Source organism: Silene latifolia, chromosome 3 (assembly GCF_048544455.1).
Source record: "Silene latifolia isolate original U9 population chromosome 3, ASM4854445v1, whole genome shotgun sequence".
NCBI lineage: Eukaryota > Viridiplantae > Streptophyta > Magnoliopsida > Caryophyllales > Caryophyllaceae > Silene > Silene latifolia.
This window is the reverse complement of record NC_133528.1, coordinates 8,647,150-8,791,328: the sequence shown is the minus strand read 5'-3', so window position 1 is coordinate 8,791,328 and position 144,179 is coordinate 8,647,150. Positions and strand designations below refer to the sequence as shown.

The window sequence follows — 144,179 nt, the reverse complement described above, 5'->3', positions numbered from 1 at the left end:
ACGGTTTTTGACCCGGACTCCGAATGTACTCTAATTACTGCCAAAACGACCGTATCGGCACGTAGATGACAACTAAGAGGTTGACATTAATATTTGAGCAATCACTTGACGATAATCTTACGAACTGTCACTAATCGTTCCGCGAATCAAACATGCGGCCCAATCATCACCGGGTGGTTTGCGAGGGGTGCAGAAACGAGGTGTCTACAATTAGCCATAAATCCCTTAATAATATCATAGAAGTCCTCAATACACAATATCTTCAAAACTCTAATAAGACTTTGTGACGCTCACTAATGACCTCCAAAGACATTAATCCAACATTCTCCATAACTGAAATAATTATCTGATTTAACGTTTACAAGTCCCTAAAACTTTATACCTTCAAACCTCCAAATATTTTTTTTTCTAACATCCTCAATATATTGGCTTGAAGCCAAAATATTTCTGATCCAAACTTTAAAATTCTCCCTCCTTGTGTCTACCATATAGATGCTTCTATAATTCGAACTCCATAAATGTACTTACATTGAGTCCATCCTACTCAATTCTTTTTTTTGTTCTCTCTCTTTTCCTATCAAATAAAAAAAACACTTTATTCAATTCATTGTTATACTCCTAACTTTTGCCTCTTATTCCTCCACAAAGTTAGGCACAACCTTCTTCTTCCATAACAAATACGACAAATCCCTTTCTTTTTTCCTTTACAGATCGAATCACTTATCATAGTTTATATATATTCTACATATATCACACCTTCATAGTTAATATAAACTACAAAAACCATCATCTTCTCGAACTCTCTCGGACATAATATTCACCATTCCTCTATTAAATAACATCGACATTTCCTACGTCGCCGCCGTTAAGTGAATTTATTGCACTCTAGTTTAGACAATATCCATCAATTTTGGGCACTAAAATAAATTTATTATACCTCTATAATATTGTATTTTTTCATGGTTCGGGAGTTTAAATGACTAAAGTATAGTATCTCTATTTCACTCCGCATTTATATAACTAGACTATGTTTCTCACGCATCCTCTAATGTCTTTAACCTTGTGACATGACAGTAAGACTGAACCTAGTAGTTCTTTATGCTTTTTTTTTTCTTTTGTAAGCTATGATCTTAAAAGTGTGCACATATATAGAAAGACATTACAAGCAAAATACAAAAGGGACACATAACAATATCATGAAGTCAATAAGGCAATCATATAAGTTAACAAGCAATTAAACAAGATAAAATCTTATAAGCTACCCGTTAATCCTAGGACGTCTACCCATCTCTCTCTCAATTTTATGTTTTATTGACCAGATTTTTTTTCATTCTTTAGCCTAAACTCTGATACCACTTTTGTAACGCCCCGTAAACAACAGGAGTACAAAATGGTATATTTTATTAATAGCAGCGGAAATTACAGAGCGTTACTGCCGTATTTCCCCGTAGAGAAATACAAGGCTTACATTATTCTTTAGTACAACCAATTAACTAGTAACAAGTCTTATTGATAAGATTATATTATTATGATACATTATTCTTATTCTATTTTCTTGCGTCAACCTCACTCATGCCCTTCCCTGTTTCCTGTACCTGAAAAAGATTAATAAAAATAAAGGGTCAACCAACCACAGGTTGAGTATATTTCCCATAACCTCCAACTCAAATTAATATAATTCGGGTCATTATTATTGAACAGGGCCACATTACGGAGCCGAGACTCCCTTAAGCTATGCCCTCCTCCGTGTACACAGGATAACCATCTTTTTCTCTTTTTTCTCTTTTTCTTTTTTTTCTTTTTCTTTCTTTCTTTTTATCCGGATATAACGGGGCGGAGCCAATTGCCGAGCCCCCTGCCGAGCCCACTTCAAAGCTCACATCCATGTACACGGGATAAAATAATAATGTGGTCTGGTCCCTTCCAATAATAATGTCCCGGATGATACATTGGCCAAATGTACATCTTAGCAATGGTATTTTAATATTAACATTATCATGTGAGCATTATAACGTCAATTATTAACACAAACAGTACCACAGTCATATCTCACGTAAACCACATTATGTAAAAAAAAACAAGTATAACATAACTTTATCACATAAACAATAATTCACGTACATTAAAATATCAGTTGAGTAATTATAACGATAATATACTTACTCATTATATTAACTTAAAACGAAGGGTAGGAAATATACCTTTATCTTTTCGTTAACTAGCCAAGTATACTATAGAAGTTGTTTCCTTTCTTGTGGATACTTTTGAAATGTGGAGCACCTTGGTCTCCTATTTATAGTTTTAGTATGTCGGTCACTATTTGTTGCTCATTTGTACGTGGAGCTAGTTTTTACCAAGTGACAACTTAGGTCTCTAAACCTACCATGCTAGGCCATTACGTGGGACATTTTTTTTCCACATCAAATTTCTTTTGTTTAAGGCATGTGATAAATGTGAATAAAATAATATAAATCTTATGTTAGAATCGTAAAATATCTAGATATTTTATGTTACGGGTTATTTTCTTTTAGATAGGTCTAGTAAAAATTTTACGGGTAAAGTTATTATTGAGTCAGATTTCAACCGAACTATTTTATTCTTATTCTTGGGTCTTACCTATACTAGGTTACTACGTCTTTCGAATTTTATTAGGTCAATATCTCCCTCTAGGATGGATTCATTTCATTTTATGTACTCTCTCGACTCCACATTGATAAAAATTCTTTCCTCTTTCAACGAATAACTTAATTTTATTAAATAATATAATTTTATTCGGGGTATCACACAAGGCAAGAAGCTCACGATTAACTTCTTTATTATTCGGTTCAAATTGTACAGCATGCTCAAAGTCTTTCAGAGCCTCTTTGAAGAAATTTGACTGTTTATAAGCAAAGCCTCTACGATAAAGAGCTTTAACAATGCATGAATCAAATTTTAAGACAAAATTGCAGTAAAAACAGGCCTGATAAAAGTGAGAGAGCTTCAATTCAAGCTGCAAGATTAAGGACCAGAGATAGAGCTAGGGAATAGGTAGTATGCTGATCACGAGAGGTCGAAAAGCCAAGAAAGCATAAAAGATTAAGGGCTTGTTTGTAAAGGCTGACTGCTAGAGAAAAATTTTGTTCCTTGAAAAGAGAATTACCCCTATCTTTCATCATTTGTATAGTGTATATATATGGCTCCCCCATACTCATAATCCACCTAATTAAATCCTCATCCTCCATATCATTGTCATCGAAAATAAACACTTCACTGAGATTGAGAAGAAGCGATTGATAATCCATTGAAACAAGAACTTGAGAACAACAAAACCAGAGAGAAAAGGGGACAGATACAAAGTCGAGACAAGAAAACGATAACAGTAATGGGCGAGAAGAACTACTACGACCACACCAATGCCACCAATACCAATCCATACCAACCACCCAAAAGACGCTCGATCACAGAAAAAGCATAAATCGCAAGCCACATACAGACCCCCCTAACCTCCTGATAAAACGCCAAGAATGGCAGGAAGATGCCCCAACCCAAGGAACGAAAAACAACCACCTCCTTGATTGAATTAAGGAAGATAAACACCCAAACTACTACCACCGCCATCCCCTACCATCCCTGCCTTCACCCTCGGGTACCGCCAGAGGTTTTGCTGTTTACGGTCGATCTTTGGCGGTTTCCGTTGCTCGATCTCGATTTAACTTTTTAATTTGATCGTCGCCACTTATATTTCCTCCTTTTTTTGTCTGCCTGTGACTCCTTATTTGCCTCCGCCCTACCGGTATCTCCGTTTACAGTTGGTCCCCTTCGTCTCGGGTCCGCTAATCTCTCTTGATAGACTCCAAGTGTTCTTTGTTGGTTTCACTGCTTCTTGATGACAGTTCGTGGTTATTTCGTCATTAATATTTGATATTCACGAATATTTGGGGTATCTTGGTGAGACGGCCTCTTATAATTCACAATCTGTATTAATATTATCCGCTATCTAAATTAATAATTATTCTTAAATAACAAAGATATCGCTTTACCTAGCTAAACTAAATACCAAAATATAAAATTTAATTTAATTTTAATTTTCCTCCATTATTACCAATCTATTTACGTGTACATATGTCCAAATCTAGTGTAGCATATCATGTAGGAATCCTCTAATATATCAAGAAGATAACCTATTCATACACAGCCACGCACTAGGACCACAACAAAAATATATACATATAAAGCCATTTTACACAAATTTATCGTAAATCGAGATTTTCTCTGAAAACTAACAGTATGGAAACTTATGTTATTTGGAGTATTCTCGTAATATGCTGTTTAATTGCTGTTGCTCTCGTTGTTATAGCAGGTTTGATAAAAAGACGCAGTAATAATAACAAATCTACGTCGCCGTCGCCGAGACCTCCAACTCTGCATGGCAAGACATATGATGGACGAAGTGGCCCAAGTCCTTATACTCCTAGGGCTCCTACAGGAATTGGAAGTACCAGAGACGGCGATTTCGCTATTTTAGGAGGAGCTGCTGCTACTGTTTTACCCACGGATAATGGTGGTGGCGGTCATGGTCATACTCATGGCGGTCATGGTGGGGCAGGAAGTACATGTGGTGGTGGCGGTCATGGTCATGGTCATGGTCATGGCGGTGGAGCTGCATGTGGTGGGGCTGGAAGTACATGCGGCGGTGGTGGTTGCGGTGGCGGCGGTGGTTGTGGAGGTGGTGGTTGCGGTGGGGTATGATTCATATTGTTCATTAGACTGTCATTACTCATTAGGGTTTCTTAATTTGTGTTCTCCAATATCCTGAATTTTTATTGCAGGAATCATATAGACGATTGCGATTTTACTTTATTGTGCTGTAAATAGTTTAGGTAAATACTTCTAATAAATAAAGACGATATATTATTATCTCAATTGAGACTGTATCAATTGTATTCAAATTGCAGGAGTGGAGTCGATAGACCCACTCTTGCCCATTCCTGCAATCTTAGGTTTACTCGCAAATTCTCATTTAAGACGGCCAGGTACATACGTCTTGAGCTTACCCCAAGTCAAATATTTCATGTGGGACGAACAAGACAAAAACAGAAAGCATAAGAAAAAATAAAAGATTTATCCATGTGGAATGATATTTGACCCGTTTATCAAGACGGATACCTCTATCTTAAGGAAGACTAGTCCGGTTTACTCCAGACTCGATGAAAATTGTTGTACAAGGTCGTTTTTATGTCAGGCCAATAGGCCATACACCGCATAACCAGTAGAGAATCGAAGTATCTTGGTGAGACGGCTTCTTGTAATACTAGACGTAAACCACAACAATTGTGCAAAATTGTGCATACCGAGTACGGAGTAATAAAATCACAACAATTTCCCATTGATAATCTGGGTATTCGAAATATGCACATACAAACTCAATTTAATACAAACTGAACATATATAGCACAACACAAAACCCGCTACGGCCAGGAAAAAAAGGATAAAAAAAACAGTGCTGTAATCAGCTACGATAATTTGCAGTAATAAGGATAGTAGAGAGCATCATGAAACATCTGTCTATCGTAAATGGTCAGTCTGTATCCCACTGATCATCATCGCCGAACACATATTTGCTAAAATGGTCGACTCGGAATTTCCACTCTCCTTTGGCAGGATCATAAGATAAAAACTCAGCACCTTGATCCTCTGCTTTCTTCTTAAGCATCTCCTTGTATTTCTCGATTTTCGGTCCTTCTATGATCTGGTTTCTCTTTTTGTCATAGCACTTGATGTTAAGAAGGGTAACTTCTGCCGGTTTGTTAAGGCCTTGACCGACCGGGGGTTTCTTACTGTCATCCAAGTAGACTATCACTTCCCGGTTATTGAACTGGATAAGGGACTCTAAGTCGAGTCGTCTCACATCAGTTTCTCCAAGGAACTTGATACTCCCATAATTATGTCGTCCGACGACAAAGTCCTTCACATGCCTGCAGTACCCTGGTTCTGCCCTTTCTTTGGCAGCTAGCTCTTGGATTCGAGGCTCCGTGTAGTAGTCGGAATGGCGAAGTTTTGGCATAGTTGCCTCAATATCAGCGCCGTGCTCGTATACTATAGCCGCTTCGCCGGCTCTGTGTCCTGAAAGAGTAATATAGGAATCTCCTTTCTGGTTTGGTGTGTCATCATTGTTATTGCCAGTTGGTTTCTGACTGAATTTAACCGAGTGATGTCCGTTCCCATTGGCAACACCTGACATCATAGTTATACATACGTAAGGGTCATTAGGCATATCAAAAATTTAAGAGACTGATTGATTTTAGACCAATGAGAAAAGAAAGCTTGTATTGAACAAACAAGAATAAGACCCACAATAGTTGGATATTTTTCGAAATCAGAATAAATTATGAAAGAAGTTATATCAACAAATTCCCAACATAGTTGAATATACTCATGCTAGCATGACGGAATAAGTTTAAAAAAAAAACATAATTTAATAGTTAGCTGAAAGCTATTCTGTGGGTAAGTGTGGATCAGGGGGGATGTCAAATTCTCTTTTATGTTGCAGTATATATCAAATAATAGCACTTTTAATTTGTCGTCGCTGATGAATAATTTATGACGAGCCTTTCAAGTGCTGAATAACAGACAGAGAGGAAGTAACGTTAGATATGGAACTTCCTTTTCTAGTTCACGCGATTGTTTAATTCCCAAGTACACAATGACTTGTGACTTTGTGAGACTGCGTATCAAACACAGCTTTCAAATTTTTTGATCATGCATTCTCTGTTCTCAATGTAGTTTCTAAAATGTACACGGAAATAAAGAAATACAACCAATAACTTGGAATACAGCTCTTTAAGAATGGAAAACAAGGAAGAACTTACCATTGTTCCCTTCACCAGTCGATCCATTGATGTGGTTGTGATTCTCTACAGATGCATTACCTAAAAACACGGGAAAAGATAGTCAAGGAGACAGCATCATATTCATAAAAGGCTCGATGCTGCATTCTGCATGCTATCTCAGGTCTATTGCAGAAGAAAGATATACCAGTAACGAGACAAAATATACAAAATATTGTGGACTAAAGCAGTCTGCCGGCTCATTGTAGAACACTAGAACAAAGACAATTACTGAGAAACCAATTCTGCCACTTAAAAGACGTGCTCATTTTAAAATAAAACCCCAGTTGGCCCAGTAGGCATACCATTTTCATATACTTTGACAGAAGCTTCTTTCATCGAAGATTTTGGCCATTGATCGATTGGCCGAATAATCAAGGATCTTGGATTTTCCCTAGGAATAAAAAGAGCATCTGCCTTCGGAGTGCTCGGTGCTTCGTCTTCTTCACTGAAGAAAGCCACCTGGATGCAACAATTATAATTTGATAATCCACCAACATAAGTGTCAGGCATAACTAATTGATAAAATACATGATGCTCACTCTTGAACCATCGTTCTTGGGATGATATTTTCTAGCTGGAAGCCTGATTCGCCTTTGAGACGTGTGCCGTGATGTTAACAAGGATGATACCCTGACAGGGGTAGGTTTATCAACAACCTGGCAAAGAAAAAAAAAAAATATCACGGTCTTACATTAATTGTCACTATGTAGTCACTAGACTAGTTATTGATCAAAGATGTCAATGCTTACAGGCATGCTGGAAATTCCATATTGAATTGATGGTGATGTTCCAGTGTTCCCAATTGACATATGGGGCATTGCGGGGAGGGTCCCAAAAGGATTGGTGATGGCAATTGGTTGTTGAGGTGTTGAGTTCTGGATTCCAGAGCCGCTGCATGAAACGGAAAAAAGTTAAGACACCCAACTATGTCCACGCACTACTCTGAATTAATCCATAATCAACAGCAGATAAGAAACTTAAAATTATCAGCTTCCTTCCACTTGAATGTGTCCTTGTCATCCTTGTTGCCCAGTAACTCCCACGATCAAATTAAATTATTCCTACTTTTTGGAGCAATCTAATGGTTGCATACGCCGTAAATCACTTGGTCCAAGCCAATTACTGTTATACACTGTGATAATAGTTTATTAGCTTGGGTGTCCAAGCAACTCCATTTTTAGTTCCATTGACTTGCTCTAAGATATCTTCTTTTATTGTCTCTAATTCAGTCACGCTTGGACTAAACCCACGAGGAGAATCAATTAAGGGACGGGGAAGAAAATATCCCGAGGATGAGAGTGGGTTAGCCAATATGCCCGAACCACCCTCCACTAACCCCCCACACCCCCTATCCTCCCAACAACCACAACCAATAAACCCCAAAGAGGGACTACATCAACTTCAAGTCTAGGGAAGTGGGTAAATATTCTTAATCCTTCAGTTCACACATACTATAAATATTCCTCATTTCAAATTCACAAGCGCAAAACACAAATTATTATCATAAAGAAATGTCAAGAAACTAGAAATTCTGAGCCAAACCAAAATAAAAAGCAGTGAATGGATGAAAGGTAGCTAGAGCACTGAAAACATACGACTGTCCGAAACTTTGTCCAAGACTCTGTCCAAAAATGCCTGATGCACCACCTATACACACAAAATGAAGAATAAGACAAACTTAAGTTAACTATTGACGAGAGCGCAAGGGCCCAAATTTAAGGAATGTACCTGCTTGAGTCTGCCCAGCATTATTGAAGTTAAAAAGACTGTTCTGCTGTGGAGGTTGACTCTGTTGAAAAGGAGATGCAAGAGAGAGCTACAAGTTGGACCAGGAACAACATAAGCAACAATGATTGTACTAAAGCAACACAATAACATTGCACCAACGATTTTCTTCTCCCGTACAGAGTTAATGTCATACATTCATAGGAAATACAAAATAGTACAGTTTAAACTTGTAAACACGCAAAATTAGTTCAAAACCTCAAATGAAACACTGACGAAACACCACATTTACGTCTGAAAGGCAACACCTTCCACACACGACAGGATTAACATTAAGCTTGGGCTTAGAACTCTGCAGTTTGCGTCTACTCTATAGTCTCACACACCTAAACGAAAAGGATGTCCTGGAACTGTATTTACTCTTGCTAATAATCTATTTCATCATTACAAACATCACACAACATGGATCAAAGCATTTAGTCAAACATTAATAGTGCAAAATAAATAGAAAACTACAAAACATCCCCTAAGAAATGGATCCTCACAAGCACAGCGCTGACAGTGGCAGCCAATTCACATCACATCAAACAAAAAGGTCAGTGCTACTATGACACCTAAAAAAATGTCAGTGATGCTTGAAATTTTAGTTCAACAGCCAAGAGGAGAAACAAATACAGACTTAAAAGACACGCCACAACCCAAAAAACACAATAACTGATGCTAAGAAAACAGAAATTGTGTGAGTACTTACAGTGCTTTGACCAAAGGCCCCGCCTGTAGTATTTGATGTGTTTCCAAACCCACCTGTTGGAAAAGTACTTGTGGTATTAAAAGCACTAGAGAAACTAGGAGTCGATCCAAACAGGGAACCACTTTGGCCGAAAGTAGATCCTATCCCAAGTGAAGGTGATGATGACTGAAACAGGGGGGATGGTTGACTCCCAAAGACTGAAGTACCAAATGGTGATTGTGTTTGGCTTGGTGTGGCACCAAATATTGATGCAGAGGTGGTTGCAGATGATATTGCTGAACCAAATATAGAACTGGAAGAAAATGCAGGAGTCGGTGTTCCAAAAGGGGAGGATGTCTGTGCAGGGCTCGAACCGAAGAGATTGGATGTGGGAGCAGGAGCAGGAGCAGAGCCAAATGGCGAGGAACCAAAGGTTGGGGTAGAAGTACCAAGACCCGTGCCACCGAACGGTGAGGGCTTAGAAAATATGTTAGATTGCGTAGATGGTGTAGACGTTGAAAATGGGTTGGCAGACGACTGTCCCAAAGTTGGCGAGCCAAAGGGGTTTTGCGCTGCTCCAGGCACACCAAAGTTTAGCCCTGGAGAAGATTGACCAGCAGCATTCGGTCCACCTGGTTTACATAGGGATGGAAGTTACGTTAGTATTCAAGTATAAGACAAAGACAATATTCGAATGGCAAATATGGCACCATCAACAATTGCTTGAATGAAAGCATCCAGCAAGCATGGCACCTCGTAAATCAAAATTTCGACTACTCAATCCGCTTTCATGTCGAAACATAGACCGAGACAACTATTATCTTATAACATACTCCCTCCCATTCAAAATAAACCTCCCTATTTCCTTTTCCGTCTATTCACAATAAACTCCCTATTTCCTTTTTTGGTAAGTGTTTGTGTGGTCCAAATTTAATTGTATGGTGGGGTAGTGTATTTGTGTGGTTCAAATTTAATTATATGGTGGGGTAGTGTGTTTCCTTAATATTTGTGCCAAAATGAAATGGGAGGTTTATTGTGAATGGGAGGGAGTATAACATTAAAAACAAGATCTTGGAACTTAAACGAGTAAATGTTACCCCACCAATCCCATTTTTATTTTCCCGTTTTCCCTCTTGGTTTTCCCATATTAATTGTCCCCTTGCTATATATATTAAAAGGAAAAGGACTAAATTTTTATTACTGATCCTACTTAAATAACTACTCCATCACAATTAAATTATCCCCATATTCTTCTAAGACAAGAAGATGAAGTTGGTATTTTACCACCTTTTCTGTAAAATATATCAAGATGAAAAGTAAGTCAATAAAATGGAACGGAGGGAGTAAAAAATATTGGGTATGATAGTCACAATTTTTGCCGATGTGTTTATGTTCAAAAATATTTGTATAGAACGGCCACACCAAAAGATCAAACCATGGGATTTTACAACATGGCTAGATTTTAAGATAAAACGGTGAGATTTAAGATACAAGGTTTAGTCTTTTAGTTAGTGGATTTACTAGAATAAAATCAACCCTCAAATCAAATTATCGTATAGCATTAATTTAGGATCATTCTTGTAAATTTCTACCACCAAAACAGTTGCAAAATCCAGGATGATTGACTGGTTGTACTAAAGGTTTCACAATCAAAGCAAAAACAAGATCTTAGTTTAGGGCCTTTAGGCGCCCTATGCACACCTATGTGGAGTGAAGTGACATCCCAAGCGCCTCAGGCACATATAGTATTAAATCTTGATTTCAATCAAGGTCATGTATTGGCTGCTCCACAGGACCACAGCCAAAACTCGCTAAATGTTGCCAATACCGCCTCAAAATGCGGTAAAAATGTGGAAGCGATGATCTCCAAAACCTCTAAAAAGCGGTCGAATTTCGGTATTGTGACTTTCATTTAATACCATGAGCACGCCTCATGCGTGTACTTAAGGCGCACCTAAAGCAAATGAGGGGTAGCTAGTGAGGTACACGCCTGTTTTTATAAGTGAGTTAGGAAGAGCAGTGCATAGTGATCAAGAAGTGTGGGCATTTGCCTCAAACCTTTTAAGGTTAGGTCTCGTTCCCTCAAATCACATCGTGCCTTTAAAACTAACAATGCACACAAATCGAGTATGAACAAGACAGCAAGTTAACCATCTTTTCTCAACTGAGTATGCATTTGGGAACAAACCTTTATCACCTCGTTGGTAATCTTCCCATCTCAGCTCTTCGTGGCTTTTATCTTTGTAAACTTGCATGGCCGATATAGACTCCAACTTTCCTTGCGGTTGGTTACTAGGGCCATCTGTATCTGCAGTTGCTTGATAAGGTGCTACTCTACTTCCTCCCAAATTAGATTGCCCAAAGGTGCCACTTCCAAAAGTAGGAGTTGTAGTTTGCACTCCTTCATAATTGCACCAGATTTATAAGACAAAGACGACAAGAAACATAAGTAAACAATAAAACCAAAAGCTATGCAAAAAAGGAAGTAAAGACAAGCCAATAAGTGAGGCATATCTTTGCTGTGCAAAAAGAAAAGCATCCACCTTACTGAAACTTACCCGAAGAAGCCGGAGTACCAAAAGGAGATGGCGTCGATCCGAAAGTAGAGTTACCAAACGTAGACGTAGATTGGCCAAACGCAGGACTGGAGTTAAAACTAAAAGCTGAAGTGGTTGAAGCACCAAATGTTGGAGCACTACCACTAGAACCAAAAGCTTGGCTGTTAGGTTGACCAAAAGCAGGAGTGCTAGTAGCCCCAAAGGTTGGAGTCGATGTGGCACCAAAAGCAGAGCTGGTTGTAGCTCCAAAAGCAGGAGCACTGCCTGCACCGAAGACAGAATTGTTTGAAGATCCAAATGCTCCTGTAGACCCGAAGGCAGGAGCGCTTCCGACCCCAAAGGCAGCTCCTGTATTTCCAAAAGATGGACTTGGTGTAGAACCAAAAGCAGAGGCACTAGTGGCTCCAAATCCTCCTGTGCTAGTAGACCCAAATGTTGGTGTGGTTGACGATCCAAAAGCCGAAGTAGTAGTACCAAATGATGGTTGGCTTGAAGCACCAAACAAATTGGTACTAAACGCAGGCTGGGATTGTTGAAATGAACTTCCAAATGGACTTGGTTGAGTGCCTGTTCCAAAACCTCCAAACGTAGACGATCCTGAAAAACATCAAAACTGTTGTTAGAAGTGCAAAGACAGAAATCCGATATCGTATGCAAGTGATACCATAAGAAAAAAGTAGTCACAACTACGCAAGCAACCAAACATCAACTGTTCTATTATTTGACTACACCCTCCATGGTATGACAGAGCATTGTTCCTGTCAACAGACCGAACTAACTCACTCCAGAACTTTATTTGATTTCTGAACCTTTCAACATACGGAGAAACAGGTTCACCTCCTAAGGAAAGGAAAGGAAAGGAAAAAGAGTATCCCCTTCCACGCTCTGTTATATGAGATGGGGTTGTTGATATTTGAAGTACAGTCAACGAATTCCATTTAGTGTTGTTGAAATTAGCAACGTTGTTGAATTGTAGAGTCTGGGAACTTAAAAGTGCCCATACCTTAGGAGAGCAACTTGGGAATTTAGCTTTCTTCTTCCAAGTATTGCTTGAAAAATAAAATTTGTTCTCTTCTTGAAAAACCAATTAAATTGAAGAGAAGGTGAAAATGATAGATAGAAATGAGGGAGTGTTAGTGTATTTTTTTAATCGAGCGAAAGGAGACGAGAGGTTAAAAATGATGAGTTAAAGTAAGTACAACAAAAAGGGCAAAATGGTCACTTCATTGTTTTTGCCCGGAAGTTTGAGTGAAACAATGACGAAAGTTATTAATTTTGAAGACAATCAACAATAGGTAAAAACTTAAATATAATCTTTCGTAAAATTAATAAAGAAAAGAGTAAATTTGTAAAGCAACATAGGACCGGAAAGGCAAAAAGGATTACTTACCACCAAAAGATGAAGATTGACTCCCAAATGTAGGGGTATTCCCAAATCCGGATGTTGGAGTAGCTCCAAAAGTCGGTGTCGAAGACAGTGGTGATGATGACTGACCAAACACTCCAGTGGATGTGCTGCCAAAGACGGAACCTCCTGTCTGTGAACCGAAAGGATTAGCAGCACCAAAAGGCTTTGGAGCGAAAGGATTATTCGTTACATTGTTCTGTCCGAAAGGTGACTGTGATCCAAAAGGCGTGCTAGCTGATTGCCCAAAAGCTGAAAGACAAACAAATATCTAACTAAACTTCAAGAAAAAAGAGCCTGCTGCTAAGTTTTAAAAGGCCTGACGCGCACTGAGGCGAGGAAGGCACAATCATCATACATAGCAGCCAAAAGATGCTTAAGAACATTGGAAAATACCCAATGACCTAACGATGCCATATTTTATACGGACAAACTTTTCCGAGACTAAGAAATTACTTTACAAAATAAACAAAAAACATTTTCAATAAAAGATAACTTTCAGATGAGCAAGTTAGCAAACACTTACGACTACTTGAACCGAACATGATCTTTAAGAAAGATGTCCCAGATCAGTTGTTACTGTATCCCCTTGATATAACCTGTAACACGAGAAAACGACGCTAAGCAAGAACAACAAATTTCTGAATGTTCGGGACTTCGGGTACATAATTCAAAAAATAAATATACAGCATAGACCATATGAATATCGACATTAGATCACAGCAAAAACAAGAGTCATATAAAATTGATTCCCAACCGCTTATCCTTTATCTTCACAGATGCTACAACAAAACATGACGAAACTGAGTGATTCATTCACACTGCCTAAAAATAAAATTCTCCACTAGAAAATTTTGAAATCTCCAGCGCCTCTAATAAAATGCCTACAGCAAGTGCATAATATCTCATATAATGACTTTCAACTTTCAAGCATGGTGACTACCTGGCAACTGACAACTGTGTTAAATTGCGTTACCGAACATAATATTCCAACAAGACAAATAACCTAACTTAGAACAGTAACGACACCATATAAAAAAATTCCGTTAAGCATTTCACTGGAATAACGGCTAAAGCCAAAATTCGCATTCCGTTGTCATTGCTGATAGTTAAAGCCAAGCCTATGGCACCAACCAAATGATGACAAGAAGAAATAAAACACCAAAAATGCCGTGATAACACCGAACTAGCTCAATCATTACTCCGTGACTCCGTCCATCCTAATCATTTGTTTACCTTTGAGTAACATATTACTCGCAAAGAATAATAAAGGTAAACAAATAATTGAGACACTAGGGAGTATAAACTAGACTGTACACCTGCACGATTAGCTACGAATTACGATTCCAAATAATCGTGCTAAACAATTACCACACCGTACGCGAAAACGCTAATTGAACAAAACATAATGCAATTTCCACAATTATTGTTCAATGTATACTCAAATCTAACAACAAAGTAGTAAATTACTCCGTAACATCACTAATTACACAGAAAACAACAGAACAAAAACCCTAATTTAGTGTTACACATCCAGTATCCGATTAAATGATGCTTGAACAATTGAACAAACAGAAATTACATTCAAATCAAACAGAAATGAAAGTAATTGCCATAATTAGAACAGATTAGCGAAATAATTAACGAGAAAAAACAAAACAAAAATAAAATAAACAGAATTACATACGCGAAAATCGGCAATTAATCGAATCGAACCAATTGAATTGAATCTGGAGATTCTAGGTTACGAATTCGATTGAGTGAATTCTAAACGGTAGAGTGCGATGATTAATCAAATCGAAATTGATGAGCGACGATGAAGATCACGGAATCGAGAGAAATTTTAGGGGTTGAGATAAAGAGAGGACTTATGTAATATGTATTGTAATGAACAAATATGTATATTAATATTAATTAACATGAATTTACTTAATTATGGATTATTATAAATGTATAATCATGACATTGCACCAATTTAACGCTATTAAGGTACGGAGCAAATCTCGTAAGAGACGGTCTCAAAAATACGGAGTAATTAGGTTTGGTGTCCGACTTTGCCCAAACTACCTATATTTACCGTTAAATTTTATTTTCAATGAAATAAACTATGTTAGAGTTGTCTAACTTACACGTTTACTATTTATAATATACTAGTTTGAATGTCCGTGCGTTGCAACCGGGTAATAAACTTATTTATAATGCAAAAAAAAATGTGAGTTTAATGTTTACATTTTATGTCTAATGATTGGTATGATTGGTTTACATATTATTAAAATATCTCTTTCAAAAAAAATAAAAGATTAATATATACGTGGGTTAACTCTTATTTATAATCATATAATCACCCTATCTTATACTAATCTTTCGATGTGGGACAATTCTATTATTTATATGTAATATATTCACCAAACTTGGATTATTTTTCTGATGTGGGACAATTATACTATTTATACGTAATATATATTCATTAAACCTGCATTATTTTTCAATGTGGGACAAATAACATACTCAGAATTACACTATCTTTTTTCCACTTAGTTCGACATCCAACCAGATCCCGAATACCGAATACGGACAATTGCTACTCATTATATCTAATACGAAGTAGTTATATTTAAACTTAATAATATGATCAAATACTCTCCATTAATATTTGTAGTTGTTTTTCTTCAAAAAAAAAAATTCATAATTGAGATACGTAAATTTTCCGTGGTACACCTTAATTTTGTCAGATTTTCCATGTTACCCCTACTTTTAAGAATCTGCCTACGGTACCCTTGAGGTTCCATTTTTTTGCCCATGGTACCCCTTAATGTAAAGGTTATTAAATGGACGTTAAGTTTGATGGCGTGATAATAAAATAACAATTAAAAAATAATTCCCCCTTTATTGTTTTACTGGTACGAATATCTCTCTCTTTTAAATGAAAACTAGTTTTAAACCCGTGCAAAATTGCACGGGTATGTATTTGGGCCAGAATTAATGTTTTTTTTTTTTTATGTATATTTGTTTTTGCATTTCTATTGTACCTATCATTGTCACCTACCAATTTTGGTGTGCGCGGCTGATAGTTCGGATGCCGAGTTTTATATTCCAAGGACATATGCCGTTATTATTGTTTTTTGAAAAAAAAAATTGTACCCTGTACTTTTAAAAAATTATGTTATGATTTTGTGGTACAATAATATTAACAAAAATACATGTAATTCATTTCCGTTGTATGTTCGATCCCGTATATAACTGTAATTCCTTCCTGAAATTATGTAATTTTATTGTGTAATTTTGTTTTAAAAATTATGTAATTTAATCACATTTACTCGCATTTGTAATTAATTCTGCGTAAATGTTATGCATTTTTTTTACACGGAATGTATAAATTTTTATCATAATATTAATTCGAAGAAGTATTCCATAAGATGATTTTATATAATTTGTTGCGAGACGGAATTTATCGCATGTTTGAAAAGACGAATATCTTAATAATTAAATACATTGCACACTCATGGGTCCCACCATAACCTTGGATTTTCCAAAAAAGAAAAAAAAAAAAAAATGCATTTATGACGTGGCGCGCTGTACAATGAGTATTGTCTTCTGAATTTATATAGATAAGATTTAATTAACTATATCATTATAATATTAGAAATTTCTCATGGTAACTTTGAACTTTGATAAATTACACATGGTACCCCTAATTTTAAGTTTCTACAAATGGTACCCTTGTGTTCACCTTTTTCTTTCTCAAAATACCATTTGACAACTTCCGTCATAAGCCCATTACTCTTATGACTTGGGTACGCCTTTTTCTTTTTTTATCTATTACACAAACACTTCATTATATAATTCCTAAATCCATATTTTATTTAATAAACTAACATTTAATACCTAAATAACAAAACACAAATAGCATGGCATGCTCAATTACTCATCTAGTTACTCATATGAGTAATAGCGTTATGAAAATAAAGTAAACACAAGGGTATTATATGTAGAAACTTAAAATTAGGGGTATTATCTGTAATCTACCAAAATTCGAGGGTATAATGAAAAATTTCCGTTATAATACTGACCATTTTATCGCTCTTTCTCCCACTTAAAAAAAAATGTTACGACTTTAAAAATTTAACATTTAATTCAAGATTATGTTTAAAGTCTCTTATATAATAAGTATACTTTGAGAGATTCAATATATTTGGGGTGATACCTAAGTTCCAAGGATAAATCCTATTTATAATCATGGGATCACCTCAGCTTATGATAATCTTCTGATGTGGGACAATTCAACTATTTATACGTAGTATATATATTTATCACACCTACATTCTTTTTCAATGTGAGACGAATAACATATTTGAAAGTACACCATATTTTTTGAATCTAATTCGACATCCAACTCGATTTAATAATAAGTAAATACTATATTATCTATTAATATTCATACATTTATTTTCTATTTTTTTTATCATAATAAAAATGTGCAAATGATATGAACATATACTCTAATGATATAAATTTTTTTAACACAATTCTAATTATATTATTTAAACGTAGTATATTTACCACACCTACATTATTTTTAAAATGTGTGACATATAAAATCAATAGGTAGAAAATATAATGATATAAACTTTTAAGAACACTCCAAGACAGTACTTAAGATACTCAAATGATTTTGGGTTGATGCCTAAGTTTCAAAGATGTCTCTTATTTATACTACATATAAAAAATAGATTTTCTTACCATGAATCTAATAATATTATTTTCATAATTTTTTTACCGACATTATTTATTTAGTTTTGTACTCTGTCTGGAGATTACCATTAGTATAACCTTTAGTTTTGTATTTTTTGATTTTCTTGCTCATGTTCTTAACTCTTTCCCGGGTAGTTCCCAACGATTTCCACTTTATTTTTTATATCATATCGTAGATAATGATTGAAAATCATAAGAGCTCTTTAAAACAATATTTATGAGACTCAAATTTTTTTGGGTGATCATAAGTTCTAAATATGCCTCCTATTTATAATCATAGGATCACATCACCTTGTACTAATCTTTCGATGTGCGACAATTCTACTATTTATATGTAGCATACACCGCACCTACGTTATTTTCCAATGTGGGACAAAACATACTAAAAAGTACACAATTTTACATATTACGAAGTACACAATCTTTAATATGTGGAAAGAATATGAAATCTATACTCTAATGATAACATTTTTTTACCACAAAGCTAATTATATTATTTTCATAATTTTTTTCACGATATTTTTTTGCCAAATGAAATGTAAAAGGTTGATATAAAAATTGGAAATATCACTTGAATATAATTTAGGAAATATACATATTATAATAATTAAAAGATTCTCCACTTTATTTTGTACATTAAAAATTATACTTTCCTAAATTGATTTTTGATGATATGGACGCTCTCAGATCGCTCGAAAAAACTCTCTTTTATATATATACTAGATTTAATACCCGTGCGATGCACGGGCCATTTGGTAGAGTCTCTCCCGATACTTGTGTCTATGTGTTAAAGATTTGCTGTAAAAAGTAACTCATCCAATAGTATTTAACATCCAAAAACTCATCAAATAAAAAGCATCCCAAGCTGAAATGTCACAAGTACCACGTCCCCGACCCATTGCAAGGAAACTATAGCCAAAATTCTTTTTATGTGGCATTAATTAACTTGGAGCCTCGGGCATCTAAAGTATTATCATAAACTGTAACCTTTTTTCATTAGCACATCATTATGTATAAATTATGACTCAGACTTGTTCTTTATACGATTTTTAATTTACATTGTATTATGTTTCTCAATAATCTTATTCTGCATTATAACAAGCGTATAGTCTTTCATAGCAATTCTGCATTACAACAAAGATTTAAAGATAATTAGTTATTTACAAAGTATTTTAAAAAATATAAAATTAAGTTTTTGTATTATTTGTGGATTTCAAAGAAAATATGTATGAAAATCATATTTGTTTTATATAAATGATTTCAGGTAGGAATATTATATGAGAAAAACAATATCTTGTAAGCAACAATTGTAACTAAACTCAAATTACACCTCTTGCAATTTGATGATGAAATTATTTTCCTTAAAATAGATTACTATTGATATGGACGGAGCGAGTAGCATGTCGATCTATACCAACGACCGGTTTCAATATACAAGGCTTTCAAGGAACTCAGGCCTCTTATGTCGTTAAACCTTGCATAATGCATGACAATTCTTATGGCAATACAGTACTAAGATAATTCTTATGGCAATACAGTACTAAGATATTCAAGTTATCTTTTGGTAATTGTAAATTTCCATTTAAAAATCCAATTATTTTTATTCATAAAAATAATTTAAATTTCTAATATATATTACTTGAAAATTTAACTCATAAAGAGTAGTCGAATATCCACAACAACAACAACAACAACATCAGAGCCTTAATCCCACAATGATTTTGGGAGTACTCGAATATCCAATTCTAAATAAAAATTTCGGAGATAATTGTGTACATATAGATGAATATCAATATACACAAGTGAGATGATAGTACAATCTTAAGGGAGACTTATTGTGTCAATATTAACCATACCTTTAACAATAAATTATTTGAAAAAATTTCTTCCATGAATACAACCACGACGTCATGCACTTGGTTTGATTTGTACCTGCAATTTCAACCCGAACTCTATTAGAGTAAATAACAACTCTATATAATGAGACCAAAAAGCGGAGACAATACATAAGAGAAAAAATGGAAAAAACATCTAAAGCTTGAGATAAAAAAAAAAACAAATAAGAAAATAGGAAACATAGAAAGACAAAAGAATTGTTTCATAGTGCAGGATATATAAGTTGGAGAAAAAATTGATTTCTACGTCAAATACAATGCGTGTATATATAGTAGTTTATATGCACGACTACAAAGGTGTTTGAAGTGTAGTTACACACAATTTCGCTGCAAATTATATTTTTTGACTAATAATTACTCCGTACATATTACGGAATACGGAGTATTTTACATGCACACTAAGAAGAACTAACAAAGTGACAAAAACAATAAAGGAGAAACAAATACAATACATACGGTAAAAAGTGATAAATTTTCTTTTATATAGAGGGTAGAGTACACCATTCCAACTCAAACACTATTAGCAAGGGATGTAGGCCAGCTGTTTAGATATAGAAATTGGGTCTGACGGTGATTAGACAAAGAGTAAACTCTTAGATTTTAATATTGCTCGAAAGCATTTCACGAAAGTTGGACTCTCTGTAATCGCTCGAAAAAAGCTTCCTTTATTAATATAGATAGATATAGATTTTTCTACGGCATATCTTATAATTATGATGAAATGTAAAATTTATTTTCAAATTATGAGACACGTTCACTACCCCGCTATTAATATTATTGCTAACACGACATTCTTTCTTAATATCATTACGTTCACTACTCTTGTGGTTACTATTGTTTCTTTTACTAATTCCTCTATTTTTTTCTGTTAAATTCAATATTCCCGTTAATTTTATCCGGCCTATATTTAAATAAAACAATTATTTTCTTGAGTCGATTGGTTATTTAATTGTTCATACTTTTTCTCATTGTTACCACTGTTACTTTCACTACATTCTTAGTTACTTTCACTGCTCCCATTATCATTATTATAACTGTCACTACTCCCACATTAATACCGTTAATTTTATTAATCTCGTTGCTGCTACTATTACTTTTACTACATTTAATTTAATGTATAATTCTATGATGATACTAATTAATTCCATAAGTGAGGCATGTTAATTTTAAGGAAAATCGCTATATTCTTGTGTTTTCTAAATTTAATTACTTTAATTTAATGTAATTTCCATAAATAATCTTCATCTAGGCATCTTTATATATTATAGTTTTAACCAAAATTATATAATAATTACGTTGAGGTCCCTTTATCAGGTCCATCACACGGTGCTATCGATTTAAAACTATATAGTATAATTAATTTGTATAAATTTCTTTAATTATATTGAAATCCCTTGGTTTCTGGAATTAATATATAGTATTGATTGATTGATATTTTGCTGAAATGTGGATAAACTTTTCAAATAAATCGGACGGGTCGGGTTATAAACTAGTCAGATTATACAAGTTCAGGCCAAGGTAGGTTTAGAATACGGGGAAAAAAGTGTTGACATTTTTTATTTTACCGTTTTTAAGCCGAAAAAAATATATTCCTACTTTTTAAAATTAAATCATATTTAATATTAATAATATAATTATATTCACTACTTATTGAAGTTATATTAATGAATTTATAAAAAAAATTATTTTTAAATGATATAAAAGTTACATAAAATTAATTTTTTAATTTAAAATTTTAAAATAATATTTTTCTATTCTATTTATTATTCAAATAGAATATGAAAACATTAATATGTTGTTACTATTATTGTTTATCTTTGACCCAACGATCGGCTAAGGTCGGGTTTCGACTCTAAAATAAAGGATCATTTCGGGTTTGGGTTGCAGGTCAAGATTTATGGGACTTTGACCTTGAAGATCGGGTTGGATCAAGTTTTGACAGGTCAGTGAAATGATAAAATAAAATGATTTACTTTTTTTTTGGTACACAAGAGGGCCAAAGTCCCGAAAGAGAAAATGAACTAACTAGCCACTAGGTGAGGGAATGCAACCCCCAATAAATCTTCTGTAAGTATAGCACGAAGACCGTCAGGTGGATCGTCAATGATCATTGCAGAAGCAGCAAAGTGAATCCCGGAATTTACTTGTTAAAGATGGTGGATCGTCAATGATCATTATAGAAGCAACAGAGTGAATCCCGAAATTTACTTGTTAAAGATGGTAATAGTTAATGGTAAAATGGATATGATCTATATGAAAACATGTAGAATTAAAGATCACTATAGAGTTTAGACCATGATCACTAGTAAAGAGGGTTAAGAAAATATAGAAAGTGTTACGGAAAATATGACTCTTAATAAGTTGATGAGATCTACAAGTATTGTATAATCTACAAAGTATTTCACCAAGATTGTTGTCAATGTTTAGTTTACAAACTAGCTACTTCAAGGCTGTGCTCATACCTATGGAAAAAACGGGCATATTTTCCATCCCCACTAAACTAAAAGAATAAGAAAACTCAATGTTTTTTCCGCCTAAATGTATTCTCCTATAAGTGGGCCTATTTTTTTGTCATCTTAACTCACTACAATTCAATACATTAGTGGGCCAACGAAAAATCAATGTGTAAGTATAATTTTTTCTGAAAAATCAATGTGTAAGTATAATTTTTTCTGTAAAATCAGTGTTTGTATAAAGTATAATAAATATAATAGAGTATAATTAAAGAGTATAATTAATACAAATAAAATCTCCAAAATCTTATGATGTATAAATAAATTTTGCCTTTTTAAATAACGTACAAAAATTAGCTATGATGTATAAATAAATTTTGACATTAAAACTGGGTTTGATTAAAGCTAAATAAAAAAAATCAACTGATTATATAAATAAAACGTGTCAACTTCGCTATTTTCAATCTTTCCATCTTACACAACTATACAAGGTAACATGTTTTAATGTCCAATATAAAAATGTGATATATTATTGTTATTTTGTGCTTTTTTATATATTCTCTTCATAAAAAGATCTAGGATGCTATCATTATTTTTAATAATAAAAATATATTCACACAAAAATAACTTAATCTAAAAGTCCTTTGAATAATAAACTTTTTTTTTATAATATTAGTAACATTATAATCAGTAGATTACAACATACTATTATAACTACAACTCATTTATGTAAAAATTAAAGCTCAATTAATTTAACCCTCACAAATGTCGTGCTTTAGCACAGGATCTCAACTAGTACTACGAGTAATTATTTACAAGTATTATCTATCGTAATTTTGTACTACTTTATGAGAAAAAAATCTGAATACTTTAAGAAGATACTTCTAATTAGGTGTTTTTTTCTTCATTAAAATAAAAATACAGAGGATCTCACAAAGAAATACAAAAATGAATATAATTGACCGTATATATTAGCACAAAGTCACCCTTGGGCCTTGGCACTTGGGCTTGTGATGGTGATGGCTTGCTGACGTGCGATAAAACAACAAAATTTGAATATCCTTGTCCTTGTAAAATATGAATACAACAACAAAAAAAATTCAGGATGCTATTAACAAAAGAGCTATGAACAAATTACAAATGTACCTTTCTTCCGAACCATGTAGATAAATATAGTACATCGAAGTTGGCTCAGTTCAGTTCTGCTTCGAACATTAATGTACATATATGATATTTTACACGAATTTATTCGTGAAGCACAAAGTAGAACAAGTTTGACGGTTTGGACGATGATGGTTCATCTTGCAACTACCTTTCCTCTCTATGGACTTCCCCTCCTGAGGGTTGCTCGATCACTGACTCCCCGTTTCCTTCTGATTCCCTGCTAACGTTTATATTTTCCCCAGCAGTCTCGTCAAGGGAAGCTACACTTGTTGGAACCTCATCAACAACGACTGATGTATCAGCTGAAACATACTGAGCATGGTGTTCCTTAGGTTCCATGTCACCATTAGTATTTGGTATCGAGGTTGAAGCAATTTTGATTCCTTCCAGGGAAGAAGATAAAGATTCTTCATCAGAAGAATCCGACTCCAACAAACCCTCCTCCGGGTATGTCCCCTCAAAAAACTTACTAGGTCCTTGCCCAGCATCCTTTAACGCGTTCTGAGACCCGTCATCAACAACAAGTTTAACCCCAATTTTCTTAACATGAGCCGCTTTCACATTAGGATGAGGAGATGGAATTGAATCATCAGAGAACTCCTTGTGATCACGTCGCTTGGGAACGCTTATGGAAGAGCCTGTGAAATCGCTTTTTGAATGCTATGCCTAATTTTGCTCTGTGTCCTTCCTTATTTTCATCCCCACTACTACTACTGCTACTATCTTCAATAGACGATCTTACCGACTGAATCTCGGTATCGAGGTGTCGGGTTTTACCTTTCCTAGGTTCCCATGATTGAGAAACTTCACTTCCAGGATGATGCACCCAAATCCCGGTCTCGTTCTGACCCTCCACATCTATTGCTTCAAATGTGTCTACAACTTTTGGCTTTTCGTTTATTTCCCTTGTGACAGGTACTTTCTCGGTCAGCTGATTTTGAAGCGAAACTGGATGACTTTCCTCAATTTTCACTTCTTTGCCACTATGCTCCTTTATCTGCCATAACACAAAAAAAAAACTTATTCAAGACGGTAATTAACCCTATAAAGCATGCAATGCATAAGAGTGGGTCTCACATGTGAGACCGTTTCAAACAAGGCTCACTACTTGCCATAATTGTCGATATGACTAGACTTAGAATGCAGCCGTCCAAGAGAGATATTCAGTAAAGACCCACACGGGATGAAGCTTATAAAATTTGGGTACTCATATTAATCCATAATCAACAGCAGATAAGAAACTTAGAATTATCAGCTTCCTTCCACTTGAATGTGTCCTTGTCATCCTTGTTGCCCAGTAACTCCCACGATCAAATTAAATTATTCCTACTTTTTGGAGCAATCTAATGGTTGCATACGCCGTAAATCACTTGGTCCAAGCCAATTACTGTTATACACTGTGATAATAGTTTATTAGCTTGGGTGTCCAAGCAACTCCATTTTTAGTTCCATATGAAGTTATGGGAACGGATAATCGAGCAAAGGCTTAGGAGATGTGTGGACATCTCGGATAACCAATTTGGATTTATGCCCGGGAGATCGACTATGGATGCGATTTTTATCATGAGACAGTTGATGGAACAACATCGGGACAAGAAGAAGGACTTGCATATGGTTTTTATTGACTTGGAAAAGGCATATGATAGGGTACCAAGAGAAGTACTTTGGTGGGCTTTGGCGAGAAAGGGTGTGTCTCGAAAATATATTGACCTCATAAAGGACATGTATGAGGGGGCTAGTGCAAGTGTGCGCACTAATGTTGGGAGAACGGAAGAATTTCCCATTACCATCGGGGTGCATCAAGGTTCCGCACTTAGTCCTTTTCTCTTTGCCATAGTTATGGATGAGTTGAGAGGATATTCGGGACGACATCCCTTGGTGTATGATGTTTGCTGATGATATTGTGTTGATTGATGAGACGAAAGAGGGGGTGGAGAGGAAGTTGGAATTGTGGAGGCAGACTTTAGAGACTCGTGGGTTTAGGTTGAGCAGGAGTAAGACTGAGTATTTGAGGTGTCCGTTCACTAAAGTGGCGGGGCTGAGATCCACAGAGGCGGGGAGTATTACTTTTGATGGGAATGTTGTCGAGGGGTCAGATTTCTTCAGATATCTAGGATCTATTATTCAAAAGGATGAGGAGTTAGACGGAGATGTGGCTCACAGAATTAAAGCAGGGTGGTTGAAATGGAAGGGTGCTTCGGGGTTTTTATGCGATAAAGATATGCCCCAAAGATTAAAGGGAAAATTTTATCGCACGGCAATTAGGCTGCCCTTACTTTACGGTTCCGAGTGTTGGGCGTGAAACATTGTCACATTCAAAAGATGAGTGTGGCGGAGATGCGTATGTTGAGATGGATGTGCGGACATACAAGGAAAGATCGATTAAGGAATGAGGTGATTAGGGAAAAGGTAAAAGTGGCGCCAATAGAGGACAAGATGATGGAAAACCGACTAAGATGGTTTGGCCATGTGAGAAGGAGACCTATGGACGCACCAGTTAGGAGGCCGGAGAGGAGACTTGGAGAACAGAAAAGGCCCCTAGAGGTAGAGGAAGACCGAGACAGACATGGTTGAGAGTGATAGAGCACGATATGAGATTTCTGGGACTTGAGGAGAGTATGGTGACGGAGAGGGCACAATGGAGGGAAAGGATACATGTTGATTTCTAGTATTTTATTTTATTTTGACATATTTAGTGTTTTTATTTATTTTAAAAAAAATAAATTATTTGTTCTTCTCTCCTTTATTACATTTTTCTACCGACCACTTTCTTATATATTTTATTTGGTTTACTTTTAAGGCATTCCGGATCCTTAATTCTATTTCGGTTTTCAAAATCGTTTTAATCTTCCCTCTTGATTTAAATTTGAAGTTTTTATAAAAGAAAGCTGTAATTCGATTTTAAAACCTGTAAGCTTTACCTTGACTTTCCATTACTTTTTCGCTCCCCCTTTTTGTTTTTCATTTTCCCTTTTCTATTCGCTTTTTGAGGTGTGCGTCCACCTATGGATGGTTCTAAAGGATGATTCATGTCAGCCGATCCCAAATCATTTTGGGATTAAGGCTCTGATGTTGTTGTTGTTGTTGTTGTGACTTGCTCTAAGATTTCTTCTTTTATTGTCTCTAATTCAGTCACGCTTGGACTAAACCCACGACGAGAATCAATTAAGGGACGGGGAAGAAAATATCCCGAGGATGAGAGTGGGTTAGCCAATATGCCCGAACCACCCTCCACTAACCCCCCACACCCCCTATCCTCCCAACAACCACAACCAATAAACCCCAAAGAGGGACTACATCAACTTCAAGTCTAGGGAAGTGGGTAAATATTCTTAATCCTTCAGTTCACACATACTATAAATATTCCTCATTTCAAATTCACAAGCGCAAAACACAAATTATCATCATAAAGAAATGTCAAGAAACTAGAAATTCTGAGCCAAACCAAAATAAAAAGTAGTGAATGGATGAAAGGTAGCTAGAGCACTGAAAACATACGACTGTCCGAAACTGTCCAAGACTCTGTCCAAAAATGCCTGATGCACCACCTATACACACAAAATGAAGAATAAGACAAACTTAAGTTAACTATTGACGAGAACGCTAGGGCCCAAATTTAAGGAATGTACCTGCTTGAGTCTGCCCAGCATTATTGAAGTTGAAAAGACTGTTCTGCTGTGGAGGTTGACTCTGTTGAAAAGGAGATGCAAGAGAGAGCTACAAGTTGGACCAGGAACAACATAAGCAACAATGATTGTACTAAAGCAACACAATAACATTGCACCAACGATTTTCTTCTCCCGTACAGAGTTAATGTCATACATTCATAGGAAATAAAAAGTAGTACAGTTTAAACTTGTAAACACGCAAAATTAGTTCAAAACCTCAAATGAAACACTGACGAAACACCACATTTACGTCTGAAAAGCAACACCTTCCACACACGACAGGATTAACATTAAGCTTGGGCTTAGAACTCTGCGGTTTGCGTCTACTCTATAGTCTCACAAACCTAAACGAAAAGGATGTCCTGGAACTGTATTTACTCTTGCTAATAATCTATTTCATCATTACAAACATCACACAACATGGATCAAAGCATTTAGTCAAACATTAATAGTGCAAAATAAATAGAAAACTACAAAACATCCCCTAAGAAATGGATCCTCACAAGCACAGCGCTGACAGTGGCAGCCAATTCACATCACATCAAACAAAAAGGTCAGTGCTACTATGACCACCTAAAAAAATGTCAGTGATGCTTGAAATTTTAGTTCAACAGCCAAGAGGAGAAACAATTGCTTGAATGAAAGCATCACTGACATTTTTGACTGATGCTAAGAAAACAGAAATTGTGCGAGTACTTACAGTGCTTTGACCAAAGGCCCCGCCTGTAGTATTTGATGTGTTTCCAAACCCACCTGTTGGAAAAGTACTTGTGGTATTAAAAGCACTATAGAAACTAGGAGTCGATCCAAACAGGGAACCACTTTGGCCGAAAATAGATCCTATCCCAAGTGAAGGTGATGATGACTGAAACAGGGGGGATGGTTGACTCCCAAAGACTGAAGTACCAAATGGTGATTGTGTTTGGCTTGGTGTGGCACCAAATATTGATGCAGAGGTGGTTGCAGATGATATTGCTGAACCAAATATAGAACTGGAAGAAAATGCAGGAGTCGGTGTTCCAAAAGGGGAGGATGTCTGTGCAGGGCTCGAACCGAAGAGATTGGATGTGGGAGCAGGAGCAGGAGCAGGAGCAAAGCCAAATGGCGAGGAACCAAAGGTTGGGGTAGAAGTACCAAGACCCGTGCCACCGAATGGTGAGGGCTTAGAAAATATGTTAGATTGCGTAGATGGTGTAGACGTTGAAAATGGGTTGGTAGACGACTGTCCCAAAGTTGGCGAGCCAAAGGGGTTTTGCGCTGCTCCAGGCACACCAAAGTTTAGACCTGGAGAAGATTGACCAGCAGCATTCGGTCCACCTGGTTTACATAGGGATGGAAGTTACGTTAGTATTCAAGTATAAGACAAAGACAATATTCAAATGGCAAATATGACACCATCAACAATTGCTTGAATGAAAGCATCCAGCAAGCATGGCACCTCATAAATCAAAATTTCGACTACTCAATCCGCTTTCATTTCGAAACATAGACTGAGACAACTATTATCTTATAACATATAACATTAAAAACAAGATCTTGGAACTTAAACGAGTAAATGTTACCCCACCAATCCCATTTTTATTTTCCCCTTTCCCCTCTTGGTTTTTCCATATTAATTGTCCCCTTGATATATATATTAAAAGGAAAAAGACTAAATTTTTATTACTGATCCTACTTACATAACTACTACTCCCTCCATCACAATTAAATTATCCCCATATTCTTCTAAGACAAAAAGATGAAGTTGGTATTTTACCGATATATCAAGATGAAAAGTAAGACAATAAAATGGGACGGAGGGAGTAAAAAATATTGAGTATGATAATCACAATTTTTGCCGATGTGTTTATGTTCAAAAATATTTGTATAGAACGGCCACACCAAAAGAACAAACCATGGGATTTTACAACATGGCTAGATTTTAAGATAAAACGGTGAGATTTAAGATACAAGGTTTAGTCTTTTAGTTAGTGGATTTACTAGAATAAAATCACACCCTCAAATCAAATTATCGTATAGCATTAATTTAGGATCATTCTTGTAAATTTCTACGACCAAAACAGTTGCAAAATCCAGGATGACTGACTGGTTGTACTAAAGGTTTCACAACCAAAGCAAAAACAAGATCTTAGTTTAGGGCCTTTAGGCACCCTATGCACACCTATGTGCAGTGAAGTGACATCCCAAGCGCCTCAGGCACATATAGTATTAAATCTTGATTTCAATCAAGGTCATGTATCGGCTGCTCCACAGGACCACAGCCAAAACTCGCAAAATGTTGCCAATACCGCCTCAAAATGCGGTAAAAATGTGGAAGCGATGATCTCCAAAACCTCTAAAAAGCGGTCGAATTTCGGTATTGTTACTTTCATTTAATACCATGAGCACGCCTCATGCGTGTACTTAAGGCGCACCTAAAGCACATGAGGGGTAGCTAGTGAGGTACACGCCTGTTTTTATAAGTGAGTTAGGAAGAGCAGTGCATAGTGATCAAGAAGTGTGGGCATTTGCCTCAAACCTTTTAAGGTTAAGTCGCGTTCCCTCAAATCACATCGTGCCTTTAAAACTAACAATGCACACAAATCGAGTATGAACAAGACAGCAAGTTAACCATCTTTTCTCAACTGAGTATGCATTTGGGAACAAACCTTTATCACCTCGTTGGTAATCTTCCCATCTCAGCTCTTCGTGGCTTTTATCTTTGTAAACTTGCATGGCCGATATAGAGTCCAACTTTCCTTGCGGTTGGTTACTAGGGCCATCTGTATCCGCAGTTGCTTGATAAGGTGCTACTCTACTTCCTCCCAAATTAGATTGCCCAAAGGTGCCACTTCCAAAAGTAGGAGTTGTAGTTTGCACTCCTACATAATTACACCAGATTTATAAGACAAAGAAGACAAGAAACATAAGTAAACAATAAAACCAAAAGCTATGCAAAAAAGGAAGCAAAGACAAGCCAATAAGTGAGGCATATCTTTGCTGTGCAAAAAGAAAAGCATCCATCTTACTGAAACTTACCTGAAGAAGCCGGAGTACCAAAAGGAGATGGCGTCGATCCGAAAGTAGTGTTACCAAACGTAGACGTAGATTGGCCAAACGCAGGACTGGAGTTCAAACTAAAAGCTGAAGTGGTTGAAGCACCAAATGTTGGAGCACTACCACTAGAACCAAAAGCTTGGCTGTTAGGTTGACCAAAAGCAGGAGTGCTAGTAGGCCCAAAGGTTGGAGTCGATGTGGCACCAAAAGCAGAGCTGGTTGTAGCTCCAAAAGCAGGAGCACTGCCTGCACCGAAGACAGAATTGTTTGAAGATCTAAATGCTCCTGTAGACCCAAAGGCAGGAGCGCTTCCGACCCCAAAGGCAGCTCCTGTATTTCCAAAAGATGGACTTGGTGTAGAACGAAAAGCAGAGGCACTAGTGGCTCCAAATCCTCCTGTGCTAGTAGACCCAAATGTTGGTGTGGTTGATGATCCAAAAGCCGAAGTAGTAGTACCAAATGATGGTTGGCTTGAAGCACCAAACAAATTGGTACTAAACGCAGGCTGGGATTGTTGAAATGAACTTCCTAATGGACTTGGTTGAGTGCCTGTTCCAAAACCTCCAAACGTAGATGATCCTGAAAAACATCAAAACTGTTGTTAGAAGTGAAAAGACAGAAATCCGATATTGTATGCAAGTGATACCATAAGAAAAAAGTAGTCACAACTACGCAAGCAACCAAACATCAACTGTTCTATTATTTGACTACACCCTCCATGGTATGACAGAGCATTGTTCCTGTCAACAGACCGAACTAAATCACTCCAGAACTTTATTTGATTTCTGAACCTTTCAACATACGGAAAAACAGGTTCACCTCCTAAGGAAAGGAAAGGAAAAAGAGGATCCCCTTCCACACTCTGTTATATGAGATGGGGTTGTTGATATTTGAAGTACAGTCAACGAATTCCATTTAGAGTTGTTGAAATTAGCAACGTTGTTGAATTGTAGAGTCTGGGAACTTAAAAGTGCCCATACCTTAGGAGAGCAACTTGGGAATTTAGCTTTCTTCTTCTAAGTATTGCTTGAAAAATAAAATTTGTTCTCTTCTTGAAGAACCAATTAAATTGAAGAGAAGGTGAAGATGATAGATGGAAATGAGGGAGTGTTAGTGTATTTTTTTAATCGAGCGAAAGGAGACGAGAGGTTAAAAATGATGAGTTAAAGTAAGTACAACAAAAAGGGCAAAATGGTCACTTCATTGTTTTTGCCCGGAAGTTTGAGTGAAACAATGACGAAAGTTATTAATTTTGAAGACAATCAACAATAGGTAAAAACTTGAATATAATCTTTCGTAAAATTAATAAAGAAAAGAGTAAATTTGTAAAGGAACATAGGACCGGAAAGGCAAAAAGGATTACTTACCACCAAAAGATGAAGATTGACTCCCAAATGTAGGGGTATTCCCAAATCCGGATGTTGGAGTAGCTCCAAAAGTCGGTGTCGACGACAGTGGTGATGATGACTGACCAAACACTCCAGTGGATGTGCTGCCAAAGACGGAACCTCCTGTCTGTGAACCGAAAGGATTAGCAGCACCAAAAGGCTTTGGAGCGAAAGGATTATTCGTTACATTGTTCTGTCCGAAAGGTGACTGTGATCCAAAAGGCGTGCTAGCTGATTGCCCAAAAGCTGAAAGACAAACAAATATCTAACTAAACTTCAAGAAAAAAGAGCCTGCTGCTAGGTTTTAAAAGGCATGACGCGCACTGAGGCGAGGAAGGCACAATCATCATACATAGCAGCCAAAAGATGCTTAAGAACATTGGAAAATACCCAATGACCTAACGATGCCATATTTTATACGGACAAACTTTTCCGAGACTAAGAAATTACTTTACAAAATAAACAAAAAACATTTTCAATAAAAGATAACTTTCAGATGAGCAAGTTAGCAAACACTTACGACTACTTGAACCGAACATGATCTTTAAGAAAGATGTCCCAGATCAGTTGTTACTGTATACCCTTGATATAACCTGTAACACGAGAAAACGTCGCTAAGCAAGAACAACAAATTTCTGAATGTTCGGGACTTCGGGTACATAATTCAAAAATAAATATACAACATAGACCATATGAATATCGACATTAGATCGCAGCAAAAACAAGACAGTCATATAACATTGATTCCCGACCGCTTATCCTTTATCTTCACAGATGAAACAACAAAACATGACGGAAACTGAGTAATTCATTCACACTGCCTAAAAATAAAACTTTCCACTAGAAAATTTTGAAATCTCCAGCGCCTCTAATAAAAAGCCTACAGCAAGTGCATAATATCTCGTATAATGACTTTCAACTTTCAAGCATGGTGACAAACTGACAACTGTGTTAAATTGTGTTACCGAACATTATATTCCAACAAGACAATCCAACTAACTTAGAACAGTAACGACACCAAATAAAAAATTCCGTCAAGCATTTCACTGAAATGACGGCTAAAGCCAAAATTCGCATTCCTTTGACGTTGCTGATAGTTAAAGCCAAGCCTATGGCAGCAACCAAATGATGACAAGAAGAAATAAAACACAAAAAATGCGGTGACAACACCGACCATCCTAATCATTTGTTTACCTTCGAGTAACATATTCCTCGAAAAGAATAATAAAGGTAAACAAATAATTGAGACACTAGGGAGTATAAACTAGACTGTACACCTGCACGATTAGCTACGAATTACGATTCCAAATAATCGTGCTAAACAATTACCACACCGTACGCGAAAACGCTAATTGAACAAAACATAATGCAATTTCCACAATTATTGTTCAATGTATACTCAAATCTAACAACAAAGTAGTAAATTACTCCGTAACATCACTAATTACACAGAAAACAACAGAACAAAAACCCTAATTTAGTGTTACACATCCAGTATCCGATTAAATGATGCATGAACAATTGAACAAACAGAAATTACATTCAAATCAAACAGAAATGAAAGTAATTGCGATAATTAGAACAGATTAGCGAAATAATTAACGAGAAAAAACAAAACAAAAATAAAATAAACAAAATTACATACGCGAAAATCGGCAATTAATCGAATCGAACCGATTGAATTGAATCTGGAGATTCTAGGTTAGGAATTCGATTGAGTGAATTGTAAACGGTAGAGTGCGATGAGATTAAGCAAATCGAAATTGATGAGCGACGATGAAGATCATGGAATCGAGAGGAATTTTGCGGGTTGAGATAAAGAGAGGACTTATGTATTGTAATGAACAATATGTATATTAATTAACTTGAATGTACTTAATTATGGATTATTATAATTTATAAATGTATAATCATGACATTGCACCAATTTAGGTGTTGTTTGGCCAAGTTTATGTGAAAGTGTTTTTACTTCTTAAAATGAGTTTTTTAAGAAACTACTTCTTGAAAAAGTTGGAGTTGTTTGGCCTAATATTTGTAAAAATAGTTTCTTAAAAAATTGATATGTTTGGCCTACTCACACTTATCCTATTTTTTCACTTTGTTTTTTATTAACTATATTACTTATATGTAAAACGGTCTCACAAATTATAGCACAAAATATAAGACGATTTCACAACGTAAGACGGTCTCACGATATAAGACTTCTATGGAGTATAAGTTTGGCCAAGCAGAGAAGATAAAAAGTGGAGTTACAACAAGAATTGTAAAGACACAAATTCTTGTTTCAGACGATCACTTTTCGTCTGAAATTTCAGAAGGGCATATGTAACCATTTTATGGTGAAATGTAACCACAATGATACAACCAAAGATGTTCTCGGGTCACATTTGATCAGAAATGGTTACAAAATCTCATCTTAATATTCAAACTAAAATAACCCGTCTGAAGCAAGACCAACTGATATAAAGAAGTAATGGTCTTCTGGAGAAGAAAAAAAAACAACACATTAGTAATGAATTTTTAGCCCTTTTATGTTAAAAGTAGAAGTAGAAGTAGAAAATACCTACTTCTACTTTTGGGGGTAAGTTGTCACTTTCTGACTTTTTAAAAGCTGTTTCAAAACTCCATAATTTAGGGTGTTTGGCCTAGCTACTACTTTTTCAATTACAAAAACACTTTTAAAGCTTGGCCAAACAGCACCTTAACGCTATTAAGGTACGGAGCAAGTTTCGTGAGAGACGGTCTCAAAAATACGGACTAATATTGCGGAAATGTGGATAAACTTTTCAAACAGATCGGACGAGTCGGGTTATAAACCGGTCGAATTATACAAGTTCAGGCCAGGTTATGTTTAGAATACTGGAAAAAAAAAATTTGAGAATTTTTATTTTACCGTTTTTAAGCCGAAAAAAATATATTCCTACTTTTTAAAATCAAATCATATTTAATATTAACGAATTTATAAAAAAAAAATATTGTTTTATTTTTAATGATATAAAAGTTACATAAAATTAATTTTTTAATTTAAAATATTAAAATAGTTATTTTTCTATTTATTATTCAAATATAATATCGAAACACGGGGAAGTGGTAAATGACCCCCTTAAGTTTACTATGATGTGAGATTAACCCCCTTAACTTTGATTTGGAGTAAACAAACCCCTCAACTTTGCTATAAAGTGAAATCAAACCCCTTCTATTTTTTCGGTCAAAATCTCACCGGATTTTTCAATTTCTCACCAATTTCACCGGATTTTTTCAATTTCTCACCAAATTTTCCGGTTAAAATCTCTCGTCATCTGATTTACGAAAGTACACTATCTCCCCTCCCTCAGACTTTTCAGTAATAGATGCTTTCTCTTCACTTCCTATTTCATTCTTCCCCTCCACCCCCGCACACCAGATCGTCGTTCATCGTATATTTGTTTAGCTCTCTCTTTCTCTGAACAAAATTAATACAGTAGATATGCAAATAATTGTTAAAATATGTAGTTGGTCTCATAACACCTTGGAATTAACAAATGATAAACTTATAGGCAAAGAGGCACCTTCAACAACGGATGAATACCTTATGTTTAAAAGGAAGCACAACCTTTGAACGATCCGATTGCTCTTTTTCTATCGACAGATGATTGAAAGTGTGCAAAATGTGTGATGTTGGTATGAGCAAACAAAACTGAGAAATTGGTGAGAAATTGAAAAATCCGGTGAAATTTTGACCGGAAAAATAGAAAGGGTTTGATTTCACATTATAGCAAAGTTGAGGGGGTTGTTTACTCCAAAGCAAAGTTAAGGGGGTTAATCTCACATCATAGCAAACTTAAGGGGTTGTTTACCACTTCCCCGAATAAAAACCTTAATATGCTGTTAATATTACTTCGTATTGTTTATCTTTGACCTAATGGTCAAACGGCTCGGGTCGAGTTTTGACCCTAAAATAAAGAGTCATTTCGGGTTTGCGTTGCGGGTCAAGATTTATGGGTCTTTTACCTTGAAGATCCGGGTTGGATAAAGCATTAGCAGGTCGCAAGGTCTATACTGAAACGATAAAATAAAATGATTACTTGTTAAAGATGGTAATAGTTAATGGTAAAATGGATATGATCTACGTATATGAAAACATATAGAATTAGGACGCGTTTGGTTCCCTTGTAGGTATGAGTTCGGAATCAGGAATCATACCTGGGTGAAATTGGGTTGGAACTTGATACATCATACTTGTGTTTATTTCAATTTGGGTGGTATGAGTTTAGAAATCAATCAAAGCAAAAAAAAAATCTTCAAAATACAATATTTTTAATAATAATTTTTAATACTATTAAATCATGTGGATAAAATTTAATCAAATAAATATATAAAAAAGATTTTTGTACGAAACGACATAATTATTTTTATCACTTTTTGTTATTTTTAATTTGATACCATGAGTATCAATCTCATACCCACCCCTTCCAAAGTTATGAGAAACTCCTACCTCATGGAGTCATGGGTTTGAGGTATGGGTATGAAACCTTCATTTTCGTCAAACAAATACATGATATGGGTTTGGTTCATTCCAAACTCATACCTCATAGTGAACCAAACACCCCTTAAGCGTTTAGACCATGAATCCATGTCTCCATGATCACAAGCAAATATAGAAAGTGTTACGAAAAATATGACTCATAATAAGTTGAGATATACAAGTATATATAATCTACAAAGCATTTCACCAAGAGAATTAGATCTATTTTCCGTTGCTTTGTTTTGAGTCAAGGGCAAGCAAATGGAAACTAGTGTGTAAAAATCGTATTACGAAAATAAATTACCTAAAAATAATATCCTTGTAAAATATGAATACAACAAAAAAAATTTAGGATGCTATTAACAAAAGAGCTATGAATAAATTACAAATGTACTTTTCTTCCGAACCATAGATAAATATAGTACATCGAAGTTGGCTCAGTTCAGTTCTGCTTCGAACCTTAATGTACATAGGATATTTTACACGAATTTATTCGTGAAGCACGAGGTTGAACGATAAGTTTGACGGTTTGGACGATGATGGTGCATCTTGCAACTACCTTTCCTCTACATGGACTTCCCCTCCTGAGGGTTGCTCGATCACTGACTCCCCGTTTCCTTCTGATTCCCTGCTAACGTTTATATTTTCCCCAGCAGTCTCGTCAAGGGAAGCTACACTTGTTGGAACCTCATCAACAACGACTGATGTATCAACGACTGATGTATCAGCTGAAACATCCCGAGCATGGTGTTCCTTAGGTTCCATGTCACCGTTAGTATTTGGTATCGAGGTTGAAGCAATTTTGATTCCTTCCAGGGAAGAAGATAAAGATTCTTCATCAGAAGAATCCGACTCCAACAAACCCTCCTCCGGGTATGTCCCCTCAAAAAACTTACTAGGTCCTTGCCCAGCATCCTTTAACGCGTTCTGAGACCCGTCATCAACAACAAGTTTAACCCCAATTTTCTTAACATGAGCCGCTTTCACATTAGGAAGAGGAGATGGAATTGAATCATCAGAGAACTCCTTGTGATCACGTCGCTTGGAACGCTTATGGAAGAGCCTGTGAAATCCCTTTTTGAATGCTTTGCCTAATTTTGCTCTGTGTCCTTCCTTATTTTCATCCTCACTACTACTACTGCTACTATCTTCAACAGACGATCTTATCGACTGAATCTCGGTATCGAGGTGTCGGGTTTTACCTTTCCTAGGTTCCCATGATTGAGAAACTTCACTTCCAGGACGATGCACCCAAATCCCGGTCTCGTTCTGACCCTCCACATCTATTGCTTCAAATGTGTCTACAACTTTTGGCTTTTCGTTTATTTCCCTTGTGACAGGTACTTTCTCGGTCAGCTGATTTTGAAGCGAAACTGGATGACTTTCCTCAATTTTCACTTCTTTGCCATTATGCTCCTTTACCTGCCATAACACAAACTTATTTCAGACAGTAATTAACCCTATCAAGCATGCAATGCATAAGAGCAGGTCTCACATGTGAGACCGTCTCAAACAAGGCTCACTGCCTGCCATAATTGCGGATAAGACTAGACGTAGAATGCAGCCGTCCAAGAGAGATATTCAGTAAAGTCCCACATGGGATGAAGCTTATAAATTTTGGGTTCTCATAATTCGAGAGATTCATTTTTATCTTTATTATCCCTCACACCACAGAAGTATAATATTAGAACTATGAACAAATCCTCAATTCAAGTATTTTTTTGCTATAATCCAGCTACATAACTTATCTCGAAAATCAAAAACGTCGAGGGAACACTGCACTGCATTAATTAGCACCATAAACGACTAAACGAGCAAGGAAAAACTACCTTTTGATCAGAATCGATAACAGTTACGGCAAGATGCAATCTTCCCAATTTGACATTATCAAGTGGCAACCACATGACATGCCTCTGGCCATCCCTAAAATCGTTGATGTTGACTGAACAGTTACTGTAAGCAAGAAGCAAGTTAAACATAATCGTCAGTATTGTGAAGTAGCGTTCGCCAAAAAGAGCAATTGATAAGTTTCACCTAGGGCAGAACTTAAAAGTACTAATGACTAACCCTAGAATATCATCAACAAAATGATCTTTATCACGGACTTCGATTGCTAAAACATTCTGCGCATCCCAAGAACATATGGGAACCCTGAACTCTTCTTGCCACTTGGGAGTCAAAGTTTTTCTTTGCACTTGAGTCCTAAACCGGTACTGCCCAAGATGCCCTTTCACATAGGGATCAGCCAACCCTGCAGAAATGTGACAAGTTAAAACCACCAAAAACACTCCTGTTTAGAGAAGATAACCGTAGTAGACTGACCATTAAGGTCTGCTGGTTTCATTTCAGCTCCTTCAATGATCTCCACATTTGCGTAAGCCAGAGCCTCCTTCACATCCACCGCAAACCAATTTCCTGAATCATATAATCGGAACTTCACTATCAAAGAATTTACAGTCCAACTAAAATTGTATTGCAGCACAGTTTATCGAGTTGAAGCCTATAACTTTTACTTTGCTGTTAGAATTACCAGAATACTTTTTCAATAACATCTACATAAAACATCCAATCAGAGTACAGTCGAACCCGATCTCCTAAAAGTCAAACCCTCAGTACACTGGTATGTCATTTATCAGCCTGAGTACCCGAATATGCACTCTATTCGTCAGACACGACTTTCGCAGATAGAGTGGAAGCATATAGTGCAACACAAGTCGGTTTTCTTGTGTGTCTGATAAAACGGCAAGCGTTTTGCATATGGGACATCAGATACAGGACCCTAGAGAAACATTTCCTTTACTGATTTCCGAGGAAATTCCCCTTCTAAGCTAAAGAATGAGATGAAGCACGCAAGTGCATGAGCCGGCACACACAGCTGACAAGGAGGCACGGCAAGATACCCTACTAAATATTTTACAGTTAGGTTACAGAATTCACTCAATTTCCCAGTGAATTGCAAACTCATTAGGTGTATCAGCAGTACATATTTGTACTATGGTGTTTGATTAAAATCTATCACATACTCCACTAAATTTGAATCGTATTTTCGTATTCTATACTCATATAGTGATATAGGGGATACTAACAATTAGACTGCCAACCTTTACTCTTGCCAAAACTGAATCACACCAAATCATCTTGCTCGAGATTCTTTAACAACAAATACAACACATGTTCAGATGTCTCGCAGCTTAGTTGGTAAAATCATTGAGGAGTGACACACATGACCTATTTTTAATACTCCATAAAAACAGATACACGACACGTTAAACTCATAATTGAGTAGCACAACTGGTTTACATGTATCGACTTAGAAAATCATCTATACAATAATCCACATGCTCCAGAAGAACGTTTACCTGGTTCTGGTGATACAAACTTCTCTAGGTCAACAACCAGCATGTTGGGCTGTCAAATTATAAGCTTTAACGTAAGCTACTGCATAAATAGCATAATCCGATACTAACAACTGACTACTTTCATATGCTATTCAGAAATGATGTTACCAGAACTAAATTAAAGTTTGAATCCTCAAGAACCTACCTCAACAAGCGTCTCCTCAAATGCAACCGCCAGAAGTTTATCCTTAAAAAAGAAGTGCGTGTCAAACAATGCCAGGAATATTTGGAAGCTAATATATAAGACACAGCTTAGGGAACAGAAATTACCAGCCAGCCAGCAATTCCTGGAAGTTCTGTCACATCAAAACCATGATTAAATATGGGTTTGATAGTCATCTGAAAGTACGGAGGTTCAGCAAAGCATATACGCAATCGGCTGATGAATGGCCAACACCGTATAAACTTCACTCCAATTAGTACCTGAACACAACCAAGATTCCATCTCTTAAAATAAGTAATGAATTAGGGACTACACCTCTTAAATCCTCCAAATCTAGAAATAGCAGTTTTCATTACGTTATCTTCACCATCATCGGTGGTCAAACTCAGGAGTCAGGACAAATACAATAACATAAAATTGTGTTATCTTTGCTAGTTCCTCGACCAGGCATGCTTGTTACATGAGTTAGAAGGGGAGAAATAAAGAGCTGTTTTTGTTAGAACAAAAGCTTCGCACTTTACTTTTATCCTACCAGCATTTTGGAGCTCAACTAGTAATCTGAGAATAGGCGGAGGAATGTCCTGTGCCAAATTAGCTATTCGAAACTAGAAAGAAGCACAACAAGCTCTAATGCTTTTATTCGATAGAGTATCACCCCAAGAGTAGGCCTTGCATACATCATTTTTCATTTTTTTAACTCGTACTATACCCTGAAACTTTTGCCAACAACCAAAAGCCCTTGCACCCAACATTATCCGGGGTCGAATATATGTAAATAAATAAGAGAAAATAAGTGTGAAAAAAATAAAAATAATGAGATTTAATATGTATAGAAAAAAGGTCGTAGAAATAAACAAATGAAGTAAAATTACGGGATTAAAAAAAAAAGTCAAGCTCCTCAGGTTCTCATCCACTCGGGACTCATACCAAGTTTTCTTCAATCCCAAATCTATTATGCTTGATTATTCTCCAAATGGAAAATAACCAGAAGAATCACTGATTTCAATAGTATACCTTCCCTTCAACATGCATGCCAGTCAGGTGCATTTTGGCCACCATTCCGAATCCCAATCTCTTCCTCAGTTTAGCAGACAGAATTGCACTCATATCATCTGCTGTCAAGAAATTCAATCCAAGCTCCAAAACCTGAAATGAATACAAATATCGAGTCTTATTCCTGCATATCAAAATGCCAATCTAACACTGATACAATTACAAGAATACTTACCAGATGGTCATCGTCAGTAGATTCACGAAGAACCCGGATTTCAGTGAACAATGGTGGTGTCCTTCCCAAATACAAGTGTTGAACCACAGCTTTTTTCTAAGAGTTAAAATTACGCCATCAGTACGTTACAAAGAATATGAGTAACAAACTTACATATATCTCATCCACCCGTAAAAGTGCTCACTTAACCTGTTGCACTAATTAAGTAGTCTAATCAACCATCTAACGACCTAAAATGCCTCTAGAAGTATATAGAATCACTCAGAAAGATTGGTTAAATTTGCTCAGAAAAACACAAGTGACGTAAATCACAACTAGTCAATAGTTACGGAGGCATACAACAGTCCATGGCTTGTACTTCTCCAAGAACCACGGTATGATGGCAAGAAATATTCTCTGGGATACTAATGGCTCGACACAAATGGGCCACATTTTCTCAACTGCGTAGTTAAGCCACCTCACTGTCTCAGAATCAGTTAGTACCTGAAGACACAAAATAATGGAAAAGGTTCAAAATTCAAACTTTCTACATACAAAACTAACAATCCACAATGAGTAAAAGAGGGCATTTCAGTACTACTTGAAACAAGTAATCACCTCAGTGGCGGGGTAAGGGAATGAATGTACGCAAATTTACCATGATAAATTGAACCGACTGAGTGTTATTACATGATATTAGAATCACTGACATTTAAGTGAGATATTGTGCTTCGTTCCGTCAGTATCTAGAGCCACATAACAGTGAGTCACTAGCTCCCTCAAAAACAGAATCTAATCCGCCTATCCATCCATCCATCCATCCATCAAATCCCATAAAAGAACAGAAATCCAATGTAAAGTAGATTCAGACACATCAAAGGAAAGCATTAACAAAAAGTTTGCAAAAAAAGAAAGATACCCTTCTTTGATTAGCTGATTTTCTTTCTTCAAATTTCATTCTCCTTCTTAATCTCATAGAGAATGTTTCATGCACCTATACCGAAAATAAAGAAGAAAAAAGATCAGTAACATCTTAAAAGTTGCATTCACTACAGTACTACATATTTGCATCATTGATCAACAATAAAGTGTTAGAAAGTGAGGTTTTACAATACAACTTCCAAATTAAAACAACCTCATATAAAATCCAGTTGCACACGGGCTTAGAGGGGTTCAGATGTACGCAACCAAAAAGACTAACCTTTTAAGACCAATGAAAGTATTATCAAAGGTGGCCATATGATACAATTACTAAAGTAAAACCACCACCTCTTAGATATAAAATCGATCTTGTTACTCCAACCATCAACTTAAGCTTTTGGTTGAGATAGTTTATTGACATGGTATCATAGCCATGTGACTGAAAGCTCACGGGTTCAAATCTCACCACCCCATTTCTAAAGTGGGGTATGGGGCCTACAGTTGCATCCACATCTCAAGCCTAACAGTAGCAAGGGCCAACAATTGCTACCCCAAATACCAAAAAATGGTTAAAATTATCGATTTTTACTACTCAAAAATCTGCTTTAGCAAATCCAAAATTTCATTTCTAGCTCCGCACCTCAGTGTAAGCTACCTAAAGACATGCTAATAAGTAGTAAGAGGTCTAGGGAGGTCGGATATACGCAGCCAAAACCCGAAAACCAGAAACTCAATATCCACCACCTAACATTAAAAAATTAACAATAAGAAATAAAGATTAAAACTTTAAATGATGCAGACCTGATACAAGTAAACTAAACCAATCAAGTAGAAGATTGAATGACAACAATTGTAAGAATTGAGCAACCATAGTAAAACCAGAACAATGCCCACATGATGAATCATTGAAATCTCTGTTATCACCATTTTTTCAGCTCAATCCAGCTTAAAACACAAATTATAAAGTAAGACGGTCTCACAGTGTGAGACGGTCCATATATTAAAACACAAAGATCAAAACTTCATTGATGATGAAAACCCATTTAGTAATAAGATTAATAAGATGATTAATTGATAAGATTTTTGATTAAATCTAGTGGATAAGTATTGACAATGGTGAAGAAAAAGGGTTGAATGTTGACTTATTGTCAGGTAAAACAACAATAGTGGTGAAGAAATTAATTGAAATTCTTAATGAAATAAGTATATCTGAGAAAGAGACAAAAACTGGAGTTTTTTGTTCAATTTATCAGAGAACGAGTGATGTTACATTTTAGGAGTTTTGGGTCTTTTAAGATACGTTACTCAAAATCAGAAAGTGTATGCAACAAGTGATCTTGCAAGTATCGGATAGTGATACACTGATATGATATTAGGTCGGAATGTCAAATACGGTTATTTTTTAAAATTCTAATTATAAAGTGTCAAAATATCAATCGTGACGTGTTATATCGGATATTATGCAATAAATAAGTTTTGTTTAATAGGTACAGTTCCAGATTGACAGCAGATTATAGAAGTTTGAACATTCTTTGAACATTCCAAGGAATTGATTATTATTAATAAGCAGGAAAAGTAAAATTGTGAGCTGCTACACTTGCAATGTATGAGGCTTGAACGCGTGTTTAGTGGTGTGTTCATGTTAGGCCAGCTGTACTTTTTTGAAGACACCAATTCAAATCTTGGGAGACTCGCCTAGTCCACAATAATTATCGTACAAGACCGTTTTACAGGATGAGACGTTAATAGAATTTTTGATAATATACGGTGCCAAATACTACTAGCAAAAGTGGTGGTGTTGTCAAGTAAAATCGGTAGGAAAAAAACAATCTAACGAATAACTGAATGACTATTTATGTCAATACTCGGGTAAATATATATAAATTCGTGTAATGCAAATTTAATTGTATTTTCTAGAAGTATAATTGTCTAGAAGTAAAATTGGACATTTGCAAGAATTGCAACCCCACTAATAATGCAAGATATTTTCCATTCCTGCATTTTTAAATGGGACAAATATCAAGTTGTTCTTCTATAAGCTTCTCAAATAAGGCATGTGCCTAATCATCATTACCCAACAAAGTCTCCAAGCTGCAATGGCAATGTATATTCTTTCCGTCTTGCTCAATAGTTATCTATTCTTTTGGATATTCGAAAAAAATTTCGAACATACTATTAAATTAAGTACAATATAAGAGGTAAGGGAATTCGAACCTGAGACCTATTATCCATTATCCTTCCAGTCAAATTAAGTACTCTGCAATATAAGTATGTTATTTTATGTAAAACATAACTGTCTCCGTCTCAAGACTAACAACAACATTATCGCGATGCCTCAAATTCCTGTTTATGACAATGTTTTCAGAATGCTAATACAGTAATACCAGGAGATGTTATAGATAGAGGGAAAAAAAATGCAAGCTAAATTTCAGATGCTAATGCATCTACTTATAGAAACTTCAACTTCTGAAGGTTCCAATCGCTTACGTCTGCTTACAGCTTCTACTGCAATACTTAAAACACTGCCAACTGTGAAATTTCCGATGGAACTGCCAGTGTCAGCTACGACCCTAAAAAGATTGATTCTTCTATTAGTAAAGGATAACTGACACCGATGACTCGATGAGCACTACATCACGTCATCACCCAAAGATCTAGTTATGCATGAGGGGTGGAAGCCTGGCAGGATTGATTTGATATCGCGTGCAATTTAAGGTGAACCACATAAATGATAAGCAAAGTTCAGTTGTCTGAAGGGAAAGAGCACCACCAAAAACTCGAATATTCAATCAGTTTAAGATTGTAAAGCTATAACAATAAGCCAATGATATCGACAGTACGACAAAGGTGCTCATGGGATATTACTACTGAAGAGTAAAAGGGTTCAGCGATCAGACTGCAAATGTAATACTCTGCTGTCAACTCTGAAAGCCTCACCAAAGGCTAAACTTAACATGAATAACATGAAAAAAAAATACTGTACATAGTAAAATGTTGAAGACGGAATGGAAATACCTCGGAAATGAGAGGGGAAAGACTAGACAGGGTGAACGGAAAAGATTTTAGCAAGGTGAACGGAACAGAAAGGACCGAACACTCTCCAAGTAAGGTCTAATCTTTTCACCAAAGACTAAATTTAACATGAATAACGACGCACTTAACCTCAACTTCTTGAAATTGGTCGAGCCACAGAGCATCTTCTGCTCCACCCAAATTTCTTCATGATCGAAAATGTGTAGATTTAGCCCTTCTCCTCCTTCTTGATCTACCACTGAGGTGAAGTGATACTTGCCCTCTCCGTAGCCTTACACTACCACCGTGATTTCTCCTTCTCCGTCTTGTCCTCTCTCGATAGGACTTCCTTTTTGGACCGAGAGTTGAACCAAATTCATCATAGATATCCTCACGTTCAGAAGGAGAGGGGCTAATGTAACCCAACTCAATATCCCTACTCAACTGTCTCTGGCGGCGTTGACGACCACGGTAAACACGTCTGGTGTAGCGAATCTTATGCCAGCAGTAACAACACACAGAGTCTAATGTAAACCAATATGTTTCACAAGCAGCCCAACACATCTTACAAAGGCTTTTTGTTATGCATTGGCATAGCCCCAACTTGTAGAACAAGTACAAGAATACTAGACCTACATCCATCATCAGAGAAGTAATCAAAGCTTACACTCAAAAAAATCAAATTTTATCACACAAAACCTTGTATAAAGCACGCGGTTTTACACCTTGCATTAACTTCAGAACGTCAGTGTAAAACCGCGTGCTATTTTACTCAAGTACCCCTATAGTTACCCAAGTTTTTACATATTTTGGTAAATAAATGATGGTTTTACAATAATTTATGGTGATATAGTTTTACAGAGACTTTTTGAAATTATCATTACTGCGTATTTAGGAAGAAACCGAGAGGTAACCTGTAACCGTAACACCATGTAAGTAGGTTATAGTAGCCAGAAGCAAAGAAAGATAAGTTTGTTTGCAATTCAAAACTGGAGTTAAACTTACAAATATAACAAAGGCAGCAGGCCAGCAAGAATCTGAATGTATCAAGTATGCATATGTGCTCAATGAAACAAACGACATCCCACATTCCACCACATATGTTCCTGTTGCATCAGTTTATTTGATTTTATAAGTCACTTGCAATAAGCAAAACACAAGAAATGTGCATAAACCCTCTTACCATTTACCACAAGTTACCCTAATTTTATTTTTATTTTTTATTTCAAAAACAACAACATAGTATCAATAGAGGTGTTTTTAGAATTTAGATAGATTGCTTGCAGATGACGAACAATCAAACTGCGTTAAAAGCTGGCATATAATCCACAATAATCAATGTTAATGCATCCTTTCATCATATTCTGGATCCACCGAAAATTGAGTATCCGACTCTATATTAAATGGAAAGCTACCCATAATGCTTCCTTCCATCATATTCCAAAACTAAAGAGAAACCAGGTATCCAACTCTATGTTAAATGGAAAACCAACTATACAGGTTCCTTCCATCATATTCCAGAGCCAAAGAAAATCGAGTGTCCAACTCTATATTAAATGGAAAGCTACCCATAATGCTTAAATCCATCGTATTCCAAAACTAAAGAAAAATCGAGTATCCAACTCTTTAAAATGTATTACCAAAAAAAAAAAAAACTCAATGCTTTCTTCCATCGTATTCTAGAGCCCAAGAAAATTAAGAATCCGACTCTATATTATAATGCTTCCTTTCACCGTATTCCAGAACAAAAGAGAAATCGAGTATCTAAAATGACATTCTAAACCAAAATATTTACAAAATCACAAATTCTCATTATAGACGGACACTATCCGTCTATAACTATAGACGGATAGTGCCGCTCTTATAAATGAAAATGGGTAGTGCAGATGAGTGGGAAATGGATACCCCACTAGGCCCACTTGCCCTCCCACTTTAATTTTGTGAGAGGACCACTATCCGTCTATAGCTATAGACGGATAATGGTCGTCTATAACGAGACAGACTGAAAATCACAAATTGGGGCTCATTCCAAACTATTTACAAGAACACAAATTCTCATTGAAGACATGACATATCCGTCACAAGCTGAAGACGGATACCATTTTACCTCACAATGTACCCACTTTTTCTCTCTCTGCAACACTATTCATGTGGTCCCCTTTCTCCACTAACCCATTTTGTTACCATTTTATCTCACAAAATATCCGTCACAAATGGTAACCCGTCACAAGGGAGACCAATTGTTACAAGAATGGGTCCACATCATCACTTAATCGAGTACCCATAGTGCGTTAATGCTTCCTTCCATCGTATTCCAAGGCCAAACAAAACTGAGTATCCAACTTCTACATTTAAATGGAAAACTACCCATGATGTCAAAACAAAACCCGAAAATAAAAATGTACAGATAAAAAAAATTAATTAAGATACATACTGGCATGATCGACCAAAAATGGATTTAATCGGAGCGGTGACGGCATTTGCGATCACGCTACCGATATCACTCAAAGCTTTACTTGTAGATGCCCCCATACAATCATATGCTACTACAAATTAATAAACAAAACATTAAATATTCTTCAAATCAAACATTTTATTAAAAACGAGAGTAGAAAAAATTGGGAATGAATTAATGAATAGTACAAGTAGAATTACATACCAAAATGATTGTAAACGTAGAAAATAGACGGAATTTAGGATGATTTACGCCTTTGGAAATTAAATTCTGCTTCAATTTTGTGTTCAATTTTCTAGGGTTTTGCTTGTTTTTGTGTTTTTTTTTTGTTGAGAGAAAGGGCGCCAAATGTATAACCGTCAGTTGGAGTTGGGTTAATTCTTTGGAATATCATAGATAGACAGATACTCACTTGACAAACTGACAATTGGTCTTGTTGTAATCGAATACTATGTAAGTTCCTCCTTATGATCTATATAAAATAGTACACGTTTGTCTAAAAAAAAAAAAAAACTGACAATTGGTCTCTCCGTAGACGGTAGGGGTATTCATTATCCGGCCCGGACCGGAAAATTGGGCAGATCAGAATCGGATTTGGTTCAGTCTAGTCTCCTGCCCAAACTTTTCAATAGTTCGGGTTTTCGGTCCATTTTGGTGAATTTATGGGTTAACTTTTTTGTCTTAAGTTAATTTACATATATGATTCTTTATAAAATTGTTCAAATATGCTTAACTTATCGTTATTATATATAGTAAGTATTACGCAATTCTTCAAATCCTTTATAAATTTTGGGTGTTGATTTTCGCAGTACACATTTTACATTTTTACTCATCTTAGTACATAGTTGACAATTATACCCTTCACATTTTTTCTCTCATTTAACCTCTCTAACTTCTCTCTAATTTCACATACCGATCCTCTAATTTCACATCATCTTATTTCTTACTACTCATCGTCAGGGAGTCCGACGATGGGGCATGAGGGTTGGATTTCATCTGGTTGGTTGTCTCTTGAATGTGTACTGCACAACTTAATTTGCAAGATTAGACATAATTGATTTTGCATACTCCAGTTATCAAATCATTATGGTTTCCAATTTTCCAGAACTCAACCACAAACATCGTTCCTCCAATTCTTAATATAAGATGCACAACGTCACCGGTTTACGACGCTGCCTGGCCATAAACCTCCCCCAATAAACTCCATCATACTACATTAATTAGCTCTTAATTAATCTAAATATAAACCCTAATTAAAAAGGAATAAAATTATAAGACATAATCAATCAATCATCAATACATATATATAAAGCAGAAACTTTTCGAGCGATATTGGAGAGTCCAATTTTTTTAGAAATCCTATAATTTAAAGAAAAATTTAATAAATTATCCTAATAAGAGTAGATTTCTAAAAAAAAATATTAAATTTAGAAAATTATCCTAATAAGACTAGATTTCTTAAAAAAAAAAACAAATTTTATTTAATTTTATATCCTAATATAAGTAGATTGAATTTATTAAATCACACACATATATGTAGATTTTAGTGATTATAAATTTATATGTAATTGTGAGTAACAACTTCTCATTTTATCTTAAGTTGAAAATGAACTAAAATGTCATTTAATGTATCCTAATAAAAGTAGATTTATAAAAAAAACAAAAAAAAAAAAGTATCTTTATAAAAGTAAATTTCTTAAAAACAAAGCAAATTTTATTTAATTTTGTCCTAATATAAGTAGAAAATAAATGAACTAAAGTGTTATAGGAGGCGGTTTAGTACTTTATATTCCACGAGTATTTGTGATATTGGCATAGTGTTTTCCGAGTGGTAAAGCAAGGACCAGTAGTTGTATAAATAGGACCCACATTATCATTATCATATACGGAGTCGGAGTACTATAAAATGCAATTGTTCCTTCAAATTAAAGTACCAAATATATATTGATGAAACCAGTGTGTAAATGAGTAATAATGTATGCCGACAATTGTTCTTATTTAGAGTCTACAAAAATGAGTATTAGCTTGAAATAATTTCGTATATCTAGGTTATAGGTACAAGATTCATGTTAATAATTACATACTAAAGTTTAGTTCATTTAAAAAATTACACAAATTCTCAATTAAGATGGACATTATCCATCTTAAGCTTAAAACGAGTCAAATATATACCAAATCACATGACAAATTGCCTAGAAAATGTCAATTTTTTTGTCTTTATTACCACTATGTGGTAGTCTTTGACCCGTTTTAAGATTTAAGACGGATATTCCATCTTAAACAAGACGTACTTTTTCAATCTTAAATATTCCGTAAGTAATCGTACGGCGACACAAATTTTTATCTGTTCTTGAACTACTATAATATGATGGCTTGAGCTTCAAAATTAATTTTCACTAGAACGTCCAAAGAAAATCAAATAGTTACCTTATCTAAGTAATAGTATAAGATTAGGGGTAATAGTAATAGTCCATCGATTTTATCATTATCAGAGGATGGTTGATTTGGGATAAATTTTGGAGAAAAAAGGTCAATAAAAATAGAATGAGTGGATTATTTAATGCTCCGTATGAGACTATATAGTGACGTTTATGTGCATAACATCCCACTTTTACCGACCATTTTCAAGTTACGTTAGCAAATATAATATCTGCAAACTACTTAAACATAAAAGACAGTATAAAACTATAAATAAATACCCCGTATATGAGTTTTGGGTAGAGGTATGATTTTGAAGTGCCCTAACCATGTTAGACGTTGATCTGATCCTACTACTAAGTCAGGACTTATTACTACTACGTATATAATTTAGTTTAAGTACGTATATAATTTAGTTTAAGTGGACTATAATACAAATTTGACTCCTAATTCTATAAATAATCTTTTATTACATTATTTGTAACATTCGTTTGATGTCTATGACTGTCTTGATTTTGGATTTGATAGTGGATGATACTATGGAGCTAGCAGCGTTAGAGGATGGCAGTTGGTTATGTATGGAGTTGGTGTCGTGAGAGATATATATGTGGTGGATACGATATCGTGAGTCATGTTAAGGAAGTAAACATAGTTGGTGGAGTGGGTGTTAAGAGTTCATGTTTTATATTTGGTCGAGTTCTTGAGTTCTTAGTTATGTTGTTGTGTCTTGGTCGAGTTAGCATGGTTGTTTCATGTATGGGTTGAACTTCGGGGACGAAGTTCTTTTTAAGGAGGGAAGACTGTAATACTCCGTATTTATGAGTCTCGGGGTACTCTATCGAGTAGGCCTTACTCTGTCGAGTAAGGGTGAGTTGCGTTTTAAAATAGTTTCTGACCTGTTGGGTACTCGATCGAGTAACTATGATACTCGATCGAGTAAGGGGGCACTCGATCGAGTACCTTAGCTACTCGATCGAGTAGCCGGTTTACGGGGAGTTATTTCTCGGGTTTTGTTAATTATGCGATTAAGATATATAACCTTTTCCGTCATCATTCTAAACACTTTTGCAAAATCTAATTTACTGTCAAAGAGAGAAAGCAAGTATGTTCATCCCTTTAATCGCATTGTTAGCAAATCCCGGAGTTTGGAAGGTCGGTTTTCATCGTTTGTTATACCGTTGAGATCCTTGCGTCGAGGGTAAGATCTATGTACCCTTTTTACTGTTTTTCCTTTAAGTTGGTTAAACCCTAATATGGGGATTTGGGGTTTTTTGTGTAGATTGTGATTTGGTAGTGTTTATATGTTGTATGATAGGAGGAAGTTTTGTAGAAGAGGCTTTTTGATACAGCTGTAGAGACCGTCTGATAGTTGTGCTTTCCAGGTAGGATTTCCTACTAGTATTAGTCCCATAATGGGATGATTGTTGATGTGTTGTGGTTGATTGAATAATATAGTAATTGTATTGTGACGGTTGGTTGATTGTGATTGTTTGTCTCTGGTTTTCGAGGCGTGTCCTCGGCTGAGTGGGGTCACTTGCGGGAGTGGTTTCACGCCCTAGTTTCGCCCTTCGTGGAACCCGCCACGGAAGGGGATGTGCACATTAATGGACAGGGTTATCGCTCATTATGAGGAGCGGGGATTTGGTGGGTACGGCTGCGGTCCCCCATTGGCGGTAGTCCAAAGGACGGTCGGTGATTGAGATTGTTGGGATTGGTGTGATTGTGTGTGTGTGACGGTTAAGGCATCATTTTTATCGTTTTGTTGATATATATATAGGTTGTGTGATTAGTATCGACCCGGTTGTTGTTTTGTAAAACTGCGGTGATCCATTCGGGGATGGTGAGCGATAATTAAGCGAGTTTGAGTTGAGTCTTTGGGATAGCTAGGATGTGCCACCGTCTGACGATAGAAGTCTTCCGCTGTAGTTTTATTAGTTTTATAACTTTTCAGTTAACTCAGTAGACAGTTGGTTTGAGAACTTGTACCCGTATTTTGGGATTTGGTTTCAATTGTACTTTTCACTAAAGTTATATCTATTTAAAGTTGTTTCGTTATTGTCTTATGATTATCATGTCTCGGGTAACCGAGATGGTGGCATCCTTATACCTGAGTGGTCCTGGTAAGACGCTTGGAGTGGCTACATTTAGCAGAGGGTGATGGATATGCGAATGGGAGAATATGTTATGAGGTATATACGAGTTAAGCTCGGGTGAGAGGTAACTTTTAACAGGTGGTAACTTACGTGATCAGGATTGACTGGTTGGATGTGATTACGGGTTTGTGATATATAAATGTTTGTGTGAGGTTTTGACCTCACAAGACGTGGTATGGTGTGATTATCATTAAGTTGTTATTTGAATGTTCTGTAATGCATGTTGGGTACGCTAATTTAATTGAATGATATTCAAAAGGGTAATAATTTGATTGATCTGGCATGACTGGTAATACACTTATACTTGTATGTATTCATGATATATGTTGATTCCGTGATGTGGTAAGGGGATGATATTCATGAGGTTATTATCTGTTTAATTCATATAATATATTGCTTTGTGATTTAATAAAGTGGGTTTGAGTAAGTTTTTCTTGTCCGAGAAGTTATGTTGAGTCAGTGCTTATGGGATTGTGTAAGTTGTGATGACTATCGATGTGGTTGTGGTGCCTCGGATGGTGATCCGGGCACGGTATTTAGTGTTGTGATGCGGGTATTTTCGCACTGCGGTGTGGCTGTTGGTGGCGGTGTTGTGATGCCGTCACCGATTGTGGTGGAGTAGGCGGGATGATTATGATTCGAGTTTCGAAAGTACATACCAGTCATACATAGATTGTTGTTTTGTTTGATGTTGCTTCCTGTGAGTTTCAGTTTGTACAGATAGACAGTTGTTTTGTTATCGATGTTTCTTACCAGTTAAGTTTTGGAATGAGGGTAGAGTATGATATGAAAGAGAGTTGTACATGTTTTCGTTGTTGTCATGGTATAGTAACATTCTCATTGATGGGACACATTGTGAGAAGTTGTTACTGATAATTTTGATCTTGTTTTAAGATGAGGCATCGGTAGTCATAGTCATGGCAAGTGATTCGTAGAACATGTGTGGTAATGATCTGATATATGCAGGTGGTTCATAATCCTTTGTTGAGACAGTAAGTGTAGGGTGTTGAATAATAAGTGTCGTGTTAAGTTATGTATGAGTCTTGCGGTAATGAAAGAAAGGAATTTGAGGATCTAGTGTGAGTGTACGTAACAAGTGTGGATCGTGAGTTATGCTTTTGGCGATAAGCGTTTTATATAGTTTATATAGAGAAGTGTGTCATGTTGCGGTAATAGGGAACAAGTGAAGTTTTGGGTTAAACTAAGAATTTTGTGGTATAGGTTAGGTGGTGTGACGAGTGAAGTGAAGTATGAGAGTTGTTTAAGTAAGAGAGCCTTGGATATGTGCATGGCGAGTGTTTAGATTATAGGTGATTATCTTTGACATGCAGTGGTGATGAGGATAATGAAAAGATATATATAGGATTTAGTATTAGCGAGTTACGAGGACGTAACATTTATCTTAAGAGGAGTAGGATGCGATAAAAGAGATTTTGATGGGTGTGCATATGGTAATATATTTGGAAGTTTGAGTCTTGATGTCGAATAAAAGGTTGATTCGTGTTGTGGTTAATTTTGTTAAAGGTCATGACCGTGCTTGTAGTAGTTCGATGTTTAGGAGTGTGAGAATATTTCACCAAAGTTGTTGATTTGGACGATGATGTTTATGAGTGTTAGTAAACTTCGAGGACGAAGTTCCTTTTAAGGGTGGTAGAATGTAACATTCGTTTGATGTCTATGAGTGTCTTGATTTTGTATTTGATAGTGGATGCATGTGATACTATGGAGCTAGCAGCGTTAGAGGATGGCAGTTGGTTATGTATGGAGTTGGTGTCGTGAGAGATATATATGTGGTGGATACGATATCGTGAGTCATGTTAAGGAAGTAAACATAGTTGGTGGAGTGGGTGTTAAGAGTTCATGTTTTATATTTGGTCGAGTTCTTGAGTTCTTAGTTATGTTGTTGTGTCTTGGTCGAGTTAGCATGGTTGTTTCATGTATGGGTTGAACTTCGGGGACGAAGTTCTTTTTAAGGAGGGAAGACTGTAATACTCCGTATTTATGAGTCTCGGGGTACTCTATCGAGTAGGCCTTACTCTGTCGAGTAAGGGTGAGTTGCGTTTAAAATAGTTTCGACTGTTGGGTACTCGATCGAGTAACTATGATACTCGATCGAGTAAGGGGGCACTCGATCGAGTACCTTAGCTACTCGATCGAGTAGCCGGTTTACGGGGAGTTATTTCTCGGGTTTTGTTAATTATGCGATTAAGATATATAACCTTTTCCGTCATCATTCTAAACACTTTTGCAAAACCTAATTTACTGTCAAAGAGAGAAAGCAAGTACGTTCATCCCTTTAATCGCATTGTTAGCAAATCCCGGAGTTTGGAAGGTCGGTTTTCATCGTTTGTTATACCGTTGAGATCCTTGCGTCGAGGGTAAGATCTATGTACCCTTTTTACTGTTTTTCCTTTAAGTTGGTTAAACCCTAATATGGGGATTTGGGGGTTTTTGTGTAGATTGTGATTTGGTAGTGTTTATATGTTGTATGATAGGAGGAGGTTTTGTAGAAGAGGCTTTTTGATACAGCTGTAGAGACCGTCTGATAGTTGTGCTTTCCAGGTAGGATTTCCTACTCAGTATTAGTCCCATAATGGGATGATTGTTGATGTGTTGTGGTTGATTGAATAATATAGTAATTGTATTGTGACGGTTGGTTGATTGTGATTGTTTGTCTCTGGTTTTCGAGGCGTGTCCTCGGCTGAGTGGGGTCACTTGCGGGAGTGGTTTCACGCCCTAGTTTCGCCCTTCGTGGAACCCGCCTCGGAAGGGGATGTGCACATTAATGGACAGGGTTATCGCTCATTATGAGGAGCGGGGATTTGGTGGGTACGGCTGCGGTCCCCCATCGCGTGGTCGGTCCAGGTGGACGATCGGTGATTGAGATTGTTGGGATTGGTGTGATTGTGTGTGTGTGACGGTTAAGCTGTCTGTTTATTGTTTTGTTGATATATATATATATAAGTTGTGTGATTAGTACTGACCCCGGTTGTTGTTTTGTAAAACCTGCGGTGATCCATTCGGGGATGGTGAGCGATGAATGAGCGAGTTTGAGTTGAGTCTTTGTGATAGTGGGATGTGCCACCGTCTGACGATAGAAGTCTTCCGCTGTAGTTTTATTAGTTTTATAACTTTTCAGTTAACTCAGTAGACAGTTGGTTTGAGAACTTGTACCCGTATTTTGGGATTTGGTTTCAGTTGTACTTTTCACTAAAGTTATATTTATTTAAAGTTGTTTCGTTATTGTCTTATGATTATCATGCCTCGGGTAAGCGAGATGGTGGCATCCTTATACCTGAGTGGTCCTGATAAGGCGCTTGGAGTCTGGGGGTGTTACATTATTGATGTATACCAATAAGGTAATTATATTAGTGCATTGAAATAGTATACCAAATGCACAATTCGCTTAAAATTTCGAAAGATAAACTATTAAGTACGGTGTATATAATAGAAGAGGAGAACCAGAGTGAGTCCTAATGTTTAAAAGAATTGATACGATTCAATAATTTTCGGCCACCCTTAAATTTGTAACCCAAAATAATATATTCAGCAAGTCACAGAAAAAAAAAATCAGCATTTGGCAGTGTATAACAAAATTTTGGTAAATAATTAAGATAGTAGGGGAAAAAATGTTTAAATACAAAGTACTTTAGTTTATTGGAAACGAGAGAAATGTTTAATAATTTTTTGACAAAAAAACGCTTATAAAAGCAAAGTCAAAATCAAAACCAATTAGACATTTTATATTTTGTAAAAAAAATGGGCATATAGCAAAACAGAGCTGTATAATGATGGTGGTAAATATTATTAGTAGATTAATACAAAGCAACATATGTATATACTCCATAATTGTGATGAATATAATAAATAAGCAAGTGGTCATAATAAATGTTATTTATCGTAAATATAAGAATAGTTAGCACTACAATAAGAAAATCACTTTTATTAGAAAGCAAACTCTATTAAAAGTGTTCAATTATATCAGTGCATTTGTTTTGGTTGGAGTGAATGTAAATGGCGATTTATTAGGCCGGTATTAAATTGTACATCGTGTCAACTATGGGCGTTAAGACATACATAAAGCTAATATTGTCAACTATGGGCGTTATTGTAACACCCCCATACTCCAAGTGCCTTACCAGGACCACTCAGGTATGAAGACATTACCATCTCGGTTACCCGAGGCAATGATAATCAAATAAACAATGAAGAAACAACGTTTAAATATAAATACTTAGCGAAGAGTTACAATTCTCAAAACCAAACCAAATGTGTAATACATGTCCTCAAACTGACTGTTCTAACTGAAATGTAAATAACTAATAAGCTACAACGGAAGACTCCTATCATCATGTCGTGGCAATCCCAGCTATCCCAGTACTCATCTCAATACCTGTTCAATATCTGCTCATCATCCCCGAATGGATCACCGCAGGTTTACAAAACAACACCGGGGTCAGTACTAATCACACAATTCAATATATATTAACAATAAGATAAATGCAGATGGCTTAATCACACACACACACAACCACGCCAATTCCAATCATCTCAATCCCTCGATCGTCCACCGGACCACCCACGCGATGGGGGACCGCAGCCGTACCCACCAAATCCCCGCTCCACATAGTGAGCGATAACCCCGTCCATTAATGTGCACATCCCTTCGTGGCGGGTTCCACGATAGCGAAATTAGGGCGTGAAGCCACTCCCGCAAGTGACCCCACTCGGTAGGCCACGCCTCGCGAACCATAGACGACGATCACAACCACAATCACAATACAATTACTATATCAAACAACCAAACACAACACATCAACCAATATCCCATTATGGGACTAATACTGAGTAGGAAATCCTACCCGTAAGCACACAATCGACGATCTCTACTCTTTGAGTCAAAAAGCTTCCTCTATGAAACCTCCTCCTATCATACGACATATAAATGCTACCGAATCATATACTATACAAAAACCCCCAAATCCCTTAATTAGGGTTTAACCAAAATAAAGGAAAGACAATAAAAAGGGTACATAGATCTTACCCTCGACGCAAGGAACTCAACGGTATAACCAACGCTAAGAACTGACCTTCCAAACTCCGGGGATTGCTAATAATGCGATTAGGATGAAGAACTTGCTTGCTTTCTCTCTTAAACAGTAATTTAGGTTTTGCAAAAGTGATTTAGAATAATGACGACAAAGCTTATATACCTTAATCGCATAATTAACAAAACCCGAGAAAACTCCCCGTAAAACCGGACACTCGATCGAGTACCCGAGGTACTCGATCGAGTACCCCCTTACTCGATCGAGTACCCTAGTTACTCGATCGAGTACCCAACAGGTCAGAAACTTTTCTAAAACGCCACTTAACCTTACTCGACAGAGTAAGGCCTACTCGATAGAGTACCTCAAGACTTATAAATACGGAGTATTACAGTCTTCCCTCCTTAAAAGCAACTTCGTCCCCGAAGTTCAAACCACTACTAAACAAAGGTACTCCCATACTTTCCCGACTCAACAACCAAAACAAAATTCAACATAAAACGTGCTACTAACCCAACTCATCCCGACACACATACCGACACAACATGCAAAAAGGGTATGAAACTCTTAAAAACTGTTCGCGATCATCTCCTACCCCCCTAAAAGAAACAAGGTTACGTCCCCGTAACCATACATACCTGATCAAAAAGGAAAGGGTAACGCTCTTTCGTAGCCTCCTCTGGCTCCCATGTAGCTTCCTCGGTCTCGTGGTTAGACAAAAGGATCTTGAGCAGAACTGTCTCACCACTCCTAGTCTTTCTAACCTTTCGGTCTAGAATCTGCTTAGGCACCTTAAGATATGATAAGGACTCATCTAGCTCTAAGTTCTCGGCTTCTAACACATGTGATGGATCACTCACATACTTCCGCAGCTGCGATACATGAAACACATTATGCACTCTCTCTAATGCAGCTGGTAAAGCCAGACGATATGCAACTTCCCCAACTCGCTCTAAGATCTCATAAGGCCCGATAAACTTCTGACTTAACTTGCCTTTCTTCCCAAATCTCATAACCCCACGCATAGGAGACACTTTCAAAAGAACCTTGTCCCCCACTTGAAACTCTATGTCCCTGCGATGTAGATCTGCATAACTCTTTTGCCTATCCTGAGCTGCCCTCATCCTTTCCCTGATCATCTTGATCTGTTCCACCATCTCATGCACCATCTCTGGTCCTAAAACCACTGTCTCAGCACCATCGTCCCATCAAATTACTCCTACATCTCCTCCCATACAAAGCCTCAAACGGTGCCATACCAATACTAGTGTGATAGCTGTTATTATAAGAAAATTCTATCAAGTCCAACCTCTGTTCCCAGCTACCACCAATGTCCATCACACAAGCTCGCAACATATCCTCAAGAGTCTTGATTGTTCTCTCAGTCTGTCCGTCTGTCGCGGAATGAAATGCTGTACTCATCTTCAAAGTTGTTCCCAACGATTCCTGCAACTCCTTCCAAAACCTCGATATAAACCTCGCATCTCTGTCAGACACTATGTCCTTAGGGACTCCATGTAACTTAGGCACGTTCTTTCGATAGGCCATAACCAATTGTGCCTTAGTCCATGTATCTTTCATTGGAACAAAGTGAGCTGACTTGGTCAGTCGATCCACTATTACCCAAATCATGTTGTTACCTTGTTGACTCCTTGGTAAACCCACAATTAAATCCATGGAAATGGATTCCACTTCCACTCAGGTACCTCTAAAGACTGAATCTTCCCTTGTGGTCTTCGCTGTTCCCCTTTAACTCTCTGGCATGTCAAACAACGGGACACAAACTCAGCTGTCTGTTTCTTCATCCCAGGCCACCAAAACGTTTTCTTCAAATCCTTGTACAGTTTGTCACCACCCGGATGTACTGAGTATGGTGTACAATGCGCCTCTGTCATGATAGTCTTTTTCAACTCTTCATCATTAGGGACACACCACCTACCATCGAACCTCAAATTACCATCTGTATGAATAGAAAATCGGGACACAGTCCCTTTTTCTACCCCAGCTCTCCACTCCACCATCTTGGGATCCAACGCCTGTTTACCTCGAATGTCATTATAAAACTCAATATGTACTGTCATATCACCCATGGCGTCTCCTTTCTGCATCATATGTATCCCAAACCTTGCTACTTCATCTCTCAGCCTCATCAAAGATAGAGCTGTACACAGAGAATGTACACTCTTCTTACTCAAAGCATCAGCAACAACATTGGCTTTCCCTTCATGGTAGATGATTTCCATGTCATAATCGCCAATCAACTCCATCCACCTCCTCTGTCTCATGTTCAACTCCTTTTGAGTGAAAATGTACTTGAGACTCTTGTGATCAGAAAATACCTTAAAGATTGCTCCATAAAGGTAATGTCTCCAAATCTTGAGAGCAAACACCACCGCACCCAACTCCAGATCATGAGTAGGGTAGTGCTCCTCATAAGGCTTCAATTGCCTAGAAGCATAGGCAATCACTTTACCGTTCTGCATCAACACACATCCCAACCCATTCTTTGAGGCATCTGTATAAACCTCAAAGTTCTCGCTCCCTTCAGGCAATGCTAAGACAGGAGATGTGATCAAACGCTCCTTTAATGTTTGGAACGCCGTCTCACAACTCTCATCCCAACGAAACCTGTTCTCTTTCCTCATCAACGCTGTCATAGGTCTAGCTATCTTGGAGAAATCTTTCACGAACCGTCTGTAGTATCCAGCTAAACCCAAGAAACTCCTAACCTCAAAGAACATTCTTCTGCTTCCCACTTTGTCACTGCCTCAATCTTCGCCGGATCCACAGCTACCCCATCTTTAGAGATCACATGCCCCAGGAAAGCAACTTTCTCTAACCAGAACTCACACTTGGATAGCTTAGCATACAACTCATGGTCCCTCAAAGTTTGCAACACGATCCTTAGATGCTCCTCATGTTCCTCCTTAGTCTTAGAGTAGACTAAGATATCGTTGATAAACACCACTACAAACTTATCCAAAAACGGTCTAAAGATCCTATTCATCAAATCCATAAACACTGCCGGTGCATTAGACAACCCAAACGGCATCACCACATACTCATAATGACCATACCTTGACGTGAAAGCCGTCTTTGGTATGTCCACCTCTCTAATCTTCATCTGATGGTACCCCGATCTCAAATCAATCTTAGAAAAGACTGATGCACCACTCAACTGATCAAACAGGTCATCTATCCTTGGCAAAGGATACTTGTTCTTCACCGTCACTCGGTTCAGCTCCCTGTAATCTATGCACAACCTCAAACTCCCATCTTTCTTCTTCACGAAAAGAACTGGTGCTCCCCACGGCGATACACTAGGTCTAATGTATCCCTTCTCTATCAGGTCATCCAACTACTTTCTAAGCTCCTCCATCTCCTTAGGACCCATGCGGTACGGTGCCTTAGAGATTGACCCCGTCCCTGGTTTCAACTCTACTGTGAAATCTATCTCTCTTCCCGGCGGCAACCCCGGAATCTCCTCTGGGAACACATCCTCGAACTCTCCCACCACTGGTATCTGATCAACGGTCGGACCCTCTATCCGGCCATCTCTCACATGGCACAATATCAAAGGACATCCCTTCCTCAGATATGACTTCAAAGTAACAGCTGCAATCAACTTAACTTTGGGTTTGACTAGAAACCCACGGTAAGACACACTAACGCCCTTAGGACCTCTTAAAGACACTTTCTTTTGATGACAGTCTATCTTAGCTTTATACTTTCCTAACCAATCCATCCCGACTATCATCTCAAAACCGTCAAAAGGAAACTCTAGCAAGTCTACAGGTAGATCAACTTGCCCAACTATCATATATACATCTCTAAACAACCTCCCACATGATACAGACTCACCCGAAGATATAAAAACTTGCTCACTAACAGACTCATATACCCTCAAACCCAACCGCTTAACATGACTCGAATATACAAACGACTGAGAAGCCCACGAATCAAACAAAATAAAGGTATGAATATCATTAACAAGGAATGTACCGGTGATAATGTGCGCATCTTCCTCAGCTGCTTTCTTCTCCATCATGAATAACTTTCCACTGGTCTTCTGTCCACCTCCCTGGACAAGATCTTGGCCGAGGTGGTCGGCTTAGCACCCGACCCTTGATTGTTGTTGTTGTTCGTCGGGTGGTTTCGATAAGAATTACCGCCGTTGCGGTTGCCTCCACTCTGGTAACTCGACTTCCCGGTTTGGCCATGATCCAGGCCCGGTCTGTTTGCTCGCGTAGCTCGCGCAGTCTCTGGAAAGATCCCGGTGCACTTGTGCACTCATGCCTCTTGTGGCCCACACCACCACAGCTATCGCAGGTCACACCCCAACTACCACTAACGCCTCCTCGGCCACGCCCAAAAGAAGCCCCAGCACTGAATCCTGACCCAAAAGAAAACCCCTTAGACTGATTGTGGTTGCCTTTCTTGTGATTAGATTGGCCACCACCCTCGCTCTCAGACTTCCTCTTCTCACCACCTGACCTCTCCTGAGCCATCTCCACCAACCTCTCGCTCTCCCACCCTCTCATAAGCTTCCTTAACATCGCAAGGACTCCCACGGGTAACTTATCCATAATCTTAGGGGTCAACCCTCTCTCAAACCTCAGTGCCAAATTCTCTTCACTCAAACCCATATCCTCAAAGATACCTAGACTTATCATTGAACTGCCTGTAGTATTCGGCCACCCACGACATCTCAGCGGTCATCTTAAATCTGTCAAACTCTTCTCTCAACTTACTCCTCACATGCTCCTAAGACAAACTCCTTTCTCACAGCCCTACGAAACTCCTCCCAAGGTATAGCGGGTAAGCCTTGGTTTGTATATATCTCCTTAGCACTCACTTTCACCGTATCCCACCACTTGCCACCGCCTCCCTCGGATAGAACGCAGCTGTTCCACTCTCATCTCATCGGACAGTGAACCAAATCTAATATGTTCTCCATCTCTCTAAGCCAACTATCGAGAAGTTTAGGCTCCCCAACTCCCTTATACTCTTTCGGGTTAAACCTCGCTATATAGAGGTTGATTTTAGAATGATCAACCTCCTTATCCTTATCCTTATCCTTCCCCACAGTCCTTAAAGCCTCAGTGAGAGCATCCTGATGCTCCAACATCTTAACGATGTCATCTATGTTCATAAGCTCAGCTCTCGCATATAAAGCAGTCTTCTTGGGCGGCATCTTGAAACTATATATAAGAAAGGGTAGACATAAACACACGTACTAAACTTCAAAACACGAAAACACGCTGCCCAGAACCTACTCGATCGAGTTCCCAAACACACTCGATCGAGTAACGGGCTACTCGATCGAGTGCCCAACATACTCGATCGAGTACCCAAACATCAGACCCTAACAGACCTTCTGATCTCTAACATACTCGATCGAGTGACCCCCTACTCGATCGAGTAACCCTAGTTACTCGATCGAGTACCCAAAAACACGATTCTGGACTCAAAACCGTCAAAAACCCACCCGATCGAGTCAGTCCCACTCGATCGAGTCATGCTAACTCATAAACGCTACCCGCATGCTATATCATATGCTAACATGCTAAAAACTTTATAAACCACATATTATATCACAACTAAGCATATAATGCTACGCATCCTTTCGTTCGATCTACGAGATCGTTATATCATGTTATTAAATGCCACCTTATAAACATCCAACATGTTATCACTCCAACAACAAGTCTACATATATCATTAATCTTTCTTTCACATCTCAACCTTCTACTTCAAACATCCAACAATTAACACACTTCATCACATTCTTACACAAGCTAACCAAGCAACGCATTCGACCTTGACATACACCCCCCATGTGACCGGTTCAAAATTGTAGGGCAAGTTCGCGACTTTAGGACGTCTCCCAAGCCTTTGCATTAGCTCCTACAACTTTTACCCCGGGGTTCATTTTAATTGACTCCCTATGTTCATTAGGTTCATTGGTTACAGGTTTCAGGATCGTCGCTCTGATACCATTTGTAACACCCCCATACTCCAAGTGCCTTACCAGGACCACTCAGGTATGAAGACATTACCATCTCGGTTACCCGAGGCAATGATAATCAAATAAAAAATGAAGAAACAACGTTTAAATATAAATACTTAGCGAAGAGTTACAATTCTCAAAACCAAACCAAATGTGTAATACATGTCCTCAAACTGACTTCTAAATCGAAATGTAAATAACTAATAAGCTACAGCGGAAGACTCCTATCATCATGTCGTGACAATCCCAGCTATCCCAGTACTCATCTCAATACCTGTTCAATATCTGCTCACCATCCCCGAATGGATCACCGTAGGTTTACAAAACAACACCGGGGTCAGTACTAATCACACAATTCAATATATATTAACAATAAGATAAACAGACAGCTTAACTGTCACACACACACAACCACGCTAATTCCAATCATCTCAATCCCTGACTGTCCACTGGACCAGCCCTGCCAGTGAGGGACCGCAGCCGTACCCACTAAATCCCCGCTCCACATAGTGAGCGATAACCCTGTCCATTAATGTGCACATCCCTTCTGTGGCGGGTTCCACAGAAGGCGAAACTAGGGCGTGAAGCCACTCCCGCAAGTGACCCCACTCAGCCGATGCCACGCCTCGCGAACCATAGACGACGATCACAACCACAACCACAATCACAATACAATTACTATATCAAACAACCAAACACAACACATCAACCAATATCCCATTATGGGACTAATAGTGAGTAGGAAATCCTACCTGGTAAGCACACAATCAGACGGTCTCTACTGCTGAGTCAAAAAGCTTCCTCTATGAAACCTCCTCCTATCATACGACATATAAATGCTACCGAATCATATACTATACAAAAACCCCCAAATCCCTTAATTAGGGTTTAACCAAAATAAAGGAAGGACAATAAAAAGGGTACATAGATCTTACCCTCGACGTAAGGAACTCAACGGTATAACCAACGCTAAGAACTGACCTTCCAAACTCCGGGGATTGATAATAATGCGATTAGGATGAAGAACTTGCTTGCTTTCTCTCTTAAACAGTAATTTAGGTTTTGCAAAAGTGATTTAGAATAATGACGACAAAGCTTATATACCTTAATCGCATAATTAACAAAACCCGAGAAAACTCCCCGTAAAACCGGACACTCGATCGAGTACCCGAGGTACTCGATCGAGTACCCCCTTACTCGATCGAGTACCCTAGTTACTCGATCGAGTACCCAACAAGTCAGAAACTTTTCTAAAACGCCACTTAACCTTACTCGACAGAGTAAGGCCTACTCGATAGAGTACCTCAAGACTTATAAATACGGAGTATTACAGTTAAGACATACATAAAGCTAATATTTACATCTTCATAACTCTTGAGGCAGTTTTGGTTTCCACCATCGTTCATGCCCCTTCTCCATATGACATCCTTGCTTTTAAATGAGTCATTTTTTACTTTCATTATGCGCGACTTTGACTAGGTATTTGAGTTGGACTCAGCAAGACGAAATTTGCTCTTGAAAATTTCACAATGAAGTTAATATAAATCATATTGCCAGTTAACTAATCCTATAATCAAAGTTTTTAATAAAACTAATATAGATCTAATCGGATTTACAAGTAATACCTACTATCTATCCTAAACTCTAAAAAATTAAACATTTACTCCCTCCCTGGTCAATAGTTTACACTATCCCTTTTTGAGTGTTTCAGTCAATAATTTACGTTTCTATTTTAGGTATGTTTTATACTCTCTACTTTATTTTTTAGAAATATAAAATCAATTCCCCTCTCTTTGTACCTTGGCCTTTATCTATATATTTTCTCCGTCTCGATCAATTGTTATCTATTACTTTTGGCACAAAGAATATGGAAATAAATATGATTGAATTTGACCACATGCACATGAGCCACAAAAGGTTGACAAAAATGGAAATAGATAACTATTCAATGATACACCCAAAAATATAAATAGATAACTATTGACCGGGACGGAGAGAGTATATGAAGCATATATAAACATTTTATTGAGACAGATGGAGTATTTAGTTATTGGAGAAGTTAGTAATTCTCTAAGATATAAAGATACATCTATATAATAGACATGCAACTTTAATGACTCATATCTTCATAGATGTACACGGGGATAATGATGGGTTCTCAGATACAAAAATATATTTCGTTTTTAACCGGAGACAATATCCATTGAGGTCATGCTACGCCATGACGATAAATAGAGGTAAGAGGCAGTCACTTAATCATGCTGAAATTTATATAAACTCAGATATTAGTCATGGTTAGCTTTAAGTAACAACGTAAAAAACAACATCACCAAGGGATGAATGCTCTACATTGTTGATAGGGAACAAGTATACCAATGCCACACGAAAGATATTGTTTACATGAAGCTCATAGGAAATAATCAGTCTTAATTGTAAATTATGAAAACAAATTCTATTGGTCAAAGATATAAAAATTCTCCAAACATGCTACATATATGATCGAGATACCTGTTGTTTTGCGTACCCTCATTCAGCTTTTACACCGTCTTATGCTTACAGAGTCGAATATATGGGTACATATTGTAGGTTAATCTAATTTACGAAGCACATAAAGGTTAGCTTCAATTATCACATGTTTATTTTGGTAGAATTAAACCACATTTGGCAATACCGTTTTATGTTAACTAAAAATTGATGGTACCTACAACAATAAAAATAGGTAACTACATAATTGAATAATACAACGGTCTCTTTGGATGTTATGCAAGTGATATAATTAATACCAAAGAGAGTAACTTTTACGTTATAGGGTCTGAACGAAGATCCAGCAGTAATCAACTAAATCAACTAGAAGTTTTATGCGTTCCAATTTTTAACATATTTGGACTTTTTTTTATATTTAGTTTAGTTGAATTCTGCTACCAAACATGGCAATGTAAAACAACGTTTACAATATGTTGTTCAAAAAATTCTTGGAACATTCAACATGCACATTGTTAAAGATAATCCTAATTGGAGCCTCGTGCATCGCACGGGCTTTCCAACTAGTTTAATTATTAATATAGGATTAACGAATTAAATACCTACTCTATAGTCGAACAATCGTTCATAAGTGAAGCACTAAAACTTGGAAGAGACGGTCTCTCATTAAGTTATTGAGAGACCAATATTTCGTACCCTTTTATTTGTATTTCGTACCCCTTCTGTTGTTGATCGTAACATAGTAATTTCGTACCTATTTACATAATAAATGTACTCATTTTATCATTAATCATGATTTGTACCTATTTTATTACCTTTAGTACCATTTTTTCTTAAAATTGTACAATGGTCTCTCAATAAAGCTTATTAAGAGACCGTCTCTCAGGAGACCTACTCTAAGTGAAGAATTTTAAGGAGGTTGAGGAAGGTTGTGGTTTCATAAATTGAGAGAAGATAGAGAGAATTAAATTTGATGTTTTTTAACGAAGGGTAGACAAATGGAAAGTTTAGGTTAAGAAGTACTGTAATGAGTAAAAATCGTACTGCGAAAATAAATTGCGTAAATTTAATGTGAGTACTAAGTAGGTAGGTACGGACAAATTTCGGTCCAACAGTCCAGCCTAATCTTGGATCCGGTTTGTTCCTATCAGGATCAGATTGAACCGAAAAGATATTTTTGCTTATAGGTATAACATTAATCCGGTCCAACGGTCCAATACTTTTATTACATTAGTAGTGAAAATAACAGTAGTAATAACGAATGTAATAAAAGTAACAATACTAACAACAAAAGAAAATATATACGAACAATTAGCTTTACCAATTGATTTAAGTAAAATATTAATAGCAGAAATAATGAATTTGTCTATAATTGAATTAATTTCATCGTAATTTTAAGATATATTATAGATAAATTTATAAGTTATGCAATTTTAAAATAATTTTATTTAATTGGAAATAAATTTTAATGTTAACAAAGCTAGTCGGGGTCGGACTGAGCCGGACACAAATACTACTTACGAAGTTACGAATAAAACCCAAAAACATATGTGACATAATTTCATTAACTAATGCGAGTCGAAACCGGAATAATACCGTATATATGAGAAAGGGGTAGAAAGTCCTGTACTTCTTACTTGAACAAAAAAATTAAAATTATGGGCAAAGGAGGTCGCGGTGGCGGTGGTGGTGGTGGAGGCGGGGGCGGTGGCGTTAAGTTACCCCGCTTTATGAGAGGTCACACTTTAACCTTTTCGATTCCATTTATGTTTGCATTAGTTAATTAATTCCTGAATTTTGCTTTGATTGTAGATGTTAATGATTTCGCTTTAATTATAGTTGGGCGTTACATTAATTCCTGAATTTTGCTTTAATTATTCCTGAATTAACCTAGAATTAGTTCCTGAATTATGCTTTAATTATTCCTGAATTTTGTTTCGGAAAATTAAATATTTCTGGTGTTGTTACTGTTAGATGATAAACATAAACATGTTAATGATTTCGCTTTAATTATAGACTAGTATAGATCCCGCGCGAATGCGCGATTTTCTAGATAAACGTATAAACGTATTAGAGAAACAAACAATTAGTAATAATATTAACTTCAATTGAAATTTAATTATAAAATTTACTATTAATAATATTTAGTATTAAGAGGTAGAAAACATAAGGTTCAACACTTTAATACTTGTCGCTTTTTATCAAAAAATAACATTTTATGTAATTTTTTTTCATAATAAATCTATATATATTTAAATTTCGTCTATCAAAATTTTATACTTTTGATGGAATTCAGAGTCAAAATTTGTGAAATTGGGCTCCCAGAAAGAGAATGTAACCTTTGGTTTGAAACTTTGAATGAGGGGGAGTAAATGAAATTAAACAGAATAGCCCAATTGTAGATATTACATAATGAAGCCCAATTGTAGAGTAATTTTCATTTAGGCGGGAAAATATTGGAGTTCTCTTATTCTTTTAGTATAAGGGGATGGGTGATAAATTACTCCCCGCATCCCGATCCCAATCCCAATCACGTGTTTGCTTATTTGTAACCTGAATTATGTAACTTTCCCTCTACCGGCAAGTTCAAAAGGTACTTTATAAGCAAGGGACTACTCCACGGCCTCCACCCGATTGGTTTTGGGATGGAACCTCTTATGACTTATGAAACATACACTCTCTTCTCCTAAATGGGTGCGACCCAGTCACAAATGCGATTCTAACAATAACCGGACCCAAATTCTATAGAGATGTAACTTACTCCCTCTGTTCCGGTTAATTGTTGTCGTTTGGTTTGGCACAAAGACCAAAAAAGAGGAGGTTAATTACTAAATGACAAGTGGATCAAATTGAGTGTCAATGATCAAATTGCTCTTCATATTCGTTCTTAAAATAGAAAAGACAACAATTGATGAAACACCTCAAAATGGAATAGGACACCCAGAGAGAGTACGTACTAGCTAAACGTCCACGTTCGACTGAGTTTTTCTGTTACATACATCTACTAGCTAAAGGTTCTAATAATGATTGTGATTCCATTAGTTGATCCGATCTTCCAGGGTCTAACCTCGCTCTACTTGTGTTTGAAGCAGGTTTTGCTTCTCGGGTTTTCGGACCATCTCAAGGTACTCATATCCCCCCTTACAATGCTCTTTTTCACTCTGTTTGATCCTGTCGTTATACAATGCCTTAGATATAGAATCACTCTTGAATGAGTCGTCTCCTTGTTGTTTTGTTGTATTTGTTAGGTATGGCGGATGCTCTGAATCAAGTAGCAATAGCACGAGGGCTGCGTAATGCGGATGAGCTCGTGGGGAGCCTATTAGGCAAGCAAGTATATGAAGTTTCCTTCAGAGAAGCACTTGATCTGCTCGAGAAAGAGTGCTCGCTTGAGGAATTCGAACATGTCGGAAGGACTTATTATTACAGACCTGGCAAAGGTTATAGGCCATGTAATGACCTCTTGAAAAGATACTTAAAGGTACCAACCTTAATCCAAGATACTAATTACACACTTTATTTTGTAGGACTGATTTTGTGTGTCTTGTTGTTATTCTGACTACTATTCTTTGATTTCTGCAGGGTATGAAGGAATCCGATAGCCATTCGGGGTATCGCCATAATCAATTGAAGAAATATTGTGGCTACACTGATGAAGAATTGAATTCACTTACGTGATGCTTGATTATCTATCTTTATGGATTATGCTCAGATGAAAATCAATATAAGTTGTTCTGTATCATTTACTATATTTTAAGTTCATGGGTACATTGGCGTAACTAATTAAGTGAACTACTGAATGGGGGACTCTTAATCAGCTGTACCAAGTCAATTATGCGCCGAGGACACGACATTTTGGCAAACTAGACACCTAATGAAGTCATGGAGAATGGAGATTAAACATTTATGTTCATGTTTATTACTCCCTCCGTTCCGTTTATTTATTGTCATTTGATTTTGGCACAAAGACCAAGGAAAGAGAAATGGACCAATAACTAAATGACAAGTGGAACAAATTGAGTTTGAATGATCAAATTGCTCATCAAGTTCATTCTTATAATAGATACCCTAATATGAAAAAGGACAACAAATGATCGGGACAGAGGAAATATTATTTTTACTTTTTCAATTCGCCTTTCTTTCATTACTAGTAGTTCCTCCGCGCGCGATGCGCGTGGAGTCCAAAGGACCATCTCCGTCTTTTCAAAAAATATTTAGCCCGACATGATCTATATAATATTTAGTCATGTAACGTCTGCCTTACGTGAACTCTCTAAGGTAATAATTGTTAACAATGGCTACATATTTGTTTAGCAAAAACAAGATTAGATAATGGCTATAGATGCTCGCTCGTTATCTAATTAAGTATAATTCACGGGTACATCTTATGTATAGCACTCCAACATTACGGTACATGACCCACATTATATATCAAACGTGTACAATGACTGAGAATGTTTCTTTAGTAAATAGTTTCGTATTTGGCCAACACTTAAACCCCAACATTACAGTATACATAACCCAATGTACTACTAAACGAAAGAGTAGTACTGGCTAAATGTTTCCTATTGACGGAGATCCGACTTTCGTTGTCACTCGTCATAACTCCAACTCAAGTGTTGTCCTGACCTTGCATTTTGTGGTTACCTGTGATATGGATAGAATCACATTAACTCGGAGAAGAGCAGATTCAATAGTCCATATAAAGACAAACTACTCCAGAAATTTAGCTGGAAGATGACCATAATTGAACAAAATATGAATCTGGAGACACAAGTGTGTGCCTGCCTTTACTCCATTTAGAACTTAGAACTACACTCAGCTGGCTCAACACCATAACCCTAATTGACATGTGGTTAATGTTAAAAACAATGTTTGAAACTATATAAACTAATTTTGAAGAGAGGGATCAATGTTTAAACAATGTGAAAAAAATACAAACTCCACGCTGTTAATAATAAAATAAAATCTTATTCTACAAGGAAAATCGAGTATCCAACTCTATATTACAAAGAAAATCGAGTATCGAACTCTATATTACAAGGAAAACTACCTATAATGCTTAAATCCATCATATTCCAGAACTAAATATTCCAGAACTAAACATAAACGAGTATCCAACTCTATATTAAAAGGAAAACAACCTATAAATCTATAATGCTTAAATCCATCGTATTCCCAAACTAAATAAAAATTGAGTATCCAACTCTATATTAAAAGGAAGACTACTTATAATGCTTAAATCCATCTTATTCCAAAGCCACAGAAAATCGAGTATCCGACTCTAAGAGCATGTTTGGCCTCGATTCTCAAAAATGAGTTTTTGCTTTTCAAGTTTAATTTTTCAAAAGCGTTTTTTAAAAGCAGAAGCAACAAATTGCTGCTTCTATTTCTATGGGCAAAAATATGGAATTTTAGCTTTTGAGATTTTTTTTTTAACTTTTAGAAAATAGTATGTTTGGCCAAAAAGTGTTTTTGAGGCCAAAAACACTTTTTCAAGCTAGGCCAAACACACACTAAATGAAAAACTACCCACAATGTTTCCTCCCAACGTATTCCAGAGCCAAAGAAAATTAAACCGACTATCCATAATGTCGAAACACGGCCCGTCGACCCGAAAATCAAAATGTACAGATTAAAATAATAAAAATAAAATAAAAAAGGAAGAGACATACTGGCATGATCGACCAAAAATGGATTTAATCGGAGCGGCGACGGCATCTGCGATCACGCCACCGATATCACTCTGTTACAGTATGCTTAACAATGGCGGAATCAATCAATACATCATTTGTTTTTTACAGTTTCAATTCTTCTTACTTCTCTCTCTAATACTCTCTAACAAACAATCACAAGTTGAGCAAGGCTCCTTGACGCCATTGTTGTAGTTGCAGTAAGCTTGATTCCGCCATTGTTAAGCATACTGTAACACACTCAGAGCTTTACTTGTAGATGCCCCCATACAATCATATGCTACTACAAATTAATAAACAAAACATTAAATATTTTTCAAAATCAAACATTTTATTAAAATCGAGAAACTAGAAAAAATTGGGAATGAATTAATGAATAGTACAAGTAGAAATTACATACCAAAATGATTTTAAACGTAGAAAATAGAAGGAATTTAGGATGATTTACGCCTTTGGAAATTGAATTCTGCTTCAATTTTTGTGTTCAATTTTCTAGGGTTTTGCTTGTTTTTGTGTTTTTTTGTTGATAGAGAAAGGGCGCCAAATGTATAACCGTCGGTTGGAGTTGGTTAATTCTTTGGAATATCATAGATACTCACGTGACCATTAGTCTCTCTTCAGACTGTAGGGGTATTCAATTATTCATTATCCAGCCCGGACCGGAAAATTGGCCAGATCGGAATCGGAATTAGAATTAAGAATTCGGTTTGGTTTCCGGCCGAAGTTTTTCAAGCACTCGGGCTTTCGATCCATTTTGGTTCGGATAGGAACGACCGAATTTATGGGTTAACTTTTTTTACCTATGTTAATTTACATATACATATGAGTTTTTATAAAAAAATTGTTCAAATATGCTTAATTTATCGTTATTATATAGTAGTACAAGTAATACATATTTCTTCAAAGTCCTTTATAAATTTAATATAGGTAAGTACGGACAAATTCTGGTCCAACGGTTCAGTCTGGTCTTGAACCCGGTTTGTTCATGTCAAAATTGGATTGAACCGGAAAGATATTTTGCTTATAGGTATAACATTAATCCGGTCCAACGGTCTTGTACTCTTATTACTACATTAGGAGTGAAAGTAGCACACTAACAGTAGTACTAACGAATTTAGTAAAAGTAACAATACTAACAACAAAAGAAAATATATACAAACAATTAGCTAACCAATCGATACATTAATAACGAGAGTAGTGAATTTGTCTATAATTTATTTCATCGTAATTTTAAGAAATGTCATATAAAAATATATTAGTGATAAATTTTTGAGTTATACAACTTTAAGGTAATTTTATTTAATTTTTTTACAGCTGTAAATAAAGGGTTTATACAGATGACATTTGACTCATTTGGTCAAATGCACTTATTTTAGTAATACCATAAAATAAAACAACAAAGTACCTACATCTGCTAACATAAGAGTGTTGATGGCGTACGGCTGACTGCACACAAAGATCATCTTCAACATCCCCATCATTCATGAAGGGACGGTTATTAGAGCTGGCCAAATGGTCGATCATACCTTTACTCATCTTTACAGACAAAGTTTCGGAGAAATACCTGCAATAAGACACAAAAACGTGTCTCGGAGATTCATCCCCTTCGCTATGATAAACAACATCTGAAGGCCTATGAGAAACTTGAACCATCAAGAAAGCGCAAAGTGCACTTACGCCACTAGGACGTAGAAGGAAAAGGCGGAAAGCAGACCAAGATCTGCCACCAAAGGAGAGAAAACTCCTACACTTTGGAGAACAATCCCTATGACAAGAAACTCGTAGCCTAGAAAAACGAGAAAGTATATAGCCAACGTTATAGTAAGCAACCTGCACAGACCCCTTACCAAAACCATCTCAAAAGGCCGAAAAGAGATGGACACAACACAAGCCGGATGCAAAATTACATTTGTCGTTATTGACTCCCTAATAATATGACAAACCATTCCCCCAATGGCTAAGGGACAGGACACCCTCAGCCAAAAGAAGGTTATTATTTGAACAAACAAATTAAAAGGCACAGACATTGATTAAGCATTAAAAAAAAGTGGAGACTATCGCATCCGACACAACCACAAACACCACCAGACCCCAAGCTTCCCCTACCAGGCCCGACAGTGCAACCCTCACAACCAAGACCTCACTCCAAACGAAAACGGAGGCGGAGATAGCTGTGACTTCACAAAAACGCAGCAACCTAAACCAAAGACACCCATTTCACCTAACGAAACCTCCCAGGACCACCGCCATACATGCAACAAGACCAAAACAAAGACGACCTTGACAAACACAAGTGACACAGGAACCACAACGACACCCAATTCATTGATTGAACGATTTATATTGTTGAAAGTCATATGATCGGTCGATTCTAATATGTCGTTTTAGATCTAAACTTAACATCCAATCACTATTATTAAGTCGGTCTAATTCAATTATCGTGGCCTATACTAGTCTTAACCCAGTCGGTGAAAATCCTAGTTTATGCAAGACTAATTAATCAATTATGATCAGTAATTAACTAATTAGAAGTAAGACAATAATTGAACAACAATCCAAAGCAATTTAACAATTAATTCATAATTAGTTAACCCATTTTCTAACCACCTAGATTCCCTTTCACCCTAGATAATAGATTTAGCTATTCATGATAAAAGGGAATAACAACAATAAGATTAACGAACAGCATGATTAAAAGCATAAAAGATGAACAAGCAATTGAATTAATAATTGAGAAAAGATTAGAACAATACCGTAATGAAGAACAATAGATCCGATGCTAAATTAATGTAAACTAATCTAAAACTATTCTAAGAGAGTTTTTAGAGTAGCTATACGAAACTAGGTAAAAATAAAGCGTAAAATAAACTAGGGTACGATTTAGGTATTTATAATAAAACATAACCGACTTAAGGAAAATTGCGGAAAATCTGGAAATACACGGTTCCTCGATCGAGCCTGGTCTTACTCGATCGAGTCACCAATTTCCTCGATCGAGCCTGTGCTTAGTTGATCGAGGAATCACTCAGTTTCTGCTCTTTTCTTCGTGTTGTCTTCTTAACTTCTCTTCCTTCATTCTTATGGATTCTCGTGTCATGCTTCATGTATTTCTTCATGCCCACTCCGCGATGCCCATTTCATTCCTTTGCTCCTCAAATGCATCATTCCTGCATTAAACATCAAATAGCGGAAGTATCAACATTCTAACATAAAAGGCATGTAAATAATATAAACTAGCACGAAAACCGTATCAAAAGCAATTAAGTGGAGGCATAAATATGCATATAATTATGACTGATCATGTACTAGTAAAATGTAATGTGTTTGACAAGTTTACATCATATAGTTAATAATGACCATAACATTAACTCTTTGGGCTGCAGTGTCGAATTGTCAGTTGTGACGGCTTTGTAAAGGTTTTGAAGGTTAGCATAATTGTGACTTGTTAGCATCAAGAGTTCAAGACCGCTATATTTATTATTCCGCAGTTGGGTCAATGCGTGTTACTACATGATCTATTGATCCCAGTATGCTGTAGTTTCAACTTCTTGGTTTTCAATACAGAAAATCATGGCTTGGTTCAATCGGATCGGTTGTTACCTAAGGTTATTTAAGGGTCCTCCTGTTCATTGAACTCGAATGTTACGCCGACAAATCAGACAAGGTAAAGACACTATCAAAATCGGACCATTATGCCTACAAAAACAGACCAAGTATAGATATAAAACACTTAAAATTTTATAGAAGTCCGTTCCGCTATCCAGTCCATAACTACGAAAACATTTCCTCTACTTTTTTCCCTACGCAATCACATATGTTTATAAACGGAAACTACGAAAGAAATGAATAGAATCCCGACCCATTTAAATCGGTCAGTTTTATTCGTTCTACTTAGAGCCGGTAAAAGTTGAGCCGATCTGAGGAACCTGACCCGACCCGCCAAACTCAACCCGATAGAACTCGAGAATTGGGTAAACCGAATCGACCCGACCCGAACCCGATAACCGATAGCGGCCTTATTTTTTGCAACCCGAACCCGACCCGCCTCTTCACCCGATACCCGATGGATAACCAGATAAAGAATTAGTTTAATAATGATGTAAATAAGACCAAATGATATTCTTCTTAATTGTTTTCACTTAAACTACAATTACCTATATTTTTTTTTTTATTTTTTTTAAAAAACCCCAAAAGGGATTTAAATATCATTAACACAATCAAAAGAGACTAACTCGACAATGTTTAGCGGAAGTACATCAACCCAAAAACGCCTACCTTGCAACCACGGCCTTACATGAGCAAGTTCATGAGCCACCTTATTACTAGAATGCCTAACATAGGAAAATTCAACAGAGTTAAAGAAAGAACAAAACGAATAAATGTCGTCATAAATAAGATATAAATCACTACGGCCTTGCTTCCGCTTGCGCAAGTCTTCTATCACATCCAAACAATCACTTTCGATTTCAACATCCGATATCTCCATATTCTTCGCCTCATGAAGACCCATAAGAATCGCTCCAGCCTCGAGCATAGACGGTTCCCGCATCTCTTCCTTCTGGACCGTGACACCCCATAAAACCTTCCCTTCATCATTACAGCAAATAGCACCCAGACCCAATCCCGCACCCGCCATTGTTCCTGCGTCAACATTGATCTTCACCCAACCCGACTTTGGTTTAATCCACCTTTGAGGCACCACTTCACGCTCCACACCCTCTGAACCTGCCACCCCTCCCATTTCCTCAACAAGCTCCCTCACCCGGTGCAGCACACCCTCCACACTCCACCGTACTCCTTCAAAAACAACCTTATTACGCATTTCCCATATCGCCCAACTTTCCGTCATTAACTCCACACATTCCGCCATACCCTTATCCCTCATCACCGCCTCTATCCAGTCCCTTATACGATCGAATTCCACACCCGACAGCACATCCACCCCCAGGCCACCCCATACACCCCGTACCCAACTGCACTCTCGCACAATATGAATACCCGACTCCACATCATACTCGCAAACAGGGAAGTCATTCACAGTCCCCAGAATCCTTCTAGCTATATTATTGTTTGTAGCAATAGCATCGTTGCAAAGTTGCCAAAAGAATACTTTAATGCGAGGTAAAACCGGAACTTTCCATATCCTCTTCCATAACCATTCCTCGCTCGAGTAATCCGATTGTTCCTCCTGACACCCACCTCCCTTCGACAGTGCCCCATACGCCGTTTTCACGGAGTAGTTACCATCCCTTGTCAACTCCCAACACCACACATCTCTAGAATGGTTCCCATCTAGCCGGATACTCAGAATGTTATCCGCTTCAAATGCAATGAAGGTCGCGCGAACCAAATAAGCATCCCAGCTATTCGTTTCAGGCCGTATGAGATCCGAAACTCGCATCTCCATATCAGAGTTTCCACGAGCTGTCAACACCATTTTTGAAGACGTCCCAGGCAACCACGGATCCACCCAAACACGCGTGTCTAACCCATCTCCAATTCTCTTACGCGCCCCTAATTTAACCACATCTCTCGCTTCCCAAATGCTCCTCCAAGTATAGCTAGGTGTCACACCAAATTCTGCCTCCATAAAGCTTGTCGATGGAAAATACTTAGCCTTCGAAACCCGTACCATTAAAGATTCGTTCTCAGTCATAAGCCGCCAAGCCTGCTTACCAAGTAGTGCAATATTAAACCTATTAAAATCACGGAAACCCAATCCACCTCTCGACTTTGGAAGACACAGACGATCCAGGGCCACCCATGCCAGCTTCCTCTTACCCCTATCCGCCCCCCCACCAAAACCCGGACACTAGTGAACGTAATTCATCGCAAAAATTAGCAGGCAGCTTGAAAACACTCATGGCATATGTCGGAATCGATGGGCAACTACCTTTACCATCACTTCCCGCCCTGCCTTACTGAGCAGCAAACCACGCCATCCCTGCAACTTCTTACTCAACTTATCCCGGATAACTTTTGAGATCACCTGCTTCGAATGACCCACCATCGTAGGCAGACCCAAATAACGGTCTTGAACACCTACCACCCGAACCCCAAGTACTGCCGCCACCCTTTATTTTCTGTCTCCCCTCGTCCCCTTGCTAAAAGACACAGTCGTTTTATCGAAGTTAATAACCTGACCTGAAGCTCTTTCATATTGTGCTAAAATATCCATTACCTTTTTAGCCTCCGACTCAGCTGCTTTAACAAAGAAGATACTATCATCAACAAATAGTAAATGAGAGATAACAGGCGCCGTGGGAGCAATTCGAATTCCATGCAAAGTGCCAGCCTCCACCGCGCGTTTCATCACACTAGATAAAACCTCAGCGCACAAAATAAATAAATATGGGGACATTGGATCGCCCTGCCTCAAGCCTCTCCCTGGATAAATAGGATTAGACAGCTCACCATTCACCACTACCTCATAAGACACCGTCCGCACACAATTCATCACCCTATCTACCCATACCCCATCAAATCCCATACGCAGCAACACTCTCTCTAAAAACACCCACTCCACGCGATCATATGCTTTGGACATATCGAGCTTCAATGCCATGTGGCCACCACCCCCTCTTGAATTTTTCATGAAATGGAACATCTCAAACGCAAGAAGAATATTGTCAGTTATTAGACGACCCGGAGTAAAGGCACTTTGATTTTTTGACACTATATCTCCTAAAAACTGCTTCAATCTATTAGCTAACACCTTCGAGACAATCTTATAAACCACGTTACACAAACTTATTGGCCTAAAATCCACCATCCTGTCCGGAGCCTTCTTCTTTGGAATGAGGACAATATGGGTTCTATCAAAATTGCTCAAAAAGGCCGCACCATTTAAAATACTCAAACACTGTCTAACCACAGAAGGCCCAACTATATGCCAATATGTTTGGAAAAAGAGAGCATTCATACCGTCCGGCCCTGGAGCTTTAAGCGGATGCATCTGATTCAAAACTTCCACAATTTCAACCTCAGTATAATTAGCTCGAAGTATATTATTCATCTGCTCTGTAACCCGCCCCTCAACCCCGCTTAACAACCCATCAAACACTTCGGGTCCTGAGGAAGCAAACAGATTAAAGAAATAACATGAGGCGCCATCAGCAATCGCACCAGTGGTAGCCCTCACGCAACCATTGTCATCCACCAAACGACCTATATAGTTCCGCTGCTTCCTTTGTGTCGCCTTTCTATGAAAAAACTTAGTATTCTTATCTCCATCTTTCAGCCATATAGCTCTTGACCTTTGCCTCCAGAAAAGCTCCTCCTGCCGAATCAACTTAGCTATATCCCGTACCAACCCTTGCCTCTCACGCACCAACCGCACACTTCGTGTACTCTCATTCAGCTCTCTCAATCTTTTTCTCTTAGTATTAATATCTCTAACAATCTTACCTATATTCAATCCCTTCCATTTTTGCAATTCTTGCGCACATCTCGAAATAGTTTCCCAGAACATCAATATCATTATCATCCCATGACCTCCGAATAGCATCCTCACATCCCTCCTCCCCAACCCAGATATGTTCAAACCTAAACCGCCTCCTTAGTCCGCTAGCTTCACTCACACGTTTATCGAAGACAACCTTCAGGGGCGCATGATCAGACCATTCACGATCCAGATGGACCAGTTTAACATAGGGAAACTTATCGAACCACAGATCTGTACCCATCGCTCTATCAATTCTACATTGTCTATTATCATCGTCAGCTTGTCCATTATCAAAAGTAAACTCATATCCTTCATATGGAAGATCTCTTAACCCACAATTGTCAACTGCATCCCTGAAGTTGTTCATTTTGCCACTGAGCTCTAGAACCATCCTTCATCTCAGTAGAATACATAATCTCATTGTAATCGCCCACACACAGCCAAGGCTCATGTGATTGACTTGCCAGAATACGAAGCCGCTGCCATGAAAGATGTCTATCCTGAATAGCAGACCAACCATAGAAACCAGTTATACGACACTTCTCCCAATCGAACTCCACATCAAAATCCATATAATGTACAAAAGCAGATCGAAGAGTACATGTAATATTACTACGTCATAACATTGCGAGACCACCCGACCTTCCCATACTATCTATCGCCACCCCAGTAAAACCATCGAACTTCCCCCACACACCTTGCATTTCCTTACTACTTAATTTCGTCTCACAGAAAAATACAATACTAGCCGCTTCCCGACGGAGCAAATTCCTTAATCCGCCCACTGCAGCGGGGTTGCCCAGCCCCCTGCAGTTAAGGCTCAAGAGATTCATTGGGCCTGACGGGGTTGAAATGAATCAACCTCCGCCTCAGATATTACCATCGTCACATCCCTGTGAATCATAGACTTCTTCGAGACATTTGTCTCCCCCACTTCGTCATCACCCCTAATCCTCTTTTGATTCTCATTTAACATTGAATTGGTAAGAACCTGTTCAGCATTCACACTATTCCCACCCTCCTGTCGCAATATTCTCTGCCACTTCTTCCCATACCTCGACACGACACCACTACCATTCAGTCCCACGTCAACCCCTGCCCCTGCAGCCACCATATCAGTCCCCTCTTCAGAACACCGCTCCCCCACATTACCCCTCCTAACCTCCGTTTCCTCCTCATCTGTCACAACCAGCGCTATCGAAGGAGTCCCTTGCGTGACCACATTCTGCCCCTCCCCCAAAGATGCCTTATTCGTCCCCACAACACCTGAACTAACCAATCCTGCCTCCTCATCAACTATACTCCTCAGCTCAACCCTTGTCTTCCCCAATCTAACTTTCTGAGTATTCGATAAAGCAAAGCGTTGTAATTTTTCAATCATCTCCTTTTCGCTCCGTCTATACTCCTCTTCGAATTCAGGCCTTAAATCTCCACTAGTCTTCTTACCCTCCGTCACACCCGCCTTACCACCCCTCCACGGTGATGCACGTAACTTATCCCCAAACCTTAGCTCCTCCTCTTCATACGGTCCTTCCTCACAATCTTTCTCCCCATGTCCCAACACACCACACTCATAACAAAACACGGGCAATCTCTCATACTTAACGTCAAACGACGTCACTTTCCCATTCGGCATACAAATCTCAACAGAAGATCGAAGTGGTTTCCTGACATCATGTAATACTCGAATTCGAACTGCTCGTTCCATCTCAGGAAAAGCGGCATCATCCCTACCAACATAACTACCCAACTGCGAACCCAGACGACTCAAGTTATCTTCATTCATCCGACCCTTAATGGGTAGGTCATAAATTCGAGCCCAAATTGGAAGATAGAACAACGGGGTATCAGTCATCTTCTCATCACCATTAGATTCATTGAAGCACCACGCATACTTATCGAAGTGCCACGGTTGTCCCTCCAGTACCTCAATCTTGTCCCTCTCATCTTCAAAACGAAAAATAAAAGTCCGTTCTTTGGTATCTAGCACATTGCCTATCACACGCCCAACTGGATTCCAAATTCGGAGCATCGTATCGATAGCAGCACGAATATTAATCGCTTTCGATGCCCAAATCTTACCAATAATTATCTTCTCTGCCCTAGACTCCTGTGCGTCGTCACCTTCGATAGCCCAATCAAACACCTCACCCCCTCCACCTGTCAAGCCGCCCATGACTCCCTTCCCCTTACTACAACTACCGCGTTCCATAATAGCCTATTACAAACTCTAATAGACAGGTATGTAGTAAAGTAGAAGAACGAGAACAATTCTTGACCAAATTCGTCCCAAAAAAGCAGAAAAACAAAACCCTAGCAACCAATCCAATTCCTACTCACAGACTTTTAAAGGTTAAAGATGAAAGAAAACCAACCTACAAGCACCTGCTGTAGAGGAGGACCTTGATCAAGAAGGAATAAGACTAGAACTCCCAGAGAGAAAACCCTAGAGAGTAAAATTACCTATATATTGTTTAAATATAAAACTAACCATCAAAAATTAAATACATAAAAAAAATATACGCGGTTAACCTGACCCGCTAATAACCTGACCCGACTTGCTACCCACTAATGACCCAACCTGACAATGACCCGAAATGAACTGTAATCGACCCGACCCATCGCTGACCCGATATAACCCAAACCCAATATGACCCGACCCACATAAACCCGACCCATAACCAACCCGAGTGACCTAATTGCCATCTCTATTTCTACTTGTCCACAAGCTAATATAAGATCAATCTTGTGACGGATACCGTTTCTTCTCACAAAATACCCATCAAGAGGTGAGTGGGAAGCACATGGGGGGTGCACACTTTATCCCCTCTCCCTTTTTATGAGAGGTCACAAGTTTATGACGGGATTACACAAATTTTCATTTGTGACGGATATCGCTGTCACAAATGAGAATTTGTGTAAACTATATGCAAAAAGTACAAAAGCATGCAATTTACGTAACTGGTGACACATTCATTCGTAGCATTCAAGTCGGCAAAAAGTCCATCCACATCATGATTCATGACTAGACCTGTTAAAACTTGATCCGGTCTGAAAAACCCGACCCGTTCGACCCGTTTTTAGGATTACAGACCCGGTTTTTTGATCCGCGACCCATTTAACCCAAACCTGAAATAACCCGTTATTTTAGGGTCGAGACCCGACCCGAGCGGGTCGACCTGTTGGGTCAAAGGTAAATCAAAATTTTTATTAAAATATTAATATTTATATATTTTATTTGACAAAGTAGTTAAAAAAATATTTTTTTTATTACTTAAAATTACAAAAACAACTAAAAAGTCAATTTTATATAACTTTTATAATATTTAATAACAAAATAATTATTAAAAAAACTTTATTTTAATAATTATGTCAATATAATTAATGAAAAAGTTGAATATGATTAAAATATTAATTTTAAATATGTTTTACATTTTTAAAAAATATTTTTTTAATTAAAAAAATCGTTTGAAAAAAACGTTAGAAATTATTTATTGACCCGTATTCTGACTCTAACCTGACCCGTGACAGTGACACATATAAGTATATAACCCGACCCGTTCCCGACCCAACCCGACCCGTATTCTGACCTGACCCGCATGACCCGCCCCGCCCGACCCGTTTGATAGGTCTATTAATCATGACCCATGCAGATAAAATGAGTGAATGGACTATGGATTACATACTACGGAGTAGATTTTTTTGGAAAGAGAATAATAGATCAATGATATCACTGGTGACGTAAACAACAACCAGTCCACCTAGATCTGTCAAACGGGATGGGCGGGTCGGATCTCAGGTCGGGAATACGGGTCGGGTAAGAATACCGGGTCAGGTTGAATACCGGGTCAGGTTGTACAGATCACGGATCGAGTACGGGTCAAGAAATAATTTCTAACGTCTTTTTTAAAAGATTTTTTTAATTAAAAATTATTTTTTTTAAAATTAAAACGTATTTAAAATTAATAAATTAATCATATTCAACGTTTACATAAATAATTATTATAATAATTATTTTATTATTAAATATTATAAAAGGTATATAAAATTGACTTTTTAGTTGTGTTTGTAATTTTAAGTAATAAAAAAAAATTTAATTATTTTTTCCAATATCAATATTTTAATAAAATTGATGATTTACCTTTGATCCAACGGGTCGAACCATTCGGGTTTAGTCTCGACTATAAAATAACGAATTATTTCGCGTTCACACCAGATCGCGGGTAAAAAACCGGATTTGTAACCCTAAAAACGAGTCGGGTGGGTCAAGTTTTGACAGGTCTAAGTCCACCCCATCACGTATTTTGGCAAATGGCAATTAGGCACCTCTCTAATCCTACATTTGGAAGATCAATCTAATAAGAAAATAAATTTTGGAGCAATTATGTGGTATGTGATGTCAAACTAGTACCTTTACAACAACACTCCAGGGTTTCGATAAATTCCATAAATTATAGCTTAAGGAGTAGACTTGATAAACTGGTCAATCGAATCAGGTTCAGATCGGTATAATTCGGGTTCGTGTTGTTTGGGAATTCAGGCTGGGTCGGGTCAGGTAAGATTTGAGTCATTTTGGATTGTGTTATTTTCAAGTTATTTGGGGATAACAATCAGTTTTCGGTAATAAACATTCAGGTTGGCTTGAATAAAAAAACACACTTTGGGTTTCGAGTTAATTCGGGTTCAGGCGCAACCTTACCTTTATATGTTAGTGAGATATAAAAGACGTTACTTCTAAATAACCCTAGATGAAGATTGCATCAAGAACTGCTTATAATGATCGCTATAACAATTATATAATTAATACCCCGTACAATAATTTTATTTGAGTTTATGCAAAAATGTTACGAAATATTTATATTTATGATTTATGATTTATGATTGACCCCAATAAAATAAATGGATTTTAATCAATGTCATATGGTCCAATATTAAATCAAAGGCCAAGGTTGTGCATATACAGAAGTTTTCTAGAAAGCCGATGATTTTTTTAGTAATATCCATGCAATTATGTGCGACAACAAAATAAAATACTACTCCATGAGGCATTATGTATGCCTTTTTATGGTTGAATGCCTTCCAATGAATGTTTTTCCAAAATGGGGTTTAATAACAAACAAATTAATGAAAAGGGTTAACTTTGAAAGTAATTACCAAAAATGGGTCCACGTAGGCTCGGTTTTGGCGAAGCTAGATTCCGGATTATAGTCGCTCAGCCGGACGACGACTCGAGGTGAAAACGCTCAGCCGGACGACGACTTGCAACATTTTTCGGGGAAAAAAAAAATTGCTAGTGGGAAGAATCGAGCCCGCTTTAATTTGCTACATCAATAAACTGCTAACCACTGCACCAAGAATACTTACTTGTCTACTTAATGCACTTATAGTTACATATACCATTTAATAAACAAAATGCAGAGCTTATGACCACTTATTAATTAAATTGCAGCGCTAGAAAGACATAATTGTTTTCTTGGTTCAGTGGCTAGTAGAATAGTTTTAATGCTGTTGCTTCCGAGTTCGATTCTAGTTACGGTCAGTTTGATTTCCTTTTTTTTTTTTTTTTTTTTTTTTTTGTAAAATACTATAGTCGCTGGGCCCCTAAGCGACTTGGGCCTTAGTCGCTGGGCCTCAGAGCAACTTTGTCTAAAATACCCGATCCTTAAAAGCAACCGTAATTTCTTGTCACCCAAAATGTAGTCGCTTAGCGGGAAAGCGACTTGAATACAAGTCTAGGTTCGGGTGTGACGTGGACCCATTTTGAGTAATAACTTTCAACAAAGCTCTATTTTGATAATTTATTTGGTTTTAAGCCCTATTTTTGAAAAAAATTCGCCTTCAATGGATGATGTGAACATAAGGACAATTGATATTGATCAACGGAAAATACTCGTGTTCTCTGAAAGGATGTCATTTTTACACTCAAAAGAGGAGAACCATCCTTCTTCTTTTCATTTTAGTCGTCCTTCCGAAGGACACGAATATTTCTCATTGTTCTAAACCTAAAAGTTTGTAACTTTCCCTTTGGGTGATCCTACAGAAATAAAGGTCCATCTACAAAATCAATAGAAATTGAAAATTAAAAATCCACTATGTTTTAGATTGACCTTGTCATCTAACTATACCTTAAAGTTGAAAATGCCATTTTACATACTTCTACAATATTACATTTGACTTATTAATCATTGGTTGAAGAAAAAAGAAAAACTTGTGTTTTGTGCGATGTAAGTTTACATATCGATCCAGACATTGCATTAATTAAGTAACAATATGATATACTATAAAATAGAATAGGTAAACAAACAATCGAGATAGAGGAAGTATTTAAAAGTATTACTGTAGTAGGATCCTACCTAAGATACTTATATGGAGTATAATTTTCTTTAATGAGAACTTAAAATAAGTAATGTGCTTATTAATCATATATATCACGTTATGTTATGGTATGTCTTACTTAAAACTGTTTTGTGTCTCATTATCCTTCCTTCTTACACACCATTAGTTTAAAAGAAATGATTACGAAGTACAATTTTCATTAGGTAAAGAATAATGTGTTCTAAGATAAAGTTAAAAAGACAACGAGACATAAAATAGAACATAAAATCGCAATAACTCTAATTATTTCCACTTCTATTCTATTCTAATCAGTTGTATTTAGATATTGTCCTAACAAGCCATAGGCATGAAATTCTAGAATATCGATACTAGCTAACAAAAATATAAACTTTTACAGAAAAAGAAAAAGATAACAAGTGGGGACATATAATAAGAGGAAACAATCACTTTCTAATTGATTATTTAATTAATTAATCCAACAAATGATATTATTATTGCCCTTCACTCTATAAATGCCACGTTCTGGCCTCCATTGATCCACAACACCAAAATAATATACAACTCTCTCAAATTACTTGCCTCTTCCACAATTTCCATAGCCAATTATTCATAAATATCATCTTTTAATTACAAAAATTATATAAAAAAAAAATATAAATATGATGAAAATATATTATGGTAGTGCAATAATAATATCATTTGTTGGATTAATTTTGATATGGGCATGGAAATTACTAAATTGGGCATGGTTGAAGCCCAAAAAACTTGAGAAAAAACTTAGAGAACAAGGGCTTAATGGTAATTCATATAGGTCTTTGTATGGTGATTCTAAGGATACCTTCAAAATGCGTGATGAAGCTCGACAAAAACCAATACCTTTTACTAATGATTATATTACTCGTGTTCTTCCTTTTCTTCATCAACATGTTGGCAAATATGGTTTGTGTTTTTCTTAATCTTTATTTTGGTTGTTAAAGTGCCATTTAATAGGATACTGAATCTCGATATCAGCCTCTCATAGATCACGTATTTAGGTACGGTAAATAAATAGTCCATTTTTTCTCTATTTCTTAATAGAGAGACAAGTTCTTATCAATGGTTCGGATTGCATTTTAATAATATTTAACGGTTCTAAATTTACGCATTAAAATAAAGGTAAAAAGAGATTATTATTTAATAAAGAGATTCTAAGAGAAAATGGAGATGATTCATTCTCCAATAAATACATGGCATATATAAGTGACACATGAAATCTTGTTACCAGCTTCTCATCATATGCCATGCATTTATGTAGGGTTCATTAGTTTAATAAACTCTACATATTGTACGTGAAAGGGTGGTATCATGATCTGTTATCATCTGATAGCGTTATTTCATTTTTAATTTAATAAATTGTCCTTTTATTTATGTTAGTTTTTAGTCAACAATTGAGCTACACCTTGTCTTTTGAATTACTCTCCAATGGTTTTCTTTAGGGACTTGCTTGCAATATTTATAAAATTGCAAGCAAGTAGCTTACCATTGGAGTATGAAATAATTGATGTAGCATTGTAGCTCTACCAAGCATGTAGCTTGGTTTTAAAAAATAAAAATAAAATAAAAAGTAAAATTTTTCATTGGTGGAAATTTTATTGTGGGACCCATAAAATTAGAAAATGTTGTAGCAAACCATTGGAGCGGTATGTAGTTGAAGAGCAAAATAGCTTAAAAAACCGAGTTGCAAAATCAAACTACAATGCGTTGTAGCTGTCCACTGAAGATGCTCTAATTGCGTCGTGACCAACACAAGGTATAAATATTATGGTCATCAAGCTAATTGATTTGGACAGTGCTAAAATGAAAAGCCCACTTTAGGCCGATGTCTTTAATAGATCAAGAGAAGTATGTTACAAAGGGATAAGACCAAACACGGGAATAAACAAGTGTAGAATTCTAGTGCAACTCTACGAGGAAACTCAAATCAACGTCAGACGGTCAGAGAGTAAACGTGGGAAACTTTAGATATGTATTTTCTTATAATGAGTGGTACTAGTTTTAAACTTAAAATTTGTTATCATAAAAATGTAAATAATTAAGGTTAAATTTGATTGATTAATTAGTTGAGCTACAAATTGATATTCAAGCTTTTAGATCTTATTTATAAATTTTATTAGTACTCAGTGATGGGGCATATTCTGCACCCGCTGACCGAGTCAACATATTGAGCAAGGTCAAAGTCAAAAGACAGCAAGTCAACGTATTAACAGCCTAACCGACAAAGCCTGCTTCGCTGTCACTGGTCTCGGCTAGGCAACTAGCCAAATGTGGAAGCACATCCGCGTACTCACATCCAAGTCCCCTCGGCATGAAGTCAACCAGGCGGTAGGCCGCTACGGGTCCCTCGGCCGAGGGTAGAACAGTCTTTCCACCTGTTCTGCCACTTGGCCACTACGTGACAAAAGGTGAAAGTCTATAAATACTCCTCAATCCTCATTGAGAAAACGATCCAATAATCCGCAATTCATCCATAAACTCACTATTAATCTGGTATAAACTCCCTTATCTCTCTACAATATACTTTGTCAAGTAACACACAACTTAATCTCTTTAAGTTTACTGACTTGAGCGTCGGAGTGAGTACGCTCGGTACCAAGCCGAGCCCTCAGTTTGTTCATCTTGTTCATCTTTACAGGAGAGGCCGAAAGGAAGAGACAAGAAGAGACGTAATTCATCAAGCTTATGTGGTAACAAATCCTGCTCCGGAATTACACCCGGAACAATTGGCGCCGTCTGTGGGGAAACATACTAAAAGCTGGTCACCTACCTTACAAAAAAAAAAAAAAACCAAAAACCATTCAAAGAGCTAAGAAGATGTCAAAACAGCCAGAACTTGTGAGTGTAGAAACCGAATTCTACCAGACGACACATTCCCTAATTCGAGATCGGGCGGTCCCCACCGGCCGAATCACCGAGCCGGTAAAGTACGGGATGCCGAGAGAGCCGAAACACCGCCGCCCACCGGCCAGGTCATCACCGCATGGGACATGTGGTCGATGCGGCAAATCCGAAGCTATTCCTTGACCTGATGGACGGTACGCCGGTCACCCCTGTCACGACGACGGTGACGGCAGCGCCTCCACTGGTGACCAGGGCCCACAAAGTAACTCCGAACAACTTGACCGGAGTAATACAAGGAGCTGGGCCCGTGTTGCCAGTGGCAGACCAAAGTCCTTCCCCCACTCGTGGGAGGACAGCGTCGCCGCGGCAACAACGAGGCCACCCCCGAAAAAATGAAGAAAGAAGTCCGACTCTCCAAAGTCGGACAACAAGAAGCCCTTCCCGCCACGGGGAGAGAAGCCGGACTAGGATTGCGAGGAGCCGATCGCCGCGTGTCATTCGGCACGTGGTCAGACAGCCCCTCAATGCCTTTGTCCTCGAAGTCCCGGTGCCGACCAAACTGAAGCTGCCGCCCCTATCATACAAAGGGGATAGCGACCCAACCGACCACGCCGAGGCTTTCGAGTCGTACATGTCGGTATGGGAGCAGCCTGATGAGGTGTGGTGCCGAGTCTTCCCAACGACCCTCCATGGCATGTCTCAGAGTTGGTACAAGGGACTACCTAATGGCTCGGTGTACTGTTATGCCGACCTAAGGGACAATTTCATAGCCCAGTACGCTTGCAACAAGCGAAGGGTCGTGGAGACATCAGATCTCCTGACTATCCGACAGGGGGAGGACGAGTCCCTTCGGAGCTACGTCAAGAGATTCGACGCTAAGGTTCAGCAGATTCGTGAGCGGAACACCGAACTGGCGGCCTTCGCACTGATGAAAGGCCTGCCGAAAGGCGAGTTCAAAAATGAGCTCATCAAGTGCGAGGACCTCAACCTAGACTCCACCAGAAAGATGGCCGACCGAGCCATAAAGGTGGAGGACTATCACAAGACCTGGGTAGGCCATAGTGAAGCTGGACACCCAGAAAGGAGGGGCCGCCAGGACAACGTAGACGAAGGACGCCGTGACATGAATAGGTCACGGCCTGAGAGATTTAATAGGAAACAGAACTCGGCGGGCGCCGGGGGGAGTTCAGACCATACACCCCGAAGCGGTGCAATGTCTCACCCCCCGGTTAAATCACCGGCCAAGTCTTCGCCCTAAGCAAGAACGAAGGGCGAAATGGGCAAGGCCCCCAAGGCGAGGGGGGACGGCGACCTTAGCCAGTTCTGCGACTACCACGGCCAACCCGACCATAAGACCGAAAACTGTCGGCATCTGAGGAACGCCATCGAGGAGCTGATCCGAAAGGGGGCCCTCAGCAAGTATGTAGCTGGAGGCCCAGAAACAAGCTCCGACGGGGCGAATAGAAAATCAGTATTCCAGAGGATGTGAGTGATCCAGGTTGTAACCGGAGGAAACGAGAACGGTGGGTCAGCTAATGGGCACAAACGGCACCTGAACGAGCTATACCAAGCCATCAACTTTGTGCCCAAAACAGCGATCCCCGCTTCCACCGTCCCCGATATAACCATCGGAAAGAAGGACTACGAAGGAGTCATCGCTCCGCACAGCGACCCGCTCGTAGTCCACTTAGACATAGCCAACTACTTGGTCAAAAGGTGCTTGATTGACACAGGCGCCTACACAAACATCATGTTCAGGGAGTGCTTTCTCAATCTCGGTCTGAAGATTGAAGACCTGAGCCCCTGCACCAACCCGCTATACAACTTCTCCGGCCGCCTGGTACCCCGGGGTCAATCGATCGCTAGGTGATGTTTGGCCAAGCCGATGCGGCCAAGAATGTTTTATCCGAATTCGTGGTCATTGATGGTTCGTCTGCCTACAACGTTCTCATAGGCCGAGTCACTTTGAGCGAGGCCGATGAAGTGATGTCCATCCGGGCCCTGACATTGATGTATGTCTCGGACCGGGGGGAAGCGCAAAAGCTCGTCTCAAAGGACGAAAGAGACGAAATTGTCAATGTCCAAATATCTGCCAGAGGGTGCAACATGCAATCCCTCAAAGTGGCGAAAAAGTCAGAGAAAGGGAAGAGCCCATCCTTACAACAGGAGGGTGATCCGATGAACACCAACAACGTCGGCATGGTCGAAGGAGCCCAGACCGAGGAAGTGGAAATTGACCCAGGGCGCACCGTAACTGTCGGTGTCGGCCTGGAGCCAAAATTCAGAGCCGATCTCCTAGACCTGCTGAGGAAGAACAAAGACGTCTTCGCATACTCAGCCGCCGAGATGCCAGGCGTGAGCCGGGAGGTGATCGTTCACAAGCTGAACGTACTCTCCATCGCTCGCCCTGTCAAGCAGAAGATGAGGAACTCCTCGGCCGAAAAGGACGAGGCCATCAAGGCCGAGGTAGACAAACTATTAGAGGCGGGCTTTATCATGCCTTGTACTTACCCTGAGTGGCTAGCAAATGTTGTAATGGTAAAGAAGTCATCAGGGGGGTGGAGGATGTGTGTTGATTTTACAAATCTTAATAAAGCATGCCCCAAAGATTGCTATCCCTTGCCTCGAATAGATAGTTTAATTGACGCAACGGCAGGCTACACTATGCTGAGCCTGCTAGACGCCTTCTCGGGATACCATCAGGTATTCATGGCCGAGGAAGACATGCCTAAGTGCGCATTCATCACCATACACGGCACATACATGTATAAAATGATGCCGTTCGGTTTGAAAAACGCTGGCGCAACTTACACTAGGCTAGTGGACAAAGTGTTTCAAGATCAAAAAGGGCGAAACATCGAGGCTTACGTCGACGATGCTATTGTAAAAAGCAAGTCTGACAGCGAGCACTTGGCCGACTTGAGCGAAACATTTTGTTCACTAAGGAAATATAAGATGAAGCTTAACCCAATGAAATGCAACTTTGGTGTCCGGGCCGGCAAGTTCCTCGGCGTGCTTGTCAGCGCCTGGGGAATTGATGCCAATATAGAGAAAGTCCAAGCAATACTAGACCTGCCGGAGCCGAGGAATCGAAAAGAGGTTATGATGCTGATCGGGAGGATGGCGGCTCTCGCCCGCTTCATCTCTCGGTCGGCCGACAAGAGCACCCCATTCTTCAAAGTGTTGAAGGGGAATAAAGACTTTTGGCTTTGGGGGAGGAACAGAGTGCGGCTTTCAAACAACTGAAAGCCCACCTACTAACTCTCCCGACCCTGTCCAGGCCGACGCTGAGGGAGACACTATACCTATACTTAGCAGTTACCTCGGCCACGGTCAGTGCCGTAATCGTCAGAGAAGAAAACAAGCAGCAACACCCAATCTACTTTATCAGCCAAACACTGATGCCCGCCGAAAGGAATTACCCACCGATTGAAAAAGCGGCCTTCGCCGTCGTCGTTGCCGCAAGGAAGTTAAAACCCTACTTCGACGCATATCCCGTGACGGTCTTAACCGACCAGCCATTGGAGAAAGCCTTAGAAAAATTCGAAAAATCAGGCAGACTTATCAAATGGGCAGTGGAGCTATCCGACTTCGGCATTCAGTACAAACCAAGGCCTTCGATAAAGGGGCAAACACTTGCAGACTTCCTAGCCGAGTGCACATACCAAGAAGAATCACATCCCGATGTGTGGGAAGTATACACCGACGGCTCCGCCACGGCAAACAGCTCAGGAGCCGGCATCCTTATCATCAGCCCTAATGGGGACGAGTTTGAGTACGCCTTGAAGTTTACCTTCTCGACCTCAAATAACGAATCCGAATATGAGGCGGTGATAACTGGAGTCGAGTTAGCTAGAGCTGCCGGGGCGGAGCATGTTGTGTTGAAGACAGATTCACTCTTAGTGGCTAATCAAATCAGAGGAGAGTATGAGGCTCGAGACGACGGGATGGTGAGATACCTGGAAAGGGTAAAAGCCGACACTGCAAAAGGGAGATCTTTCCAAATACAGTGCATCCCCAGGTCTGAGAACAACCGAGCCGATGCTCTCTCAAAACTTGCCAGTTCAAGTATCAAGAATGTCAGTCGAACCGTGCTGGTGGATATCAGAAATGTTAAAAGCATCACTGAGACAGTCGGCATGGTGGGCGACATCGAAGCCGAGACGACGTGGATGACTCCGATAATGAAATACAAACTGACAAATGAGTTGTCGGAGGACCGCAGTCTCTCGCAGAAGATAAGAAGGATCGCCGCAAGATACTCAGTGTTTGAAGGAGAGTTATACAGAAGGTCTGTAATAAGGCCACTCTTGAAATGTGTCGGCCCAGCCGACGCGGAGCTAATACTGACAGAGATTCACGAAGGCATCTGTGGACATCACATGGGGGCAAGAACGCTAGCCCACAAAGCTCTCCGAGCCGACTACTTCTGGCCAACCATGCTTGAGGATTCCAGAGCAAAGACCAAGAAGTGCAAGAATTGTCAGATGCATGCTCCGGTGATACATGCTCCTTCCAGAGACCTGCAACCGGTGCTTAGTCCCCTTCCATTTGCACAGTGGGGAATGGATTTATTAGGGCCATTACCGACGGCCTCCGGAGGAAGAAAGTACCTAATTGTCGCCGTCGATTACTTCACCAAGTGGGTCGAGGCTGTCGCGGTACCTGCCAAGACCACGGCGGCCGTAAGAAAAGTGATTTGGGAGAACGTCATAACTCGTTTTGGGCTACCCCAAGTCATGGTATTTAACCACGGCCGAGAGTTTTGGAGCGACATGGTGATGAATTGGTTTGAGGAGCTCGGAATCAAATTTGCATACTCCTCCGTCTGCCACCCTCAGAGCAACGGGCAGGCGGAAGCAGCTAATAAAACAATCCTAAACGGGCTGAAAAAGAAGGTTGAAGATCTAAAGGGAAGGTGGGCCGATGAACTACCCGGCGTCCTGTGGTCCCTTAGAACCACGGAGAAAGAAGCAACGGGTACACCATTCCACCTTGTCTATGGGTCTGAGGCCGTCCTGCCAATTGAAGCAGCGGTGCCGACATTCAGAACGCAAACTTTTGACCCAGTCGAAAATGAGGAAGGCCTGAGAGCCTCCCTAGACCTGGTCGAAGAAAGTCGAGACACGGCACGGCTCAACTTGGCAGTGTATCAAAACCGGATGAGAAGAGCATACAACCGTAGGGTCCACAAAAGGGACTTAAGAGTAGGAGATCTAGTCCTAAGAAAGTCGGCCGCCACAAACAAAGGAAACGTCCATGGAAAAATGACGGCCAACTGGGAAGGACCCTACAAGGTGGTTGAAGAAATGAGGCCGGGGACATACCGGCTGACGGACATGGAGGGTGTTCCTTTGATGAGCCACTGGAACACGGACAACTTAAGGAAATATTTTGTATAACGGCGGAGGTGTCCGAGACCGTTGTGGACACCCCAACGCATGATTACACCTTATGAAGAATAATCCAAGTTTTCCATCAAAATACTTGTCCCCTCCATAGTCATGCCAGAATAGACGCCACGGCTAAAGCCGGGCAGTCACGCCAAGTGCAGTTGATACTCGCGAAAGCGACCAACATGCTTAGGAACGTATAAGTACAGTTGAGACGCAATTCTAGCCGCCTCGGCCAACCGAAGGCCCGGCAGAGGAAGCGATCAATATGTCTACAGATACGAACGCTGTCGAGCCGTAACCTCGTTTTACCTCGGCCAAAGCCGGGGGCGACGGGGACACAACGACCGATACGCTAACATGTTCACAACGGTGGTTGGGAAGCGCAAATCTGACCGCCTCGGCTAAGACCGGGGGTGGTGGAGGAAGCGACCGACATGCCAACATGTTTAAACGTTTAAGTACAATTGAGATGCGCCTTCTAACTGCCTCGGCCAAGCCGGAAGTAAAAACGAAAAAGCACTCAATATGTTGAAACGTAAGAAGACAACTTAATGGAGGCAAAATAAACAAACTTTATTAAAAATGTTTACAGGATGAGGCAAAACAAAGTCGACGGCCGTCCCCATAGGGATAGCCTAAACACAACCTACCAAAAGTTTAACAAAAACAAAAAGTACAACAAAAGGTTACAGACATAAGAGTTGAAGCGCCAAAAGGATGGCAGGGAGGAAAGGCTTAATAGTTGGCCCCCGAACAGTGAAGGCCGTCGAAGAAGGGCCGGTGAATCCGGTGACGACCGCCCGTCTCCCTATGCCTGTTTTGCTCACCACCGGCATCAGTAGCAGCATCACCATCAGTGGGCGACCCAGAAGCCGACTTGGCAGCTTCACCTGCCTTTGCCCTCTCAGCTTCCTCCCTGGCCGCCTTCACCTTTTCAAAGATGGGCCGCCTTGGCCTCGCCTCCTCAGCGGCCTTCGCCGCCTTTGCCTTCTCCGCCGCCTTTGCCTCCGCAGCAACCGCCTTCTCATCAAGAAGCCGGTCAAAATCTTTCCACGGGAAGGGGCCTTCAGGAAAGAGCTCTTTAATTACATCCCTGGTAGCATCTTCACTTGGTCCCGTGATCGGCACACATGTCGTGGATGATGACGGTTTGGAGCGTCTCAATGTCCTTCTCCCTCTGAGCAAGGATGGCCTTTGTGTTCCTGTGCTCCTTCGCCTCGGTCAGATGCAGGGACTTCCATTTTTCCCTCTGCTCAACCATAGCATCGTAACCGCCCTGAAGCTTCTCTCTCTCCTCCCGCAGCTTAGCGGCGTCGGCCAACGCAGCCTCAACCTTGGCTCTCTCGGCTAGGACCCGCTTCTCAGCTTCCTCCTTAAGCTTTCGCTGAGTGAGGAGGTTCTCCATGGTGGCGACGAAGTCCTTCTTCGCCTTCTCGGCCTCTTCCTTAGAAGCAGCAAGCTCAAGCCTAAGCCGTTCGAGCGCAGGAGCTGCCTCAGCCATGAGCTTTTCTTGCTCTATAATGTGAGCGCCGGCTATTTCAGTCCACTTCGCCAGCCTCTTGGACAACCTTGCACCCTCCGCCGCAATCTGAGTGGGGGAAACCTTCAGGGATGAGGAGTCGACGGTGACATTTTGATTGCCCGTCTGCAAAGGCCGCTTCTCCAATTGCCGTTCAGTGGGACCGGCAGCCGGCGGCGGTTGATCTACAAAAAATTCAGACAAAGCATCCATGTCAACATTCATTGACATGTCAGAGAGCCTGTCATCAGGAATGCCTAAAGAGCCCGCTAAATCCGAGCCGCAGGTTAGATCCGTACCAGCCTTGGCCTTCTTGGTTGGAGGGCCTACGACCCCTTTTCTTTCCCTAAGATCGGTAATGCGGCGGCGAAAGGCGTTGCTCCTTTTCTCTTGTTTGAAGGAGGAGGACCCTCCGCAACGGTGACCTCCTCTTCAACATCAACGATGACCACCTGCTCCTTTTGGGTTACGGGGATTGAAGGTTGAGCTGGAGCTGACGCCATTGCCGCCGTAGACGTTGTCTTCGGTTTCCGGCGCAGCACGTTACCGGCAATCTGCGCCTGAGCCGCCGTCACATCCAGTGCCTTCAACTGCTGCTCCATAAGTTCGTGAGGAGCCGGTCTGCGATCACGTGACAGGGCCTTAGGATGCCGCTCAACAACTCTCCCGTTCTCGTCAAGTCCCAACCTCTGGAGGACGGAGGCAGGCAGTTCCGGGCCAAATCGGTCTGCAAAAGAAACGAATCAGGAGTCAAGCAATAGAAATAAAACAAGGTTCAAACACATAAGCATAAAAAGCAAGGGTGGGCCTCACACCGACCCCACTCACCCTGTTCGAGGGCCGGTATGAGGCCGACGTGGCAGAGCAGCTCATCCTGAAGAACGATCTGCGTCGGGGGCATCCATCCCTTCGGCGTGCCATCCTTCTCAGTCTCAAACAGCCTCATTGCCCGCTTTTCGTCCTCATTAAGATAGACCATGCTGGCGTCCATCTTAAGCTTACTCCGGGAGACATATTTGTCATGCTCCCCTTGGTTCTCACACCGCAAATTGACGCGGCTCTGAAAGGACCGGGGCAGCGAGTAGTCCTCCGGAACCTCGACGTATACCCACCGCCCCTTCCAGTCCTAGGGTAGTCTGCTTAAGATGGTGGAGCCGGCGGAAGAGGTTCACCGTTGGGGCCTCCCCTTTAAAGAGACATAACCATACAAAGCCAATAATCGTCCTGATGGCCAACGGATGCAGTTGAGCCACGGCGACATTCATGGCTTTAATTATGGCCACGACGTATTCATTCAGAGGAAACCAGAGCCCATATTCCAGGTGTCTGATGTATACGCCGATACAACCCTCGGGAGGGCAACAGACGGCCTGACCCTCCTCAGGGATAACAATTTTATACCCCTCGCCGAAGGAGTAATGATCTTCAAAAAGTTCAGAACCGGAGCAGCTAGCGAACTTATTCGTCCAGGCACGATCAGGACCGATCGAGCAGGCATCACCGTACCACGAAATAAGCGGCCTCTTTACGACAGAAGGGGTCGCCTCATCATCATCATCATCAATACCCTCCAAAAATCTGTCATCAATAGAAGGAGACTTGGGACCCCCAAACCCTATCGGGGTGACAACCATCGCCTCCTCTTCATCAGGATGCGACGGTTCGCCCCCCGGCGCAGAGGTACTGGGTCGAGCATCCGCAGAAGACATAATGACAACAAAAACTTGACAATTAAAAAGTTGGAAAAATTTGTTTGTTTACCTTGGAAAAGTGCTACGCCGAGTAAACGCTTTGAAGATTAGAGAGAAGTTTCTTCGAAAAACTAAGAGAGAGGAAACTTTTTTTTGAGAAAATGAAGTTTGATGGCCAAAAAACGGGGCACACTGCTCTATTTATAGAGCAAAGCCCATGAAGCGGACCAATCAGGGCAAAGCCCATGAAACATCGACCAATCAATGCCAAGCCACGCGTCAAGCATGCAGCCATGGAATGTCAATCGACATACAGTTACAAATCTTCTTCAACACGCTCCTTGGTATTACTTGCTAACGGCCAGCTAATCAACAAAGCAAAGACAGCACCGGCCGGGGGCAATCAAAAGTACAAACGGCACCCTCAACCTTGGTCTCGGCCAGCGCCACTTTCTTTTCCACATAAGATGTCCATTACACATCCATGTGGAGGGGGGATATGGCACGGCCTGAACAGAACCAAGCCGAGGAAGAAGAAGCTGGGGAAGAAATTCAACTTGCGCAGAATACGCTCAACACTCATCGAAGGTCCATACCACGGCATAGACTACGCTGGGGCAAATTGATGGGGCATATTCTGCACCCGCTGACCGAGTCAACATATTGAGCAAGGTCAAAGTCAAAAGACAGCAAGTCAACATATTAACAGCCTAACCGACAAAGCCTGTCGGCCTGTCACTTGGGTCTCGGCTAGGCAACTAGCCAGCCGGGAAGCACATCCGCGTACTCACATCCAAGTCCCCTCGGCATGGAGTCAACCAGGCCAGCCGGCCTGCCATAGGTCCCTCGGCCGAGGGTAGAACAGTCTTTCCACCTGCTCTGCCACTTGGCCACTTGGCCACTACGTGACAAAAGGTGAAAGTCTATAAATACTCCTCAATCCTCATTGAGAAAACGATCCAATAATCCGCAATTCATCCATAAACTCACTATTAATCTGGTATAAACTCCCTTATCTCTCTACAATATACTTTGCCAAGTAACACACAACTTAATCTCTTTAAGTTTACTGACTTGAGCGTCGGAGTGAGTACGCTCGGTACCAAGCCGAGCCCTCAGTTTGTTCATCTTGTTCATCTTTACAGGAGAGGCCGAAAGGAAGAGACAAGAAGAGACGTCATTCATCAAGCTTACGTGGTAACAAATCCTGCTCCGGAATTACACCCGGAACACTTAGCGTAAGTGAACGTCAGGGTCAACTTGTCTAGTAATAATTATTGTGATACAATGTACCCATTATTTTAGCTAAAATTAAGTTTATACTTTGTTTTTACTTGGGCGACTTACAAAAATTCGATTTACATAAGATGAAACAAAATTATTAAGATGAAAATTAATACAAAATTTAGTCAAATTGCATGGGTACGAATAGTTCAGACTTACAAATTGTTAAACCCGTTTTTCATTTAGTCAAATTTGTGTCTGTTTAAAATGAAAATTTTTGCCCATTTTTCCATGTTTGAAATGAAATTTTGACTTATTTTTCATTTAATGCATATTATTAGTTAGTGAAACAATATAAATGAAACTTTCAACCCGTGCCCGTTTAGAACAATTTGGTCAAATTGTTAAATATTCAGGCACATTAAATAATTATATAAATATATAATAATTGACACCAAATAATACTACCTAAATGCCAAATAATACTACCAATTTGTATCTTCAAGTAGCCCATCTAAAACAATTAAGGACAAAAACCCAATCATGTTGAGTAACCCTATATTGTAATTGGTTAATAAACCCAAGTTAAATACTTGGAGGAAATTAAATTGGAAGAGAAAAGAAGTCTTCCATTGCAAAATACACAAAAACTCCGGAGAGACGGTCTCTCAATAGTGTTATTGAGAGACCTCTCACATGATGGTGTGGGGGACTCACTGAATTTTTTTTTTCCCTATTATGTCTCTCACTAAATTAGTGAGAATATTACCCTAATAACTTCACCTAGTCACCTCTTAGTGTCTCACCGCCCCTCTCATTCTCTCCCTCCAATTTTTTTTTTATTTTGTAGTTATTCAAAATTTGTCTTTTACGTCAATCTCTAAGTTAAATCTCTATATATTGTGAAATGATTTCAAGACCTTTTACACAAAATATCCAATTTGATGATGTTACTTATTGTTTTTGTTTTTTGTTTTTTTTTTGTGTTTGATAAAATCGCCAATAAGGTGAGTATATGCATGTATGCGAACTTATAAGATTTGTTGAGCTTAATTATTTTTATGTCGGAATTACCGTTTTTGAGTAAATTTTCACTCCTTTTAAATTATTTGTGAAGTTATCCCTAGATTTATTTTTCCAAACAAATATTCTTATTTTAAATTAATTTATGTTCTCCAAGTATTTTTCATTCTTTATTGCATTTTTAATATTCAGATTTTTTATATTGATGAGTTATTTTTAGTAAATTTTTCAGTTTAAGTAATGTATAGGCTGAATTAATCTATATTATAAATGTATATATATTATACTCTGTAGATTTATTAAATACTGTTAAAATTGAAAATATACTAATCAACATATTAACAAATTAATGTATAAACACGTAAAGCAGAAAGAAATTAATTACTTTTTTTGTACTTGTAAAAGGGCCCACCACTACTTCTTTTTTTGAAAATAGAAAATTAAAAAATAAACTTATTTGTGATGACGTGGATGCACAAAATTGCTTGAAATGTTCTTGTATTTTATATAGATAAGATTGTTGGTGGATAAGAAGTGTTAAGTCCAATGAAGACATACATGTATAAATTAGAAGAGATTAGAACGAGATTAGGGGAGGACAAAAATATTCCAGAAGGCCGAGAGACTGATATATACTCATGATCAGATCTATACACTCTCTACTCTTATACACCGTCTCAAATATACTATTTCAATTTCAAATCAAATCATTCACATAAATTATCTCAGTTCCATATAAGCGCATAAGAGCCGATAATTTACGACAAAGTCGAAATTCATTAATAGTCAACATCCACATAGGCCTGAAGGTACCGACATCAAATAAGTTTTTCTTTACTTTCTTCTTTTATTTAATTCTTTTATTTTGTCTTTTATTTATTTTCTCTATTTTATTGTGTTAACTAACCTATTAATTTGTCAGTGTAAATAATTGTATAAAGTTTGTTACTAACTTTCTTTTTTCTGTCTTATTTTCGTCAAATATATAATATTATCAATAAATAGCAGAGGCCGTCAGTTTGATGAGCGATCCGGGTGCCTAACACCTTCCCTGATCGTACCTTTACCCCCGAATCCGCAATCTTTGGTTTAGGCCAGAGTGACGGATCAGTCCTCATACCAGGGATCAAAATGGGCTTTTTCCGTTAACTTATTTTTTGTATGTTTCTTTATAAAACCTACTGGCGACTCCATATCATTTATTAATTTCGAAAAAGGAGATTTTTTCAGGGATCTCAGTTGGTTACTGATTTTTTTTATTTTTATTTTTTTATTTTTAATGATACATTAGATGAGGATAAAGAAGGTAGTTAGGATGACCTTGGATAAGAAAGGGTCAGTTTAGGACCTCGAATTAAGCATGGTGACCTTGTTGGTGATCCAGTAGGCAGTAGTCTCTCATTGGCTAGAAGCAAAAAAAAAAAAAAAAGGACAACCATAAAAACATGGGAGTTTATTTGTCTCCATATTATAAATAGGTATTTGGTATTACGTATGCGGTTGTTTATATGTTATCATGTTTTCAATAAATTTATTGTTATTAAAATTTCAACTTGAATTTTTTTTAAAATGATATATACGGGCTCTATTTAAGGATCTAATAGAGGAAATAAAAGCTTAAATCAAATATTAATGACATTAATAGACGTGTAAATTTGTCATAAATACCTACTTTGATTCCATTTAAGGAAATATATTAAATTCTTATATACAATGCTAGGGTTGTATTTATCATAACCCTAAAATTATTATATTCAACATATTTGAGTAGTTTTTATTTTTATTAAAATGACAAAAATGACTTATTTGTAATATGTTTGTAAATAATAATTGAAAAAGTAAGAGAGATGTTTTGGTGAGGTAGTGAATGTGGTAAATGATTTGAAATGTTGGAAAATGGAAAATGATTGCGTTGATGACCTAGGTGGTGACCTTTTGCTTGGGAGGGTAAAAATGGGTCAATATAAATAAGGTGTGATTAAGAGGAAAAATATTGGTAACCCGATTAACTCGATTAACTCGACCTTCTGCTTGGGGATGGTCTTATAATAGTTGTACATGCCATATATTATCATCGTCAAATAAGGTGTAAAATATACCGTATTATAAAGTTGTTGTACACTAACGATCTTATAGAATAATTAGTGATCAAATAATAGATAATGCTAGTACCGATTACGGGCAAGTAATAAATCCGTATTCATATGTTTAATTTAGAGAATTTAGCGTTCATTAGATATATAAGAGTGTATGAAGAATTGTAATTGGAAGCATCTCAACATCTAGTCCTTTGATTTTGGCACAAAGATCAAGAAAAGAGGAGGGAGTCAATTATAAAATGACAAGTGAACCAAATTGTGTGTGAATGATCAAATTGCTCATCAAATGCAATCCTAAAATAGAAAGGACAACAATTGACTAAGACACCCCAAAATGAAATAGGATAACAAATGACCGGGACAGAATACGGAGTATTATGCAAAGGTCGGCCAAGTGAACATTGACTTACATGGTTGCAGGTCAAAATTGCTTTACATGGCGGGGCCCTATTCCGACTATAAACATTACTCAACCGGAGCTAATAAGGGAGGTGTTTACTAGGATAAACGAGTTTCAGAAGGCGAGAACAAACCCGCTTATTCGATTACTTCTCCCTGGTCTTGTAAGCCTTGAGGGCGAGAAATGGGCGATGCATAGGAAGCTTATTAACCCTGCATTCCATATAGAGAAGTTAAAGGTATACCTTCATCCCCTGGTTTTGTATTGCTGATTTTTTGACAGTTTTTGATTCTAAAATGCTTCGACAATTCTCGTTGCAGCTTATGCTTCCAGCTTTCCGTGATAGTGTCACAGAAATGACCGACAAATGGGAAAATTCAATGTCTGAAACTGGTTCTAGTGAGTTAGATGTGTGGCCGGATATCACGAACCTAACTGCGGATGTTATTTCTCGAGCTGCATTTGGTAGTAGCTTTGAGGAGGGAAGACGGATATTTGAACTTCTCAAGGAACAAACTCAGATGACTATACGCCTCTTTCAATCTGTTTATATACCCGGATGGAAGTAAGTTAAACTCAATCATCTCATTCAGTACTTTGTCATATCGTGGATTGTGAATTTCGCTAATATTGATGTTCATGTGGTTGTAGATACATGCCAACAAAGAATAACAGGAAAATGAAAAAGATCGATGAGAACATCCAAGGCTTACTAAAAGGCATAATCGACAAGAGGAAGAAGGCGATGGATGCCGGGGAAGCGGCTAAGAATGACTTGTTAGGGATATTAATGGAGTCGAATATCAAGGAGACTCAATTAAGCCAAAGCCATGGGAATAACAAGCGTCTTTTAATGAGTTTCAGGGATATGATCGATGAGTGTAAGTTATTCTACTTTGCGGGTCAGGAGACCACTTCCGTGTTGCTAGTGTGGACGATGATTTTGTTGAGCAAGCATCAAGATTGGCAAATGAAAGCTCGAGAAGAAATTTTGTCTGTATTTGGACAGAACCTGCCGGATGTTGATGGCGTAAACCATCTGAAATCGGTGAGTTATGGTTCAAAATTCCTCCCTTTTGCTATCCCTATACCCATGCTGTTGTCAGACCGAGTTTGAGTTACTAATTACTGAAATGTTCTGTTGTTGACAAAGGTGACGATGATACTGTACGAAGTGTTGAGATTATATCCTCCAGTGCTCTCAGTTTCTCGAAGAATATATGACCAAGATACAATGCTCGATAACCTCTGTGTGCCAGAAGGTTCTATGGTGAGCCTGTCGATATACCAAGTACATCACGATCCCAAACTTTGGGGTGACGATGTGAATGAATTCAAACCAGATAGATTTTCGGAAGGCATTTTGAAAGCGACCAAGGGAAACCTGTCGTTTTTCCCCTTTATAGGAGGGCCAAGAATATGCATTGGCCAAAATTTTGCCCTGGTTGAAGCCAAGATAGCTGTGGCTATGCTTTTGCAGCGGTTCTCTTTCGAGCTTTCACCATCTTACACCCATGCTCCTACCACTTCTTTGACTCTCCAACCCCAGTATGGAGCTCATCTCATTGTTCGCCGTCTTTGAAGATTGTGTCTCATTTTATTTTACGCCGTGTTGAAAATGTATATGTGGAATTGCGATTAGTATGTTAGATAAGTTTTCAGTATCTTAGAGCTTCGGGAGTACTAGAAAATACAGGATATTACAGTTCGGAGTACTAGTGGAACAAAAAATTATCGATATTGAGATATGTCGAATGTTAACTCGAACCACAAAAAACAAAGACAAAACATAAGGAAATAAAAGATTGGAAAAAACGTGAAGAAAAATCTAAATGCAATGCGCCATGCTTGATAACCGTCCGCAGTGGCCGCGGATTTCGTGATGGTGCCATCGAGATACTCACTCTTTCCCTTGGCAAGAAGAGCAAGGAGGAAAGCGCGGGATCATTCGTCGTAATTCGTACCATTGAAAGTGATTTGGGTGATATTGTTGCTGGGATTTTCGACATGGACGAAAGAGTAATTTCGAGTTTTCTTCGATAATTTCTGTGTTTTCGGGGTTTGTCATGATGAAAATTTTCGATATGAAGACAAGAGAAGACAGAGAAGAGAAGCGTTGTGTAGGTCTAGAATAACCTCTTTGATACCATATTGTAATATGTAATTCGTATATATCATATAATCGATAATTGACTTGTGTTAATTATAGTTCTATCATGAAAAACCGGGTTCTTCGCTATGTGTATTGTCGCTTGATTATCACATAAGAGACGCATAGGCCGTGCATGATTAACACCTAAGGATGTGAGAAAAGCTTTGACCCAAATTAGTTCACTAGTCATAGCGGCCATTGCTCTATATTCCGCTTCGGCGGATGATTTGGCGACGGTATGCTGCTTCTTGGGCTTCCAGAAAATCGGTGTATGTCCCAATGAAACAAAATAACCAGTTAAAGACCGTCTTGATAAAGGATATCTTCCCCTGTAACTGCAAGTCTGAGTCTATATTCATAACAATGCCCTTACCAGGACTACCCTTTATGTAACGCACTACTCTAATGGCCGCTTCCCAAGTCCCAATGCTCCTTCCTCGGCTTTGTACTGGGAAAGAATGTGAACCGCATAAACCAGGTTTGGCTGAGTGATGGTCAAGTAGACTAGCCTTCCTACTAGCCTTCGATACATCATGGGATCCTTTCAAATATATCCTTCAGCCATCGCAGGTTGATGATTTACCGGAATTGGTGTATTAACCGGCTTAGCTGTCTCCATCTTTGCTTCCTTTATAATCTCCATTGCATATTTTCTCTGGCTAAGAAACAATCCCGGTGTGCCATGTGCTACTTCGATTCCCAAGAAATATTTGAGTCGACCAAGGTCTTTTATCCCAAATTGTTTATCAAGAAATTCCTTGAATTTGTTACAAGCAGTGATATTATTACTCACCAAAATCATATCATCGACATATATGATAAATGAACCATCTCAACCAAAACCTTAAGGTGATGGTTGAGGCCCAACTATTATAAATATTCCTATTACGCTCCCTCACTCAAATGCCCATTGGGCTTGAAAAGTGGTTAGTTGTGCACCCTCCCCGTCACAGTGTCTTTGGGTTTCCACTTCGAGTTTTTGAGGAGTTTTGAGGTTGCCAGGATTTGAACCCGTGACCTTCGATCACACTGGCTCTGATACCATGATAGATGAACCAGCTCATTGGTTGAGATGGTTCGTTCATCTATCATGGTATCAGAGCCCATGGTCGAAAAAACTAAAACAAAGACCTGGGCATGAAAAATAGAAAAAGAAAAACTGGGCCAGAAAAATTGCAGTTGGACAAAAGACTTAAAAAATCCAATCTGCCTGAATAGGGACCTTACATGTGAGGGGGAGTGTCAAGATACAGCTCACCCATGATAAAGGCACATGTGGGTATCCCACATTGGAAAAAGAGGAGAGAGTTGTCTATCATATAAACCAAGGAGTTACTCCACCCATTGCCATTGCCAATTGGTTTTGGGATGGAACCTCCTTGGACTTATAAGTCGGACTCTCTCTCCTCCATACGGGTGCAGCCCAAGCCCGATAACGGACCTTATCATATACTAATACGCCAATAAACACATCCCCTTTGTTCATCGTGAATAACGAGTAGTCTGCCAAAGACTACTTAAAATTGTAACCCTTTAACGAGTGACCCAATTTCGTGAACCAATTTCTCGAGGCTTGCTTTAAACCATATAAAAATTTCATTAACCGGCATACCTTGTTTTGGCCGGCTCCTTCAAATCCGGGAGGTAATTTCATGTATACCTCCTCGCTCAAATCGCCATGTAGAAAAGCGTTATTGACGTCTAACTGAGCAATATCCCATCCTTTTGTCACTGCCACAGCTAACAACCATCGGACACTCGTCATATTTGAAACTGGCGCGAAGGTCTCATGATAGTCTATACCTTCGATTTGCGTGAACCCTTGAGCCACCAATCTTGCTTTGTAGCGTTCTATAGTTCCGTATGCTTTATACTTGACTTTGTAAACCCATTTGAAACCAATGGGTTTCTTCCCTTCTGGCAACTCCACAGTTTTCCAGGTTTTATTCTTCTCGAGAGCTGCAAATCATTAGCCATAACAACTCGCCATCCTCTGTTTTTACAGCATCAAAGTAGTGCTTTGGTTCTCGGATCGCGTCGATTGCAGCAAGTAATTTCCTGTGGGATGGTGATAAACAACGAATTGTGATATAATTAATCATTGGATAACGAGTACCTTTCATAGATGGCGGAGATTGAACTGGTTGAGCGAAGCTTGTGGGTATGACACGAGTGGATTTGCACATATAATCCTTCTTCCATGCGGGTTCAAACTTCTCCCTTTCTCCTCTACCAAGCCTCGACTCCTCCTCTATAATGGCAGGCTCCCTCTCAACAATTGGGTCAGACCGTGCCATGTTAATCTCCTCCTCGTCATGTTCACGCTCAACATCCTCAATCACAATTACTTCCCCTGGTGCTTCATCAAAATCAGTGAGCACGGGCTCAGTATGGTCATGCGCTCGAATTTCTGTCTCGACTTTGTTTTCAATAACTGAGTTTGCCAAAGGGAAAACGTGTTCATAGAAAATTATATCTCGAGACGCAAACCATTTCCGTGTTTTGGTATCATATAACAACCAACCTTTTTGACTCTTAGGATAACCAATGAACACACAATGTGTACCGCGTTCTCTAAATTTGTCCTTCGGCCTTTCTTTATTGTGGGCATAACGAGAGATCCAAAAACTCTCAAATTATCAACAATAGGTGGTTTCCCATACAAGAGCTCGTAAGGTGTCTTTCCATCTAGGAGTTGTGTAGGAGTACGATTGATTAGGTGTTGGAGTTTTGGTTGCTCCAAAGCTTAAGTAAAACAACACTTATCCCACATTGGAAGAATAGTGGGGGAGTGTTGTATTTATATATGGAAGAGAGTTAACAAGAGTTAACTAGACTATAGTGGGTAGACTATAGTCTCCTCACGCGCGCGCCGCCGTCCGGCCGGCTCGGCTCGGCTCGGCTCGTGACACGTGTGGTGGGGCCCCTTTTTGCTGCTGGTCCGAATTTTGTCCTCAGATTCTTTTTCTATAGCTGTTGAGATTTTATTCCGCAATCAATACAAAATTCATTACACGATTTATGACAATTAATCACAGAATCAATGGCATTCATTTTTGGACTGTTGGAGGAGCCTCTTGGCTACTATATAAACCTTCTTCCTCTTCAGTTTTATACACACAGAAAAATACAAATCATCTCCTTCTATATATCGTCCCTTTTATGCTATCAATATTGAGAACAATTCCCGCTTCCGTCCTTGGTGTGCAACATTGTGCGGAAGGAGGCGTTAACCCTGGAATCGGTGACCACGGAACCCAATGAGCACCTGTGTGGGGTCTAACGATTTAGGCGTGTCTTACACGGCGTCTCGATTAAGGGTCGTTTCGGATCAGCTAAGTTCAATTTCTTTCAATCTAAATCAGTTAACGAACTTCTCTGATCTTTGTTTTTGTCTACTGTTTTATTCTTTTTAAACAATGACAAATCCATCCGGAAATTCTGACGATTCTAATGTCAACCGAGAAATTGTTTCGGTTACCCCTAATGTCCCTGTTAACAATTTCACAATGCCACACAGGATTGTCCCTGACCTTAGTAAGATGGAACCGTTAGATGGAAAAAAATTATAGGAGATGGTCTGAAAAAATTCTGTTTTATTTCTCGTAATATGAGATTGACTATGTGTTATTTCAAGAACCACAATCCACTGAAGAGTCTAGTTCGTCTGAAGTTGTCAAACCTGATCCTAAATTTGCTAAAGACAATAGGACTGTTAAAGGTGTCATGTTGCATTATATGGCTGATAATTTGTTTGACATCTACTGCAAAACTAAGACTGCTAAAGGAATTTTGGATGCTTTGGAAACTAAGTATGGTACTGATGATTTTGGTACTAAGAAGTATGCAGTAGCAAGATGGTTAAAATTTCAGATTACCGATAGCAAACCTATAATGGATCAAATACATGAGTACGAAAATATGGTTTCTGAAATTATTGGTGAAGGGATGGTGTTGTGCGAGTATATGCAGGCTAATGTTCTGATTGAGTGTGGACAGCGGGCCGCCCACGGGGGCGCTTGGTGAGAACGAAACAAGCGTTTGCATTTTGTATGGAGTCGCCACCAATTTTTATGGGAAATTGGAACCGTTCGAGTACCTCGTGTCATGTCAAGACACAAAGTAGTGACATGAACACTAAGCAATCATTACCCTTAGCATTCTATGTCTAGAATGACTCTCGTGGATGCCAATGAACACGGGTGCTCACGGAGATCTGGAGTAAGGGGTGAGGGTACGTATTAGGAAGCTCTTTTGATCGAACACCTAATCCCGCCCGCCTCGATAGCGGCCTCTACTAATGATTAGGGAAGTTATTCGTACTTGATATATCGTCGATTATATGCATGCAATGCAACATCCAACGTTTTAATCCTAGCATGTGAGAATTAATACTAAGTCGGTTGACACGTAATTAGCAAACAATTGGGTCGAAGTAGGATTTAATGCTTATTTACATGTGAGAACATACAAGCAATAAAAGAAATACAATAATTATAAAACTACAATAATGGAAATTACATTAATTACATTGGGATAGGCGATTTATGTCGAAAATACCTTTAAAACGGATAATTTGAGAAAACGAATAAAGGAATAAAAAAACGAACAGGAATTAGCGTGATATTACGGATAATAGTTGATTAATACGTAAACTAATTAAACTAGGTCAAGGCGTAAAACGGAGTTCGGGGACGGACTCGGCCAGAACAAACAGCGCAGCAGAGGCGCGTCCTTTGAATAAGCGCGTGACGACCGCGTCTGCTCCTTGGTTCGATCCCGCTATGAAGCCGTAATTGCAAGCCGTTAATGTTAATTGGTGAATTTAATGATCGATTGATGATATTTACTCGGATGAAAGTGATTAATAGGTTTTTTTAACATATGATTGATGGTTGTGAAAGCAATAAACATGGATGGGACGGAATTAAGATGGATTAATAATGATAGAAGTGAAAAATATTAATGAGTCCTCTATTGAAATCAATTAACTACGTTAGATACAACGGTTTAATGACGAATATGCGACGAACATGACAAAAGACAGATTAGACTATATCAAAGACGAATTCCAGAAACCCAATATGAACAAATTGAATCTCTACAAACCGGAATTGAATTTTATGACGAAAACCCGCAAATATTGGATTAATTGGGATTTAAGTCGGATTTGATGAATTAAACATGTGAATGATGATAATTAATATACATGTGAAATTAATATGTTATCATGATGAAGAATAGACAAACGAATAAGCAAAAGAAGGATTTTGGATACGAACTTCAGAGGACAAACGAAAAAGGAAGGAAGCAGGAACTGCAGCAGCCTCACGAAGAGGCGCAGCAGGAACTGCACTCCTTCGAAGAGGCGCGGCAGTTGCTGCGTCCTTTCTCGACGGTTATCTACTGAAAATCCGCAAAAACAGGTTTTAACAAATGGTTTTAATGGTATTTTCGACGTAAATCTTACAATTGATGATACGAAAAGTAAAAGACAATAAATAAATAAGGATTATACACCCTCAGACTTACATGTTGACGAAACGAGAAGAACTAAGATATCGATTAGTGATGCTCGACGCGAATGCAAAGAGAATGCCCTCGTAAGAGGAAAACGATTGATTAATTAAATTGATTGAGTGTAGTTGGTCAAATTGGTCGGTCATGCAACGGAGAGGCTGGTACCCGGAAAGATCCGAGCTTACGTGGTCGAAAGTTCAAGCACGTAGGCGCCAATAAGTAAGAACAAAGTCTAGAATGCAAAGGGAGAAGAGAAGGGCGGACACTCGCGTGAGAAATATGAGGAGCGAAGGCTCCTATTTATACTAATCACGTGAAGGAATTAGGGTTTCGGAGACTCTTTGGAAGTGAATCTCGGAACGATATGAAAAAGATACGAGAAACATGCGAGAAAGGGCACTGGGAAGAGGCGCAGCAGCCCACTGCGTCTCTTGGAAGAGGCGCAAAGACTGCTTGCGTCTATTCCCGGAGGTTTCCTCCTGCTGAAGAAAGATTTCCGCGTTTGAGTTATGGTAAGACGGAAATAATCCGATTTCCTTAATATCTTATATGAATATTACGGGATATTATTTGCCAAAAGATAAAATTTGTGAAATATGGAATAGAAATATCCGGAACATTCCAGAACATTCTGACTCGGGATTTAACAGTTATCAGAAAATGGAGACGGTTTTGGGCCCGGACTCCGAATGTGCTCTAATTACTGCCAAAACGACCGTACCAGGACGTAGATGACAACTAAGAGGTCGACATTAATATTTGAGCAATCACTTGATGATAATCTTATGAACTGTCACAAATCGTTCCGCGTATTAAACATGCGGCCCAATCATCACCGGGTGGTTTGCGGGAGGTGCAGAAATGAGGTATCTACATTGAGAAATTGCCTTCTCCTGGTTGGGATGAGTATAAAAAACATCTGAGGCATAAGAAGAAAGACATGAAGTTGCAGGAGCTGATTGGTCATATCAAAATTGAGGATGCCACAAGGAGCCAGGATCGTGCCAGGACTAATGCTACTAACACCGTTAAGGCTAATGTTGTTGAATACGGAACACAGTACAAACAAGAGGAGCTATGATCAATACAACAAATCACGAATTATGATAAACCAATAAAGACAATGACAGAAATTGCTTTGGTGGTGTGATAAGCCCGGTCATCCCGCTTTCAAGTGCAAGGCCAAGAAAGCTTATGAAGAAAGGCAACAAAATCAAGGGAATCGCAACAATGCACATGGTGGAAAATTCCTAAAGAAAGACAACAATCAACGTGGTGGCTACAAAAATTACAAATCCAACAAGCCACAAGCTAATGTTGTTGAAGGCTCAAGTGAGGGTGATGATATAATTGCTGCAATGGTGTCCGAGATTAATCTGGTCGGAAGCTTGGTGGAATGGATTGTTGACACAGGAGCTACACGCCATATTTGCACCAACAAGGATCTTTACAAGGAGCTCAAAGATGTTGATGAGAAAGAGATAGTGTATGTTGGCAACTCCAAAAGGTTCCGTCCTCGGCATTGGCAAGGTGCACCTGAAACTCACTTCTGGCAAAGTTTTAGCTCTTGAAAATGTGCTCTATGTGCCTGATATGCGTAGAAATTTAATCGCTGGTGCTTTACTTAATAAGGCTGGTCTTAAACTTACTTTTGAGTCTGATAAGTTAGTCATGTCTAAGAATGGTCAATTTGTTGGCAAAGGTTTTTGTAATGGTGATCTGTTTGTTCTTGATGTTGAAATGAATGCATCTACTTCTTCTGCTTATATCGTTGAGTCCATTGATATTTGGCATTCTAGACTTGGGCATGTTAACACTAAATCCATTAAACGCATGAAAACAATGAATTTGTTGCCTAATTTGATTTCTTATGACATGGATAAATGTCAAGTATGCGTGGAAGCAAAGCACTCTAAGAAACCTTTTAAGGAAGTGACCAAAAGGCAAACCGAATTGTTAGAACTTATTCACACCGACTTGGCTGATTATAAAAATTGTGAAAGTAAGGGAGGTAAAAGATATTATATAACCTTTGTGGATGATTGTTCTAGATATACTAAGGTTTATTTGTTAAGGAATAAGAATGAGGCTGAGGATATGTTTATTATTTATAAGGCTGAGGTTGAAAATCAACTTGATAGGAAGATTAAGCGTGTAAGGTCTGATCATGGTGGAGAATACAAATCTGATTTTTTGGTGGATTTTTGTCAGAAAAATGGTATTATACATGAGTTTTCAGCCCCGTATACCCCCGAACAAAATGGTGTAGCCGAGAGGAAAAATAGAACATTAAAGGATATGATGAATGATATGCTACTATCTTCTGGGTTATCTGATTTTATGTGGGGGGAAGCTATCCTATCTCATCTGTCATGTTTTTAAACCGTGTACCTCATAAGAAACTTGATGTGACACCTTATGAGATTTGGAAGGGTTATCCACCTAATTTGAGGTTTCTGAAAGTTTGGGGATGTCTAGCCAAAGTTGCCTTACCTGCTTTTAAAAGAGACAAAATAGGGCCTAAAACCATTGACGCAATTTTTGTGGGTTATGCTTCTAATAGTGCAGCCTATAGGTTCATGACCAAAGATGCGAGTTCGGGTTTTTATGGTAATATTATCGAATCTAGAGATGCTGTTTTCTTTGAGGATATTTTTCCTTTGAAACCTTCTTTAGGGCAGGACTTGACCTTTGATGATTCTTCCCATGAGGATAATGATGGTAGCTCCCCAACCCATGTTGACACATCTAGTGAACCATCAATAGAACCGAGAAGGAGTAAGAGACCAAGAGTAGAGAAATCTTTTGGGCCTGATTTTCTTATGGAGGAGGATGGTAGATATTTAGATGATGAGTTGGTTGACATGTATATTGTGGAGGAGGATCCTAAGACCTATGATGAGGCTATGAGATCAGTTGATGCTTCCTTGTGGAAAGAAGCTATTGATAGTGAGATTGAGTCCATTATGTCTAATCATACTTGGAAAATTGTTGACCTGCCTCGTGGATGTAAGCCTATAGGGTGTAAATGGGTGTTCAGGAAGAAACTCAAAGCTGATGGGACTATTGATAAATTTAAAGCCAGATTGGTGGCTAAGGGTTTCACCCAAAAGTCTGGTTTAGACTATATTGACACCTATTCCCCGGTCACTAAGATTGCTTCCATTAGAGTGATGTTTGCTATTGCTTCCATGTATAACTTGCTTGTTCATCAGATGGATGTGAAAACTGCGTTTTTAAATGGTGATCTTGATGAAGAGATTTATATGGAACAACCTGATGGTTTTATAGTGCCTGGTCAAGAACATAAAGTTTGTAAACTTGTTAAATCTTTGTATGGACTTAAGCAGGCACCGAAACAATGGTATGAAAAGTTTCATAGTGTGATTGTTTCTCTTGGCTTTAGAGCTAGTGATGCTGATACATGTATCTATGTGAAATCCAATGCTAGCGGTAGTGTTATTATAACACTTTATGTGGATGATCTACTTATCTTTGGCACTTCATTAGATGTTATTGATTCTACTAAAAGCATGCTTAAAACTTCTTTTGAAATGAAAGACATGGGTCAGGTTGATGTCATTCTTGGTTTAAGAGTTTTAAAGACTAGTAAAGGTTATTGTCTTAGTCAAGCTCACTATGTTGAGAAAATTTTAAAGAAGTTTGGTTATTTTGATGTTGAGCCTGCTAGAACACCTTTTGATGCTAGTGTGCACTTAAAAAAGAATTTATCTGAAAGTGTGGATCAAGCTGGTTATGCTAAAATCCTTGGTAGTGTCATGTATCTTATGTGTTCATCTCGTCCTGACATTGCATATTCTGTTGGGAGATTGAGTAGATATACTCATAATCCCGGTCATGATCATTGGAGTGCATTAGTTCGTTTGCTTAAATATCTTAAAGGTACAGCTGAGTTTGGATTATCTTATTGTGGTTATCCTCCAGTTTTGGAGGGATATTGTGATGCTAACTGGATCTCGGAGAGTAAGAATATACACTCTACCAAAGGGTTATGTTTTTACTTTAGCAGAGCGAGCAGATCTTGGAGGTTATCCAAGCAAACGTGTATTGCGAGATCTACAATGGAATCGGAATTTATAGCTCTCGAATTGGCTGGTCGAGAAGCAGAATGGTTGAGAAGTTTAGTAGCGGACATTCCTCTTTGGCCAAAGCCCGTGCCATCTGTGCCGCTACATTGTGACTCGCAATCTGCCATTCATGTAGCCAAGAATAAGGCTTATAATGGCAAGAGTAGGCATATACGCCTAAGGCATAATATTGTTTGTAACTTGATCAAGTTTGGTGTTATTTCTTTAGATTATGTGAGGTCGGAAAGTAATATTGCCGATCCACTGACAAAGGCCTTAAACAGAAACTAGTTTCAAACTGCTAAAAGATGGGATTGAGCCCACCTACGTAGTGCTTTTACGATGGATACCCAATCTGGATTACCAGATTCAATGAGGTCAAACGAAATCGTCGAGCATTGCTTGTATTCTTTTATTTTGATGAATAAAGGAGGTTATTCAGTTTATCCCTTTTGGCATGTTTGTTTACTGCAGGGTTAGGTTGGACAGGTGGTAGTTCTTAATGAGTTCCATATCTCACGGTTTGAGTGGTGTGTGCAGTACACAACTTGATGGACTCACCTACGTGATTGTGGAGTGTTGGCCGCCTCCTATGAGAATAGATGTGGGCTATTCTCTAATGCAATCATGAGACAGGGTTTTTCATGGGGCCATAAGTTACTCGAGGGAACTGTTCTCATCTCTATCCTTTTTCAGGTTCAAGACTATGTTCACCTGATTATAGCTTTTCTTATATTTCTTTTGTTTTCTTAAGTTTGGACCAAGTGGGGGATTGTTGGAGTTTTGGTTGCTCCAAAGCTTAAGTAAAACAACACTTATCCCACATTGGAAGAATAGTGGGGGAGTGTTGTATTTATATATGGAAGAGAGTTAACAAGAGTTAACTAGACTATAGTGGGTAGACTATAGTCTCCCCACGCGCGCGCCGCCGCCGCCGTCCGGCCGGCTCGGCTCGTGGCACGTGGCACGTGGCACGTGGCACGTGGCACGTGGCACGTGGCACGTGGCACGTGCGTGGTGTGGTGGGGCCCCTTTTTGCTGCTGGTCCGAATTTTGTCCTCGGATTCTTTTTCTATAGCTGTTGAGATTTTATTCCGCAATCAATACAAAATTCATTACACGATTTATGACAATTAATCACAGAATCAATGGCATTCATTTTTGGACTCTTGGAGGAGCCTCTTGGCTACTATATAAACCTTCTTCCTCCTCAGTTTTATACACACAGAAAAATACAAATCATCTCCTTCTATATATCGTCCCTTTTATGCTATCAATATTGAGAACAGTTCCCGCTTCCGTCCTTGGTGTGCAACATTGTGCGGAAAGAGGCGTTAACCCTGGAATCGGTGACCACGGAACCCAAGGAGCACCTGTGTGGGGGTCTAACTGATTTAGGGCAGTGTCTTACACGGCGTCTCGATTAAGGGTCGTTTCGGATCAGCTAAGTTCAATTTCTTTCATTAGGTAGGCCGCAGTTAAAATATTCTCCCCAAAACTCAATAGGTGGGTCGGCTTGAAAACGTAAGACCCTTGCTTTCTCTAGAATATGCCTATGTTTATGCTCTACCCGCCCATTTTGTTGAGGTGTATCAATAGTTCTAGTCCGAAAAATCATCCCATTTTCTTGGTAAAACAATTTTAATGGTCCCGAAAGGAATTCGGTGCCATTATCGCTTTGCACAATTCTAACATGTTTTCTAAATTTGGTTTGTATCATTTTGAATAAATTTTTCATCAAATCTCCTAATTCCCCACGATCCTTCATGAGATGCACCCAAACGCTTCTACTGTGGTCATCCATAATCGTTAAGAAATATTGTGACCCAGATAAACTACTAGCTTTGTATGGTCCCAAAATATCGCAATGAAGTAACTCAAATAGATTAGCATTGCGTTTATTATTTAGCTTAAAACTTGAACGAGTTTGTTTTGCACGGCAACAAGGATCACAAATAAAATCAGAATGCAAATTTAAATTGTCCCGAATTAAACTTGATAAATAAGGTAAAACATGTCTAGACGGATGGCCTAATCTTCGATGCCATACCCGTCCATCAACTACTTCTGTCCTTAGTGCCACTCGTGTCATATAATATACTCCGTCTTGTTGCTCACCTCATCCAATATCCGTCTTCGTATATTGGTCCTGTATTATACAATAATTAGAGTGAAAAATCACAACACAATTGTTTTCACGAATAAGTTGTTGTATTGAAATAAGATGACAAGTTAAAGACGGAACATATAAAACATCCTTGAGTTTAAGTGTCTTATTTAACACAACATTTCCATGTTTCCGTGCAACAATTTCGGAACCATCAGGTAGTCCCACGGTGGATGGTGGTCCTCTCCAAATAACAGAAAGCAATTCACGTGACACCATCATATGGTGAGATGCACCACTATCGAGCATCCATTCACTCAATCGTTCATTAGTCATACCTGATAATTTCTGACTACCTGATGAGTAGCATTTTGGTTGCGTTTTACCCCTCATTTATACCATATTTTGACTCGATTTTGTGTGCTTATATGATTAAATAGCTCATTTTATATGTTTATTAGAAGTTATTAGTTTTAATTAAATATTCATGTTTACTATGTTAACTTCGTAGATTAGATATTACTCTTATGATACTATATTTTGTAATAGGAATATTTATAATAGTTGGGCTTCAACCATCACCTTAAGGTTTTAGTTGAAGCCCAACTATTATAAATATTCCTATTACGCTCCCTCACTCAAATGCCCGTTGGGCTTGAAGAGTGGTTAGTTGTGCACCGGCTCCCCATACCGTGTGCTGGTTTCCACTTCGAGTTTTTGAGAAGTTTTTGATGTTGCCAGGATTTGAACCCGTGACCTTCGGTCACAGTGGCTCTGATACCATGATATCAGAGCCTTGAGGTTTTTGAGAAGTTTTTGAGTTGGTCCATCTATCATTTTGTAGGTAATAAAGTCAAGATCGGATTAATTAGCCCGAATACGATCTAGCTAGCACCGACACGGACACGACACGGACACGTGACACGGCATCCCATGAAATATAGGACACGGGACACGTTATTTAAATTAAATAAAATATATATTTTGTAGTTATATAGGTGTGATTTTATTTTTGAAAAAGTATTTGATATTAAATTTAAATAAATGAAGGTAAAATTTGATGTTAAATTTAACTTATTCTCATTTCTAAAACCAAAAACTAACTTATAATCAATCTATTTCGACATTTTATTACTTGTCTAAAGAACATCATTTGCCCACCAAATTCAACCATATAACAATTCACGCCACTTACCTTAAATTCAACTTTCCGTTTGAAGGTGTATCCAAATAACATGGACATGGCTCAAAAAACCATGGACACGCGTCGGACACGTGCCCAAATAAAAGATTAAAGTTAGACACGACTTTAGAGGTGTCCGACACGTTTTGACGTGTGTCCGACGAGTGTCGTGTCCGACACGGGTGTCAGACACGGGAACACCGATTATGAGGAGTGTCCGTGCAACCTAGAATACGATTCAAAGTCAATGTCAAATTAGCCTTAAATTACTCGCATCATTTCCAATTCAAACCCCCTCCTGGCCTTGTTCACTTCCAGGAAACTCAACTCAATTTGCCATGATTCATCATCGCTATTTTCCGCCCCACCATCTCCATCTCCATTTCGTGCTCGGAACCAAATCCAACCTCAGACAGCCTCGACTCATCACACATCACAACCCACATCCACCAGCCCAATTCGAATCCCGTCATCATCAACAGCAGCTACAACCATGGCTCGAATTTCAATCCGACATGAGCTGCTCCTTCATCTCAACAACCATTCACCGCCCGAGCTCCTCTACTCCGTCATCACCAATCAACCGAGTCCATCAACCGCCTCCATCTTCATCAATTTGCGTCATCTCCACCTATTTTGCCGACAACAACCAGCAACAAAGGCAAGCTACTCAATCACACACCACCATACACTCACCACCTCCACACCTGCAACTCCTTTATTCGACCACCACGGCCACCAGCAACAGCAGCGGCTCACCACCTGAAGCCACCAGCAACAATCAATTCGTACCACGGAGCATCGCCACGACATAATCACGCTATAAGTTTCATAAAGGGTTCGATTGATGGAGTCTTGTTGATCCACACTATTTCGCAAGACACTGACAATAATAATTATGTAAACGAGATTTTCTTGTGGAACCCGACACTTAGGAAAGTTGTTGATATCCCGCGCGCTTATGGATCATCAAAGAATACCACTTGGATTGATATTCAGTTCGGGTTTGGGTTTGATTCGTTGTATTTTCCTTAAACTAGAATTAGGAAACCATTGTCGTTGTATATTACTATAAAAACTTATCAAAGATTGAGTTATAAAATCTTAAGAACACAGGAAATTGATCAGGCAACTCAGTGAACCTGCTGAAAACTAGAGTTTATCATCGATTTTCCTTAAAACTAGAATTACGAAATTACTATAAATACTCGTGTTGTATCATCGATTTTATTCAAGCAATAAAACATGATATTGGGTAAGTCGGATCGGTTTTCCCGTGTCTGGTCGGGTTTTGCAAGGTCTACATAGACCTTCAACAAAACCTCACGCATATCATATCATATATAAACTATAAAGCATACGATTCAATCAAACCTACCGCATATAAAGCATACGATTCATTCCTATCCTATCTTTGCGCTCAAGTATGACTTACTACTCAACTCGATCGCGCACCAAGATGAAAAAAGCAGCGATAAATTTACCTCCGGAATTATTATTCGAAGTTTTGTCATGTGTTCCTGCCAAAGATTTGTCAAAATTAAGGGTGGTATGCAAATTATGGAACTCAATTATCTGTGATCCTAGTTTCCATCAATACCATCTTGATCAGTTACGCAAGAAAAACATTAATGGTTATAAGTACTACTTATCATCTAATGGCCGAGGTTACTTTAGTTCAGTGATTATTAGTAGTCCTAAAACTCTTGCTTTTATTGACGAGATTAACCTACCCAATTCCCATTATGATCGCGCTTTGAATTCTATAATGTCTTTCGCCCAAATAAAGAATTCTATAATGGCTCGTGTCGATGGAGTCTTATTGGTCCGCACTACTATTTCGCATCTAGGCAAATATTACGCAAACATGATCTTCTTATGGAACCCGACTCTTGGGAAAGTTGTTGATATACCGCTTTCTGAACCGTTGATGAACAAGATCAATAATAGAAGTTATAGATATTGGGATATTGTGTTCGGGTTTGGGTTTGATTCGGTGAGTAATATTTATAAGGTGGTGGCACTTTATTTGGAGATGAATGATTTGAAAACCGCGGTATATAACCTTAGTTCTCGTTCATGGACTCCATTCGAGAGAGGTTTGATTATTGATGACGTGAAGAATTTCTTGCATTCAACACCCCATTCCTTGAATTTTGAAGGTTGTGTTTACTGGCTCGCTACCCTTAAAATAAAAGGGAATAACGAGACACATTACCTATCATTTAATCTGTCGACTGAGGCCTTGACTTGCTCCAAATTGCCTGACGCTAAATGTGACGAGGACAACCAGTATGTGTCGAGGTATCTATCAGTCTTATATGAGTCGCTTGCACTTGTAGATTGTTATCATTATTGCGGTGATGATCTTCGCGGACATATTCGTGTATGGATCAGACGAAAGGATAGTACAACCAGTTCCGAATTTTCTTGGGTTGAGCTCTATAATCTCAATTGCGATAATAAATATTTTATAAACTTGGCGAATAATGGTAGTCTTTATTTAAGGTCGTCGTCGGTTCGCAGGTCACCATTATCTGTTTATGACTTGAAAACCGGCAAGGAAGAGGCTTGCTCAAATACTAGTGAGAGTATATACCCCATAGATGGTTATCTAGGAAGTTTGGCATTGTTAACCTAACTCAACACCAAGTTATTAATTATCTTTACATGTATTAGACCGGTTTATTTTTAAAAAAAACTTATCAAAGATTGAGTTATAAAATCTAGGATTGTTTCCACATTAGAATTATCTAAATCTCAGGGTAATAAATTGGAATTAGCCCAAAATTTATGGTAATAAAGTGGAAATTTTCCTAAAATCTACTCTATAATGATACGAAAAATTCTTGTGCCCTCCTATGTTCACCCCATATAATTTGCTTTATTGCGTTCTTCAAGACGCCTCTTTAACTATATTTTTTGATGTCTATATGTTATTGTTGAGTTTATGGATTCGAGTACCTAAGAGGGGGAGGGGGTGAATTAGGTACTATTTAAAAAAATTTAACTTCAACTTTATTAATTAAAGTGAGTTATAAGAACAAAAGAGATGAGAGAATACTTCGAATAATATTGCAAGATTAAACGAGTATTAAAATGAATGTTTGCTGAAGTATGAAAGTAACAACTGTTTCGATCATTAGCTATTTGTCTCGGTTTATGGAGTACAAACTGCAGACCAAATGTGACAATGATTTGGAACTCATTACTTCGAAAGTTAAGCAAAGCAAAGCAAAGAAGATAAATAGCAGCGGAATAAAACAAAGAAGATTAAACACGAGATTTTTGAATTGGTTCGGCAAGAAACTCAAGTGCCTACGTCCAATATACTTTTTATTGATTTATTTTAGTGATCTACTCCGACTACTAAAAACCCGTACAATAAAAAGACAACAACCTACTCCGGTTGTGACACAAGTCCAAGAACTACTCCGTTCTAGAACAAGCCAACTCGCAACCTACTCCGGTTGCCAAAGAGTTGAAGACTACTCCGTCCTAAACTCTACACACACACTAAGAATGTTATAAGGATCAAGCTTCCACTAACTTATTCTTAAAAAAGAATTAAGGTGGACAACTTTACTAGATCAACAATTCATAAGTGAGAGAGTCTAGTATATTAAAGTAACAGTAGCCATGATTGTAACACTTGAAGACTTTTAAAAGCTTTGCAAAGTTAAGACTCGGTTTTTAAGCTTTGAAAAATAATTTGCAAACTTAGATTAAATCTCAGAAAAGTCTTGAAGAAATGAGAGGAAGAGGCACGCCTTTTATAGAGAGGATGAGCAAGGGAGTTGTTAGGGTTTTGAGGGTCAAAGACCATCACATGTGATGAGTCTCAACAACTTCCCAAACTTACACCAAAGAAGGTTCTTATTCAAAAGGCAAAAGAGAGAAAGAGTGTTTGAAATTATCCATAAGAGATCATGCAAACAAAGAAGGAAAAACAAGTCACATGAGGACAAGTTTACACAAATATGGCAAAAAGCATTTCTTGTTTTATGAAAGACCAAAGGGTCAAATTTGCACAAAGAGGAAATATTTTGAAATGATAATTATTCAAACCACTTTTTCTAGAAGGCCAAATCCTTGTAAAAATCTGAAAGTTATCTTTCAAAGTGTAAGACATGTAAAAGGCTTTTGAAAGATAAGAAGAGTGTTCAAGTGTTACGAATTGAGGCGACAGTCCAGGCTGCTGTTACTTGTAAAAGTAACAGTGGTCTTGACTGTTTCTATTACTATAAAATACTTTACTTTCTAACTTGTACATTAGATGACGCCTAGGACTCAATACAATTGGATGATCAACAACTCAACACTTCTTAATCCAAGCTTGATTTAACCATAAATCCTGAAAAGGTAAACTAAGATAACACACATCAAATGGGCATGTTATCATCAATCAAAGGAACCCAACAGTTATTTTTTTTCTTGAAATTTTTTTCCGTGAAATATGTCTTGATATTAATTGTAAATATTGTAGTTTTATAAATAAATAATTTTTATTCTCCAACTTATTGACGGTCAAAATTCGGAAACTTTGACCTCCAAAAAGCAAATGGGGTGAAAATAGGAAAATGGAGTGATACAATATTTCATTTGGTGGATTGTAGTGCAGATCCCGCGCGATAGCGCGATTTTTTAGATCGTTTTTATAGAGAACTTGAAAATTAAATTGACGGTAAAAACAAATTTTTATGATGTGTAGTAATAGCCACTAATAGGTAGAAGAAATCAAATTTGACATTTTTAACCTGAATGAAATTGACGGTTTTGAACTAAAATATTTTAATAAAAAAGCTATTTATTATAAATAAGATTGACAGTTTAATATAAATACCACATGATTATTTTTTATCCATATAAGATATTTCAGTGAAGTGTATAACTATTATTGTAATTTTTGGTTAAAACATACACTAATTTAATAATGTGAGTCAAATTGAAGTATCGTTCATAAGATGGGCCAGTGGAAAGAGGAGCGGTACACTGATGCACATCGAATATAAGTTAAAGGGTAGTGTCGTAATTTTCTTTATTTGTGTTTTCTCTTCATTTCCTATATAAGTCAGCTCCCTAAACTAATGTATTATCCAGAAATTATTGAATGACAAAGCCTCTGGCTATCACTCTCATTTATCCTTCATCTCGTTGGTCTATTTTTATCATGGTTTTAGATTGAATCCTAGGTGATTTTCTCCACCCCAATCGCCACAGATTCTAATCTTTTACGGCTTATCAATCTCGGGGTTGAACAGTCGTATCATACACCAATTAGTAGCCCAATATTTATTCATTGTTTATGATTTAGAAAGGAGCCCAATTACGAGTAAAAATTATTTAGGTGGGAAAAATAAGAGAATCTCTTATTCTATTAGGGCTTGCCTGAAATCCATGGAATAATCGGAGGTAAATTTTAATTGGGTGATAATTACCAGAGAAGTTAATTATTTGGGTAATGAGTTCATTGATAATAGGTTTGACATAAGGGTAAATGATTACTGAGTAAATATTTTACTCCATTAATCATCACACAGGGGGGAGGATGGGTAATGTATTACCCTTTAGGGTAATAGATTCAGGAGGTGAATAATTACTCTCATGCCAAACATGAAAAATGCACCTTACCTATTACTCTCATATTCATTCTCTTCCTTTTACCCTCAATCCAAGCAAGCCCTTAGTAGTAATATAAGGAGTTGTTTGGTTACCCTCCTAAAACACATGAATTGTAATTCATGTGATTTGCAAAATAAATGGGTTGTTTGTTTACTCCAAATCCCATGAATTAAAGTTCCATAGGAACTCTAATTCCTCCATAATGGAGGAAGTTGCTTACCTAACCCCCCACATTCCAACCAAAAAAAATTTCCCCATTTCACGTGAATTGCAAAAACATGTGAATTGGTACTTCCTTCGAAATCCATTTCCCGCTGCGAACCAAACGACCCCTAATAAAGGAGATAAATGAGATTTGGTGGATTGTATTTAGGTATTAGAAGGATGGTCTTCGGTCAGCCCAAAGAACTCCTTGATTTAAGCTAGCTAACCAATCCGCGCATGAATTAGCTTAAATGTGCTGAATTCCGACCCTCAATATTTGGTAAAATATTATTTTGTGAAGGTTTAAGCTATTTTCGGGATAAAAATACAAAAGCTGAATTATTAGGTCGAATATATTTTTGAAAAACTTATCAAAGATTAACTAGTTTTGTGACCCATGAGAATCACGGATTTGATTATTTTTGTTCTTTTTTTTTTGCGGTATTGTTCATGTGCGTTATTCGGCTTGTTTGTCTTCTTACTTATTATCTTGGAGATATGTTGGTAAGATACCTAATCAAGGTAACAAAATAAAGTGCACGAAAGGGTGTACGACAATTTAGTAATTTTTAAAAAAAATGTTAATTAATATATATTCTAAGGGTTAGAATATATAATGTAACATGTCACCAATAATTAGAGATTCATAATACAATTTGATATTGCGATACATCATAATAATAATTAAAAAAATGAAAAACCCAACAAAAAAATAAGCATTCAAGTTAAAACAAAATTGCAAAGAAGTTCCATAACCATTATTTCCAGATTTCATGCAATGTGATTGATATGTGAGTATGTCATCCTCCTGCAATTTCAATACAAACACAAAAATAATAACTAAATAAAATTATAACTATTAATTAATTTAAAACATAATAAGAATAAAAAAGTTAAATAACTCATTTGGTTATATATGTATATGCATACTTTACCTACCAACTTTTTGGATAAAAATGAAAAATAGAATTATTGTAATATTTATATAAGGAAATTTTTGTAATAAATTATCTAATTAATTTCAAGAATTTATTTGAGAGAAGAAGAATGGATTGTGAACTAAGAGGGGGATACAAAATTATGGTAAAATAAATACAAAGTATAATAATTGTGAGGAAAAACAAAAAGACAATCTATTAAATAAATGAAATAAAAGTTAAATAAATACAGTAGGTAGATTGATAGCAAATTTATGAGAGGAAAATAAAGAGTTTATATTAATTTATTTTTTGCGTTTGCAACAAATATTTTTTATTTTGTTTTTATTTATAAGCATGTAACACATTGTATTTAGAGATTACCTCTAGTTAGATAATCAAGTAATTAATATAAGTGAATTATTATTAACAAATAGCAAAATTACACGTGGATTAAAATTAAATGCTTTAAGTTGTCTTTTAACTATATTGTGTAGAAATAAATACAAAGTATAATAATTGTGAGTAAAAACAAAAAGACAGACTATTAAATAAATGAAATAAAAGTTAAATAAATACAGTAGGTAGATTGATAGCAAATTTATGAGAGGAAAATAAAGAGTGTATATTAATTTATTTTTTGTTTTTGCAACTAATATTTTTTATTTTGTTTTTATTTATAAGCATGTAACACATTGTGTTTAGAGATTACTTCTAGTTAGATAATCAAGTAATTAATATAAGTAAATTATTATTAACCAATAGCAAAATTACACGTGGATTAAAATTAAATGCTTTAAGTTGCCTTTTAACTATATTGTATAGATATAGATAGAAGTGAAATGGAGAAGGTCTCATTTAAATTCACCATGAACGCAAAATTATAAATATAATTATTTTAGTTTTCTTACTAAATATATTGCTAAACAATTCAATTTTTTTTTTATAAAACCTTATCTTTTACGTGAAATAATTTCATGAACTAAATACATGGTATTACTACCCTTTTAAAATTCTATTATTAGTGTTTAATTTACTTAAGTATTTACAGAATTTATTTGTAAATTACTTAAATTAAATAAATATTTTCTTTTCCATATATTTTATATTTTACAAAACCTTATCCTTTACGTGAAATAATTTAATGAACTAAATACACGGTATTACTACCCTTTTAAAATTCTATTATTAGTGTTTAATTTCACTTAAGTATTTACAAAATTTGTTTTTAAATTACTTAAATTAAATAAATATTTTCTTTTCCATATATTTTATATTTTCCTAAGAAAATATTTTATATGATCTTTAATACTCATTTGTCGATTAATTAGTTATGTAAAACATCTTCTATATACAACAAAGTTATAGTAACAACAATAGTGAATTAGTGCCTTTCAAAAAAAAAAAATAGTGAATTAGTGACAATACAATTTTTTTTGTTTTCAACTTCATTTATTCTTCTTCGTTCTTATTTTCTTATGTATTCAGTTTTTTTTTTTTTTTATTTCGAATGCATATAATGCTACTCCATATGAAATATCTTGAAATTATTAACTTATAGTTAATGCGTATTTTTTTATTGTAGTTTTTTTCTGAGTTAATTAAGTTTAAAGCTAATGGAACATGGATGAATTTTTAAATGAAATAAGTGAATTAAATTAATACAATATAATAATAAATTGATAATCCATGTCATATTAGTTTGCCAAGTCACATTGTTATTGTGTACGTGGCTTTTTATTCATCCCATGTGACATTGTCTACCTGGCATTTTTAGGCTTGTGACGGTACTCATGTGGTTAAATAAGACAAAATAGTTTGTTATTCCCTAGGCATTCTGTTTTTGTCTTATCTACTCCACATGAGTAATACTTGACCCATCGCAAACTTGCAACGGATATGCCCGTCACAAATGAGAATTTGTGTAAATAAAATGATGCAAATTAATGAATGCGGCCACATGAGAACATGCATCCCCTATTTACTAAAAGATTAGGCGATTCTACGTTTTTTCCCGCCTAAAAATTAATCTAGAATTGGGTCTTCTGACATAAGACACTACACTGGCCAAATGTCCAATCTAAACTATTCCCTAATAAATTTCCAGATAAATAGCAAAGTAATCTAGCAAGTTATGGAGGGGATTAAAAGTGCCTCCAAAGCTTGCCCATTTTCTATGGAGGGGACGCACGGGGATGCTGGCGGTGAAAGCTAACTTGTTTCGTCGTCATTGTTGCCCCAACGATTGGTGTGCGTTTTGTGAAGAGGAAAGGGAGACGGAAATACATGCTCTGTTTCAATGCCAGTGGACGAGATGCTACTGGGAAGAGAGTGGGTTCGGGGAGATCATGAATGAGGCTCCTCACACCTCTATTTGAGAGTGGCTTTTCTGGGGAATACAGCAGGTCGACAAGGAGGAGAGGGGTCGGTTTCTTGCGTTAATATGGGCCTTGTGGACCATTCGAAACTCGCACTTGTTTGAGGAAGAACCATGTAATCAGCAAGTAACGATTATGGGGTTTGTTAGGATGGTAGCAGACTATAAAGAAGTTGCAGGTGTGGTTCATGCGAGGAGTGAGGAGGTGGTAGGGGTTGGCAGGGACGGCTGGGAACCACCAGCAGCCGGGACTATTAAGATCAACACAGATGCTGCAATATTTGAGGATTCGACGGTGGGGCTGGGAGTAGTGGGAAGGGACGAGAATGGAGCTGTGATCCTGGTGGCATGCTTACGGAAACGTGCAAGGTGGAATGCGGAAATGGCGGAGGCTAGAGCCATGCTGTTTGGAATGGAGGTGGCAAGACGGGTGGGATTGTCAGGGATAAGCTTGGAGACCGATGCTCTTAATCTTGTCCGAGCTGTCCGAGGAAATATTGCATTGAAAAGCCCTTATGGTCTATGTATCCAGGATGTATGTGAGTTAGCCAAGGCTTTCGATTTTCGGGGTGTGTCCCATGTCAAGCGGGGAGGTAATACGGTTGCTCATTTATGTGCTAGAATTTGCTCGAATGCGGAGGAGGAACAAGTCTTTGTAATTGATTTCCCTCATTCCGTCCTTAGTTTGGCGGAGCTTGATTTGATTTAATAAAATTTAGTTTTACCTTCAAAAAAAAATCTAGCATCTAATCACACTATCAAGTAAATATTCATTGCCAAAAATAAATTTTCTAAATTAATAATTAATCATCATCTAATTATTAAATATATTAGGTAAGATTACAGCTATAATTAATAATAATCTAAATATGGGAACTACGTCTAATTATTTTTATAATATAATTAATTCATCTAATCATCATCTAATTAATCATCATCAAACGTGAGATTACAGGGTTGTATTGTAGTGTGTTGTGAGAATATTGTTTTTTTTATATACAATGAGTATTTCTTTTTAGTAATATGTAGGACTTTTATTTGCATGTAATGGCAATATTATTTTTAATAATAACTATAGCAGAGGTTAAGACGGTAGATAATTTGAATGTAATCCAATTGTAGTCAACATCTTTTTTTTACCTAATTGTTTTGGTAAAAATTTACCGAGTTATCGATTTAATTTGTGAGTGATAGTGATTAATCTATGGCCGATTATGATTTGAATGCAACAACGACAATATAAGAATGAAAGACGAAATAAAGGAATGACACGGAGGATTTTTGGTGACGCGGAAAACCCGGTGTGGGAACAACCGCGGGGGGAGTCGAAATCCCACCAACTTTGCACTATAATCGAGGTTGAATACGCAAGTAAGGAAATACAATGATTATTTTTGCTAGAGAATTATCGCCAAGTGTGGACAAGAATTTTGGGAGACGATGTGTTGCTTTTGCTGAAGATAGAATGGATGCCCCTTGAACGTTGCTCTCCTCTTGCTTTTATAGCTGCCAAAACCAAGTAAAGAGTCCAAGAACTTCCTTTCCTATTTCTACTCCTGTATTTTGGGTCAACTCCCATAAGAATAGGAATTGGTTATTGACCAAGCCCAATAATTCCTTTTGCACGTGTGTTTTGCAACTTCCAAGTTGTGTTTGTTTTATTTTTGATCTAATGGCCCCCACCTTTTCCAACTCACCAATCCTTTGAATGCCTTTATTTATTTGACTTATTCCTCTACCCATTATTTCCACACTAAGTGCACATGCTTCTTTCTTGGATGGCTAAGATTTCGCCACATCAGCGACTCCCAACTCTTTAGATCCACCTCTAGGATTTTGCCACGTCGTCTCTTAAAAAATGTGTATTTTTTACCCATAACAATTGCCCCCAATTTTCCTTCTCAGCCTCCAGATGAGGAGGGAAATTAGTCTTTCTGGTTCTGGATGCTACATCGTCTGATATGTAGCTCTGCTTCTGCTTTATTTGCTGAACTACTGCTGCTTGACTTGTTGCTGCTGTTTCTTGACTTCTCACCTTCTTCCAGGATCTGCTAAGCCTAAGGCTACACTTTGTTGCGGTTCTCGCTCTGAGGGAGAAGAAACGTGCTGAAGATGCCTCCAAGCCAGCCGAGAAGAGAAAAGCTGGCCCTGCCTCTGCTTCTACGCATCCCCTACTTCTGAATCCTACCCTGCTTCTGAGTCTCCTGTCTCTGGGTCCCCTGCTCCTGGGGTTCCCTCCAAAGTAGGACTCAGATTCCCAGGACATTTTGGCTGGTCGAGATCTACACGAGACCTGAGTCTGCTTGGTCGGATGATGTTTCCTGCTCCTAGGTCTGCTGAGAAGAGAAAGGCAGATTCTGCTTCTGCATCTGGATCCAACGCCAGAAAGAGGGCCTACTCCTGATTCGGCCACAGAGTCTATTCCCATTGAGATTACTCCATTTGCAGCCATGCCCCCAATCCCTGGGTCTGCTCCACCATTTGGCTTTGTTTCTGCTTCTGGGACTGTTCCTATTTCTGGAGTTGTTCCTGTTTCTGGGTCTAACTCTGCATCTGGATCCCACGCTGCTGGTGAATGATGGATCTAGCTCATGGATGCTCGGTCTAGCCTCCTCCTGACTCTACTGTTCTGCGTCTGGTCGGCATAGGTGCTTCTGGTGCTGAGAACCTCTGTCAAAACTTGCTTACACAGTTTATATGCAGCTGGTACCTGAGAAATGTTAGTAATGCAACCTAGGTGTATGCGATGACCTTCTAATGCATGATCTAGCGATCTAACCAATGTGGACACGTCATGAACTTATATCGGGAATGCAATGTTTATCAATGTGTCGTGAGAATGATCACGTTTGAGCGTGTGTTGCGAGTGTCGCAGGTGTTCTATCGTTTGCTTTGTATCTTGCCGTTTCTGGCGTACTTTTGATTTGTGCATGCACGTCGTTTGTTTGGCCATCGCTTTGTTTGGATGCTTGGCTAAGGGGTCTAGTACGCCCACTCGTTCGGAGGAGCCAGGGCTTGCGTGGGTGCTAATGCATCGCGGAGACCGATCGTCCCGGTTGTACGTGCTTAGCCACGGACACACGCCTTCTGTAGTGAATACAGACCCTGCCAGATTAGTTTGCATTTTTATTCAGTTGGTCATTTATTTGAAAGATATTTATAAAAAGGGACTTCTTCACTTAAAATATTAAAGTGGTTTACTAACTTGAAAAACTTTCAGAATCAGGAAATATCAGGGTCAGAATACATGTAGGGTCTTTTCAGAACCAGAAAATGTTGAGATTGAAATACGTGCAGGAAATTTTCAGAACCAGAAAATGTTGGAACTCAGAATATATGCAGAAAATTTTCAGAACCAGAAAATGTTAAATTCAGAGCCAGAGAATGTTCAAAGCAAAATCTAGAACCTGGCTGAGCTGTATCTGGTAGGCTGAGTACCCAGTTGCTGACCATGCTGGTGGCTGACATGTGCGTGCCTCTGACAGGCGTCGCACCTTTTTGCAAATTCTACAGCATCTTTGCGCATTGTAGGCTAAAAGTACCTCTACCTCAGTACTTTATTGGACAGGCTCCTGCCCCCTGCATGGTTTCCACATTCTCCATTGTGGAGAGCATGCAAAACAGCCTGAGACTCTTACCGATCCAGGCATCTGAGGTAGGGTCCAACGAGGGATTTCCTCCTTTTTATCTGTTGGCAGGGTGTCATTCTGCAGCCAGTCCAGGTACGGTTTCCTCCAATCTGGAGTATCTTCTTCACTTCTGGTGCTGCACAACACTCCTGCTTCCTGCTTAGGTTTTAGTATCGCTGGCTCCAGCACGTGGACAATTGGTATTGTGGAGATGACTCCTGCTTTGAAGGTTGCCCCCAAGGTGGCTAGCACATCTGCTTCTGCGTTCTGGTCTCTGGGGGTTTGTTTGATGTTGAACTTGGTAAATCTGAGGGTCAACTCCTTTGCTATATCTAGGTATGCCATCATCCTGGAGGTGTCTGATTTTCAGATCCAGAGCTAGTTTCAGACCCAGGATCAAGGTCTCATATTCTGATTCGTTGTTTGTGGCCTTGAATTCACATCGTATAGCCTGGACTATGAGATCTCCCTGGGGTGATTTGAGGACCGATCCTACTCCTGCTCCTCTTGCGTTGGAGGCTTCGTCCACATGTAGCTCCCACACTTGTTCTCCTTTGTCTTCCTCCAGATTCAGAATGTCCTGCTCTGTCTGGGTCTGGTCCCTGCAGGAAGTAGAGACTTAATGACGCAGTGTACTGGATGTTGTGACCCCTCCTGCTCTCGTACTAGCACTGCACTTGCTGCTGCTTCTGTGACTGACAAATGCAGGAATAACGGTTCTCCTGGCTCTGGCTTTGTTAGGAGTGACGGGGTGCTGAGATAATGTTTCAATTCCTTAAACGCTTTTCTCATGTTCCTTTGTTCACTCAAATACTTGAATCTTCTCTCGGGGGTAGGTCTGTGTCGTCCTTCCCTTCTGTGCTTCCAGACACCTTATTCTCGCTTCTGCTGTAGGGTCCTGGTCTTTCGCTCCTCTTTTCCACTGGGGCTTTCCTGGATACTGGTTCTGAATCGTAAATGCCTCTTATGGGTGCAGAGTCTTCCTCTAGCCTCATGACAGCAATCGCCTTTGATTGTACCTCCTCAAAGGAAGTGCATGGATGCATGGTCAGGTCCTTGTATAGCTCTGAATCCTGGTGCAGTCCTCGGCGAAAGGCTTGTATAGCGGTTGCTATATCGCACCTCGGAATTGCCACTTTCTCTTTGTTGAACCTGTTCAAGTAATCACGGGTAGACTCCTCAAACCCTTGCACTATCCGGTAGAGGTCACTGGTCTGCTTCTCTGGCTTTCTGCTGCTGGCGAACTGCTGGTTGAATGCATTAACTAGGTCGGCGAAGTTAGCTATACTCTTGTTGGGCAGGCCAACGAACCACCTGCAGGGTCGCTCTCCGACAAAGTTGACCCAAATCCTTTGCACATACAAGCTTCCTTCACAGATCCAGTTGCGGTTATCACCATCATTTTTTGTTTGTAGTGGTTGATATGATCGAGTGGATCTGTGGTTCCGTCGTAGAGCGTCATAGCTGGAGGTACACATCCTTTAGGAACACCGACGAGGGCTATGTCGTCCACGAAGGGTGAGTCTGCGTAGCTGTCTCGGGCTGCTTTCTTCAACGGACGGGCTACGCCTGGTATCCTGTACATCAGCTCCCTCAGCTCCTGGTACTGCTGCTCCAGCGAGTTACCTGCTCCTGAAAGAGGGTTAGAAACAGGCAGGAAGGAACCAGCAGGTGTACCTCCTAGCCAGGGCACTCTAGAAAATTGGCCTGGTGCTGGATGACTGGTTACTGGTGTTGCACTGATTATGGATCCAGGCTGCCATCCTGGTGTCTGCTGCAGTCCTCCGATCCAGGCTGGATGACTGGTTACTGGTGTTGCACTGATTATGGATCCAGGCTGCCATCCTCGTGTCTGCTGCAGTCCTCCGATCCGGCTCCATCGGTGAATCGGGCTGCGCAGGATGGACTCTGCGTTGATGACAGGTCCAGACTGCCATCCTGACGTCTGGTGTGCGGGGGTACCTGTAAAAGGCGGAAGGTCAGATCCTGACGGGGTGCTAAACAAAGCATTACCTGATGTCTGCTGCAGGCTGGACGGGTTATCAAATGATAGGCATCCCAATCCTCTGGGCTCAATTGGTTCACTGGATGCTACTCCTGCAAGGTCTAGTCTGGTGACTACTTCTGATGGAATTGGTCGACGTGATCCTCCACCGGTCGGTTCGAGCCTCGGTCTCGGTGCTGGTCTTTGGTTTGGGGGGGATCATGTCACGATCTGAGCAATCAGGTTCTGGTTGTCTTTCCTCAGATCCTCAATGGCCTGACGCAGAGTGTCCATCCCCTGAATCATCACCTGCATCGGGTCAAGCACTGGAGGTCCTCTGCTTCTGAGAACTTCTGCACCTGATCCCTCCTGGGTCGGGGCTCCGGACGCAGCTTCACCTCTTCTGGGGCTGCTTTCCCTGCTGGATCTGGGGTGGCTGGGCGCGCCTGCTTCCTTTGGTACCTGCGGCGGTTTCAGAGGCAGAGGCGGAAGCATGGTTCTGGGTGACATGCTGACGGAAACCATCTCGGGCCGGATCTTTGGAGGAGCGCTCACTGATCCTGCAGACGCAGGAGAAGGTCCTGCTCCAGAGGAAAGGGCTGATATGCTCTGGCTGCTGGAAGGATTCTGGCTGGATCCAGACATTGTGACGGCTGGCTCGGTTTTGCGAGGTTTGGCTATAGAAAATGATCACTATGCCCCACGGTGGGCGCCAAATTGTTTTGGTAAAAATTTACCGAGTTATCGATTTAATTTGTGAGTGATAGTGATTAATCTATGGCCGATTATGATTTGAATGCAACAACGACAATATAAGAATGAAAGACGAAATAAAGGAATGACACGGAGGATTTTTGGTGACGCGGAAAACCCGGTGTGGGAACAACCGCGGGGGGAGTCGAAATCCCACCAACTTTGCACTATAATCGAGGTTGAATACGCAAGTAAGGAAATACAATGATTATTTTTGCTAGAGAATTATCGCCAAGTGTGGACAAGAATTTTGGGAGACGATGTGTTGCTTTTGCTGAAGATAGAATGGATGCCCCTTGAACGTTGCTCTCCTCTTGCTTTTATAGCTGCCAAAACCAAGTAAAGAGTCCAAGAACTTCCTTTCCTATTTCTACTCCTGTATTTTGGGTCAACTCCCATAAGAATAGGAATTGGTTATTGACCAAGCCCAATAATTCCTTTTGCACGTGTGTTTTGCAACTTCCAAGTTGTGTTTGTTTTATTTTTGATCTAATGGCCCCCACCTTTTCCAACTCACCAATCCTTTGAATGCCTTTATTTATTTGACTTATTCCTCTACCCATTATTTCCACACTAAGTGCACATGCTTCTTTCTTGGATGGCTAAGATTTCGCCACATCAGCGACTCCCAACTCTTTAGATCCACCTCTAGGATTTTGCCACGTCGTCTCTTAAAAAATGTGTATTTTTTACCCATAACACTAATAATACTAATATTATATTTTATATTTAAGTAGATCATAAAGTTAAATAAAAAGTATTTTTATTTAATGTCAATAACTTAATCGTAAATAACTATACGTAACAAAATCTAAAAATTGCCGTGCTATAGCACGGGGTCTAACCTAGTTGTAGATTAATCGAACAAAATGGGTAGTGGACTTTATTTTAATTTTTTGGGTTGGCCTAATTCCTTTCTATGACATTTAAAGTTTGATCCATGTTAGTTAAATGTGTCTTTCAGTCATAACTAGTATAGATCTCGCGTGAATGCGCGGTTTTTTAGATAGGAATATTAAAGAAAATAACAATTATACAACTGATATTTAACTTAATTTGAAATTTAATTATAAAATTTATTATTATTAATGTATTGTATTAATCGGTGAAAAAGGAAAAGTTCAGTATAATCCAGTTGTAGATATAATATAATGAAAGCCTAATTACAGAGATGATATAATAAAAGGCCAATTACGGATATGATATAATGAAAACCCAATTATAGCCAAATTTATTTAGGCGGGAAAATTTGGGAGATCTCTTATTCTTTTAGTATAAGCGGGATTAGGGGGATCATGCATTGTCTTATTTCATCCCCATCTATGTTAGACGTAGTTAATTATGTTTTTTTATTCTTTTTTGCTTAATTTATAAATACGAAAATATCTTATTTTAACTAAATAGGCTCTGACAAGCTTGTAGAAGACTGAAATTAAGAAGTGGAATGAAACTAAAGAAAATGAAAGAGAAGGTGAGACGAAGCAAGACGATGAATATGATCTCAATAAAAGGAGGATGTTGAGGTTCCCTAAACAGAAAATGAAGTTAGGTTAGAAAGCTATATATACTAAAGATTTTTTATCTAAAAAAATACTTCGTATGTAAAACGGGTGATGGATCGGGCGGATGGAAATAGTTTCACCCGAATATGACCAGATCCGCCGCCCGCCTTTCACCGTTTTCTTCGGGTTTTCAATCACTAAATTAATTAGTCCGGGTGTATCACAGGTTTTAATTTGCGGGTTCGGGTGAAATTGACACCCTTACAACTAGACGTGACAAATGGGTCATCCGGGTCAATAATTATCGATCATTTAACTTGTCGGATCATTCTTGGATCGGGTGACTCCGAGTATCCGAGTTGGGTCATTTTGGGTTGCAGTGGGTCATTTAGGTCACTTCGGGTTAGGAGTCACGTTAGGTCGGGTCATTTTGATCGGGGCACATTTAAGTCGGGTTAGTTCGGACTGTCGGGTCAAGTTCCATACACACTTTTCGAATTGCTTTCTATCGGGTTGGATCATTTTTGTCAGATCTATTGATAGGCGGGGTTTGTCGCACTCCCCCAATCAAATAATTAACTCAACTAATATAGTAGGGTAGTCGAGATCGAACCACAAGGAGCATGGGTGAATACTAATTGTTTTGACTCTTATGCTTAGCTAAGTCGGAGAAAACAAGGATGAATGATTATCTAAAGGTCTAAACTAAATAACAAGAAATAAATTAAACTAATTAAACTATAGAATGAGAAAGCAAGCTATCAAATACGATTTACTCAAGTTAATTAAAGCCTAGGGAGCGACTAAACCACCGACATTCGTAATAAATCATGAGTTCCTTCAACTAGTTGTTAAGGGGGAAGTGTATTGGGTGGAGACGCCTCTAATTCGCCCACCAACTCCCTCCCGGGCTCATGGTGGGACACTAGTGATACCGAATCAACTCCCTCCCGGGCTCATGACTCGATTTCCCCCGACTCAAGACTCAAGGCTCACCAAAGTGGGCCCACTCCGCTCACCTCTCATCAAGATCAAGGGCTTAAGCCCGCGATAAACTACCGGTCATCCCTACCCTTCTCCCGAAGGTGAACATCAAACCGAAAAACAAAGGCACCCCACTTGGGTTCTCCCTCCCGGGCTCAACCCAAGTCGGCACACGACCAAAGGGGGTAATGCAATCAATCCCAACCTAACCAACTCCCGTTGGTGGACAAGTGTCAAAACCGACAATTACTCCCAAATAGACACAACAATTCAATTCCTTTGGTTAAACCCAACAACCCCTCCTCAACAACTAATTTAATGAAACTCAATTAGATAAATTACTCATGTTAGGGTCTAATCGCACCCTAGTGAGAATACTACTCACTAATCATGGTTATAAGGGCAAAATAAACAATAAAGATGGATTCTTTAAGCATAAACATGGTGGGAGAATAAATTCTACTACTAATCATGCAATAAATCAACAATAATTATAAGGAAAGATAATTTAATCTAATAATGATGAGGATAGAACTAAAAGACACAACCTTTAACACAAGCAACTCAAAGACTCAATCTTTAACATGAGAAATTCAAAGATTCAATCTTTGAGAGCAACAACAATGGAAAACAAAGAAAAGATGAACAAGAAAAAGAATAGCATCAATTAAACAACAAGAAGTCTAACATGAACAATTAAACAAGAATTAAGAGAAAAGCAAAATGTAAACAAATGAAATTAAAGAGAGAAATAAGAGTAAAAAATTATACCAATAACATGGGAACTTTGAATTGATGAAATGAAGAACTTCGATAAACAAGAGATTGATTAAACTAATTAAGTAATGATTACAAATTTTATTGAAGAAATATTGAAAGGGAAATATTTAGGGTTCTACAAATATTGAGAGAGTAAGAGAGACTAATTTCTAATCTAATTTCTAAGGTGGTAATTGTGTCTTAATAATGTGGGTGGACCTTTTATACTAGTCTAATAATAATACTAATAATAATAATAATAATAATAATCATATATTATATTAAAACAACAACCATCTACCTCTTTGATTGCCACGTGTCACACCCCATTTACTTGCCACATGTCATCGAAATTTTTAAATCCCCACTAGCGTTTACAAAATATTTGACAAAAAATATTTATGGAAATGAATGATTCCTGGTCTTTTTAGTTCCGTGAATCACGGGTCAATCAGGGAAACAATTTTGTTAGGAGATATTTATGGAGCCATTTAATATTTTAGGAGAAATTTATGGAATCAATTTATGATTTTTTTAATTTGTTAAACTATTTCATCCTATTACCCACAAATCAAATTAATTAAGTTAAGAATCCACTGTTGACATGGTCTAATTACGGTCAGTAAACAATCTTGCCTACATTAGGAACAATCTTACCTCATCTTTTTTATACTAAGATATTCCCCAACGCAAATTCTTATTTCAGGCGGGCTGTTTTCCCGTCTGAAATAAGACGGATAAAATGTTGACATTTTTTAAGAAAATTTAACCATTTAATCCACAAAATGTTATGACTAGAGGTGTCATTTTTTATCCTGAAAATGATGTGAAAAATAATGATAACATGTTATTAGAAAATAACAACATTTTATTGTAAAATGATGACATGTTACCCGTCTTATTTCGCATTTGAGAAACAAATGAAGAAAAACGAACTGATTCCCCTATTATATTCTATGGTCGATTTTTACGAATGATACTGATTACTTCCAGGAAAAACGTTAGTACCCATATGAAAAAAAATATTCCATAAAATCTCCTTTCCTCCTCTTTGATAATAAAATATGCTTGCCTCCATATTTTAGTCAATTTGAAAAAGATATCACACATCAATCTCGGCAATTTACCGAAGTGATCATATCATATCATTTACTCCAAGCTAATTTCAAAGATATCTAAATGACAATAATAATCGCAAATCTCCCTCATATCAGTTCTACTAATTTTACCGAAATTTTAAACCAAAAATATTCTACAAAATAAGTCATATGTAACAACCGTGATCTTAACTTAATCAAAAATCTAGCTCATATCATTTTAAAAAATAAAAAAATATTGTTACATTATTTTAATAAGGGTCTAAAAAATGTAAAACTTATTCTATAAATAAGCCACATTTTATTCCATTTTTTAACCATTCATTCTTCCTTTTCCAAAATAAAACTAAACTTTTCAACAATTCATTTCTCAACCAAACCAAACGAGTACACACTAGTAGAAAAACATTTATTTGCAGCCCTCTATTTGAGGCGTTTTTCCCTAACTGCCGCAAATAAGACTTCAGGTTTTTTTTTTTTTAAAATTAAATACTCACATTTGAGGCGTTTTTCAAGAGGGACGCCTCAAATAAGATTATAAGAGGCGTTTTTAGGTAGAACGCCGCAAATAAGAAGTTACAACTTACAATTTACAGAAGGGAATAAACCACGCTTGAACCCCACTATCAAAGTATCACTTCAGTTTCGGTGAGACGGTCACAATGTCTTTCCCCTTCCTCTTCCACTTTCCTCTTCGCCAGCAGCGCTCCCCCGTTACGCCACCACCGCCGCCGCCCGAAATCACGATCTTTTCATGCTTTCTTCTGATTATCATTCGAAGTTCACATCTTTCCATTCGTAAGTTCACAATTTTTCGCCTCATAGAATAGTCAAATTACTTGTTTTGATAATCATTTATTTCTTCAAAATGAATCATCGTCATGTAATTCAGATTATCACCTAATTTTTATGCTAATTATAGTTGAGTAATTTTTTGCCACGAAATTCGAGTAAAATATATATGTTTATGAATTAGGGTTTCCAAATTGAATCAAGGATTTTGTATAGAATCAAAGTTCTGATGATTCATCGTATAATTAGGGTTTTAGCCTTGTTTTATTTTATCCATTTAACCCTATAGCAAATGTTTTTAGGTCAAAAATGATTGTTGTTGATGAATGAATTTTTAGAACATCCATTTGGGTTTTTAGACTATTTAAACATTCAATTGGTATATTTGACTAAGTTAATGAGCCTTGCTAAGTAGATTGATTGGTACTGTATTTTATCCATTTTGTTTTCAACTGTTTTCTATGTGTTTTATGATTTGATCCTTCAGTTTTGATAAACTTTTGCCCTTGTATAAATTAAGGCTTTCTGGAGTCTTTTTTGTGATTTATGGTTGTTTGAAACATTCTCCCTTTTAATTTTATAGAGTTTATCTTCAGTAGTTAGTCTTGCTACACTTCATCTTAGATGAAAATATTGGAAATTTTGCGCTAAATATAACCGTATCTGGCAGTTTCAGCCAAGTTGGAGAAACGCAGTGGCAGCCCACACTATGGTTTAGTAATTGAATAGTCACTATGGTTGATAAATGCAGTGGCAGCCCACATAATTTGTTGTCAGTGGTGTCTCAGTACCCATTTCTCATTAAGCATAGACTGATACACCCGCACTAGACCGATAAATATCAGTTTTTTGAAAGCATGTGAAATCTATCATCAAATAAATTCTCAGCATGTGCTGAATCTGCTTTCGTATGAGTTAGCTTTCGTATCTAATTGGAATAATACAAAAATATTACTACATGGTTTCAGAAATATTCCACATTGAGTGTTGACAGGTCATTTTTTTTTTCATCGGAGGGTTCTTGATGTGCACCTGACTTGAAATTATAACTGTGCTCAAGCCATCAATCAATTCCTTTAAAACATTGGTCTTTCACTCATTAATTATTGCAATCAAATTCAGTGTTTTACCATTAACGATATTTTCAACTACTCATTGAAGCTTCCGTATTATGTTCCTGCATGTCAATTCAGGTGGCCTAACTACTGGAAACCACTCTTGTCAACCTTGTCAATTTTGCATCACTGGTGGCAACTAATGCTGCAAGGCACCGAATGGTTACTGGAAATGAGAAATTACTACTTGAGTTTGGTCTTAGAAGGGCACAGGTCTTAACTTTGTTGATGCAACAAGGTAATTTTTTTTTATCTTGAAGGAGAGTTGTTAACTAGGATGGGAAAAGACATGCAAATATGTATTTCAAATCACTAATTTATACATTACAAATGAAAAAGGCTCTGTGTCCATTAGATCTTCTGTTTCAAATACTAGACAATACTGCTTTTTAAAATCATGCCGGGTAAACTATGTGATATGATTAACTGATATATATTGATCTCTTAGTTTCTGCCCTCTCTTTTGCCTTTTGAAAAACAATGGATACCTGTAAAAACTAAAGTTCTACTTTTATCTCAACTCAATTAAATCTTGCGGACTATGGATGAGATTGTGGAGAAGTCTCTGCAAAGTGCTCATGGCTCAACTAAATGTGAGGATTTTGTCGGTCGGGTTCGAGCATAGTTGGCTAAAATTAAGGTATTTTGAGTGTAGCCCTCCTGGAATGTTAATTTTATCTTTGAAAAATAGCTATAGTCTACATTTCAGTTCATCATTACCGCGTATTTGACCTCAATACAAAGTAGTTATGTGAAAACTATATGACAGTAAACTACACGAATGGAACATTTGGAGGTACGAAAAATTGCATGGCTATGACTGTAGGTTTCCTAGAAACTTAATCTTTGGAGTCATTTGCTTCTCAAGTTTAGGAACACTATTGAAATACTTGCTTAATTCAGAAGATATTCTCTTCAAGTTGCACGAAATATTATATTTATAACCACTTTGTTTATCATCACAAGTTGTTGCATGAAATGTTTCGCATTTCACTCATTATAACCGAGTTTTTCACCTCGGTACAAAGTAGTTATGTGAAATCATAACCACTGTTTATCGCTGTTAAGATTTTGCATGAAAAGTTGTTCGGTTCAGTATATGTTGAATACTTGAATATGACCACATACTCTACGGTTTCTGGCTCTGCGACAACTGACTCTCTTGATCATTTGTTGTTGTGACATTGTTACGATGCTGTTGGACCTTGTTTCATTTGCTTAGTAGCTAGTGGTTCGCGTTGTAAGAATTGGATTATCTGGAATAACATTTGTATAATTTTAATGATAGGTTTGTGTTATTTTGGTAAGTGGCAGCCAAGTAGTCGAGATAAACTATGCGAAAGCCGACACTCAGCCCTAGATTTGATTCTTTTGAGAAAGGTATTCTTTTTCTGATGCTACTATTTATTTTGATACGGTGTTAAGTAATTGAAGTTTCCCCTTCCGTTATTTCCATTTCCTAGTAAATAAAAATTTCTCATCAATCATCTTTGTAATTGATGGATTTCGTGTCTAGAAGCCTGCACTCCAGGAAAATCACTTTGAGCGGTGAACATTTGGAGAGGTGACATAAGAGCTGGTTTGTTGAACGAAGGAGTCCTATAGCCGTAGTATACTATGGGGTCTTTATGTTTTAGAAGCTTGAGATTAGAATCAAACTTGAGTTACTTTTTAATTTTGTATTTTAGTGCCAATGTAATTAGTTTTGAAGTATTGTGTATTTGTATGTGTTTTATTCTATTTGATGTATGAATGAAAATAATGTAAGATTGTTATTCTATTTGATAGCTATTATATTTAAATCATTTGTTTAGATCATTTTTTTTTGTAAAAAAAAAAAAAAAAAAAAAATTTTTTTTTTTTTTTAATACCTATTTGCGGCGTTTTTTTTAAAAAAACGCCTCAAATAGCCTATTTATTTGCGGCGTTTTTTTAACGCCGCAAATAACTTTGTTATTTGCGGCCCTGCCATTTGCTGCTACATGAAAAACGCCGCAAAAAGCCCTTTTTTGGAGCCGCAAATAAATATTTTTCTACTAGTGACATCAATGTTCGTGCTAAGGTGATCCGCAAATGGGAATGCCCAGATTTATACAGCAAGAAATTCGCATTATTTGCAATATAAGGTGATCCGCAAATGGGAATGCCCAGATTTATACAGCAAGAAATTCGCATTATTTGCAATATACATGATTCAAGTGGATGATCAGGTTTGTACCCTTTTACAAAATTAATGTCGTGCACTATAACATAAAATTAAAACTTCATGTTGATTGCCGAATGAGCATAATGTTGTCTTTAATGACGATGATCCAATAGACAGTGTCATTCAAAGGCCCTTGATTGAGAAGACAATGTTCCTAGCCAGGATGAGATGTAATGAGGAGTATGCGTAAGCTAGGGAATTAACGTATGTCGAGATCCCTTCAAAATTTGTCGGGAATCAAGAAAATCGAGTGTGGACACCAAGTCAACGTGGGTTTTCTCTTGGTAGAGTGTATCACGTTTCACCAAATTGTGGTGAAAGGTTCTATTTGAGGACCCTACTGAATTTTGTGAAAGGCCCGACATCATCCGAAATCCGTTTATAGCCATGGACAACTGTACCTAGCCATATCAAGGGTAAACTACAAGAAGGGGCTGAAAATTCTTATTTGTGACAAAGACGGTGTGATTTCTAATGCTACGACTAATGTAGTATTTAAGGATATCTTTAAAAATTTGTAATGGCAAGGTAACTTATCTGGATTGGATTAGTTAATAATAGTACTAACAAATCTGTGTTACCTTCTTATTTACTGAGTTTAACGTAGCAATTTGCATCACTTGGAGCTGTAGACCAGTGTTATTATTATCACCATTGCCTAACTATTGTTAATTTAGTACCCTTAAATTTGATTATTAATTACGACGGGATAAACAAGTAAGCTGAAACATTTTTCATATTCTATATCCAGAAAAATCAACCAATAACAAGTTCATTCAATTCAATACAATAAAATGAAGATCCGACCCTTGCATGTCAAACCCCCAACCCCAAATTTATTTTGATAGAAACAACAAAATACGACATAACTGAACCATAAAAAAGATTAAAATTAATTCATCTTAGAAGCAACAAAAAAAAATCACAATAAACCAATCATAATAACAAAACTGAAAAAATACCGTGACATGCAAAAGAGAATGGTTGTGCAAATATGATGGAAATAGAGGATTGAAGATAGAAAAGTTGGCTTTGTATAACCACAAATGCCAACAACAACTCAAATTTGTACCCACTTATGTATAGTAGCTCTTCACCACATATAAGCTTTCATCAGATTATCCTAAGCTTTCATCAAATTTGACATCCCGGCTTTATTGTAAGATCTAAAAGATGAAGATGAAAGGTTGGTACATTATTGTGAAATTAACAAGAGAATGGTTCCTAATTAATTCCCCTTTGTCGGTGGAGTAATTGTGTTTTGGAAGACAATAGGTCTTGGTATAGACGGGTGGGGCGAACAGACGGGTAAAGACCTCTAATAAAATGGGTAGGGGGGACAAGGTGGGGCACCCCCATGTGCTTCCCACTTTATGACAAATGGGTATTTTGTGAGAGGAAATGGTATCCGTCTATACGTATAGACGGATAGCGTCCGTCTATAATGAGAATTTGTGTTCGGAAGATACAACAAAAGAATGGTTCCTAAATCCTAATCAATGCCACTTCAATTTATCTATTTTAATTATGGATATAATAATGTTGTTGTGTCCAAAAAAATGTGGTGTTTATCTTGCGGTTTCATTTTGGGTATTCGTAAGTTTAACGTAAGATGGTATTATCCGTTTTGAGTTTAAGACGGATTAATTATTCATCAGTTGTGTATATATAAGTATGTATAGAGGAAATCAATATATTTTTTCATACATAAAAAAATGGTTTGATATTTGGCCCATCTTAAATTTAAAACAAACAACAATTAGTCTTGCTGAAGACGGGTCGGAGCAAGTGACGGATAATGTCACTCACAAAAAGGATAAGGGGGACAAGGTGGGTGCACCCCCATGTGCTTCCCTCTCTCCTCTATTTGGGTCCTTTGTGAGGGAAAATGGTATCCGTCACTTTAGATACATGCCGTCACAAATGAGATTTTGTAAACAAACAATACCATCTAAAATCTACTAATAACGTTACACCCTCGGTCCAGAAGATAAATATTTTAGTTATGATCTACTAAAATCTACTAATAACCTTACGTTGCCACCCGTGCAGTGCACGGGTTCAAAAACTAGTACTAATAATAATCTACTCCCCTCCAATTGTGTCACACGACACCTACCAAAAAAACAAAGCAACTTTATTTTTGTCTTCTACCCCCAAAACCACGTGAGAGGAAAACCTCCCACAAAAATTACACCCGCTCAAAATAATCAAGATACCCGACCGGGTATCATTTCACCCGTCCGGGTATAACTTCACCCGACCGGGTATCGTTTTGCCCCTCGGCTGCACTGTTTCGCCCTTCTTGCTTTCTTCTTCCTTCTGATTGGAGATTCCATGGAGCTAGGAATGGGATCGGATTTGTTGCGGTGATCTGAGGTGTAGCTATCTCGAATAACTCGAGCTATGACGGTCTTGGCTCGGTACGACGGCGACGGAGCGGATTCGAGTCTTCAATGACGGGCTGCTGCTGATCCTGCTATGTTGTTTCTGGGTTCTCAAATTTCTCGGTTGAGAATGGTGGTGGTGTTGCAGGTGGTCGAATTGGTGACTCGACATTTAATGGGATCGAGTGATGGTTGTGGCTGCGACATTGAAAGAGCAGCGCAGTCGGGTCAGCTATGGTGGTGGAGTTTGCAGGTACGGTGCAGGTGGTTGGTGATGAAGCATGGTGATGTCGGGTTGAATGAAGGAAATGGTGGACTTTGGTTAGTGAAGATGATGATGATATGGTCATGTGGTCATGATGATGAAATCAAATAGTATGGTTGTTGGTGATTGAATCCAACGAAATACCAGAACAAAAAGAGTGTGATTTTGGGAATAAACAAGAGTTGATAGCCAACTTTGACTTTTCCAATTCTTTTCTTTTGTTTTAGGCCCTTATTCATTTGGTTACGGTCAAACTTGATCCGTCTTGACTCATTTTATTCAACCCGCTTCTTCTCTTTTTCGTACCTACACGATAAAATATCGAATCACAATACTAATATTCCAAAAACTAATGTGTATTGCATTATATAAAACTAGACGACTAATATTATTTTTAATACTAAAACGGGTGAATAAATCTAGCTCGAGTTATTAATTAAACCAAATAAGAGATAAAATGTGGGATTAAAATAAGTATAATAATGTGTGATCATCTATCTATAGGCTACATGTTAGGAGTCGGTAATGTCGGGGTGGGGGGTTTGGTGGTATATATATTATATTATATATATAGAAATAGAAATAGGATCTCGTACAAACTTAAAGTTCGGTGCGAACTAACTTAAAAATCTTGACACAAACACACGCGCTATACTAATCCATTCTCGCAGTCCCTCTTTCATATTATCCCTTCATCCTCTTTCTCTCTCATCATTTCCCCAAACCAAACCCAACGCCTCCACCACCTGTACAAGCCGCCGACCGTCAGTCGCCAACCACCTTTCGACGGCGACACCTTCGCCGACCATCCAGACGCCGGCGATGCACCGACCTGTGTTTTTCTCTATACTCGACATCATTTCTTCCATGTTCTCCGTCGTCTCTTCCCTTCTCCGGCGACTGACTTCCGGCGAAGCCCCCTTCCATATAAACTTCATTTATGATATTCCCTTTATTATTTTCTGGTTTTTATTGATAAATTTGTAAAAAAAATGATTTATAAATGCCAGATCTATGAATTTGCAGGGAAATTTTCGAAATGGGTGACCTTGCGTATGGTAGATGTGGGTGCGTCTTGGGTTGGGTGATCGTGATGTGTTACGGATCTGGGGTGGGTGGTCTTTGGATGTCCAATGGTACTCGTGGGTGAGTAGTGGTGGTGGTGGGGTGGTCAGATATGGTGGTCAGATGTGATGGTTGTGGAGTATTATGGTGGTCGTGGGTGATAAGGTATGTGGGGAGTAATGCAGTGTTGGTGGGGACGACGGTGGTGGTAGGATGGCGGTGGTCGTGGTGGTGGTCATAAACTGGCGGTTGTGATGGTGACGGCGTAATGGTGATGGCTTTAGTGGTGGTGGGTGGCAAACTAAAGTACGGTGCGAACCGTACGAACTACTCTATAGGGCCGTCAGATTATA

The 144,179-nt window shown here is 38.3% G+C and overlaps 7 protein-coding genes and 1 long non-coding RNA gene across 12 annotated transcripts; 4 read left to right on the top strand and 4 right to left on the bottom strand.

The window, feature by feature from the left end:
• Positions 1-5,344: 5,344 nt before the first annotated feature.
• On the bottom strand, positions 5,345-33,443 carry LOC141647078 (nuclear pore complex protein NUP98A-like). Of its 3 annotated transcripts, none has more exons than XM_074455115.1 (15): positions 33,292-33,443; positions 32,167-32,239; positions 31,626-31,892; positions 30,241-30,837; positions 13,276-13,527; positions 11,886-12,482; positions 11,516-11,728; positions 9,349-9,959; positions 8,601-8,688; positions 8,468-8,519; positions 7,622-7,763; positions 7,412-7,528; positions 7,175-7,331; positions 6,852-6,911; positions 5,345-6,216 (listed from the first exon to the last, which is right to left on the bottom strand). In XM_074455115.1, exons 2-15 carry the CDS (start codon positions 32,183-32,185, stop codon positions 5,561-5,563), a joined length of 3,828 nt encoding a protein of 1,275 aa, XP_074311216.1. In that variant the 5' UTR covers positions 32,186-32,239; positions 33,292-33,443; the 3' UTR covers positions 5,345-5,560. The 3 variants fall into 3 exon arrangements, with proteins under 3 accessions (XP_074311216.1, XP_074311217.1, XP_074311218.1); XM_074455116.1 differs by having other exon boundaries at positions 8,601-8,661; XM_074455117.1 differs by having other exon boundaries at positions 11,886-12,188.
• Positions 33,444-36,424: 2,981 nt separating this feature from the next.
• LOC141647080 (C2 domain-containing protein At1g53590-like) lies at positions 36,425-43,190 on the bottom strand. Its single transcript, XM_074455118.1, has 12 exons — positions 42,641-43,190; positions 41,838-41,912; positions 41,279-41,422; positions 40,940-41,035; positions 40,726-40,857; positions 39,819-39,971; positions 39,694-39,735; positions 39,510-39,558; positions 38,473-38,565; positions 38,218-38,401; positions 37,980-38,103; positions 36,425-37,572 (listed from the first exon to the last, which is right to left on the bottom strand). The coding sequence occupies exons 1-12, from the start codon at positions 42,764-42,766 to the stop codon at positions 36,706-36,708; spliced, it is 2,085 nt and encodes a 694-aa protein (XP_074311219.1). The 5' UTR covers positions 42,767-43,190; the 3' UTR covers positions 36,425-36,705.
• A 1,569-nt stretch (positions 43,191-44,759) lies between these two features.
• Positions 44,760-47,734, bottom strand: LOC141647081 (uncharacterized). Of its 2 annotated transcripts, none has more exons than XM_074455119.1 (4): positions 47,511-47,734; positions 47,286-47,397; positions 45,857-45,957; positions 44,760-45,483 (listed from the first exon to the last, which is right to left on the bottom strand). In XM_074455119.1, the coding sequence occupies exons 2-4, from the start codon at positions 47,381-47,383 to the stop codon at positions 45,059-45,061; spliced, it is 624 nt and encodes a 207-aa protein (XP_074311220.1). In that variant the 5' UTR covers positions 47,384-47,397; positions 47,511-47,734; the 3' UTR covers positions 44,760-45,058. The 2 variants fall into 2 exon arrangements, with proteins under 2 accessions (XP_074311220.1, XP_074311221.1); XM_074455120.1 differs by having other exon boundaries at positions 47,286-47,394; positions 47,511-47,731.
• Positions 47,735-66,986: 19,252 nt separating this feature from the next.
• On the top strand, positions 66,987-69,214 carry LOC141645885 (uncharacterized). The gene is made up of 4 exons (XM_074454051.1): positions 66,987-67,153; positions 68,509-68,541; positions 68,665-68,897; positions 68,999-69,214. The coding sequence occupies exons 1-4, from the start codon at positions 67,075-67,077 to the stop codon at positions 69,092-69,094; spliced, it is 441 nt and encodes a 146-aa protein (XP_074310152.1). The 5' UTR covers positions 66,987-67,074; the 3' UTR covers positions 69,095-69,214.
• Positions 69,215-72,438: 3,224 nt separating this feature from the next.
• LOC141648614 (uncharacterized) lies at positions 72,439-78,944 on the bottom strand. Its single transcript, XM_074457342.1, has 6 exons — positions 78,517-78,944; positions 77,249-78,428; positions 77,003-77,098; positions 75,385-76,921; positions 72,787-72,895; positions 72,439-72,673 (listed from the first exon to the last, which is right to left on the bottom strand). The coding sequence occupies exons 1-6, from the start codon at positions 78,942-78,944 to the stop codon at positions 72,439-72,441; spliced, it is 3,585 nt and encodes a 1,194-aa protein (XP_074313443.1).
• Positions 78,945-85,403: 6,459 nt separating this feature from the next.
• LOC141647067 (cytochrome P450 72A397-like) lies at positions 85,404-103,318 on the top strand. Its single transcript, XM_074455100.1, has 5 exons — positions 85,404-85,828; positions 101,139-101,356; positions 101,439-101,683; positions 101,770-102,166; positions 102,272-103,318. The coding sequence occupies exons 1-5, from the start codon at positions 85,549-85,551 to the stop codon at positions 102,698-102,700; spliced, it is 1,569 nt and encodes a 522-aa protein (XP_074311201.1). The 5' UTR covers positions 85,404-85,548; the 3' UTR covers positions 102,701-103,318.
• Positions 103,319-117,627: 14,309 nt separating this feature from the next.
• On the top strand, positions 117,628-118,809 carry LOC141648613 (putative F-box protein At3g24700). The gene has a single exon (XM_074457341.1). The coding sequence runs from the start codon at positions 117,628-117,630 to the stop codon at positions 118,807-118,809; it is 1,182 nt and encodes a 393-aa protein (XP_074313442.1).
• Positions 118,810-138,373: 19,564 nt separating this feature from the next.
• LOC141645884 (uncharacterized) lies at positions 138,374-139,721 on the top strand. 2 transcript variants are annotated; one of them, XR_012545208.1, is made up of 3 exons: positions 138,374-138,496; positions 139,192-139,283; positions 139,420-139,721. It is a non-coding gene; the product is annotated as an uncharacterized LOC141645884 (long non-coding RNA). The 2 variants fall into 2 exon arrangements; XR_012545207.1 differs by having other exon boundaries at positions 138,455-138,543.
• The last annotated feature ends 4,458 nt before the right edge of the window (positions 139,722-144,179 follow it).

Bases quoted from the DNA above. Each gene is read 5' to 3' on its own strand.
- LOC141648614 (XM_074457342.1), bottom strand. From the start codon at position 78,944: ATGGTTCTAGAGCTCAGTGGCAAAATGAACAACTTCAGGGATGCAGTT. The intron at 78,429-78,516 runs GTAAGATTGTTA...GGTGCGTGAGAG, and splicing joins ATGGAAGGGATTGAATATAG to GCAAGGGTTGGTACGGGATA. The intron at 76,922-77,002 runs GTAGTTGCCCAT...TACGTTCACTAG, and splicing joins GGCGGGAAGTGATGGTAAAG to TGTCCGGGTTTTGGTGGGGG.
- LOC141645885 (XM_074454051.1), top strand. From the start codon at position 67,075: ATGGGCAAAGGAGGTCGCGGTGGCGGTGGTGGTGGTGGAGGCGGGGGC. The intron at 67,154-68,508 runs GTCACACTTTAA...TGTTTGAAGCAG, and splicing joins GTTACCCCGCTTTATGAGAG to GTTTTGCTTCTCGGGTTTTC. The intron at 68,542-68,664 runs GTACTCATATCC...TGTATTTGTTAG, and splicing joins GGTTTTCGGACCATCTCAAG to GTATGGCGGATGCTCTGAAT.
- LOC141647081 (XM_074455119.1), bottom strand. From the start codon at position 47,383: ATGGGGGCATCTACAAGTAAAGCTTTGAGTGATATCGGTAGCGTGATC. The intron at 45,958-47,285 runs GTATGTATCTTA...CTGATGCAACAG, and splicing joins ATTTTTGGTCGATCATGCCA to GAACATATGTGGTGGAATGT. The intron at 45,484-45,856 runs GTAAGTTTAACT...TGATGGATGTAG, and splicing joins CTGCTGCCTTTGTTATATTT to GTCTAGTATTCTTGTACTTG.
- LOC141647067 (XM_074455100.1), top strand. From the start codon at position 85,549: ATGATGAAAATATATTATGGTAGTGCAATAATAATATCATTTGTTGGA. The intron at 101,357-101,438 runs GTATACCTTCAT...TTCTCGTTGCAG, and splicing joins TCCATATAGAGAAGTTAAAG to CTTATGCTTCCAGCTTTCCG. The intron at 102,167-102,271 runs GTGAGTTATGGT...TTGTTGACAAAG, and splicing joins GCGTAAACCATCTGAAATCG to GTGACGATGATACTGTACGA.
- LOC141647078 (XM_074455115.1), bottom strand. The intron at 12,483-13,275 runs GTAAGTAATCCT...GATGTTTTTCAG, and splicing joins TCAATCTTCATCTTTTGGTG to GATCGTCTACGTTTGGAGGT. The intron at 6,912-7,174 runs GTATGCCTACTG...CCGTGTTTTTAG, and splicing joins TGTCAAAGTATATGAAAATG to GTAATGCATCTGTAGAGAAT.
- LOC141647080 (XM_074455118.1), bottom strand. From the start codon at position 42,766: ATGGTGATAACAGAGATTTCAATGATTCATCATGTGGGCATTGTTCTG. The intron at 40,858-40,939 runs GTAAGTATTCTT...TATTCATTTCAG, and splicing joins CTACTGACGATGACCATCTG to GTTTTGGAGCTTGGATTGAA. The intron at 39,972-40,725 runs GTATACTATTGA...GGTTGTGTTCAG, and splicing joins GCATGCATGTTGAAGGGAAG to GTACTAATTGGAGTGAAGTT.
- LOC141648613 (XM_074457341.1), top strand. From the start codon at position 117,628: ATGAAAAAAGCAGCGATAAATTTACCTCCGGAATTATTATTCGAAGTT.